A 134,193-nucleotide genomic window follows, 5' to 3' on the forward strand; every position below is an offset into this window, starting at 1 on the left:
TGTAGTCTGCTCCCTGGTTTAAATAAACTAAGTCTAGGGGTGGCTAGTCAAGCCCTCTGGGTTTGAATCCTACAATCCCACTTATTAGTGCTGGGGTCCTGGGCAAGTTACCTCTTGGAGTTTCACTTTCCTTATATGTAAAATGGGAGTAATAGTGGATCCTATCCGATTTGCCTGGTTTGAGAATTAGAATAGATGTAGGTGTCAACCCAGTGTCTGGGGCATAGAAAGCACCCAGCAAATATGGCTGCTACTGTTGGCTATTATGAAGGCTCAAGTAGATCCCTACAGCCTTGGAGGAACCGTTTGTGATATGGAGGTTTGACGGTCTTGAGCTGTCTTCAGTCCACAGTTCAATTAGATTGAATATGAGGCTGGAGGGTTTGGTGGTGCTGCCTTGCTTTTGTGCAGTTAAGTAGAACATGGTATATCCACAAAATGGCTTACTGTGCAGCCATAAAAAGGAGGTAGAGGTGTATATTTGTGTTCTGACCTGTAAAGATGCTCCACATATCTGTCTAAATGTGTACAGGTATGTGTGTGTAATGCATGTACGTGTGGATATGTGTCATGTGTGCATATGTCCTTTGAAATCAGGGCTGTTCAGCCTTGGGTTGACATTTGGATCTAGAGTAGGCAGAAAAATGCTCTCCCCTCCCCAGTCATGTCCATTTCTGAATCTCCAGAACCTGTGAATGTGTTAGATTACACAGCAAAGGGGAATTAAGGTTGGAGATGGAATGAAAGTTGCTAATCAGCATAAAGGGAGATTAGCGTGGATTATCCCCACAGGCCCAGTGTAATCACAGAGGTCCTTCATAGTTGCCCAGGAAGTCCGTGAAGACACAACTTTGGAAGAAAGGCACAGCATAAATGCTGCTGGCTTTGACAAATGCAGGAAGAGGCCAAGGAACATGGGCAGACCCAAGAAGCTGGAAAAGGTGAGGAGGCAGATGCTCCCCTCACGTGTCCAGGAAGGCATTCATCAGCCCTGCTGCCACCTTGATTGTAGTGCAGGCAGATCTGGTTCGAACTTCTGATCTCCGGAAATGTGAGATAATCCATTTGTATTCTTCAAGCCATTAACTTTGTGGTGATTTGTTACAGCAACAACAGGAAACGAATCCCTTTGGAATGGGAATTGCTGTCCTATGCCTGACCCACCGTCATATTTTGGAAGCACATTAATTTCCCAGGCCCACTGGCAGAGAGGAATCTGCTTTAGGAGAAATCTTGCCCGGAGTCTCACCTGTATCTGATTCAAATGAGACTCTGGACTCTTGACTTGGTGCTGGAACAAATGAAAACATTAAACCTGTTGGGATGGAATGAATGTACTCTGCATGTGAGAGGACATGAATTTGGGGGGCTGGGGCAGAATGCTATGGTTTGACTGTGTTCCCCAAAGTTCATGTGTTGGAAACTTCATTCCCCATCCAGCAGTGTTGAGGGGGCGGATTTTTAAGAGGGGATGGGTCACGGGGCCCTGCCCTCATGAAAGCGTTAGTTATCGCAGGAGGGGTTCCTGATAAAAGAATAAGTACAGGCCCCTTCCCCCCTCTTCCTCTCCTGCAGGCAAGCATGCCCTCTTGCCCTTCCACCTTCCACCATGGGATGATGCAGCAAGAAGGCCCTCACCAGATGTGGGCCCCTTGACCTTGGACTTCCCAGCGTTGAGAACTGTAAGAATAAATCTTTGTTCTTTAGAAATTACCCAGTCTCAGATATTCTGTTACAGCAGCACAAAACAAAGTGAGACAGAGGGTGCAGGGCAGGAAATTTCCTCACCCAATTCAGTGAAACTGTAAATTGGTAAAAAAAGGACTTGAAAAGCCTGGCAGTGGCTATTCATAATGTGCAAACTCTGCACTAGCGATTCCTGCAAACATGCACATATACTTGTATTTGCTATAACACTGTTTAATATAAAAACATAGGCTGGGCACAGTGGCTCACACCTGTAATCCCAGCACTTTGGGAAGCTGAGGTGGGCAGACTGCTTGAGCTCAGTTCAAGACCAGCCTGGGCAACTTAAGCCCAGGAGTCTGAGGCTGCAGTGAGCTGTGATCGAGTCTCTGTACTCCAGCCTGGGCAACAGAGTGAGACCCTGTTTCAAAAGAAAACAAAACAAAACAAAAAAAGGCAAAAATCTAAGTGATTATCAGTAGGGAACAGATTAAATGGAGGGGAATTTCCCCTCTATTAAGATTAAATAGATTAAATAGAGGGGAATTTCCATGCAAAGGAGTACAATAAAGCAATTATAAATAACGATGCAGATCTGTATATGCTGACATGAAAAGAGCAAGTTACAAAACATGTATGTTATTCACTGTTTATTAAAATTACATAAATGTTTATATTTATAAACAAGTGGTAGAGACTCATTCATTCAACAGAAATATACTGAACTACAGGATATAGCTGTTCAGTGTGTATGTACATTTGTTCAACAGAAATATGTTGAACCAAAAAAAAAGAAAAGAAAGAGGAGGAGATGAGTCCATGTACTCCTCAGTTTACTCATGAGCTCATTTACTGCACAAATGCAGACACTCAGTACAAAAATGGCAAATATGTATTTGCTACTGTTCAAAGCAAGAGCCCCTCTAAAAAGGTCTTCACTAGCTACTGGGAAGGCTACATTTGAGGCTACAATGAGCTATTAACCTGCCACTGCACTCCAGCTTGCGTAACAGGAGACCTTATTTACAAAAAAAAAAAAAAAAAAAAAAGAAGTAAATAAACAAGACTTTAATTACATTCGGCCCTAAGCACATACAGTAAAAATTCAGTGGATGCAGGTCTCAGGTGAGGTCAGCGAAGCATTATGCTCAGCATTTGATGTCCAAATCACAAACAGATCATGAAATACTTACATGTAGAAATAACTAAGACTTGGCTGGGCGCAGTGTCTCATGCCTGTAATCCCAGCACTTTGGGAGGCCAAGGGTGGGTGGATCACGAGGTCAGGAGTTCAAGACCAGCCTGAACAATATGGTGAAACCCTGTCTCTACTAAAAAGTACAAAAATTAGCCGGGCTTGGTGGCACATGCCTGTAATCCCAGCTACTTGGGAGGCTGAGACAGGAGAATCGATTGAACCCGGGAGGCAGAGGTTGCAGTGAGCTGAGATTGTGCCATTGCACTCCAGCCTGGGCAACAAGAGCAAAACTCTGTCTCAAAAAAATAAATAAAAAGCATATTTAATATAAAATATAGCTTTATATTGGGAAAGGCTGAAAAACTTAATTTCATAAGACAAACTAGAAAAAATAAAGCTTGACGAATATTTCCCATTTGTAAGTATTAGTCTTCTCTACAGGACAAGCTGAAACACATATTAATTTTTTAAAAGAATTAAGATTTTATTGACATGATTGATTAAAAGGGGTATGGGAATGTAGTTAAAACTAGTAAGAAGCCTTGAACTTGCGCTTAAAGTCACAGTTTAAATCTCAGCTCCACTCTTTCCTAGCGAGGTGACCTTGGGCACATTATCTTCTTTGAGCCTCAGTTTCCTCATCTGCAAAAACGTGATAATAACAGCACTTAATTCACGAGTCCACTGTGAGGACTGAATGAAGCAACCCAAGCAAACCACTTAACATGCTACTAGGCATGAACACTCAGCACACATTAGCAAACTTGTCATCTGCAACTTCGCAAACTCCTTGAATACTGGACTCGGAATGGCCCCATAATATCTCATCTATAATAACTAACTTCAGTCTTCCATTCATTCACACATACAAAAACCATTTACTGCACATCTAGTCTGGGCCAGGTAACCTTCTCTATGCCCTGGGGATCAAGAAAGACACATAAAGATTCAGATTATGAAATTATGAGAGGTCATTTTTTAAATGTTCAGGCAAATTACATTAATTGCTAGAAGAGTCGTAAGGAAAAGGATATCGCATTCTGAAGACTGCACGACATGCTGGAGTGAGGATCCCAGGCCAAGAAAGCAAGTGGGGAGGGGGTCAAAGGAAAGCAGCTCCCTAAAGTGAAATCTGCCATCTACTGAAAGCTGGGTGTGAATTCTACCTGGTTCTTTTTCTTCTGGCTAAACCACACTTACTTAATATTGTGTAGCTTTCTCATGACGATCATTTGAAAGTTGACCTCAACTTATTTATTTACTTATTTAATTATTGACATGGAGTATCACTCTGTCACCCAGGCTGGAGTGCAGTGGTATGATCATGGCTCACTGCAACCTCCACTTCCCAGGTTCAAGTGATTTTCCTGCCTCAACCTCCTGAGTAGCTGTGATTGCAGGTGCATGCCACCATGCTGGGCCAATTTTTGTATTTTTAGTAGAGACAGGGTTTCATCATGTTGGCCAGGGTGGTCTCGAACTCCTGGCCTCAAGTGATCTGCCCGCCTTGGCCTCCCAAAGTGCTGGGATTACAGGTGTGGGCCACGGTGCCCAGTCAAACTCAACATATTTACTTGGGAGACGATCTTCATCCTGGGGAAAAACACAGAGTATCTGTAATTATTTCTCCAGTCATATGTTATGATCATATTCCACGAACCAAGCACTAGGGACCTAAGAGCAATCAGGTGTGTAAGAATTTAAAATTGGAGCAAATATGGCCATAAATGTGTTTTTCAAATGACTCTGGTCTCAGCATGAAGAATACTGAGGAAGGATAGATGAAGGTGAAAAGTTAGGAGGCCACAGGAGATGGCCAGGTAAGGTGAGCTCCAGATAAGAGCCTGAGCTCAAGGGGGTGGCATCTGAGAGGAGGAGGAGAGGTGCTTTGGAAGTAGGATATACTCAGTATTTTTCAAACAGCAGTTGGGGCCAGGCACGTTGGCTCACGCTTGTAATCCCAGCACTGTGGGAAGCTGAGGCAGGAAGATCGCTTGAGCCCGGGGGTTTGAGACCAGCCTAGGCAACACAGACCCCAGATCTACAAAAAAGACAAAAATTCACCTGGCTTGGTGGCGCACTCCTGTAGTACCAGGTGCTCGGGAGGCTGAAGTGGGAGGATCATTTGAGCACAGGAGGCAGAGGTTGCAGTGAGCCAAGATCCTGCCACTACACTGCAGCCTGGGTGACAGAGCAAGACCACGGTCTCCAAATAAATGAAATGCGAAAACCATTCTGAGCCTGCAGCCGCCAGATTTCACCCCCACACCAGACTTTGCTGACCCCTGATCTATGTACAAGTGAAGTCCATTTTCCCATGAAACTTTAGTCCTTTTTAATCACTTCCCAAATCCAAATTCTTCTTACTCAGAAGGGGGATTTCTGTGCTTTCCCAACTTGCATTTCAGAGGTTGAGAGACGATGGCTTTTCAAGACTTTGCCAAATTGCTCCTTTTCAATCCTTTCAGCCATTCTGGGGCCTTGAGAGCAGGGGCTCATCTTTCTACCACCAAGGGCACCCCCAACCCAAGGATAGCAAATATGTGGCCGAGGCGCCAACACTAACATCAAACATCAATGGCTCCCACTGCCCCTGGGCTCACAGGGCTGTTGGTTTTTGGTTTACAATTTCACATGAGAGATCACTGTTCTGCTGGCTTTTACACTTGCACACTGACTGATACATCAATTAAAATGAAAAAATGAAGCATGGAGAGAATTTTTAATGAACTCATTTTCAATGCTGGTTACCAGGAAATATCTGAATGCATTTTTGAGAAATAAGAGACTATGACGAATCTACCAAGAAATCTGAATACTGTATGTAGGGTAACAACATAAACATTACTGCGTGCAACGTGATTTGTATTCACAGTGAAATTACAGAGCCTAAGCCCACCCAGGGCTAGGCAATGGATTTCATTCTGCTGGGAATCTGATTTTGTGCAACACTGTCACCTCCCGTTACAAGTATTTACAAAATCCACCTGAGCCTCTGAGCCCAGTTTGGATGCAATAGTTTGATTTCATAGTGAGCTGGAGGACTATTGAATGAGTTTTTAACTGTTTTATCTCATTAGATTAGCTGTCTTCTTACATTTCTGGGGATGAATCTACAATCTACCTAATTGGATTTTTAAAATAAAGGACTCGGCCAGGTGCGGTGGCTCACGCCTGTAATCCCAGCACTTCAGAAGGCCAAGGCAGGCGGATCATGAGATCAGGAGTTCAAGACCAGCATGGCCAATAAGGTGAAACCCTGTCTCTACTAAAAATACAAACATTAGCTCGGCGTGGTGGCGTGTGCCTGTAGTCCCAGCTACTCGGGAGGCTGAGGCAGGAGAATCACTTGAACCTGGGAGGTGGAGGTGACAGTGAGCCGAGATTACACCACTGCATTCCAGCCTGGGTGACAGAGTGAGACTCTGTCTCAAAAATAAAGTAAAATAAAATAATAAAGGACCCTCTGAAACTTAAAAAAAAAATTGTTATACTTGCCACAAAGCAGTTTAAAAGTCATAAGAGAGTTCAAGAACTCTAAAGGGATGGTATTGGGAAAAAATTGTTCCCATGCATAACACTGAAAAGAAAAAGGATACTTATCAGGGGGAAATGATTCAATAGAAAATATTTTGGCAATGGTGTGGGAAAAATAGGTCTAATAGTTCTATACTCTGAATTATTTCCCCAAATGATGGTATTTTGCCCACATATTTACAACTTCTCTAAGACATGGTAATAACATTTATTTCTTACTTAAACAACAGTAACAAAACCCTTCTCAATCTTAATCTTGATAATATTATTTCAATTCCAGTGACTAAGATGAACAGTTACAGTTTACTCTAAATTGAATTGAGGTTTATCATTTTCCTGCACATGTAAGCTTATCCACTTGGCGTTTTGGTCGGTCAGTTGGTTTTTTCCCCTCTGGCACATGAAATGGAATCTATTTGCTATCCCTGCTCTAACCATGTGGACTGTCTCAAAGCTCCAGCAAAGATTCCTGCTCATGGCAAAGTCTGAAGGAAACTGCTTCTCCACCACCGACCACCTCAGTGGCCTCCCAGAAATTCCAAGTGCCTCATTCCCCAGCCTGCTCCGGTCACTCGTGGTACCTGCTTGGACCTGGAGGCAGCTGAGTTTGAGATATCAAATGTATTTAAGTAGGCAAAAGTATGTGAGAAAATTTTGTAAAATACTGTGATGCAGACAGTACATCCACATAGAGCTACTGCCTAAAGAGAAGGGAGCTCAGGAGGAGTCCAGTTTATTGCTTTGGTGAGGCAGCCAGGGGCTAGGAGTTGCTGAAAAGCCACACAGAAAATCTAAAGCAAAAGTGCCCAAGGCCAGGCCACACAGGGTGGGGGGCTCCCTCCACACCTGGGCTCTGACTCAGTGCTGTGACTGATGGCTGCTCGGGAGGCGCGCAGCGTCTGAAGACAGGTTGTGCAGGCTCCCTTCCAAACTAGGTCAGCACGTTTGGACTTTGACAAGCTCATCCCCATAAAAACAGGTTGTAAATGATCATTAAGTTCTCAGTCCAACTTAGAAGGACTCATTTAGCTCACAGATTATCTAAGAGACAGCCCTGGCAGGGGCCTATTGAGTTTTCCCAGCCACTCAGAAAATTAGTGAAAAAAGATCTAGGAGGTAACGGTGGTTCTTAACCAGAGCTACATACGACGATCATGGGGCCTCTGAAAATAATACAGGTGATGCCACTTACATGAAATGGCCAGAAAACGGGACTCGATAGAGACAGAATCTATAGAGGTAGAAAGTAGATGAGTGGTTGGCCATGAAGCTGGAGGGTTAGGAACAGGGATTAACTTTAGAAGGGGCAAGAGGGCTCTTATTTGAGGTGATGAAAATGTTCCACAATTGGATAGTGATGCTGGTTATATAACTCTGTAAATTTACTAAGAATCATTTTGTATACTTAAAATGGGAAAATTTTTGAAATAGGTCAGGCACAGAAAGATGTATATCCCATGTTATTCATACGTGGGAGCTAAAAACAACAAAGCTCCTAGAAGTGCAGTAGAATTGTGGTTATTGGAGGCTGGGAAGGGTAGGGTGGAGGAGAGGATGGGGCAAGTCACAGCTAGATGGGAGGAATAAGTTCTAATGTTCTGTAGCACTGTAGGATGCATAGGGTTAGCAAAAATTTAGTGTATATTTTCAAAAAACGAGAAGAGGATTTTCATTGTCCACGACACAAAGAAATGATAAACGTTCAGGTGATGGACATGATAATTACCCTGATTTGATCATTACACATTGTGAAGATGTATCAAAATATCACTCTGTATCCCATAAATATGTACAAGTATTACCTGTCAAGTAAAAATAAAAGGGAAAAATGGGTGAATTTTATGACCTATAAAATATACCTCATAAAGTTGTCAAAAAAGCCCAATAATACGGATGCCTGGACCCCAACTCAGAACAAATGAATCAGAACCTCTGGGGGTGGGGCCTCGCATTTTTTTCTTTAAAGCTCCTCAGGAGTTTCCCAAGTGCAGCAAGCATTGAGAACCACTGCAAGGAGAAGGCTCAGGTAGCAACAGCTGGCAGAGTGAGCAGCGGGACAGACTGGGAGGGTAGCAGCCTTAATGCACTGCAGCACCGTAGTCTCCGGGGTCCCTGTGCCCTAGGCCATAAATGCCCTGATTCTAGGGCGGCCCGGAAGGAGCTCGGAAGTGCACGATTTAAATTGGCTTTACTCTCTTGCCCTCAGGCAGAATAAACTCAGTGATAAGAAACAGAGTGATAAGAAATGACTCTGGAGGCTAGGCGCAGTGGCTAACGCCTTTAATCCTAAAACTTCGGGAGGCTGAGGCAGGCTGCCTGAGTCAGGAGCTGCAGACCAGCCTAGGCAACATAGTGAAACTCTATCTCTACTAAAAATACAAAAATTAGCCAGGCGTGGTGGCACGTGCCTGTAATCCCAGCTACTCAGGAGGCTGAGGCAGGAGAATCGCTAGAACCCGGGAGGTGGAGGTTGCAGTGAGCCGAGTTCGCACCACTGCACTCCAGCCTGGGTGACAGAGCAAGACTCCGTCTCAAAAAAAAAAAAAAAAAACCAAAAGAAAAAGAAAAAGAAAGAAATGGCTCTGGAGTCAAATCAGACTCTGAATCCCTGGCCTAGATGCTCACAGGTACACTTTACTAAGCAACGTTTCCTCCACTGTGAAATGGGAATAATCATAACCATAAAATAATAATAATAATAATAATGATACCACCACCATAGTGGTTGTTTAGGAACACCATGTTATGTACTTCATTTAATGTGTTTGGTGGCACCTAGTGAGGGTTCATGGAGTGTTAGCTATTCTGAGAATTACAACAAATAATAACAACCTTCAGATAAATCCCAAGTCTTATCTAAGAATGACCTTTCCAAACTTATCAAGCTGTTGTAGCTTCTCTCCGGAAAAAGTGGCTGTTGAGCCCAGACCACACAAAGACAAAAAGCTAGTCAGACTTAGAGCAGGAGTAGCGCAGGATGTTCAATGAAAACACAGGATTGGTTGTGATAACACTGTGTGGGATGGCACCAAAGAGAATCACAGGCAAACGATAAACAGAAACTCAGGGACAGAATATGTGGAGAGTTAGTGAACCCTGCATCAGAAGCTAACGTCTTAAGCTGCTGGGCTTCCCACCACTGCTAATGAGGCTACAGAAACACCTGCACCAGCAGATCTCAGCTGAACATTCATAGATGAGCAAAAGCAAGTCCCCAGGTATAAACCACATATCCTAGGATGGACTTCATCCAAGGTATTGAGGATCTCAGATCTTGGTTAATGTGGCCATTACTTATGGAGCTCACGCTAAATGTCAAGAAATGGGAAGGAATAAAAAGGAGGGACAAATGACACACAGTCCCCACCTTTGGGAGCTCATGGGAAAGACAGAGATGTCAACAGTCATCCTTGAGGAGAGCTCTATGGGGGCACAGATAGAAGAGCAATGAGCTGTGTGGCCAGGACAGCAGGGAAACAGTCCAAGTGGACCTCAGATAAGTCAGGACAACTAAACAGCATGGGGAGAAGGGTTTGGGGAGGAGTGTGTACTCAGTAGGGGATAGAACAGGAGGTGGCTGCAAAGAAAGGTTTTGCCTGCCATGGAACTAGGGAGCAACAGAGAACCACTGATGGTTTTTCTTTTTTCTTTTTGAGACAGAGGCTTGCTCTGTGTGCTAGGCTGGAGTGCAGTGGTGCGATCTCGGCTAACTGCAACCTCCGCCTCCTGGGTTCAAGCAATTCTCCTGCCTCAGCCTCTCGAGTAGCTGGGATTACAGGTGCCCACCATCACGCCCAGCTAATTTTTTTTGTATTTTTAGTAGAGACGGAGTTTCACCATGTTGGCCAGGTTGGTCTCGAACTCCTGACCTCAGGTCATCTGCCCGCCTCTGCCTCCCAAAGTGCTGGGATTACAGGCGTGAGCCACCGCGCCTGGCCTGATAGTTTTTCAATACTCGAATGGCATCAGGCCTCCAGCCACTCCCACACCACCTGCCTACCCTCTAGCTGATTGCAGTGTATGAAAATCGGCCTTGTGTTTGGCACCACCTTGGTGCCTTGCAATCTACTAGGACCTTTATGTACTGTGGCTGATGGATTCATTCATTAATGAAGCAATTGCTTGGGAGTTAAAACTCACTACCCTGCTGAGATCTGAAACACATGTGGAAAAAAGCCAGGTATAGGGATTGTACACATAGGATACTCTGTGCGGTGACCTTCAATAACATGTAAAACTCAACCATGGAAACAGAGACAAGAACAAGGCTTGCTGGGGCAGAAGGGTGAAGGTGAATCTCAAAGGGGACAAGGAACTTTTTGGATGATGGAAATGTTCACTATCTTCGTTAGGGTAGTGCTTATGTGCAGGTGTAGACGTTTGCCAAAACCCACTGATTTGTACTCTTAAGATGGGTGTGCTGCACAGTGTAAATTTTTACCTCCATTTAACAAAGTAATTGTGGCATGAAAATCACAAGATGCAGAACACATATGGAGTGTACGGTGCCACTTAGAAAAAATGAAAGGTAATGTTTTTCTTAACACGTACGCTCACACTCACACTCAGGGAAAAGCATCTGGGGTTTCTGAGCAGCTGTCCTGGTGGCTGGGTGGCAGGTGCTGCATGTGGCACAGAGGAAAGTCACTAATGCAGAGGGAGAGGGCGCCAACCCTGAGGGTGGGAAGGTGTGGGGATGAGCAGAGGCCCATGAGCACCAGTCTGGCCCTAGTGACGCCCCAGGCCAGGCCTGTGCATTGCCAGGCAGCATCCTACCCTTTGTGACCCTCTTGAGTAGGCGCTGCCTAGCAACGCCTCATTGTGAATGTCTGTTTTAAAGACAGGGCCTCCGCCGGGCGCGGTGGCTCATGCCTGTAATCCCAGTACTTTGGGAGGCCAAGGTGAGTGGATCACGAGGTTGGGAGTTCAAGACCAGCCTGGCCAACATAGTGAAACCCCGTCTCTACTAAAACTACAAAAATTAGCCGGGCATGGTGGCACATGCCTGTAGTTCCAGCTACTCGGGGGGTGAGGCAGGAGAATCGCTTGAACCCGGGAGGCAGAGGTTGCAGTGAGCCGCGATTGCACCACTGTACTCCAGCTTGGGCAACAGAGAGTGAGACTTTGTCTCAGTTAAAAAAAAAAAAATTTAAAAAAAAGACAGGGCCTCCCTGACTTGCCCAGACTGGACGCGAATCCCAGTGCACTGGATGCTTTTCACGAAGGACAGCAGATCAGTTCTAAGATCCACCAATGTCTTCCTGGTTTGGGGGCCCTGGCTCTGGCTTAGGCCTTTCCATGGGGCGAGTGGGCAACAATGTGACTTCCTTCATCAACCACATCTCAAATGTGCTGATACAGGGAACAGATAAGGGGGAAGAGTTCCCTAACTGTGAAATCAAGGACACTGAAGCATGTGTGGTCTTCATAGAACCACTGAATGAGACATTTCAACATAGTCAAACCGCACCTATGGCCAAGCCTAGAGCAGATCCAATTATGGAACTAGAAACTGAGGTATCTCAACTGAAAGGAAACAACAATAGTTTTGAGGCAGAAATAAAATATCAAAAGATAACTGAAGAGCAGTTGCACAGTAAGATGCAACTACTTCGGTCTTTACAAGACCAGAAACAGGAAATGGATGATTTTAAATGCCAGCAAGAGCAAATGAATATCACACACACCCAGCGCTTTTCAGCCAAAGATGAAGAAATTAAGAACTTGCAAAATGCAAAACAACAAATCAAAACCCACCTGTGTGGAAAACGAGACTACATTCAAACAGACCACGATGTTTTTCAAACAACAGAAGCTGAGTGTCTTCATACAGAAGATGGAACTGAAAAGCCTGATTCATGTAAACTGGAAACTGAAAGATTAGTGAAAGGAACAAAAGAACAAGAACTGGAGATTAAAGTTCTACATGACAAGAATATGACTTTAACTAAATGGATGGATGAGCCGTCCATCAGTGAGGTGGGCAAACTCACTCACATCATCCAGCAGGAAGATGTGGAGGTGCCGGGCCTTCAGGCTAGAACGGCTTCAGCCTCTGACACCAAGGGTGTTGCTCACTTTCAGCAGCAACTGCAAGCACCTGCTTTGGAAACAGAAGAACTATCAGCTGTTTGGAAAGAGGTAGCTAGGGAAAACAGCTATCTAGAAAGAGAGTATCACCATGGAATGGATGTAACTGCTGACAACGAAGGAGGCCTGTGTGAGCTACAAGAGGAAAGTAAAAAATCACCCACTAGTAGTGGTCAGGAAAGGTTTATAGACAATGTTCTGAAGTCATCACATCTCAATCAAGAAAAAGATATTGAAAAAGATGCATTAAGTCAGAAATGTCAGCCTTTAGCGACAATTCTGCAAACATCCAGCACTGGTCATAACATTGGAACTGTTACTAACAATCAGTATGAGGGGCTTCCACAAGAACTCGATATCTTAAAACAGCCAGTTAAGAAAGTGGAGGCGTGGAAAGAGAAGCTGGTGACCACAGTGCAAAATATGCAGCAGGGAGCAGCCCAATCCCAAGAGGAACTTTGTCAACTTCAGGCAAAGCTTTTAATTGACAGTGATGACGATTCTCAGTGTCAGATGAACCACAGAGATCTGATCCAAAAATATGAAGGGAGTGAAACTCAACTCAAAAACCTGGGGCAGGAGTTAGCACACACGCAGCACAGCATCAGGCAGCTCTGTGACGGCAAAGACACTCTTCCCACAGCTGGATATTTTACCCCAGCTCCCCAGAGAAGCACTTTCTTCACACACCGCAGAATCTCTTCATGCAAGTGAGTCTGCTCTATCAAGTGAGTCTTCTAAATTGCTCCAGCAAGAGATCGAGAAGCTGAGAAAATCACTGCAGGAAAAAGATGCGACCATTAGATTCCTCCAAGGAGACAATCAAAGACTGTCTGATTCCATTGCTGCCATCTCAGAACGAGAAAGAAAAGAACACGAGCAAATGCATTCAGAAATTCAGCAGCTGAAGGAGAAACAAAATGCCTTAGACAGGTTACTTCAGGGAAAAAACCTTTTCATCAGAACCAAAAATAGTCTAATACATTCATTGAGAGAAAATCTCACTAAAAAAATGAATAAAAATGAACTTTTGAGGCAGGCAGTGAGAAATCTGAAGAAGAGAATATCAGTTTTAGAAATGGATACGGGTGAACTAAAACAGGACAATGAAAAAATCACAGAAACATCCAGGGAAAAGAAAATAGAATATCAGGAGCAACAAATCAAAGAACTTGAAAACCAAAATGTGGTCCTACAGGAAAGGCTGGATAATTTCCAAAGGAAATGCATACAGTTAGCCAGCAGCACAGAAGGAAAAGTCGACAAACTCCTAATGAGAAACCTCTTCATTAGTTATCTCCACACACCAAAACACAAACAACATGAAGTGTTACAAGCAATGGGAAGCATCCTGGGTATCACAAGGGAGGAAATGGAGCCGCTGTTTCAGGAAGAGCATGGCACTGCTACCAGGTGGACGACTGGGTGGCTTGAAGGAGGATCAAAAAGTGTCCCTAAAACACCACTGGGGCTGAATCAGCAACCTGCCCTTAATGGTTCTTTTTCAGAACTTTGTGTTAAATTTCTTAAAACAGAATCTCTTTCATCTACTCTTCCAACAAGTCTTCCTCCTCATAATTCTCCAGGAAAGATCAAACTTGCTAAAAATGTACAACAAAGTTTAGGAAACACCCCAGCATCCATACCCAGAGGAGCAGATGCCAATCCCTGCCCCTCTGCTCTCTCTTAGGAGCCTGGCTGGACTTGGACCTGGTGGGTCGGGGCATCATCTGTCAAATGCTGCTGCAGAGGCTTTGCCCGCATCTGCACCTCCGCTGATGTCACCTGGCCAGAGTGCAGGAGCTGGGCTGATAGGCTGTCAAGGCAACAGATGATTCTCAGAGACTATGAAAGATCAAGCCATGCTGTGTATCTACTTTATCACTAATGGCCTTTTGGAAACAGTCATTTCATTTTCAGTCATACTTTCTTTAAATTTAATAAAACTATTCCAAGGAAAATTTTTAAGAGTCTCTGAAGGACTGGCCGGGTGTGGTGGCTTATGCCTGTAATCCCAGCACTTTGGGAGACTGAGACGGGTGGATCCCCTGAGGTCAGGAATTCAAATCCCGTCTGGCCAACATGGTGAAATCCCGTCTCTACTAAAAATACAAAAATTAGCTGGGTATGGTGGTGTATGCCTGTAATTCCAGCTACTCGGGAGGCCGAGGCAGGAGAATTGCTTGAACCTGGGAGGCAGAGGTTGCAGTGACCTGAGATCGCGCCACTGCACTCCAGCCTGGGCAACAGAGCGAGACTCCATCTCAAAAGAAAAAAAAAAGAGTCTCTCTGAAGAACTGTAAAGGTATTCACACAAGTTCACACTATGGTTGCTTCTTGTGAGGCTGGGTGTTGGCCAGACTGAGGTTGTGTTTGAGGGATAGTTGAAGTAGTTTTATAATGCTTTCAGTGTTTTATAAGGAGCAGGTATTTTTGTGTGCCTTCGGTAATTAAAATATTCATGTGTGTTAAGGATCAAATATTGTAAAATACACGAGTGTATAGTTGGTATATAAGAAAAACAGATGAACAGCAGAAAAGCATAAGTTGCATAAAAATTAAAAAATTTAAAGTTCAGCATGAAGTGACTCACACCTATAATTCCAGCACTTTGGGAGGCTGAGGGGGATGGATAGCTTGAGCTCAGGATTTCAAGAACAACCTGCGCAACATGAAGAAACCCTGTTTCCAAAAAAAAAAAAAAAAAAAAAAGAAAAATTAGCTAGGTGTGCTGGTGGGCACCTGTAGTCCCAGTTACTCAGGAGGCTGAGGTGGGAAGGTCAAATGAGGCTGGGAGGTCTGGGTTGCCATGAGCCGTGATCACAACACTGCAATCCAGCCTGGGCAACACGGTGATAGCCTGTCTCAAGAAACAAAGAAAAAAAAAAGTAGAAGTTCTGTTTTTTGGCTATGTCCTACTCTTTTCCATTTCCCAGAAAACTATTATTAATCTGTATTTTTTCCAGATCTTTTAAAAATATGTGCATGTCTGTATTAATGATAGTATATTATTCTCTGATATGCTTTCTAAAAAAAAATCACTACACTTTGGAGATCTCTTAAAATGTGAAGGACTCCATTTTATTCCTTTTAAAAGTAGAATTTCCTCCTATAGATGTCCTCCAATTCATTTCAACAGCTCCTATTCATCAGCGTGTAAGCAGCTTGTGCCCCAAATGCTATCAAATGTCCGTGGTCAGCTCCCTTGAGATCAATTTCCTTAAGGGCCCCTCCAAATCTTTATCACTTTCCTCAGGCATGATCATGCCTTCTACCCTCTTGCAGACATTAAAGACCAGCAGTCAAGACCCCCATACCCCCTGCCTATATCCCACCATCCTCTCTTCATTCATCTCTACTCCTTCCCTTTTGCTCAGAGGAAAAGGGATCCAGCTTTGCAGTTGAAGGCTAACAGTCCCCTGGGCATTACCCATTCAGCCTTCTTCAAAGACCTCATTCTACTGATCTCCCATTCTGCTTTGTCTTTCATCTCTCTCTATCCCTAAGCACGCAAGTATGTCCATTTTTCCTGGCACATCACATTCTCCTTTCTGCTCCTCCAGCAACCAACCACTTTATCTGTCTACCTTTCACAGCCAAGCCTCTGAAAGATCACTATCTCGTTGTTCATTGACTTGTTTTTGAAAGCTCTACAAAATCTTGTCTCACTCATGCCCCAGCTATTTTCTGTTAAATCCAATGCATCCTCTGTTTACTTAACCTTTCCGTAGTGCCTGATAAATATGAAACACCACATCTTCATTCTTTACATTTTCTCTGCATTCTTCATTTTTAATGATACCACTCTCCCTCCTAATGTTAGAACCTTTTTTCTTAGTCTCTTTGTGGCTTCTTGTTCTGACACTTCTTTTTTTGGAGATGGAGTTTTGCTCTTACTGCCCACGCTGGTGGGCAGTGGCGCAATCTCGGCTCACTGCAACCTCTGCCTCCCGGGTTCAAGCGATTCTCTTGCCTCAACCTCCTGGGTAGCTGGGACTACAGGTGCCCACCACCACGCCCGGCTAATTTTTTGTATTTTTAATAGAGATGGGGTTTCACCACGTTGGCCAGGCTGGTCTCGAACTCCTGACCTCCTGACCTCAGGTGATCCGCCTGCCTTGGCCTCCCGAAGTGTTGGGATTACAGGTGTGAGCCACCGCGCCCGGCCGTTCTGACACTTCTTAAATGTGAATATTCTCCAAGATACCATCATCAGCTAACAGGATCTTCTTACTCTGCTTGCAGTCTCAGGACAAACTTATCCACTCCCATGATTCAACTTTCACTGGTATGCCAATGACTTCTGAATGTCTATGTCTAACCTCATCCTTCTCCTGATTCTACACTGGTTTATCTAATTGTTTGCTGGATACTTCTATCAGGATGTCCATGGGCTTCTCAAAATCAACATGTCTAAAAAGAAACTCAATATATTCCATTATATCCTTATCACCCAAGGATAAGCCCTCAGAATCATGATTGATCTGTCTCTCTCTCATCCACTGCATATCCAATGAACCAACAGATATTTTCTAATTCTTTCCTTTTTTCTCCTGTTCCCATGGCAGTGGTCCATTCCTTCCTGTCCCCTGTACCAACTGGTACAGCTGACTCCCTGCTGATCTTGCTGGTTCCACCACTGGCCCCATCTTGAGTCCGTTCACATTGCTGTGAGGGTCCACTTCCTAGGATGAAAATCTGATAATGTTACTTCCCTGCTTAAAATTATATGAAGTTCCCACTGCCTGGAGTCCAACTTTAACAGGATATTTGAGGCCTTGCCTTTTTATCCTTGCTCTTTACTGGGGACCTACAGACTGGTCTCCCCTCAGCCACATCTGACAGTTTCTTTCTTTTTTTTTTCTCATTTTTTTGAGACAGATTCTCTATCACCCAACCTGGAGTGCAGTGGCATGATCTTGGCTCACTGCAACCTCCACCTCCTGGGTTTAAGCGATTCTCATGCCTTAGCTTTTCAAGTAGCTGAGACTACAGGCATATGCCACTATGCCTGACTAATTTTTGTATTTTTAGTAGAGACAAGGTTTCACCATGTTGCCCAGACTGGTCTTGAACTCCTGGCCTCAAGTGAACTGCCCACCTCAGCCTCCCAAAGTGCTGGGGGATTACAGGCGTGCCACCGTGCCAGGCCTGAAAATGTACTGACAGGTTCTTAATAGACATTTGTTGACTGGAATTGGTAATTGAATAATTCAATTCATAACTAAACAATTCCATAACAATTAAATAAACAAATGACACATACAGAAAACTCATATAAAGAAATACAAATATAAGGACACATTCATTTCCACCTTAATGAAAAAAATTTAAATAGCTAGCAAATTTTTAAAACATACGTAAGCAACTAAGGTGGTGGCAAAAGGCGATACTCATCACGTCATGTATAATGACATGCATTATAGTGCGGCATCGCTTTCTGGAGAATAAATTAAATGATAGCATTATCATCTTAGGAAATTTGGAATTACTGTCAAAAATAAATATTAATTTCCTATAAATGTAGGAATTCTAAACTCTACAGAATTCATTGGAAAAAAATAATTTAGGATAGAACAGATATAATCGTAACAATGGTGACTACCACATCAGACAGAAGTGACAGCTAGATGACAAAAGGGATAAATCCAGCTCAAACCAGCAAAGCCAGCTGGATGACAATTATGAGTGCAGGTGAGAAACAATGAGCACCTGATGAAGGTAACAGGAAGGACAGCCACAGAGAAGGAGAGACCGAGTCAAAAGATAACCAAGGAGGTAGCACTGCCAGATCACAGTAATAGCCAGGGTATAGAAGACAGAGGAGAGGCTGGGTGCAGTGGCTCATGCCTATAATCCCAGCTCTTTGGGAGGCCAAGGCGGGCGGATCATGAGGTCAACAGATCTAAACCATCCTGGCCAACACGGTGAAACCCTGTCTCTACTAAAAATACAAAAATTAGCTGGGTGTGGTGGCGTGTGCCTGTAATCCCAGCTACTTGGGAGGCTGAGGCAGGAGAATTGCTTGAACCCAGGAGGTGGAGGTTGCAGTGAGCCGAGATCGCACCACTGCACTCCACCTGGCGACAGAGCAAGACTCTGTCTTAAAAAAAAAAAAAAAAAAGAGGAGAAACAGGGGGACTGCCAAGTGTATGGTGAGTAACATGAGGGCATTCAATACCCTAGGGCAGGGGTCAGAATACTTCTTATTAAGGGCCAGAGAGTAAATACTATAGGACCCGTGAGTTGTATGGATCACTATTCCAACTAGGCAACCCTGTTGCTGTAGTGTGTGGCTGTGTTCCAATAAACCTTTTGTATAAAACATGCAATGGGCTGGATTTACCCTGCAGGCCAAAGTTTGGTGCCTTATGGACTAGGGGACAGGGGGAAACGAAGCCAATTTGAGGATGAAGTTCATGGGTTCAATTTCATTTTATTTTGAATTTTTTTTATAATAAAATGAAAGAATGGAGATGAAATCTCCCTCTGTTGCTTAGGCTGGTTTTGAACTCCTGGGCTCAAGCGATTGTCCCGCCTATGAGTTCAAGTTTAGCAGGCCATGTCAGCAGAGACATTCAAGATGGAGATGGCAGCATCACTCTAGGGATGAAGAGATGCCAGCACTGGAAGCATAAAACAGAGTCATCAATCATGAGGTGACAGTTATGGAGCTGAGATGACCCAGGGAAAAGATCTCAAAAGAGAGGAGACGAAGGACATCTTTCTGTCCCAATATAAGGACAGATACCTAATGTTACTTCGGATCACTATGGCCCTGGAAAGGTAGAAAGATTACAATCTAACCTTTTTTTTTTTTTTTTTTTTGAGATGGAGTCTTGCTCTGTCACCCAGGCTGGAGTGCAGTGGTGCAGTGGCGCGATCTTGGCTCACTGCACGCTCCACCTCCTGGGTTCATGCCATTCTCCTGCCTCAGCCTCCCCAGCAGCTGGGACTACAGGCACCTGCCACCATGCCTGGCTAATTTTTTTTTTGTATTTTTTTTTAGTAGAGATGGGGTTTCACTGTGTTAGCCAGGATGGTCTCGATCTCCTGACCTCGTGATCTGCCCGCCTTGGCCTCCCAAAGTGCTGGGATTGCAGGCGTGAGCCACCACGCTCAGCTACAATCTAACCTTTTTAAACTCCTACTTTTACTATATCTCTATCTCTATCTATCTATCTATCTATCTATCTATCTATCTATCTATCTATCTATCTATCTAATCTATCTATCTATCTATAGAGAGAGGTGGGGTCTCGCTATATTGACCAGGCTAGTCTCAAACTCCTAGCCTCAAGTGATCCTCCCATCTTGGCCTCCCAGCGTGCTAGGATTACAGGCATGAACCACAGTGCCTGGCCACTAAACTACTTTCAAGGAGGGCTCCTATTTTTAAAGTGGGGCTTTCATTCCCTTTTCCAAGATAAAAAAATTTAAAGTTTCAAATTTGTAGATAAGAAGGAAACTTCCCACTGGCCAGAAAATGAGGCAGGTCTAAAATAAAGTGACTAACAAGTTGTCTAGGTTTTGTTTGTTTTTTTGTTTTTTTGAGATGCAGTTTCGCTCTTGTTGCCCAGTCTGGAGTGCAATGGCGCGATCTTGGCTCACTGCAACCTCCGCCTCCTGGGTTCAAGTGATTCTCCTGCCTCAGCCTCCCGAGTAGCTGGGATTACAAGCATGTGCCACCATGCCCTGCTAATTTTTTGTATTTTTAGTAAAAATGGGGTTTCTCCATATCGGCCAGGCTGGTCTCAAACTCCCGACCTCAGGTGATCCACCCGACTTGGCCTGTCTAGGTTTTTTTATTATGAAATATTTTATACACAAAAACCATATAGCATATATATGGGGTGTAATGAATAATTACAAAACATATGTATCCATCCACATCTCAAGAAGTAATTCATTACCAACAACACTGACAACTTTTCATACCATCGGCATTAATCTGCAAACCAGAAGTAAAGCAGGCAGCCTGCAGCCAGATAAAACCTGCAGATTATGTTTTATTTGGCTAATACAGTGAGTTTCTTTTTTCTTTTTGGTTGCCAATATTTAAATATCAAGAAACTTCAGATGGAATTCAGCATTCTGGAGTATCATTAAAAATGGAAGATGAGGCTTCACTACTCCCACATTCACCATGACAATACGTGGCCATGTTCCCCTTTGAATGAACAGGTACTCACCAGTTCACTACAGTCCCCCCATTCCCTACTGTCCTATACCCGCCTCCCACTTATTTAGTTTACTGGCCCTTGCACTTGAGTTTGTGACCCCTGCTTATACAATATAACTGTGGTTTCCAACCTTTTGGAATATGGAAAATATTCTTTAAAGTAAAAAAGTTTCACAGACTCTCAATAGGTACTTATACTAAGACAGGTGGACAATCCCTATCTACCATTTGAAATCCAAAAAGCTCTACAAAATAAGTTTTTTTGTAACTTATTTGGCAACAAAAGTTGACCTGAGTTGACATGAAGCTACGTATAATCTTTACGCATCCATGAAGTGTGAAAATATTCATACATTTTGCTATAGTAACAATAATATGTTTGACTATCGGGTGTTGTCCCAGAGCCCAGAGCATTATATAACCACATCATATGTGCATTATTACTTTTAGAAAAATCTGAAACAATCTGAATTCTGAAAGTTATCTGACCCCAAAACTTCCAGATAAGAGACTGTGACTCTATTGTACTTTTAATATCTAACTTTAAGGAAAGACACACACAACAAGCAGAGAGGAGCATGATTTTTTTGAGTCGGAGTCTCACTCTGTCACCCAGGCTGGAGCGCAATGGCAAGATCTTGGCTCACTGCAACCTCTGCCTCCTGGGTTCAAGCAATTCTTCCACCTCAGCCTCCGGAGGAGCTGGGACTACAGGCGCCTGCCACCACACCGGCTCATTTTTGTATTTTTAGTAGAGACGGGGTTTTACCATGTTGGCCAGGCTGGTCTCAAACTCCTGACCTCAAGTGATCCGCTCGCCTCTGCCTCTCAAAGTGCTGGGATTACAGAAGTGAGCCACTGCGCCTGGCCAGGAGTAAGATATTTTAAAATGGATTTGTACTTCATTAATTACTATGGCATCTCCAACATTTGAGAAAGGGAAATAGAATGATATAGGCAAAACATCCTGTTGTCTGACAAAAACATGTAAACTACATAATAAGGCCATGAAAGCTTAGATTGAAAAGAAGCTGCAATGACACAGGATTTGTTTCCACCCCTGCTCTATGCAGAGGTTGATGGAATCCACTCAGACTGAAGCAAAGCACACATTACCTACCCCTTCTCAGAAATACTGTTCAGAGTTCCCCTAGAAAAGGCAGAGTGAAGATCAGTGGGAGGAAAAGGACACAGTGGAGTGGGTGAGGGATGCAGAATGTTACTGCTGGCAACGTAAGGATAAGGTTTGTGATCATCAAATACAGGTAGGGCTGACTCGAGGAAGTGAGATGAGATTCATTCAATGCAGCAGCAGGGGACTGTTCCGGGACCAGCAGGTAGAGACGCATTTTGACTCTGAGAATTCAGCGAGGTAGTGAGTCCTCGACTCCTGGAGAAGGTCATTAGATCTCTGTAATGAGAATTTACAGCTGTTTCAGAATGAGAAACCTGGGTTTGGGTCCATAGCTCTGTCATTTACTAGCTCGATGACCCCTTTAATCGCTGGCATCCTCTGTTAAATCAGGAATAAATAACATCACGTCTGAGGCTTGTTGTGAGAAAGGAGTGAGATAAATGTATGCAAAGCACCTAGCCCTGCACCTTCATAAGCACAGATGTTTAATAAACATTCATCCTTCCCTGGTGAAGAGGCAGCCCAGTTCCTGTACTCAAAATGACATGACAGCCACCATTTAGAAGCACTGATACAGCCGGGTGCGGTGGCTCACGCTTATAATCCTAGCACTTTTGGAGGCCAAGGCAGTGGATCACAAGGTCATGAGATCAAGACCATCCTGGCTAACACAGTTAAACCCCGTCTCTACTAAAAATACAAAAAATTATCCGGGCGTGGTGGCGGGCGCCTATAGTCCCAGCTACTCGGGAGGCTGAGGCAGGAGAATGCAACCTGGCACGCAGAGCCTGCAGTGAGCCAAGATCTCACCACTGCACTCCAGCCTGGGCGACAGACTCCATCTCCAAAAAAAAAAAAAAAAACACAAAACCCTGATTCAAGTCTCGCCTCAACCACTTAGTAGCTGTCTAATTTGGCAAGTTACGTTTTCTTCTAAGAAAGAAGTGATCATTGTCAGTAGGCGAGAACCAAGCCAGGAGGTTTAGCACAGCACTTTGTAAACCAAACCACCATAGAAATGTTGATGAGTATTACTATTAGACCTTTTAAAGACTTCAGTAAAGGGGCTGGGTGCAGTGGCTCACGCCTGTAATTCCAGCACTTTGTGAGGCCGAGGTGGGAGGATCACTTGAGGCCAGGAGTTCGAGACCAGCCTGGCAAACATGGTGAAACCTTGTCTCTAATAAAAATACAAAAACTAGCCGGGCGTCATGGCGGGTGCCTGTAGTGCCAGCTACTTGGGAGGCTGAGGCAGGAGAATCATTTGAACCTGGGCGGTAGAGGTTGCAGTGAGCTGAGATGGCACCACTGCACTCCAGCCTGGGTGACAGAGCAAGACTCCGTCTCAAAAAAAAGAAAAAAAAAAAAAAAAGAAAAAAGATTTCAGTAAAGGGAATAATGAGCTGCTCTTCAACAAATGCAAATAACTGAAAATGCTGAAAATGTAGTAATATCAGGGTACATTACAGGGAAAAATAAAATAACAGGAACTGTTAATTTCTGAGTCCTTCCAGACAAGCAGTTGCCAACTGGTGACCCACACATTTTGTTTAGTTCTATGGAGTGTAAGGGTAGTTGCTTAATGCAGATTTCAGGCCCTTCTTGAAAATTACAAAGGTGGACCACACCGGGCCTAGAGCCACTTTGGTAGGTCCTGGTCCTCCAGGTCCCGTGAGATCCTCATCTGGCCCAAGTCACTGATTTTACTAGCTTGGCCCTCTAGGAATTTGGGTTTATATCCTTGGCTTTCTAAAAACAACTATCTGGAAAAGCAGTTGGACCTCCAGAGGAAACTTCGATCACTGAAGAAATCAATACCGCCTGACACACTCCCCACCAGAGCCTAGGCACTATGCTCTCTTAGTTATGTTCCTCAAATTCCTTCTGTTTGACACTTTCTCCTCATACCTTCAAGCTCCTCATCCCAGTGTATTCTTTTCTCCCTATTTGGGTTATCACTTCTCCCAAAATACCAACTGTATCCACTGGATTATCTGCATCTAAGAGTTTTTAAGAAACAGGAACTTATCTTTTAGGCCGGGTGTGGTCGCTCGTGCCTGTAATCCCAGCACTTTGGGAGGCCAAGGTGGGCAGATCATGAGGTCAGGAGATCAAGACCATCCTGGCCAACATGGTGCAACCCCGCCTCTACTAAAAATACAAAAATCAGCTGGGCGTGATGGTGCACGCCTGTAGTCCCAGCTACTTGGGAGGCTGAGGCAGCAGAATTGCTTGAACCCGGGAGGTGGAGGCTGAAGTCAGCTGAGATCACGCCACTGCACTCTTAGCCTGGGCGACAGAGCAAGACTCCGTCTTAAAAAAAACAAAACAGTAACTTATCTTTTTTCAGCAGGACTACGAACGAAAGGCCCACCATGACCTTTATTGCTTGCCTGATTACCATCCATTCTCCCTGCCTGCTGGTGACAGTGCCCCAGTTTACCTTAGGGAACCAGCACTCCTCCACCTCAGTCCATATGGCTTGAGTGGTGCTGACTCAAGTCCATTTCTGGGGAAAGGTATAGGATCCAGAATAATTCAGAGCCGATCCTGGTACTCTGTCACAGTGACTGGGAGAAGAGTTTTCTTTCTATCTGGGACTCGGAAGACTGGGAACTCTCCCAGTGGACTGTCTCTCTTTGGACCTGCCCAAAGAGTGAAACCCCTGGATGCAGCCAAATCTGCAGCCACACTACTCTTGGACTCTTGTGATTACTTAGGAGACAACTAATTCCTTTCTTTGCTTGAAGAAGTTTTAGGTTTTCTTTATGGCCAAGAGACCTAATCAATACAAGTAGTATTTGAAAGCAGTGTTTAAAGACGGATGACAAAGTCTCTGCTCAGATTTTTCATCTCTGGGTAGCTTTTGTCACCTCCCTCCATCTAATGACAGCTAGGTTTTGTTCAGTGCATTAGCTATCCCTCCATAAGCACACATCTTCCGTATATAAATTATTTTTGTTTGCCTATGTTTCTTTTCAAGCATTCAAGCAGTACCAAAGGAACATGGAGAAGTAGCTGTCTCCAAATCCAAGAGGAAGAAGACTTTTTAAACTGGCACAAGGTGTCTCCCAGTTCTAAATTTCTAAATGTCAAGAACTTGCAGCAGCAGTCAAGTTCCTAGGAATACTGGTTTCTGAGACTGCACCACCTCCGAATTCCCTCGCAGGCGTTCTGAAATTCACTAAGCAAATCCGACTGGCTTTCATATATCCCTTTATTTCTTGCTACCATGCACTTAAAGGACTCCCAACAGCGGGTCAACCCGGAAAGTCTGACAATGCTGCCCCCCACAGCACAGCGCTCGGCACAGCGTTAGGGACAGAAGTCATCGGAGTTTTAGCACAGGGCAGCGGTCCCAGGCTGGCTGTGTCCTCCGGAAGAGAGGAGAAGGATCGGGTGTAGTCCTCGCAGGGCAGTGCTCGCCGGGGTAGGGACAATGGGCAGGGGGCACCCGAGGGGTTGCTACAGAGGAGGCAGCGGCCCGTCCCAGATGGTCGCCAAGGACCAGGGGGCGATTGAGCGGCAGCGGGCATCCCGCTGGCCTCGGGCTGGGCTGTGGTTCGGTCCGGAGCCGACCGGCCCATAGTCAGGTCGGCCACCTGCTAATGAGGTTGAACTGCTTCTTCAAGGCAGCGGCGGCGGCAGCCCGCGGGGCGCCGCCTGGCAGGCAGGGCTACACCCAGACGGCTCCTACATGGCTTCACAGCTGAGGTGACCGGCGGCTGCGACGGCTGCTGTAGCTACCCGAGCCATTGACCTCGCTCTCTCGCGTCACTTCCGGCGCGCCGTCCACCTGCCCTCTTGGCCGACCCTTCGGGGCCGAGGCCAGCCGAGCCGAGTCCAGCTGGACCGATCGGAGCCGAGCCCAGACGAGCCCGATCTGGCAAAGATCGCGAGGACCAGGGCGCAGAGCAAAGTGGCCTCTGCGTGACTTTGCCCCAGCCCTTGGTACCTCAGGTTCAGCGACGCCATCCACCTGCCCTCTGGCAGATGGTGGCTGAGAGGTCCTTGAAACAGGCAGAACATATTAGCTATAATAGTCAAATATTTACCACATTGAAATTTAGTGGGATTCTCATGTATTTTAAGGGTCCCTTCCATTCTTCCAAATTCCAAGTCACGTGGTTTTCGTCTCCATCAGATCACTCGTGGTGTGGATCTTCAGGGAAGTTATGGGGAAAGGGAGACCAGCAGCCTGCCCCATGGGTGGCCATCCTCCTCCCCACGGGAGTGCCAGGCAATCTCCCCAGTGCTGGGGTCCACTCCTGGTAAGTTCATTTTGTTTAGGGTCCAGCTGGGGCCATTGAGCCCCTTGACCGAATGCAAGCAGCACTGCGAAGCAAAGCCCAGGGTTGTCAGTTTGGGGTTTTCCATCGAGAGAGAAGTTGAACAACAAATGCCATTCCCTGTCCATTTTATTTTTTTCATCATCAGTGACTAGGCCACTGACTGCCAGGGATGTGCATTTCTTAGGGGTCAGGAGAACAGAGAGCAGCAGCAGGGCAACCGTGCCACAGGAAATATCACTACCCTTGCTAGAACAATTACTGTTAGGACACAGGCAGGGAGCCATTCCTAAATCTTCCTGGGGTGATGGGTGATGGTCTCCTTCCTTGCCACAAACAACATAAAGGATTGTTCCCATGACTGTGCTGGGGGCACACTTTCCTAACAGTGTCTCTATGGCTGTCCCAAGCAGCTAGTGATGGTCACAAGGCTAGACGCAGTGACCAAAAAGTTCTAACCCGAACATCAGTGAGTAGAACTCAAGCACCCACCGGTTAGGATGTTGTGTTGCTGCTGCCCCCAGGTGGGAGCCTCAGAGACCACGTGGCGGACACACAGGCCACACCTGATGGCACCTCCCAAGTTCAAGTGTGGCAAAAAAGAGAGCTCTGCTAATAAACTGAGCAACTTCCATTCAACTCCTGGGATTCATTCTGATTGGAACAACCTGGTTAGCCCTTCCCCCAATCCCCACCACCCTCTGAAGCATGACAAGGTGATTTTGGGTGCCAATTGGCCAGACCTTGGCAAGTTTCCACCCCTAGAGTCAGGCAAGGAGCCTTGCTTTTTTTTCTTTTTCTTTTTTTTTTTTTCGAGACAGACTTTCGCTCTTGTCGCCCAGGTTGGAGTGCAGTGCCACGATCTCGGCTCACTGCAACCTCTGCCTCCTGGGTTCAAGCGATGCTTCTGCCTCAGCCTCCTGAGTAGCTGGGACTACAGGCGCGCACCACCATGCCCAGCCATTTTTTGTGTTTTTAGTAGAGATGGAGTTTCACCATGTTGGCCAGGCTGGTCTTGAACTCCTGACCTCATGATCCACCCGCCTCGGCCTCCCAAATCCCGCCTCGGTGGCTGGGATTACAGGTGTGAGCCACCGCGCCTGGCCAGGAGAGAAGCTTAGTTTTCCATAAGAAGCTGTAGCTTTTTTTTTTTTTTTGGAGCCAGTTTCGCTCTTGTTGCCCAGGCTGGAGTACAATGGTGCAATTTCGGCTCACCACAACCCCTGCCTTCAGGGTTCAGGCAATTCTCCTGCCTCAGCCTCCCGAGTAGCTGGATTACAGGCATGCGCCATCATGCCTGGCTAATTTTTATTTTTAGTAGAGATGGGGTTTCACCATGTTGGTCAGGCTGGTCTCGAACTTCTGACCTCAGGTGATCCACTTGCCCCGGCCTCCCAAAGTACTGGGATTACAGGCATGAGCCACCATGCCGGCTTTTTGTTTGTTTTTTGAGACGGAGTTTTGCTCTTGTCCCCTAAGCTGGAGTTCAATGGCACGATCTCAGCTCACTGCAACCTCCACCTCCCGGGTTCAAGTGATTCTCCTGCCTCAACCTCCCTAGTAGCTGGGATTATAGGCGCCTGCCACCATGCCCGGCTAATTTTTGTATTTTTAGTAGAGACGAGGTTTCACCATGTTGGCCAGGCTGGTCTCAAACTCTTGACCTCAGGTGATCCACCCACCTTGGCCTCCCAAAGTCCTGGGATTACAGGCGTGAGCCACCGCGCCCAGCCCACTCTAGCTATTTTTTATAGAAGAAAGAGATACTGGAGAGCCAAAGCAACAATTGTCCATTGTAGCCTTTTGGGGAGAGATTCCATGGTGAATGCCTAACTTTTGGCCCCCAATATTAATGTCCAAGAGCTTTTACACTTCCACAACTCTTCTCCTGACTTTGTCAAAAGATGCAGTCTAGTTGGCAGTGAACTTTCTCTGGCTGGGATATGGCTCAAAGACTACCCCAGCATTGTCTCTTGCATTAAGGTATCATTTAGCCTGAGATGGCTAAGCTTGCAATCTCCGGACTCCACTCTGTCATAAACTTTCAGATCCTCAACCAGGAACTTACATGGAATGAGCTGGCCCTGGAGGTCAGCTGGAAGATGACCAAATTCCTCTGAATCACCAGCTATTTTGAATCAAAGGCTCATCCAACAACAAAAGTGTATAAACCCATCTGCCTCCGCCTTCTTCCAGTCACCCCCAGTCTCACTGTCCAGACCTGTGGGATTAACACCGTATAGTACTTGCTATTAACACTTACTATCCACTAACACCCGTGGAATGTGGACACTGCTAAGCTGGGAGACGATGCTTGTGCAATAGTTTGTATTACCCTTTTGGCAAAGGACCACTCCAAGAAAATGGTGTATTTCATCCCATCAGCACGCCCCCTGGCAAAGATCTCCACCCTTAGTCATTCCCCTCTTGTCATTTCTACTGTGGCTATCAATGAGATCTTGTGCCTCCATTAGAATACTGAGCTAGCATTTGATATTTGACCTTACTCCAAGGTGTGTATTCTGGGTTTCTGTTGTTGATTTTCCTTTTAAAAAAATGAGTGCAATTCAAAGTTCTTAAAGTATATCTGTTTCCTGCTTCCAACAACTGACAGATAACAAAATGGAATATACAAACACATTTTTAATTTATAATGTATATTAAACATTATTATACATATACAACTCACAAGGGTTGCTTCTGGCTGGATTCTCTGCCCATCGCCCGAACACTGAGGATTCTGCTAGTTGTTCTGCCCTGAATTAATTATAGCTATAAAATTTCATCACCAGCAAGAAACCAGGCGACTTCCCCAGTACATCTTGAATTTATACATATATTTTGTACTAGATTTAGTACAAAATAAATCCAAAACATCTTGAATATGCCTCATAATGAAACAGACACACGTGAACCCACTCCCACGTGAGAAACTGAGGATGTGTCTATGTGCTCCTTCCCTGCCTCTCCCTCCCCCTCTTGTGTGCTACCCTCCCGGCTCCCTAAAGATCACCAATATCCTGATTCTTTTTTATTTTTTTTTCTCATGTCTTGCCTTTTCTGTACAGTATTTTACCATATATGTACGTTTCTCTAAACAACATTAGTTTTACTTGGTTTGAACTTTACAAAAGTGTTGTTAGACTTCCTTCTTTCACTGAACATCGTGTTTCTGAGATTCAGCCATTGATGCTGCTACTTGGTAGCTCTAGTTCATTTATGATCACTGCTACATGGCTTCCTATTGTATTACTTTTCCACACACTACTTCCCTCACTACATTTCTTTTCTTTCTTTCTTTTATTTATTTGTTTATTTATTTTTTTGAGACGGAGTCTCGCTCTGTCGCTCAGGACGGAATGCAGTGGCGCCACATGGGCTTACTGCAACCTCCGCCTCTGGGTTCAAGCGATTCTCCTGCCTCAGCCTCCTGAGTAGCCAGGACTAAGGCGGCCGCCACCACGCCCGGCTAATTTTTGTACTTTTAGTAACAACGGTGTTTCACCATATTAGCCAGGCTGGTCTCGAACTCCTGACCTCAGGTGATCCGCCCGCCTCGGCTTCCCACAGTGCTGGGATTACAGGAGTGAGCCACTACGCCCGCCCCCCTCACTACATTTCGAAGGCAATTTTGGGGGCAAAGCCCTCAGCACAGTCGCTGGCAGAGTCAGCACACAACAAAATTTTGTAAAATTGAATGACACTGAGCCCGGACTGAATGTAACAACTTACACATGTTGCTTCTGGCTGGATTCTCTGCCCTTTGCCCGAACGCTGAGGATTCTGCTAGCTGTTCCGCCCTGAGTTAATTATAGCTATAAAATTTCCCGACCAGCAAGCAGAAACCGGGCGACTTCTCCAGACACCTAAGACTACGCTTCCCAGAAAGGATTGCGATACTCTCCTACTGTTTAGTTTCTTTTTCCTATCGTCAAATTTCCGGGTTATGTGGGCGGTGCCAAAATAATTATCCAATGAGCAACTTCGCAGGCTGAGCGGGCAGGAGAATTGCTCAATGAGCGACTCGGAAGAGGAGCCAATAAGCGGAGAGGTTGCTGTGGTAGCCGGCGTGGGCGGCGTCACTGAGCCGCGCCAGCTGAGCCAGGTAGGGCCCTACCCTCTTCTGTTGCTTTCTCCCTGTGGCTCGCGCCGTCCCCCGCCGCCCGTCGACCCCGCTTCCATGTCCCTGGCGGACACAGCTCCCAGGAACCTCCACGCCCATGGCCACTAGGCAGAGGGAATCCTCTATCACCTCCTGCTGTTCCACCTCGAGCTGCGACGCAGACGACGAGGGCGTGCGCGGCACCTGCGAAGATGCTTCCCTGTGCAAGAGGTGCTTGTCGGGCGCGGGGTTCGGGGCCGGCATGTGGGGCGCGGGCCTAGGTGGGAGGCGGGCCTGCATCTGAAGAATACGCTCAAGGCTGGCAGGGATGCAGCCCCCGCCTCGCACGACCCTCGCTTCCCACCTGTGAAGTGCACGGAGCAGGGCTTCATTTATTTAACGAATCGTTTCTGAGCTTTTGCTGTGAGCCAGGCAGGGGGCCAGCCTGGGTATCGTCGATGGGAGCAGGCCCCTGAGCCAGACAGACGAGGCCTTGGGCTTCTTGGAGCTAAACGCTGCTGGAAAGACAGACATGAAGCAAATAGTAGCTCCAGCCTCGATGGGTTACGAGGATGAGAGGTGTAGGTTCTCTCTCTTTTGTAGGTTGCATTCTTTAGGGGGTTGGTGTGATCCCTGTTGTGCACCTGAAACTCAGGATGACGAGGGGAAATAACCCGCCCAGAGCCAAGTAATATCTCTTTGCAGAGCCAGTACCGCACTAAGTCTCCACTGTTAAGGGTGTGGTGGTGGGGATGGGGGTGTAGCCAGCAGAGGTACATGTCAGAGAAAGAGAAAACTTGAGGCTTGAATGTCCACCATTTATTCTTTCATTCAACAAAATTTTTTGAGACCTTACTTTGTGCCAGGCCTTTACTTTGCAGTGGTTAGTAGGAATTCGATGGTGGAAATACACCAAGAACAAGACAGACATGGTGTCAGACATACTGGAACTCACAGCTTTGTTGGAAAAGAGAGACAGGAAGCAAATAATTACCTATGAAATATATAATTATGATTTTTTTTTGTTGAGTGCTGACAAATGCAGCAGTGCCATTAGAGTTTGTAATTTTGTCAGTGATGTTTAAGGTGAGAAGAGTTTGGGCGCGGTGGTTCACGCCTGTAATCCCAGCACTTTGGGAGGCCGAGGTGGGCAGATCACGAGGTCAGGAGTTCGAGACCATCCTGGCCAACATGGTGAAACCCCATCTCTACTAAAAATACAAATATTAGCTGGGTGTGGTGGCGGGCGCCTGTAATCCCAGCTACTCGGGAGGCTGAGGCCGGAGAATCATTTGAACCCGGGAGGCAGAGGTTGCAGTGAGCCAAGATCACGCTATTGCACTCCAACCTGGATGAGAGTGCGAGACTATGTCTCAAAAAAAAAAAAAAAAAAAAAAAGTGAGAAGAAAAGGCTTGAAAAATAGGAAAGTTGTAGGAGAGTGTTCAGAGGAGTGTGAACTGTTAGAGGAACTCAAAAAATGCTTTAAAGGTGGGAGAAGGAGGCTGAGGCCACGTAGTGATTGTAGAGTGGGGAAAACCAGTGTGTTGGATTAAACCTTGCACTTTTTATAGGTTCTTGGGGACTAAACTTTCAGAGCATGGATTCTGGAGCTAGACTCTGTCAAACTGAGCGTTGCCACTTACTGGCAGTATAAAGTCGGGGAAATTACTAAACTTTTCTGTGGCTCAGTTTCCTGATCTGTAAAATGGGGAGTATAATAATGCGTCATAGGTGGGTGTGGACAAATATGATATTTAATATTAGTAGAGCACTTGGAGCAGTGTCTGGCATGTAGTCCATGTAAGTGGTGATTGATTAAATTAATAAATACACAAGTATTAAAGTCTTAGAGAGAGTCCCTTATGAAATTTGTGAATTTGAGTGGATTATACTCAGCTTTTTCTTCTGTGGCTTTCAGTTGCTATTGGCCACAGCTGTCTTGGCTCCTGGTAACTTCCACCTGCCGGGTTCAAGTGATTCTCCTGCCTCAACCTCCCAAGTAGCTGGGATCACAGGCACACACCACCATGCCCAGCTAATTTTTGCATTTTTAGTGGAGACAGGGCTTCACCACGTTGGCCAGGCTAGTTTCGAACTCCTGAACTCAAGTGATCCGCTCGCCTTGGTCTCCCAAAGTGCTGGGATTACAGGCATGAGCCACCCCACCCAGCCTAGTCTTTTCATTTTTAAAACAGTGATAATAAAGGTAACCTTTATGGGTGTCAGGATTAAATGAGATTATCGATGCAGAGGATCTGACACAAAGTGAAGCCCTCAGTAAATTATTATTGCTAGTTTTGATTTCCCTCCAGGCTGAATATTGTTTAGTTAAAGTTGCTGAATGTGCAGTAGCTATGAGTTAGGGTGGTTCCTGCTGCCCTAAGTGAGTTATAGCTATAAAGTAAAAAGCCAGTCAGCCTTCTGGGTACCTGTAAATCTTTTACTTCTGTTTAGTTTGCTTCTTCCTTCGGTATAGAGTCCTTCTGCGGATAAGGAGGATGTTATCTGTCTCAGAGGATTGCTGTGCAGGTGAAATGTGGAGTGCTTGCAGCAGTGCTTGGCATACTGGAGGTGTTCAGAATTGGTAGTTAACGGTCATCACCACCCCCCTCATTGTCATCAAATCATTATCATCATTGTGATCCTGGACTTGTGGTATCAGAAGTTTTCTGGTTGGATATATTAGGTTTACACTAATTCCATTTGACTCAATAGGTATCAATTGAGCACTTTTCATGGTAGCCCACTCTCCTTCCCTTCTCTGCTCTCCTTATGATGTCCATCATGCTATGCCACTGAGTCTGTTCTCCCCTCTTTTGTTTACCTGTGACCCAACCATCCCACCAACCCCTCACTATGTCCTCTGCAGTTACCACCTGATAATCAACATCAGCTTCTATTTTGTTAGCCTCTCCTTAGCCATTCCCTCCCTCCCTTTGCCTTCACCCTGACCTTTCCCCAGGGATATCCTGTTCTTGAAGCCCTCTCCCGTGGCTCCTCCTCCTTCTCATGCCCTGTGTATCTCAGGATCAGGGATTTGAGCTTTGTGTCCTCCTGTGTGTGTCCCCCGTCTCATTCCATGGAGATCCTTCCTGCCCAACTGGAGCCCTCCTGATTGCTGTTGTTCAGCTCTCCTGATCATTCACCTCATTCATGGAAGACTGGGGTGCCTGGCCCAGAGTGTCCTCTACCTCAGTTCATGACTTCACCTTAGGTGACCTCAGCATCCACATGGAGCCTATGCACGAGGCACTCACTTTCTTGAACACCTGGTCTGCAGTGATCACCTCTTCCTATCTGATTCTGTCACCCATTCCCACTGTGACACCCTCTGCTTTTATCCTGATGCTGCACTGCCTCACAGATGAGAGTGCAACACTCTCCAGCTCTGACCCCTTTTTTCCAAGTTGCTTGACCAGTTATTTTCTATTTCCCATGCTGTGCCCATTTCTTCTTAGCACCTCAGTGGTTCTCTCTGTCTTTTAGATGTTCCCTCTGCTGTTACCTCTTAATTGATTACTTAGAGTTCATCCTTCATCCCTCGGTAATTCTGTTGACAGTGCATTTATCTTCCTTGCCCTTTGGTCTTAGTAGACCCAACATGCTGGTTTAACCAAACTATCCATTTTTGCCTTGAATACAGGTGCTAGAAATCACACAGTAGGGTGGCTTGGTGCCGCTACGATCATGTCAGCCAACCTCAACTGTGCCCTTAACAGAACCTGACTATCCTAGTTTGTTTCTCAGATCAACTCACTCTCCCTTTCTCCGGATACTTAATTCAGACATTTTCCCCTTTCTTCAGACTTCTGATTTACCCCACTCCTTTTTCATTCTCAAGATAATATCAGCTATTGCTCAACATGGAAAATGGGAACCCTTAGAATGAAACTCCCTTAACCTCCCGCAAGAAACTTTGTTTGTTTTGTTTTGAGAGGGAGTTTGGCTGTTGTTGCCCAGGCTGGAGTGCAGTGGCGCGATGTTGGTTCACTGCAACCTCTCCCTCCCGGGTTCAAGCGATTCTCCTGCCTCAGCCTCCCGAGTAGCTGGGACTACAGGCGCCTGCCACCACACCTGGCTAATTTTTGTATTTTTAGTAGAGAAGGGGTTTCACCATGTTGGTCAGGCTGGTCTCGAATGCCTGACCTCAGGTGATCCACCTGCCTCAGCCCCTCAAAGTGCTGGGATTACAGGCATGAGCCACCACGCCCAGCCTTCCCCCAAGAAATGTAATCATCCTTTTTCACTTTTACAGTTGTGAATTCCTCCAATAAAGACCACCAGAAACACACCTGTAGTTAAGCAAGCTGGGTTTATTACTTGTTGCAAGGAGGGAAGACTCACACCATGAGGAGCTGTGGGGCACATCAGTAAGAGAGTGTTAGACCTTTAGGATCTGGGCTTTGGCTGGGTGATTTGGGGGAGGGTCAAGGGATTTTCTCTGTGTTGAGTACTGAAAGGAGGTGGGAAAATTCTATCCAGTAGCTGTGTCTTTTCTAGAAGGAGATTTGGCTGGAGTAAGGCTAAAGCTGTAACATGTAAAGAAGCCACAGTCACTTCTATCAGCTGGGAGAAAGAGATGTCTGGTATTCCGTGGGTGGCACAGTGACCTTGCTTTTTTCTCTGCTTAGACAAAATGATGAGGTGGTCTCGTTTCATCTCCTGTCATCAGTGGTGCAGAGTGCCCTTGTGTGGGTGGTCTGCACGATTGTTTATGTCCAACAGGAGAACAACATGGCCTTCCTATGGGTGCCAGCCAGCTTCCAACAACATTAGGGCCTGGCCCACAGCACCAGACCAGGTCCTGGAGGTCAGTGCCGCTCTTCTCTTTTCCACAGTGGAGGAGGTGTTAAAGAGAGAAACTGGTAATCCTAGCACCTGGAGAAGCCAAGCGGATCACTTGAGCTCAGGAGTTCAAGACCAGCCTGGGCAACATGGGGAAACCTCCTCTCCACAAAAACAAAAAAAACCAAAAAAAAACAAAAAATTAACCGGTGTCGCGGTGCATGCCAGTAGTCCCATCTACTTTGGGGCTGGTGTGGGAGATCACTTGAGCCCAGGAGGTCGAGGCTGCAGTGAGCTGAGATTATGCCACTGCACTGCAGCCTGAGTGACAAAATGAGATCCTGTCTCAGAAAACAAAAAAAAGAGATAAACCAGAAACTGGGGTTTGCCAGGCAGAAGACAGTAGCAGGAGCAGAGGCATGGAGACTGGAGTAGAGTGGTGTATTAGGTGAACTTGACAGAGAGTAGGGAGTGGGTAGCAGGTTAGAATTTAGAAAGCTGCTCAGGCAGTGAATCGTGGAAGGTCCCAAGGAGTATGGGTTTTATCCTAAGGGATTTTGAGTGCAGAACTGATATGATCTTGGTTTGTGTTTTAGAAAAATTCCTAGCAGCTATGTGGGAGAAGGGTTGGTGACAAAAGGGACATCTTCCTCTCTTTTCCACAACCATAGCCCTTGCTTGGCTCTCCTGACTCACCTAATCTGTTGCAGTGCACTCTTACCTGCTGGCCAGGGTGATTGTCAGGATCGCAAATCTTATTCTGTCACTCACCTAAAAACCTTTTGATTCCCCATCAGCTGCAAGGTAAACATCTGCACTTTGTTGCGTGACATACATACTGTACCTTTTCATGATCTGCTCACTCTAGCCTGATAGGCCGCCGGCTGGACATCTCCACTTGGATGTCCCAGTATTACCTCCAGTTCACTATTTCCAAAACTGCTTCATATCAGCTCCTCGTGTTCTCCCTGCCATTCCCAACCTGCAACTCAGTGAATGGTGCCATGGTTTATTCCGTTCACAAGTTAAGGCCGGGTGCGGTGGCTCACACCTGTAATCCCAGCACTTTCGGAGCCGAGATGGGTGGATCACCTGAGGTCAGAAGTTTGAGACCAACCTAGCCAACATGGTGAAACCCCATCTCTACTAAAAATACAAAAATTAGCTGGGCGTGGTGGTGTGCGCCTGTAATCTCAGCTATTGGGAGGCTGAGGCGGGAGAATCGCTTGAACTGGGCTAAGTAAGGAAAGGAATCAACTTTAACTTTTATCTGCTAAGTATTTAGGGGATGAGGGAATTATTTGGCTAAGTAAGGAAAGGAATCAACTTTCCTTAACCTCTGTTTCTGCCGTCTGTGATCTGAACTATGGTACTAGTCTCCCAAATGGGCTCTCCCGATCTCTGTTACCTCCCCCAAATCTGTATCTCACACTGAAGCCAGAGGTTTGTAAAAGGCCCATTTGATCTTGTCACTCCCTAGCTTAATGGCCTCCTGTTGCCATTAGAAAAAGACCAGCATTTCTTACGTGGGCTATAGGGCCCAGCCTGCTCTGTGTACTTCCCCAGCCTCACTTCATACCACACTTCCCTCCCCCGTCACCGCCATCCTTTCAGTTCATCTAATATGCCCCATTTCTTCCATCCTCGGGGCCCTGGAGCATGCCATTCCCTCTGCCTGGAACGCTTCCTCCACCCTCCCTTGCCTGCTTAGTTCCACATTATCTCCTAGGTTAGTGCATTCACTCCACATTCTTTGTTGAGCGCCTGCTTCGGTTATGGAGGTGCTGTCCTAGACCCTGCCAATGCAGAAGTGAGCCAAACACAGGATGCAGCTCTTACGGAGCATTGGTTCCTGGAGTGGGGGTGGGTAGGGAATAGCCAGGAAACAAATCAGCACAATATGTGTCGTGTGAGACGGTGGGAGATGCAGTGGGTGTGTTGGAAGGAGTTGTCATCTGAGATGGGGTGGCTAGGGAAGGCCTCACTGAGGTCAGTGCAGAGGAAAGGCTTGCAGGGGGCAGGGAGTGAACCCTCTGGGTGTCTGGGGAAGCAATGTCCAGCAGAGAGAAGCAGGAGAGTAGAAAGGTCCTGAGGCAGGAGCCGGCCTGACCTGTTCCAGGAGCACCAAGACTAGGGTGAGGGATGGGGATGAGTGCAGGATAGATCTCGGAGAGCATGGGTGCAGGAGGCGGGGGCAGATGCTGCAGGTCACTCGAGGGAGGCTCTTGTAAGGACCCGACTTTTCCTGTCAGTGGGATGGGAGCTGTTGGAGCATTTGGAACTGAAGAGTGAGGTGCTCTCACTTGGTTTTAATAGCATTGCTTCAGCCTCTGTTAGGAGCAGACTGCAGGGGCAAGGACGGAGGCAGGATCAGTTAGTCGGCTGTCGGGGTGTCCCCTGTGAGACAGGCTGGTGCTTGGATCAGGATAGTGGTGATGGAGGTGCTGAGAATGTATCAGATTCTGGGTGCATTTTGAAGGTGGAGTTGATAGAATGTTCTGGCAGAGTGGATGTGGGGCAAGACTGAGGGGCCCAAGATGACTCCAAGGTTTTTGGCTTAGCTCAAATGTGGCTCACTCCAAGAGGCCTCTCTGACACTCACAGACAAGATCTAGCTTCTGTTAAATGTTCTCGTAACACCCTGTTCATCTTCTTGGTGGTCATCGGCCCAGTTGTAATTTAGAAAGTGCCTAGTGTTCATCTCTGCCACTGGAATAGACGCGATACTAAGCACAGACCATTCCTACCTTTGCGCCACATGAGCTGTATTTGTCAGCTTGGCCACAGTGACGGGAACTGAGCGCACATGTTCAAGATTGTATTTCCTGATGAGGTCTTAACATTCTGGTTTTCTATTTTACTGACTTTTAGTGGTCTATGTGTTCTAGAAAGCAGACCGGGGCTTATAAGGCTGAAATTTCATTGTGAAAATTATAGAACTTAATCTCATTTTCAGCTGCATGGAAAAATGGTCTCCCCTTTAGCAGGTCACAAGGTCTCTCCACAAAGCCAAGTTTTTCCTCACGGCTTAGCCCAGGGCCTTTCCGGCATCCTGATGACATCTTCTTAGCTATGCCCCAGAGAGTAAGGTCGAGATTGTGATCTGAAATATTTTCAAGGCAGGTGCTGCTTTCCATCCCCAGAGAAGACATGCCACTTCAGAGCTAGAACATTCTGTTAAACATAAATTAGCTGTAAAACTTGTCTATCAGGCCAGGCACGGTGGCTCATGCCTGTAATCCCAGCACTTTGGGAGGCTGAGGCAAGCAGATCATGAGGTCAGGAGATGGAGACCATCCTGGCTAACACGGTGAAATCCTGTCTCTACTAAAAATACAAAAAACTAGCTGGGTGTGACTGCGGGCGCCTGTAATCCCAGCTACTTGGGAGGCTGAGGCAGGAGAATCACTTGAACCCAGGAGGCGGAGGTTGCAGTGAGCCAAGATCACACCACTGCACTCCAGCCTGGGTGACAGAGCGAGACTCTGTCTGAAAAAAATATTTAAAAAAAAAACCAAAAAACCTTGTCCATCAATAAAGTGAAATTTTATGGTTTTTTTTTTTTTTTTTTTCCTGAGATGGAGGTTCGCTCTTGTTGCCCAGGCTGGAGTGCAATGGTGCGATCTCAGGTCACTGCAACCTCCGCCTCCCGGGTTCAAGTGATTCTCCTTCCTCAGCCTCCCGAGTAGCTGGGATTACAGGCATGCGCCACCACGCCCAGCTAATTTAAATTTTACGGTTTTTGATTTCTTTTTTTTTTCTTTTTCTTTTTTTTTTTTTTGAGACAGAGTCTCGCTCTGTCACCCAGGCTGGAGTACAGTGGTGTGATCTCGGCTCACTGCAGCATCTACCTCCCAGGTTCAAGCGATTCTCATGCCTCAGCCTCCCAAGTAGCTGGAATTACAATTACAGGCATGTGCCACCACACGCGGCTAATTTTTGTATTTTAGTAGAGACGGGGTTTCACCATGTAGCCAGGCTGTTCTCGAACTCCTGACCTCATGTGATCTGCTTGCCTTGGCCTCCCAAAGTGCTTGGATTACAGGCGTGAGACACCGCACCTGGCCTTGTTTTTTTGTTTTTTTTTTTGAGATGAGGTCTTACTCTGTGGCCCAGGGTGGAGGGCAGTGGTATATTCACAGCTTACTGCAGCGTTTACCTCCCCGGGCTCAGGTGATCCTCCCACCTCAGTGTCCCGAGTAGCTGGGACTGTAGGAGTGCATCACCAGACCTGGCTGATTTTTGTATTTTTTTTTTTTTTTTTTAGAGACGGGGTTTTGCCGTGTTGCCTAGACTGGTCTCAAACTCCTGGGCCTCAAGCAATCCTCCCACCTTGGCCTCCCAAAGTGCTAGGATTATAGGCATGAGCCAACACACCTGGCCTTGTTTTCATTTTTTTAAGGAGCAGATTAAATTTTGGGATGTGTTTGCCAAAGTTGATGATTTTTACATCAAGAATGTCAATTTTGGCCAGGCGTGGTGGCTCACGCCTGTAATCCCAGCACTTTGGGAGGCCGAGGCAGGTGGATCACGAGGTCAGGAGATTGAGACCATCCTGGCCAACATGGTGAAACCCCGTCTCTACTAAAAATACGAAAATTAGTTGGGGGTGGTGGTGGGAGCCTGTAATCCCAGCTGCTTGGGAGGCTGAGTCAGGAGAATTGCTTGAACCTGGGAGTCGGAGGTTGCAGTGAGCCGAGATCATGCCACTGCACTCCAGCCTGGTGACAGAGTGAGACTCCATCTCAAAAGAAAAAGAAAAAGATATCAATTTCAAATTATTTTTTTCTCTTAAAAGGTTAATTTTTTAATCACAGAAGAGTGAGTTCTTTTTTCTCCCCTTAATGGCTGTATTAGTTTGTTCTCATACTGCTATGAAGAAATACCTGAGACTGGGTAATTTATAAAGGAAAAAGGTTTAATTGACTCAGTTCCCATTGCTGGAGAGGCCTCAGGAAACTTAGTCATGGCGGAAGACAAAGGAGAAGCAGGTACCTTCTTCAGAGGGTGGCAGGGTGGAGTGAGTGCTAGGAGGGGAAATGCCAGTCGCTTGTAAAACCATCAGATCTCATGACATGAGAACAGCATGGGGGAAACAGCCCCCATGATCCAATTACCTCCACTTGGTCCTGCTTTTGACATGTAGGGATTATGGGGATTACAATTCAAGGTGAGATTTTGGGTGAGGACACAGCCAAACCATATCAGTGGCATAGTAGGAGCATATTGTCCATGTCATTTCACAGAGATCTGCCTCATTGTTTTTAATGGCTGCACAGTGTTCTGCAGTTCGTACTTTGGCCACTCTTCTGTTGTTCATCATTTAGGTGGCTCTGGTTTTTGCTCTGAAAATAGTGTTGTGATCAGCATTTTTGCACATGTGTGTGAATTTTCTTGTGAAATAGATTCCCAGGGAGAAGTTTCTGCAAAATGCTTCTTGAAAGAGGTTATATCAGTTGTACCTACCCATGGTGAATGCAATGCTAATTATTCAATAGTCTGTCTCTTTCCTTGTTTACCAGCTGCTGGGTAGAAAATAGGCTGTCTCTTTAATTTCTATCCTATAATCACTCATGAGGCTGAGCATTTAAAATCTGCTCATTGTCACTGATATTTCTTATGTGAATCCTCTCTCCTGATGATGATGATGATTATTGTTTGAGACAGTCTCACTCTGTCGCCCAGGCTGGAGAGCAGTGGCACAATCTTGGGTTACTGCAGCCTTGACCTCCCTGGTGGCTCAAGCGATCCTCCCACCTCACCCTCCCGAGTAGATGGAATCACAGGCATGCACTACCATGCCCGGCTGTGTTTTTTAATTTATTTTATTTTTTATTTTTTATAGAGATGGGGTCTTACTTTGTTGCCCAGGCTGGTCTTGAACTCCTGGGCTCAGGTGATCTGCCCTCCTTGACCTCCCAAAGTGTTGGGATTACAGGTGCGAGCCACTGCTTCCAGCCCTTGTTATTTCCTGTTGGACTGTTTGTCATGTCTTGTTTGGTTGTGTTTTTCTTGCTGATTTGTAAGAACTTTTTATTTCAGGCATAGTTATCCTGTGCCTCTTCTTTGCTTGCAGTATTTTCTGTCAAGCTGATGCTTGTCTCTTGGTTCAACTTGTACAGTACATTTCATAATTCAGAAATTGTAAATCTTTTTTTCTTTCTTTTGAGACAGGATCTTGCCATGTTGCCCAGGCTGGTCTCAAACTCCTGGGCTCAAGTGATCCTCCTGCCTCAGTCTCCTGTGTAGCTGGGATATAGGCACTTGCCACTGTGCCCAGCTTCAGAAGTTTTAAATCTTTGTGATGCAAAATCTGACAATCTTTACCTTTATAGGTTGGGAGTTTTGGGCAATGCTTAGGCTATTTCCAATTATTATAACGTATCTTTTATCATTTTTCTGGCTTTGGTTTTATGGTTGGCCTGTTCATCTGTCTTTTTTAGTGTTTGCAGTGTTAATTTTATTCCACATCATTAGCCATTTGTCCCCATACCAACTATTTAATGGTCTGTATTTCCCCATTGATTTGAGACAACACTTGTATTATATATAACTTCTTTTTTTTTTTTTTTTTTTTTTTTTTTTTGTGACAGAGTCTTGCTCTGTTGCCCAGGCTAGAGTGCAGTGGTGCAATCTTGGCTCACTGCAACCTCCACCTCTCGGGTTCAAGCTATTATCCTGCCTTAGCCTCTTGAGAAGCTGGGATTACAGACATGCACCACCATGCCCAGCTAATTTCTGTATTTTTAGTAGAGATGGAGTTTCGCCATGTTGGCCAGGCTGGTCTCAAACTCCTGACCTCGGGTGATTCACCTGCCTCAGCCTCCCAAAGCGTTGGGATTACAGGCGTGAGCCACCACACTCAGCCTTATACGCTAAATTCTTATTTACACTTTAACATTGCAATGTGTGTTTCATGCTTGACTTCCCGTTAAATGGCTTTCTTTTTTTTTTTTTTTTTTTTGAGACGGAGTCTTGCTCTGTCACCCAGGCTGGAGTGCAGTGGCGCAATCTCGGCTCACCACAACCTCTGCCTCCTGGGTTCAAGCGATTCTCCTGCCTCAGCCTTTCTTGTAGCTGGGATTACAGGCATGAGCCACCATATGCGGCTAATTTTTTGTATTTTTAGTAGAGACGGAGTTTCACCATGTTGGCCAGGCTGGTCTCGAACTCCTGACCTCAGGTGATCCGCCCGCCTCGGCCTCCCAAAATGCTGGGATCACAAGCGTGAGCCACTACACCCGGCCTAATTTGCTTCCTTTCTTTCAAGTTGATAGCTCAAAATGTTGACTTCCAAAGGTTTTTAGTTGTAAATTGAGTCAGAGTTCCCACAACTTGTTTCGCAGGGGTAAGGATAGGTTTTTACCAGGGAATTACTGAGTATTCTTAGTCCATTTGAGTAGCTTTGCTCCAGGAGGGAAGAAGAAAAAGAAAGAATCCTAGGAAAGGACATCTGTCTCTCAAGAGTCCATTTCCTTTCATCAGGAAAGCAGTATCTTTTCAGGAAACTCTACACAGTAGACCTGTTATTATAAAACAGTAAAACGCTGAAAAAGTTTAAATTTTTAAACAACATGTTTTTCAGAATGTATCCTCATCTTTAAGCAACACATGACTTACGTGTACATGTATACAGACAAACACACACACAGCATTTAAGCACCTCAGGTGTTATGAGGGAAAAAACAAGTGTGTATGGGGAGCAGATTTAAATCCAGGTGAGTAAATTTGAACACCTACATTAAACCTTCAGTTCTCTATGTTTATAGAATTAAGTTCCACAGCTGATGTAACTGACTTCAGTCTGTAAAGCCAAGCCTGCCTTGTAGGATCTTATGAGGGTTCCTATTTGTGTGTATTCATATTTTGTCAAGCATTTGGAATAATGCCTGGCACATAGTAAGCACTTGGTGACTTGATTAAAGAAGTCAATGAGGCTCCAGGCTTGATCCTTATAGGCCGGGTGAGCAGGGAGGCCTGCAGGGTGCAGAGATAACAGTGTATTAACACTTTGGTGTCTGCTGTGGGCAGCCTTGCATGTGTATGTATTCTCTAACAAAATTGGGAACATCCTATACATACAATTTTGTGATTAGGTTTGTTCACCTGATACTATAACTCTGTGTTCAGTGTTCCTGCAGAGAAATCTTTGTGCCCATACTTGATTTTCTTAGGATTAAATCCTAGAAATGGGATTGTGTGGTCATTGTGTACGCATGTGTTTCAGGCCTTTTATACTTGTCATCGCAGTGCCTTGCAGTGTGATTGTGCCAGTTTAAGGTTCCGGCAGCTTGAGTGCCCTCTTCCCTATCCCTCTCCAAAGCCAAGCTAGATTAAATAATAGTTTTGTTGGGTCGGGCGCGGTGGCTCACACCTGTAATCCCAGCACTTTGGGAGGCTGAGGCGGGCGGGTCACGACATCAGGAGTTTGAGACCAGCTGCCCAAGGTGGTGAAACCCCGTCTCTACTAAAAATACAAAAATTAGCCAGGCGTGGTGGCGGGTGCTTGTAATCCCAGCTACTCGGGAGGCTGAGGCAGGAGAATTGCTTGAAACTGGAAGGCGGAGGTTGCAGTGAGCCGAGATCACGCCATTGCACTCCAGCCTGGACAACAAGAGCAAAACTCCATCTCTAATAATAATAATAATAATAATAATAGTTTTGTTGCCAATTTGTTCAGCAGTTGGTTCACTTACTTTCCAACTGATGTCCTATAAATCCTGAAACTTGCTGCTTGTCTCCCTTCAGAACTCCCATCAGCAGCGCCCGACAGCACTGTCCTCCTCACTGCCCAACACTGGGTGGCAAATCTTTTCATCTTGGCCACTCTGATAGGCTGGACAGTGAGATCCTTCTTCCTAGGGCGCATGGAAACCTGCTGCAGTCACCTGGGTTTGCGGAGTGGGAGGAGGAAAGTGTTAGGGGCACTAGGAGGTGGGAGCCGGTGGGAGTTGCTGGCTGGGTGTGTTTGCATTATGGACCCGTGCATCTCAGCACTCTGTACCACTGTGCACCACTGTGACCACGGACAGGGTGCTCCTGAGGTCAGTCCCAGATGCCCTCCAGACCCTGCGTCCTGAGCCTGCTTCTCCCTCTGGCCTCCTCCCCAGTTTCTTACTGTCCTCCGGCCTCCCTCCCTCCTCTCTGTACTGGAGGCTCAGGTGTGTTCCCCGAGTCTTTCTGCCTGCCCTTCCTTCTGTCTGGAATGCCTTTTGGACACCTGACTCTCCCGTTCTTCAGGGCTCGCCACGGCCATCCCCTTCTGAGAGAGGCCTCCCCCGTGACCTTCATCCTCTCTACGAGTCACTGCCTTCATTCCTCATCATCTTGTAATTATCTGCCTCTCCTTTCTCTCCTTGTTTACCACTGTACCCCCAGTGCCTAGCACTTGGCAGACACCCACATGTTCCTTGACTACACTAGTCGTATTGAACAGTGTAAAGAATCTGGAGGTGAGAGGATAGAACCTGCTCTTTATTATCCAAGAGTCCAGCAAGTTATGGCTTCCAGCGGGAGGCAAATTGATCAGGTTTTCAACAGAGCTGCTTAGCAGTGGGGCAAGTGCCTTCCTGGGGGAACTAGTAGTCAAGCAGTGACTTGATGTTGCTGCCTTGGTTCTTGCACTGGTTGTTAGGGTTGATGAGATCATTTCTAAGGTCCCTTCTGATCCTTAAAACTGTGGGATGAGTATTCTCATCTGTGGGTTGCTGGGCTACCAGTCTTGTTTCAACTGCAGATGTAGCTTTTACCACTAGATGACACTATATGATTTCTTTGAAATCAGTGTTTCCCAAACTGCCAACCACACAGAGGAAATACATTTTTCATTGCACTTACACCCTCAACACACACTTGAAACAAAAGTAGGCTGGGCACGGTGACTCACGCCTGTAATCTCAGCACCTTGGGAGGCGGAGGTTGGAGAATCACTTGAAGCCAGGAGTAAGCATCATAAATGTCTTAATCCTTACTATATGTAATGCATCCTATTTTTTATTTTACTTGGTTCAACATTTAAAAAAGTAATGCAGGTTTGCAAATGAATTGATTTTATTGTATTAATGGGTCATGACTAACTGAAAACCATTTTTTTAAGCATATTGTTATAAAACTGTGTGGGTATGCTGTTTTCCTTGGACAGTCTGGGCTTGTATAACAGATCGTGTCCATTAGTGAGTATTTTCCATGTTTCTGTGGTGAGTTGCTGCATGGAGCAGCTGAACATGTGCTTCCTTTTGGGTGTCTATGGATGGAAGAGGTTGGGAGATTGTGCAGAATTCAACACTTATTGTAGTCAGGCCAGAGGTAAGCCTTAGTAGCAGATTTAAAGCTGTATTATCTACTTCTAGAAGCTGAGAGACATGACACACCCATACCCTTAATTTCACCTTACTTAGCAGGCAACAAGAAATGGGGGCATTACTCAGGGTATCATTAGGATGCTTTGGGCTGCAAGTAACAGAAGCCTGACTCAAATTGGCTAAAAGGGTGAAGGCACTTATCTCACAAAATCGATGTTCAGAGGTAGAGCAGTCTGCAGGCCCACAGCAGCTGAGCATGGCCTTCGGGATCCCGGTTCTTTTCATGAGTCCTCAGTCATCCTAAAGCTGGTTCTACTCATGGTTGCAAGAAGGCTTCCTGTGCTAAATGAAGCCTTAATTCCTTGTAGTATAGACTGGCTAGAGAGAATTAAGGCTACTGTGGCATTTTCCACAGTGTTTTGTTCGTGCTTGCTTTGTTCATTTCTTCCTAGTTTCCCCACTATGACCTCCCTAAGAAGAGTGAAATGATTGGCACCTAATACAGAGTCAGGAGAAACACTTGGGTTAATTCATGCTGTTTGTCAAGTGTTTCTAAGTCTCCCTTCCTCTGGGCACAGGCTTTTTCATTTAGTGGAATTAACTGACTAGCTCTGGCCATGAGTTTGCAGAGTGAATAAATGGCTGCACATCTTCTGTATGAAGCATGAAGTGAGGCTATTTGCTACGTAGGGTCCTGGGAAGTGAATTAGCAATATGAGGGAAGGGAGTGAGAAGGCCCACTGTGGAAAATGTGATGGGTGGTGTAACGTGAACATAAAGATGAATGGATGGCTGCGTCTTCGCATGTGTAACGGGGCACTAAATGTGCACTTGGCCTTTTGAGGTAGATGGTTGGTTTTCGTCGAGTTCCTTGATCTGGTTCCTGGGAACTTGGCAGTGGACCTTGGTCTGAACCTACTCAATCTCTACTCACCTTCCTCCTTTTTTCTCCCTTCCAGGTTTGCAGTAAGCATTGGCTACTGGCATGACCCTTACATAGAGCACTTTGTGAGACTGTCTAAAGAGAGGAAAGCCCCTGAAATCAACAGAGGCAAGTGACCATCTCCCTCCCCAACAGCACCTCATCAGCTACCTGAGGTTTTAGGGGTTCATTCTTGAAGGAAGTCGTGGTGTGCTCCCTTTCCAGCTGTGCGCAAAAGTGCTTATTTCCCCAGATCTTCACCAACACGGTGTGTTATAAAACTTGTTTGCAGCCATAAAAAGGAATGAGATCATGTCCTTTGCAGGGACATGGATGAAGCTGGAAGCCATTCTTAGCAAACTAACAGAGGAACAGAAAACCAAATACCGCATGTTCTGACTCATAAATGGGAGTTGAACAGTGAGAACACATGACACAGAGAGGGGAGCATCACACACTGGGGCCTGTCAGGGGTGGGGGGCAAGGGGAGGGAGAGCATTAGGATAAATACCTAGTGCATGCAGGGCTTAAAAATCTAAATGGCAGGTTGATGAGTGACAGGCCCCAGTGTGTGATGTTCCCCTCTCTGTGTCATGTGTTCTCACTGTTCAACTCCCATTTATGAGTCAGAACATGCGGTGTTTGGTTTTCTGTTCCTCTGTTAGTTTGCTAAGAATGGCTTCCAGCTGCATCCATGTCCCTGCAAAGGACATGATCTCATTCCTTTTTATGGCTGCAAACAAGTTTTATAACACACCGTGTTGGTGAAGATCTGGGGAAATAAGCATATATATATGGCATATATATACCTATGTAACAAACCTGCACATTCTGCACATGTATCCTGGAACTTAGAGTAAAAAAGAAAAAAAAAGAACACAATATCTACTTCCACATTAAAATCATCACAATAGTTTTTGAAATTTTATTAAATTTAATGAATTCGAAAAAAAGTATTAATCTTCGTTAATCTGTCGTGTGAAAAATGGTATCTTACTGCAATTTTAAAAATGTTTCTCCTATTTATAGGTGACGTTGAGGATCATTTTCATGTGTTTGAAGCCCATTTAAATATCTTTCACCGTAAACTGTCCCTATCAGGAATCACTTTTTCTTCCCCAATGAGAAAAATACATAAAGCTTTATTTTTCACATGTGTATTCCTACACTCATTGGATAAATACGGAGAAACTGCTTTATAGTACAGGTATGAGGAGGAGAATCTCTTAGAGTTTACATCAGACTTTTCCTCTGGTTGGTTGGTTGCCTATGGCTCATCTAGGTGTCTGGACTAATTATGTGGATTTAATTGGGTTTTTCTATAAGGAGACGTTCCAAAGGCTTTTGTATATTTCAGGCTGAGCATATCTTAGTTTTCACGCCTCTTGTCTGTGTATGTGAATCTTCCCTAAGGATGGAAATTGAGGATTTCTGCCCAGTTGCGCAGCTTGAGGGTTTTAAGTCTAGAGGACGTGGGTCTTTTACAGCTTTGTTGATGTTCCTCACTGTGGGTGGGAGGGAAAGTGTTGTGAGACCTGGTAATTCTCAGATGAGGGAGGGCTCAGAGGTGCTGACAGCAGTAGGCCTAGGCTTAGGAGATTTGGCCCTTAAGATTCTTCAACAGGGCTGGGCGTGATGGCTCACACCTGTAATCCCAGCACTTTGGGAGGCCGAGGCGGGCGGATCACGAGGTCAGGAGATCGAGACCATCCTGGCTAACACGGTGAAACCCCGTCTCTACTAAAAATACAGAAAATTAGCCGGGTGTGGTGGCGGGTGCCTGTAGTCCCACCTACTCCGGAGGCTGAGGCAGGAGAATGGCGTGAACCCGGGAGGCAGAGCTTGCAGTGAGCTGAGATCGCGCCACTGCACTCCAGTCTGGGCGACAGAGCAATACTCCATCTCAAAAAAAAAAAAAAAAAAAATTCTTCAACAGGGTTGGGTGCGGTGGCTCACGTCTGTAATCCTAACACTTTGGGAGGCCGAGGCTGGTTGATCACTTGAGCTCAGGAGTTCAAGACCAGCCTGGGCAACATGGTGAAACCCTGTCTCTACAAAAAATAAAAAATTAGCCAGGTGTGGTGGCATGTGCCTGTAGTCCCAGCTACTTGGGAGGCAGAGGTGGGAAGATCACTAGAGCTCAGGCAATCAAAGCTGCAGTGAGCCAGGATTGTACCACTGCATTCTATCCTGGGTGACAGAGCAAGACCCTGTCTCAAAAAAAAGAATCTTCAGTAGATTTATTTTCCTCCCCGGCTCACAGTATGAGTAGGGTTGGCCATTTAAGTATTTATTTATTTTGAAGCTCGCACCAACAGGTAACTTGTTCCAGAACATAGCTAGAATATGGTTTCAGATGCCTGCCCCTTAGAAACTCCAGAGCGTAAAGAGAAGTCTGTATCTGGATGTGCATGTGCCATGTGCAATATTTGATTGGCGGCAGCCTGAATGTGTTAAGTCCCCAGTTTCTCTTTCCCAGACAGCAGAGTATGCAGGAAAGGTAGTCATTCAGCTCCATTCTGGCTTAGCAGTGTAAAGCCTGAGAGGGAAGAGATGGAGAATTACTTTTTGTTGCCTTATTTTAGTGTTAATGACACTATTAGGCTCTGCAGATAATTTCCATCAAGGAAGTCAAAGGCTTTGAGACAGGAGCCTGCCTTATTCTCAGCCAGATTGAGAAATTGACCAAATGACTATAATTCTTGTGTGTGCAGGGAATCTTGGCCCTCAAGTTGGATCCTGTAGGTGGGTTCTATAAGAAATGCCAAGAAATTTTAAAGCGGTGGTTTCTGAAAACAAGGACATGCAATTTTATTTTGCATTCCCTCCCCTGCTTTTGAGGCAGATTTCCTAACAAATGCTGCACAGGCAAAGACCCCCACCCCACGCCCTGGCGGCACCCCTCTCTTCTACCCTGTATTTGAACCTTTAGAATGCAGCCAGATTGGAGAGTGCCTCCCAAATGGTTTATGGTGAGGACATTTTTCCCCCAGTGTCCAATCCATCGTGGATGATATCTCTGTCAAATACAATAGAAATGATCTAGAAAAATAAAATGAGAATGACATACAATGTACGATTCCAAATCATTTATTAGTAGATTGAACAGACTTGAAATTTCTCTGTCAAATTGTAATAAAGTTTCTAAATGCTATCAGATTTTTTTCTTAAAATAGTCACATACTGTTAACAGCCATGCACATACTTTGAGCAGCATAGTTTTAGAGCACAGACAGACCTTGTGATCTTTTCTTCTTTATTTCCATCTCCTTTTCCCCAACCCTCCACCCGAAAACTTAACAGTGGCGCAATCTTGGGCCACTGCAATCTGCCTCCTGGGTTCAAGCAATTCTTGTGGTCCATCCTCCCAAGAAGCTGGGATTACAGTTGTGCACCACCATGCCTGGCTGATTTTTGTGTTTTTAGTAGCAAGCCATTTTATTAGGCAGCAATTTGCCGGTCTTCTCTGTGACCCCCATTTTACATAGAGACTAACCCATTCAGGGTGGAGGTGAAGGGAACAGGATAACAAATATAGCTTCCTTTGTGTTAACATTCATCTGTTCAGTTTCCTGACCCATACTATTATTTTTCATATGATCTCACAATTTTCAGGTTTACCCGAGTCCAGAGTAGCTTTCACTATAGCCATGAAAGGCACATTTCCAAGATGGACTTTAGACGTTTCAATGTAAAACACTTATTTTTCATACATAAAACTATAGCTCATTTTTTCAAAGGTAGTTAATTGCTTCATGAAATAGATTATACTTACCTTGGTTCAGATGCCTTTAACAAAAAAAAAAAAACACCAGAATTTGAAAGTTGCTATTTCTCCCATAGAGTCTGCAGATTAACCTCTGACACTGCAGAAGGGCGCATGCTCTCTGTTTTGCTCTTCTCCTGGGATGGGCTTCACAGGGATAATTTCTGTCATCACTGGGTGATAGCTTGTTTCTGTGCCTCCCCTCCCCCCTAGGATATTTTGCTCGAGTCCATGGTGTCAGTCAGCTTATAAAAGCATTTCTACGGAAGACAGAATGTCATTGTCAAATTGTCAACCTTGGGGCAGGCATGGATACCACCTTCTGGAGATTAAAGGTATGTTCAAATTCCCCTCCTCCCTCCCCAAGTGTTTAGATTTTTTTCGTTAGATTTTCACCTAATTCGAAATGTAAACATATATTAAAAGTTATGCAGCGAAAGCCTGTCTCCCACCCCTGTCCCATCTGCCTAGATGCCCCTACGACTCTCAGTCCTGTTTTATCTCACCAGGGCCCTGGTGACAGATATTTTAGGTTGTCTCTAATTGTTGTTACAAATGGAGCTATAATAAAAATCCTTATATTTCCCTCAGTATGAGTAGAAATATGTCAGGAGGAGAAATTCTACCAGTTGAATTGCTGGAATGGAGAGCTCATGCATGCATTTGTAACTTTTTTTTTTTCTTTGAGCCAGAGTCTTGCCCTGTCACCCAGGCTGGAACGCAATGGCACAATCATGGCTCATTGCAGCCTCGAACTGCTGGGCTTAAGCAATTCTCCCACATCAGCCTCCCAAGTAGCTGGGACCACAGGCATGCGCCACCACATCTGGCTAATTTTTAAGTTTTTGTGTAGAGACAGTGGTCTCACTATGTTGCCCAGGCTGGTCCTGAACTCCTGGCCTCAAGCGATCCTCCTGCCTCAGCCTCTCAAAGTGCTGGGATTACAGGCATTAGCCACTGCGCCCAGCCTATATTTGTAATTTTGACAGTAACTAAGATTTTGTCAGGATAATGGCCTCTTGGGTAAAATTTGGAGATTCATATGGCTGGGTGATGATAATATGTTGCAAAGCCATTTTGTAATCTTTTTCTGATTTGGTCTCTTAACTGCTCTGTTAGAGTATGAATGCAGGTCTAATTACATTCTCAGAGGGAAAGAAAACTGGAGTGTGGTCTTTGGCTCCTGGGCTTAGGTTTTTTTGTTTTGTTTTGTTTTTGTTTTTTGAGACAGTCTTGCTCCTCTGTTGCCCAGGCTGGAGTACAATGCCACGATCTTGGCTCACTGCAGCCTCCACCTCCTGGGTTCAAGCGATTCTCCTGCCTTAGCCTTCTGAATAGCTTGGACTACAGGTGCACACCACCATGTCTGGCTAATTTTTGTATTTTTAGTAGAGACGGGGTTTCACCGTGTTGGCCAGGCTGCTCACAATCTTCTGACCTTGTGATCTGCCCACCTCGGCCTCCCAAAGTGCTGGGATTACAGGCGTGAGCCACCGTGCCTGGCCTCCTGGGCTTAGATTTTAATAGCCAAACCGTTTCCCTACAAAGTCCTCACTAATTGGCCGGGCATGGTGGCTCACACTTGTAATCCCAGCACTTTGGGAGGCTGAGGTGGGCAGATCACTTGAGGTCAGGAGTTAGAGACCAGCCTGGCCAACATGGTGAAACCCTGTCTCTGTTAAAAACAGAAATTAGCTGGGTGTGGTGGTGGGCACCCGTAATCCTAGCTACATGGGAGGCTGAGGCAGGAGAATTGCTTGAACCCAGGAGATTGTGGTTGCAGTGAGTTGAGATCATGCCACCGCACTCCAGCCTGGGCGACGAGTGAGACTTCGTCTCTTAAAAAAAAAAAAAAAAAAAGTCCTCACTAATTGCATTTTTTTTTTGTAGGTTTGTACAGATTTTGCTTGGTTCTTCTGTCAGGTCCGTCATGTGACAGTAATGGGTACATGCATTTCTCCAGATTTTTTGTGGATGTTGACCAAGACCCACTTATCTGTTTTGTCCCCTAATCAGTTCACCTGATATGAAGGTCTTTGGTCATCAGACCTCTCAACCCTTCTCTTATTGAAGTGAGAAATCAGTGACTTCAACAGAGTGTGGGTATTTCTTTGCCTCTGCATTCTCTTCTCAAGATATAATCACTAACATCATGAAGTGTTTTTACATATATGACCTCATGAATTAACACGAGAACTCTGTAAGGGTGTTTTACACAGATGAGGGAAATGAGACTGCAAGATTGTCTTCCAGGATCCTGCAGCCAGAGGCTCTGGGGCAGGGATCAAGCATTGTTATCTGCCCATTAAACTCCAGATTTCTTCCTCTTTCCCCTGCACACAGCCTCTGTGGTTTTTCAGGAGGGTGACCTTCCCTTTTCTGTAGATCTGTTGTATCTTTGTTTTTCTGTCATTGTTATTTTTGAGACAGAGTCTTACTCACTCTCTCACCCAGGCTGGAATGCCATGGTGTGATATTGGCTCACAGCAACCTCCACCTCCTGGGTTGAAGCGATTCTCCTGTCTCAGCCTCCCCAGTAGTTGGGATTACAGGCGTTCACCACCACGCACAGCTAATTTTTGTATTTTTAGTAGAGCTAGCATTTCACTGTGTTGGCCAGGCTGGTCTTGAACTCCTGGCCTCAAGTGGTCCACCTGCCTTAGCCTCCCAAAGTGCTGAGATTACGGGTATGAGCCACTATGCTCGGCTGACCTGTTGTGTTTTTGTAATGAGTTGTCCCATGGTGTGGTGTGAGGAACCAGAGCACAGTACAGTGTGAGAGAATGTGCTATGTCAGTGTTAACAGGCCGCTGGAGAGATCCTGCCATTGGACCTGAGACCCCGTTGACTTGTCACGCAATTTGTTTTTTTTCTCCCGTCTTGTAGATGGATTAATAATTAATAAATCTGAGCCTCTTATTTATGAGCAAAGTAACCTGAGGCTTACGTACCCCTCCTAAGAAAAAGGCAGTCAGTCAGTAGTGAGGAAGGAAGACTGTATAGTGTCTGAAAGTTCTTTGTGGAAATGTTTTGGTTTTGATTGGTAATTATATTGGGCTGAAGGCCTTTTTTTGGTCTGAAGTTTCTTTTAAAAAATATATATATATATAAAACATTTGTTTGCTTTTTTAGAGCAGGTGTTACAAACTGTAGCCCAGGGCCAAATCTGGCCCACAGCCTGTTTTTGTAAATAAAGTTTTATTGGAAGGCAGCCACTCCCATTTGTTTGCATATTGTGCTTCAGCAGCCATATGACAGTTATAACAGCAGAGTTGAGTAGTTACAACAGAGACCATCTGGCCTGCAAAGGCTAAAATATTTACTTTCTGGCTCTTTACAGAAGCAGTTTGCCAATCTCTGTTTTAGAGGTATGTGTGTGTCTCTAAAAGTGTAGCGAAAACATTGTCTGTGGGTCTTAGTGTCTCATGCACCTTCCAGCCGGAATGGTTCCTAGGTTGCACCAGCAGAGGTTTAGCTGTGAGTCATGGGTGTGAGCTTGTTCCATAAAATCTCAGGAGCCCAAGACTGTACAGTTAAAGACTCCCATCTGCTGGCAGTGAGCAGGAACAGGACAAAGAAGAGTTAGTCCTGTCACAAAAAAGGAATAAAGGGGCCAGGTGCAGTTGGTCACGCCTGTAATCCCAGCACTTTGGGATGCTGAGGTGGTTGAATTGCTTGAGCTCAGGAGTTTGAGACCAGCCTGGGCATCATGACAAAACCCCATCTCTACAAAAAATAAAAAAATCAGCCAGGCATGGTGGTGCACACCTGTGGTCCCAGCTACTTGGGAGGTGGAGGTGGGAGGATCACCTGAGCCCCGGAGGTCGAGACTGTAGTGAGCCAAGATCGTGCCACTGCACTCTAGCCTGGGTGTCCAAGCGAGACGCTGTCTCAAAAAAAAAAAAGGAAAGGAATAATGGGTGAGTGAAACCCTTTAAGGGGCCTCCATTTCTTGGTGTCTCCAGAATTCTGTTTCCATGGAACCAATGGATCCCTACAGCCTACTTTTCTCCATCTCCCTGTGGAGGGAAGCAGGGTCAATTTTGGCAGTCTGTGAGGTGGTCAGCCATGTCGAGTCCCCTTTGGGTGCCCCATTCCTCCTGTCCTGTGGCAGCTGTTCCCAGTCTCGGTGTCTTCCATACCAGTCAGTTGCATGCAGGCTATTTGGAGTGAAATATCAAAAGGGCCATCAAGAATCACAGAAGAAGAAGTTGAAGCATCACTTGTCACAGCCATTTTGCCCCTTTCTCAAGAAACAGGATATCTTTTTTTTTTTTTTTAAGTTCTGGGGTACATGTGCAGAATGTGCAGGTTTGTTACATAGGTACACACATGCCATGGTGGTTTACTGCACCTATCAACCCGTCAGAGTCTCACTCTGTTGCCCAGGCTGCAGTGCAGTGGTGTGATCTTAGCTCACTGTAACCTCTGCCTCCAAGGTTCAAGCGATTCTCCTGCCTCAGCCTTCCGAGTAGCTGGGATTACAGATGCGCACCACCGTGCCTGGCTATTTTGTAGAGATGGGGTTTTACCATGTTGGCTGGTCTTGAACTCCTGGCCTCAAGTGATCCACCACCCTCAGCCTCCTAAAGTGCTGGGATTACAGATGTGAGCCACCGCGCCCCACAGGATGTCTTTCTTAAGCGCTCCGGGTGTGCCTTTTGTAAGCTTTCTCTGCTCTGACTTCTTATTCAGAAGTTTTACAAGGTTCTAATGCATGGGAAAGCTCTTTAAAAAGGAAGAAGTCCCATAAGAGCTGCAGGGCACTATGCTGTCTTTCATTTATATACCTTTAATTGTTCTCATTGTCTTCTGGAATTTTAGGTGATCCTTAATTTCCCATATGCTGTCAGTAAAAGTTCTTAAAAGGTGTTGTAGAAATTGAAATTCCTAGTGAAAGTTATTTCCATATCCCCCTACCCATACCAATTCTCCTGCCTCAGCCTCCCGAGTAGCTGGGATTACAGGCACCTACCACCATGCCCAGCTAATAGTTTGTATTTTTAGTAGAGACAGGGTTTCACTGTGTTGGCCAGGCTGGTCTCGAACTCCTGACCTCAGGTGATCCACCTGCCTCAGGCTCCCAAAGTGCTGGGATTACAGGCGCGAGCCACTGCACCTGGCCCCCCTCAAGTATCTTGAAATAGCTTCTGCATAACCCTACCCAGCAGGCATGGGCTGTACCTCTAAGTGTGATCAGCTCAGATTCATGAGCCCAAGTCTCCTTGGATGGCTTTTTCTTTTTTTTTCTTTTGTGACAGGATCTGGCTCGGTCTCCCAGGCTGGAGTGCAGTGATACAATCTCAGCTCACTGTAGCCTCCTCCTCCCAGGCTCAAGCCATCTTCCTAACTCAGCCTTCCAAGTAGCTGGGGACTACAGGTGCAAGCCACCATGCCTGGCTAATTTGTATTTTGGGTACAGATAGGGTCTTGCTATGTTGCCCAGGCTGGTCTCGAACTTCTGGGCTCACGCACTCCTCCTGCCTGGGCCTCCCAAAGTGCTGGGATTACAGGTGTGAGCCACTGTACTTGGCCGTCCTTTTTTGTTTTAAAAAGATAAATCCCAGCCTGGGTCCCCTGGGATTCCAGCAGAGGACTGGTCTTTATGTGGGAGGGTGCTGTATCTTTCAGCCCTGATGTTTGCTCTTAAGGGTCATTTACCTACTAGGATATGGTTGCTGGTGATTTCTGCCCCCATTATGCTGTCCACAGGAGGTCTGCTATGCCGCACTCACCCCGCCGGGATTCATCTGTCCCTCTATACCTGTGCTCCATCTCTTGTTACTGTCTCCATGAATGGTTCTCTTACCTGCCCAGTTGCTCCAGTCAGAAACAAGGTGTCACCCTAACTTTCCTTTTCCTCCATCCCATCTTCTACCAGCGAAGCCATCACCAGGTTCTGGATGTCAGCAGTCTTCTTTGTTTTAAAAAAGTAGTTCTGTATTTCTGGGATAAGTGGAGAGGGGGAGAGGCTGGGCAGGTGGGCCAGGCTATAGAGTGCCTTGTTTCTTGCTGAGTTTTAGCAGTGTGCAGAGCTGCAGAAGGCCACCTGCAGTGGATAGTGCAGTACACAGCAGCGTGCAGCTTTGAGACACCAGAGGGGGTGCTGGGACAGTCTGGGCTGGAGGTGACAGAGCTCAGGAGGAGTGGAGGGATTCCAGAGGCATCAGCAGGGCTGAGGTACTGGGTGGCTGGATAGCGAGGAGGGCACCGAGAGAACACTAGGATGATAGGATGATGTGTGCGTGACTGGGTAGGGAGGGTGTAGCTACCAAGCAAGCCAGGTGACCCAGGGCTGTGTGTGTGCATGTGCGTGTGTGTGTGTGGTTGTGTGTGTGTGTATGTGTGTCTTTCATATTTGTTTGACTGCAGGCCACAAGAAGAAATAAATGTTACATCCTGAGCCAGGGCCCCCATCTCTATACCTGTGTCTGTAACAATAAAGGCACAGACGTGTTGATTCAAATGCTAGAGACCTCATTTTAGGGTGCTGCTTTCCTTTGATCCCCGCCCTACTTTCCTTCTTGCCCTGGCACCTTCTTTCCAGCACGTTGTGCAGTATTCAAAACGCAGTATACCTTCCCTTATTGTTATAGCTCACAGGCTCTTTGGATCCCCGTGTGATAATTTTACTAAGGTCAGGCCCTTTCCTGTGAGCCCCACATGTATTGCCTCATTAATCTTCACAACCCCTTAAAGTGTTAGCATTTTCTTCACTTTTCTCTTTTCTTTTTTTTTTTTATTTTATCTTTGAGACGGAGTCTCGCTTTGTCGCCAGGCTGGAGCGCAGCAGCGCGATCTCAGCTCACTGCAACCTCCGTTTCCCGGGTTCAAGCAATTCTCCTGCCTCAACCTCCTGAGTAGCTACTTTTTGTATTTTTTGTAGAGATGAGGTTTCATTCACCATGTTGGCCAGGATGGTCTCGGTCTCTTGACCTTGTGATCCGCCTGCCTCAGCCTCCCAAAGTGCTGGGATTACAGGCGTGAGCCACGGTGCCCGGCTTCTTCACTTTTCAAACAAGTAAATCCTGGCCCAGTGAGTTTACTGACTTTCCCAAGACCTTACAGCATGTAAGTGGTGGAGCTGGGGTTTGAGCCACTCCAGCTCCAAGAGTGCCTGTTCTTTAATCTACCATACTTCACTATCACAGAGAAAAATGTATCAGAGGCTGGGCACCTGTAATCCTCGCTACTCTGGAGGCTGAGGCAGGAGAATCGCTTGAACCCGGGAGGCGGAGGTTGCAGTGAGCTGAGATCATGTCATTGCACTCCAGCCTGGGTGACAGAGTGAGACTCCGTCTCAAAAAAAGAAAAAAAAAAAAAAGAAAAATATATCAGAAGATAATACCCTTAATATATGTGGTGCTTTTGATACTAGCTGTTTTAACCTATTTCACCCAAAAAATAATGCTCGTCAAAACCTACTCCATTGATTTCCTGACCCTCCTAATGGAGCTCAAGCTGCCTTTTTTGTTGTTGTTAAATCGTTTAAACTTTTTAATTTTTTTGCATGGACAGGGTCTCGCTGTGTTGCCCAGGATGGCCTCAAACTCCTGGCCTCAAACGATCCTCCTGCCTCAGCCTTCTAAAGTGTTGAGATTACAGTCGTGAGCCACTGCACCTGGCCTCAAGCTGCCTTTTGAAAATACGGAGTATATTCTACTTCCAAAGCACCTCTCAGCTCCTCCCCATCATCCCAGCTGCCACCTGCTAGCTCAGGCTCCTTCCTGGACCTTACCTTCTTACCTGGCTGACTCCTCTGGCTTCCTGACTTTTTACCTTCATCTGTGCTTGCTTCCCTCAAATCTATTCATGAGTAATTCGAAAAGCACGTCTGCCCATATCAGTCCCCTGATTTAAAAATCCTTAAACACTCTATTGCTCTTAGGTGCCTAGTGCTTGATATGTGGAAGATGATCAGCACATGTAAGAGTAAAGAACTAAAAAGTATTGTGTGTTTTTCCCCAGGATGAAGATCTTCTCCCAAGTAAATATTTTGAGGTTGACTTTCCAATGATTGTCACGAGAAAGCTGCACAGTATCAAGTAAGTGTGGCGTGGCCAGAAGAACAAAAGCCAGCGAGAATTCAGATCCAGCTCTTAAGAGATGGCAGATCTGAATGCCAGAGACTTCACTTTAGGGTGTTGCCTTCCGTTCACTGCCCCCCAGCAACTTTTTTTTTGCCCTGGCACTCATTCCAGCATGTTCTACAGTCTGCAAAATGCAATATACATTTCCTTATTACAGATCACAGGCTCTATGGCTCCCCATGTAATTAAAATTAACACGAGGCCAACCAAATCTCCCAGACAAGGTTTTTGTTTTTGGGGCTTGTACTCAAGCACTAGGGAGACAGCAGAGGCACAAGGACTGTCTTGTTGGCTCCCTGAAGAGGCTTGCAGAGATGTTTTTATTAGCGAAACGTGGGAATTGACATCATGAGTAAGGTATGCAGGCTGGGCTGGGCAAAGCACGTGAGAGGTAGGAGATGCGGGTCAGCGTATCTGGTTGTGCTGGTTCTCTTGGTTAATGGGCCACTTGGTGGTCTGGCTGGCGGCAAGAAGACTGTCAATCAGTTGTTCAGTGTTCCTTCCTGAGGTGGGATACTCCATAACCTTGGTTTCATAGTTAGATTTCCTAAGGCCAGTTCCTAGAACTTTAAGTAGAAGGCATTGTTAAGTATTATGAAGAAGCAACCCTATTCCATTTCTGTTCTATCTCTATTTCCCCCTGAGAGATTTCACCCTCTATTCTTAAGGAGAAAGGGCTGAAGATCTCATCTTCTGAAGCTACTTCCTGCTGAACAGGGATGTCGTCCCTGCCTAACTTTAGGGGGTGGGGAAATCTCTCACTGGCTGTCCTAAAGACCTGTAGGGACTGGGGTGCTCCTGGGATGTTATGGGTTGGAATTCTTGGGCCATCATTAGCTTGACTTGGAGCTATTGAAACCTGAAAGACACAAACTTTACCAAAAGGTTAAAAACACAATACGCCAAAAGTAATAGCAATTAAATGACCACTTAGGGTCCGAAGAAAGGTAAAAACCATGTCATACTTTGTAGGTATCCACTGATGGAGCCCCAGATGGTTTGAGCAGTAGAGTCATTACGATTATGTAGCCAGGTAGCCTCTTGGTGAATCTTTACTTTTATTTTCTTTTGGAGACAGGGTCTCACTCTGTCATCCAGGTAGGAGTGCAGTGGTGCCATCATGGCTTACTGCAGCCTCAACCTTCTGGGCTCAGGCAATCCTCCCACCTCAGCCTCCTGAGTAGCTGGGAATAAAGGCACATGCCACCAAGGCCACCTAATTTTTTTTTCTTTTTTTGTAATTTTGTAGAGATGGGGCTTAGCCATGTTGCCCAGGCTGGTCTCAAACTCTTAGGCTCAAACAATCCACCCACCTTGGCCTCCCAAAGTGCTGGGATTACAGGCATGAACCATTGTGCCTGGTCTTGGTAAATCTTTTGAACTTGCAGTTTAGCCAATCCTGAACTGTTAATGTAAGAACAACAGATGTGGTTTATTACTGTGCATACCCGCCCTTGTTCAGCCAGAAGATAGTCCAGGGCAAATCTGTTGTCCAAGACAGCATTGGCTAGGGAGTGCAGGGAGGCTTGATGTCCTTTCATGGCTCTGCCTGTACTAGTTGCCAGTGTTTCAAGGGTTTGAAAGTTTCTCAAAGCTGTCTCACAGTATGCAAAGCCATCCCAAGGGGCTATTCCAACTCCTGCCAAAATTAGCCCTGTTGCCTTTTTAGATTTCACAACATGTGTGATATTATGAACTGTTATTCTACTGGGACTTAAAGTACCTAACATGCATTCCTTATTGCGTTGTACATTATCCACACAAGGGCACGCTAGTGCAAGTAACAGAGAGGTGAAATTGGCTGAAGGGTAGCTGTTGATCAGATGGCAGTCTGGGTGTCCACAAAGGAACAGAATACCCCATGGGTGCACAAACTTACACAAGGCGAGAGGAGTTCAGGTGAGCAGCTAAGCTGTGGAGAGAGGTATGACTGTTTTGGCATGGGGGAAAAGATAGCCTTCCTGAGCCCAAGTTTGATTAGGGTTTTTCTTTACTGCTAAGAGAAAACCCGGTGGGATTTCAAAGTAGGCAGTCCAACTTCTCTTTTTTCCACCCTTTTTGGTGACCAAAGCATTTAGCAGCCCAATGAGGTTTATACGTTCAAAGGAAAAGGAGACACTTAGGTCCACCATAAGAGGTGCAGAGGTTATTTTAGGTTTCCATACCTCTTTTGTGAAGTTGGTAGTTGAGCTTTTAGGGAGTGCAAGAGGCAGCCCCTCTGAGCCTGGGGATGATGGTAGCACACCCAGCAGTTGGACAAATTATTACCTGAAGCTATAATGCCGGAAAGGTTGTCAAGAGAGTTTGTTTCTCATTTTAGTAGGCCTAGCCTACCCTGTGCCCTGATGGGGAGGAGTAGGAACAAAGTAATGAGTAGCATCTTTATACCCAGCAGGGACAAACAAAGTCTTTACCTGAGGGAGGAGGCTGAGCAAAGCAACAGAATAATAGTAAACCAATTAGTAATACAAGGAAAAGTATTGGACTCAAGATCTCTAACCACATTACTTCTCCGATGATGAATTGGCTCTCCTGAATTTGAGATCTTCCACAGGTTTTCAGGAGTAAAATGGGCCATCTGGGCGAGTCTGGAAACATTTAGGAGAAAGCATTTCTGATCGGGAGAGGTGTACCCAGCTAGTGATTCCTTGTGAGTTGGCTGCAGTTGGAGTGGTCAGGATCACCCAGTAAGGGCCCTCCCATTTAAGCAAGGGGTGGTCCTCCGGGGAGCCTGCCCTTCGAGCCTTTAGGAGGACTTGGTCCCCTGGATTAACTTGTAAAGGGGTTTTCCCATCCTTAGTGGGGACTGGCAGGATTTTGTTTCCATATTCTGAAGTCACCTTTTGAATCTGTCCTAAATTGATACTGTAATTTTTTATGTAATTCTTCACCTAACAGGAGGTCAGTGGTGAGGAAAGGCCTCTGGTAGATCATCTGAGAAGAACTAAGTCTTAGGCTGCACGAAGGGGCCCTGCGGACCCTGAGAAGACTGGGAGCATCTTAACCCAGGACTCGTGCGTCTCCTGAAAGAGTTTGGCTAGAGTCGTCTCAAGTGTATGGTTCATCTTAACTTTCCCTGATGATTGGGGTGCCAGTTCATAATCTATTCCTAAGGTTGTGGAGAGGCTCTGAGTAATCTTACCCATGAAGGAGAGCCTGTTACCACTCTGAGGGGACTTGGGGAGTCCAAATTGAGAAATTACTTCCTTTAGTGAAGGTTTACAGACTTCTACTGCTTTTTCTGTACAGGTAGGGAAACCCTTGACCCATCCAGTAAAAGTATCCACAAACACCAGGAGATATTTGTACCCTAGATTTGGAGTCATTTGGGTTAAAACAACCTGCCAGTCTTCTCCCAGATAAGTTCCCCTGTGTTGAACCAGTTTAAGTCAAGAAGGGAGAATTGGATGGGTGTGGGGATTATTTCGGGCACACAATTCACTGACAAAGGTTACTTGTTTTACACTTTTTCTTAGTTTCTTTCTGGTGAATATTTTATGGACAGAATTCCATAAAACATCTCTCCATTAATGAGTGGCATCATGGAGATGCTTAGTAACTTTCCACTGGTCAGTTCCTGGAATAAAACTTGTCACCATCTGTGAACCATCCAGCACTGTTTTCCTGGTACCCCTGCCCCTTAGCTTCCTCTTGCTCTTGTTGTGAGTATTGTAGGTGATTAGGAAGGTTGGTAGGGTCTGTCCTTAAGGCCAACACATTGCTGGGTTCCTATAACCAGGTTGCCTGTCTTGTGGCCCTATTTCCTTGGCTGATGAGGGACCAGTCCCTCTGGTGGCCTTTGCAGTGAATGACTGCCACCTGGCAGGGAAGTTGTGCCGCTTCCAGGAGAAGTTGGATTGGATCCTTACGTTTGCCTGGGGAATTTTTAACTGTTAACATTCCCTTTTCCTTCCATATGGCTGCATGGGCACACAGCAGGAGAAACCTATACTTTGAGTTGGTGTATAAATTTACTCCCTCCCTTTCTCCCAGTTGTGAGGCTCTGTTAAGGCCTCTAGTGCTGCTTTTTGTGCCATTTTGGGGAGGAAGGCTTTAGTTTCTGTAGTCTCCTTCAGGCTTACTACTGCATGTCCTTTTGGGTCTCCCTCCACAAAGCTACTGCCATCAGGATATCATTCCGTCTTTGCATTCTCAAGAGGCTTATCTCACAAGCTAGGCCTGCTGGAGTCTGTTTTGTGGGCCCTGTGCATTGATGCTGTGAGTCCTCATCATCTGTGGTTGGGAGTGAGGTTGCTGTGTTCAAAGTCTGACATACCCTTAAAGTAATATCCAGGGTGTCTAATAAGAGAGCTTGGTAGTTGGTCAGCCTCCCTGCAGTGAGCCAATGGTGTCCCTTGACTTCTAACCCAGTCTGAACCTGGTGGGGAGTCATAGCTTCTGTATATTGTCCCTGTGTCAGCTTAGATGCTTCACTAAACAGCAGGGCAGTGGCTGCCACTGCCCTCCAGCAGCCAGGCCGCTTCTGTGCAACTGGATTTGTCTGTTTCGAAAAACGAGCCACTGGCTTCTGAACAGGTCCTAACCTTTGAGTTAAGACTCCCAAAGCTATTCCTAGTCTCTCACAAACATACAAGGTAAGTGGTTTTTCTCAGGGAGTCCAAGGACAAGGGCTTGACCCAGCTCAGTTTTTAGAGGTTCAAAAGATTGTTGACATTTCTTCTCCCAGTACAAGGGCTCTCTTTCTTCCCCTTTTTGGGTCTCACATAGGGGTTTAGCCGTCAGGCCATAATTTGGAATCCAAATACTACAGAAGCCCACCATTCCCAAGAAACCCTGGGGCTGCCTTTTTGTTTGTGGGACCAGCAATGAAGTGATTGCTTTTTCCAGTCCACAACTAGTGTTCGGGCTCCTGGGGTCAGAATGAACCCCAGATATCGGAACTTCTGTAAAGAAATCTGGGCCTTGGATGGGGCTGACCTTGTATCACCGCTCAGCCAGGAAATTCAAGGTTTTAATGATATTAAAATCTGAATCCTGCCATGTTTGGCTGACAATCAACAAGTCATCCACATATTGTAATAAAAGTCCCATTCTGTAGGCTTAGCTCCCTGCATTCCCAAAAAGGTGGGGGCCTTCCCAGAAGCCCTGGGGGAAGCACAGTCCATGTGTACTATGTGGCTTTCTGGGCATCAGGGATTTCTCCATTCAAAGCAAAAAGATACAGGGATTCTGGGTGGAGAGGGCTACACAAAAGAAAGCATCCTTGAAGTGTAGTAGAGTGAAAAACTGAGCATCTCCAGGTATCTCAGCACAGACAAGCTTGGGACCAGTGTTGGGTGGATGGGAATGACTGCCTCATTACCCCCCTTCAAGTCCTACACAAACTGATATTCTCCATTAGGCTTTTTGACAGGGAGGACCGAGGTGTTGCCTGGGGACTGGCAGGGTTTAGCCCTTGCTCTAGGAATTTGTGGAGTAATGGCTGAACCCCATTCAGTGCCACAGGTTTTAGGAGGTATGATTTCCTCCATGGGTAGCCCATCCCAGGCTTCAGGTCTGTCTTTACTGGCGGAACTTTATTAGCCTGTCCTAGGACTGAAGTGTCCGATAGGGAAGGGGTGATGTGATCCTTGCTTTCTTTGGGTATGTTTTGGGTCTCAAGTTCCTGTCCATTTAAGAGTGCTAGCAGGTGAATTCCCTGTTCTGGCTCTGCCTCTACCTGCAGTCTGTCCTCTTCCAGGGAGATGGTGGCTCCCATTTTGCTTAATAAGTCTCTACCCAGCAATGGAGTAGGACATTCTGGGGGGCATACAGAAATGAGGAGAAAAAAGCCTAGACATGGCCTCACAAGCAAGAGGGAAAGTAAATTTTCTTACCTTAGGACACCTGTCTATTCCCATTACCCTGCAATTGCAATTGGAGAGGAGGCAAATAGGCTGGGTCAGGACCGAGCAGGCAGCTCTGCTGTCCACGAGGAACTGTTTTCCTACCTGCCACATCAAGGGTGACCTGAGGCTCCGTGGTGTGATGACGATGGAGTGTGCTGCAGTCAGAGCCAGGGTGCTGTCAGGCGGTGTGTATCAATCTCATCTGAAAGCTTGGTGAGGAGTGGCGGCTGGCCAGGGTTGCCTGCTGGCTGTCCTGTTTTAAGGAGGTCAGGGCAGCCTCTCTTCCAGTGACCCCCTCCATCCTGCAGTAGGCACATTGGCTCCATCCAAGGTTGGCTGTCTTCGATTGGTTGGTCTCCTGAGAATCCTAGGGTCACCCTGAGATGGTGGATGAATTAGGGCAGCCAGAAGCTGTGCTGTCTTGGTCAGTCTCCTCTTCTTACCTGCCATCTGTGTCCTGTCCGTTATTGAAAACCTTAAAAGCCGCCTCTGCCAAAGTCAACAGCAGGGTCTGGGGTCTGGCCTCCAAATTTTCTGTAATTTCCTTCTAATGTCTGGAGCTGACTGAAGGATAAAATGCATGGCACGCGATGCTTCCCCTCTGCTGCCTCTGGGTCTGCATGGGTGCATTTCCCAAGGGCCTCAGGGACTCGATTGAGGAAGACTACTGGGATCTCCTTCTTTCTCTGGGTAATTTTCTTGACCCTGTCATAGTGTACAGGTTTTACTATACATTTCCTTCTTCCTTCAGTCAGGCAGGTGACAAAGTGGCTCATTCTAGCTTTTTCTAGGTTTTCTTCATAGTCTCACTCACGTGGAGACTATGCCTGGGACCGCATCTCCCCCTAAACAGATGACTGCATATTGGTCTTTAGTGACCACCTGGCTATTGGCATATTCCTTAGCCTTTCCAAATATGTGTTGCTTTTCATCAGTACTGCAAAGTGACCATAACATCCTGCCACGTCAATGAAAAGGCAAGATTTAGTTTAACAAATTCATCTCTAAACTTACCAGGATCCTCTGAAAATCTACCAAAGTGTTTTTTACATAGTCCTAGATCCACCACCAAAAAAAGGAACTTGCACCCTTGTCACTCCCCCGTTTCCATCCATTTCTCTGAGGGGAAGACAGCCCTGGGCCAGTGGGGAAGCAAAAGAGGGTGCCTGTTTGGAGTCCGATTGGAGCGCTGTTGGGGACAGCACAGGGGCTCCCCTCCCCAGGAGGCCTGCTTAGGGTAGGGAGGGAGTACTCGGGGCCTGAGGCTGTGGAGGTCCGCTTCTTCAGGTTCCTTCAGGAGGAACCTGGAAATAGGGGCCACACACACCTGACAAGAATCCAGTAGCTTTGGGTCCTAGCTTCATAAAAGCTTGTAGCTAGGTGTCTCTCCCCATTTCTCTGTCCATTCACAGAATAGGTCGGGCGGTAAGATAGTGTTAAAACTAGGAGATCCACTTCTGCCCATGGCCATTTTTCTTGATCTAATGTGTACTAGGGCAGGTTGTATTACAGAGGAAAATCAGTTTCTTTTTTTTTAATTAAAAAAAAAAAAATTTGTTTTTGAGGCAGGGTCTCACTCCATTGCCCAGGTTGGAGTGCTGTGGTATTACCACAACTCACCGCAGCCTCAACCTCCTGGACTTAAGCGATCCTCACTTTAGCCTTCTGAGTAGCTGGGACCCCAGGAAGGCACCCCCACACCCGGCTCATTTTTCCTGTTTTTTGTAGAGGTGGAGTCTTCCTATGTTTCCCAGGCTGGAGTTTCTTTTTCTTTAAACCATCTGATTTGGATTCCTTCCATTTAGAAATGATACATCCCAGATGTGAGTCTTGGAAGATGCCTGGGGCATTGCCCATGACTGTAGCCCCTGTGTCTGCTTGTCTTATTAAAGGACCAGGGGCAGGGTGCAAGCACAGGTGTCAGGCGACGAAAAGAGAGTTGGCTCCCAGCCCCACACAGCACAACAGTACAGGTCACACAAGAGGGCCGGCGTGAGCAGTGAAGAGAACTCCCCAAAACCGAGTGCCAGCTTGGATGGTTTCTTTTTCTTCTTCAACCTTACAGCAGGTCCAGGTTCTACTGACCAGTGTCCTGCATTTGGTAGTAACCGAATGACAGTCAATAAGATGTTGAATTAAACATACAAAAAGGAAAAACAGATCAGGGCATGAGCTAGGCAAACTCCAGCCTCATGTGCCGTCAATTCTCCCCGCATAAAGGCAGCACCCAGAGTCCGTAGGCTAAAACACTGAACAGACAGAGAAAAGCTCACAGGCTTCCCTTCCCAACAGGTGTGGCAAAGGGAGGGAAAGCACTGAAAGACTTGAAGATTGTCAACTATTGGGTCTGAAGCCAGGGCACCCAGTAGTTCCTTCCAGCCGTGTCAGTCCGTCCTGCACGGGTGTCTGTTCAGTTCGAGCCAATGAAGTTAAAAGTGAAGGAAGGAAAGCAGAAAGGAAGAAGGAAAAAGACAACAAATAGGGGACGCGAGGGAAGGGAAAACATTGTCTGGGGCAGGGGTGGTGAGGAGTCTTGCAGAGACCAGAGGAAAACTCACCAGTCGCGAGACTAGAGGAAAACTCGCCAGTCGCGGTGGCAGCGCTGAATCAATGGGGCCTCCCTCCGGCTCGCTGGCTCACAAGCCTCCCTTGCAGGGAGGGAAATTACTCCTTGTGCTCCTACCTGGCTCACCAGATAATCTGTTATGGCAGCAAGCAGATTTTCCAGACAAGGCTTTTAGTTGGGGGCTTGTGCTTGAGCGCACGGGGAGACGGCAGAGACTCTGCGGCTGGCTCTCTGGAAGAGCCGGGAGAGACGTTTTATTAGCAAAGCCTGGTAACTGACTTCGGGAGAGGGCATGTAGGCTGAGCTGGGCAAAGCATGTGAGGGGTAGGGGATGCGGGTCAGCATATCTAGTGGCTGATGGTTATCTTGGTTAATGGACCACCTGGTGGACTGGCCAGAGGCAACAAGGCTGTAATCAAGCTTGTTCAACCCCAGGCCTGCGGGCGGGGCAACATGCAGCCCAGGACTGCTTTGAATGTGGCCCAACACAAATTCGTAACATTTCTTAAAACATTATGAGATTCTTTTGTGACTTTTTTTTTTAAAGCTCATCAGCTATTGTTAGTGTATTTTGTGTGGCCCAAGACAGTTCTTCAGTGTGGTCCAGGGAAGCCAAAAGATTGGACACCCCTGCTGTAAATCAGTTGTTCAGCGTTCCTTCCTGGGATGAGACACTCCACCACCTTGGTTTGATATTTAGATTTCCTAAGGCTAGTTCCTGGGATTCTTTAAGTAGAAGGTCTGGTTAAACATGAAGAAGGAGCCGTATCCCATTCCTGTTCTTTTTCATTATGACTCTCCATCCATTAATGTAGTTTCCTGGAACATTTAAAAAGTGACCCCATATTTTCATAATCTGAATTTTTATGTCTTTTGTTTACTACTTTATTCCGAGGGCATGTAGAAAGTTACCTGGCCTTGCCCAGGCACAGTGGCTTATGCCTGTAATCCCAGCACTTTGGAAGGCCAAGGCTGGTGGATTGCTTGAGCCCAGGAGTTCGAGACCAGCCCAGGCAACATGGTGAAACCTCGTCTCTACTAAAAATACAAAAATTAGCTAGGCATGTTGGGTGCATCTATAGTCTCAGCTACTTGGGAGGCTGAGATAGAAGGATCACTTGAGCCCAGGAGGTCGAGGCTGCAGTGAGCTATGACCGCACCACTGCAGTCCAGCCTGGGTGACAGAGCAAGACTGTCTCAAAAAAAAAAAAAAAAAAAAAAAAGTAAGTTACCTGGTCCAGAATAGATGTGCAGTAAGTGGGTTTTTGTGTATATGAATGAATGAATGGAAGACTGAAGTTAGTTATTATAGATGACATATTATGGGGGCCATTCCGAGTCTAGTATCAAGGAGTTTACAGAGTTGCAGATGACAGGTTTGCTAATGTGTGCTGAGAGCTTTCATAGCCTAGTACCATGTTAAGTGCTTCACTTGGATTGTTTTCATTCAGTCCTCACAGCACACGCATGAATTAAGTGCTGCTGTTATCCCCTTTCTGCAGATAAGGAAACTGAGGCTTAAAGAAGTTAATTTGCCCAAAGTCTTTTATCTAGGAAAGGGTGGAGCTGAGATTCAAACTGTGACTTCAAGCTCAAGATCAAGGCATCTTCATAGTTTTCTGGTTTTTGTTTTTTTTTTTTTTTTTTTGAGACGGAGTTTTGCTCTTGTTGCCCAGGCTGGAGTGCAATGGCACGATCTCAGCTCACCACAACCTCCGCCTCCTAGGTTCAAGCGATTCTCCTGCCTCAGCCTCCCAAGTAGCTGGGATTCCAGACATGCGCCACCATGCCTGGCTAATTTTGTATTTTTAGTAGAGACGGGTTTTCTCCATTTTGGTCGGGCTGGTCTTGAACTCCTGACCTCAGGTGATCTGCCTGCCTCGGCCTCTCAAAGTGCTGGGATTACAGGCGTGAGCCACTGTGCCTGGCCCGCATCTTAATAGTTTTAACTACAGTCCCTCCCCATCCCCCCTTTTAAATTAGTCATTTAAATAAAACCCTAATTCTTATATTGAAAAAAATGTGAGTAAACATTAAGTGTTTCAGCTGTCCTTTAGAAAAGTCTGATCCTTATAAAGTGGAAATAATTTTCAAGCTTTATTTTTTCTAGATCCATGAAAATAATGGATCACCCTTTCCTGATATATTTAATTTTATATTAAATATGCTTTTTAAGTGATAAATGGCAATTCTGATGCTCTGGGAACTGCAAAGTACTGGCTGGTTAGAACTCTGAGTGGAATAAGAGTAACTGGCTCTAGGTTAAGTCCAGAGATGGTTTCCTGGGACAGAAAGTGTGTTGGTGTTTGGTTATGGTTGTTGGGATATTGACGCGTGTCTGATTTCTGATTTTTTGCCTATTCTGGATTGGGGTAGTTCCCACATAAATGTTACTGAACTTCAAGTTTGTGTAAGAGTCAATTCTTCTGGCTACCTGTAACAAATAACAGGTATCTTTAAAAGTTTGATTGAGAATAGGCAGCAAACTAGAGATGGCCCAAAAAAACATTGGAACATTTGAAAAATTCTTGTTAGGTTATCTTGAGCTATTTCTAAGTCTAAATACTTCATGATCAGTTTGTGATTTGGACATCAAATGCTGAGTGTAATGCTTAGCCAATGTCACCTGAGACCTGTGTCCACTGAAGTTTTACCGAATGTGCTTAGGGTCAAAAGTAATTAAACTGAAGCCCTTTTTAGAGGGGCCCCTGCTTTGAACAATAGCAAATATATATTTGCCATTTTGGTAGTGAGTGTCTGCATTTGTGCAGTAAATGAGCTCATGAGTAAATTGAGGAGCAAATAGACTCATTTTTCTCCTCTTTCCCATCTTCCCATAGATGCAAGCCTCCCCTATCCAGCCCCATTCTAGAACTGCATTCAGAGGACACACTTCAGATGGGCAAGTATCAAGCTAATGCAAAATGGACTGTATCAGTATTTTTGCTTCCCACCCCCTTTTTGAAGATGGGGTTTGTGTTGGGGGTGTGTGTGTGTGTGTATGTGTGTGTTATACAATGTATTGTCAACTGAAGAATGACGAGGTTCATAAATTAGGAAAGGAGAGCTTGCTTTCTCAGGGTTGAGCCTGCAGGGTGGCCATTCTAACAGGCTGGGAAGCACAGCCTCCTGCTAGAAGTCAACAACAGACACTTTGAAGGAGGGGCAAAAGGAGGAGGAATTGATGCTCAGCCAGGTGGGTGAACATACATATTTAATAAGCTATAGGAGGAGTCATGAATATTTATGAAGGGCGAACTGTGTATGTGTGCAGTTGAGCTTCACATGCCATCACAGGTCCCATGTATAAAAAAATGGCAGTGTTAGCATGATCCAAGGGTGGAGGTTTTGGCCCTCTGACATCAAAAGGTGAAGCAGAGGACACAAAAACCCACATCTTTCGGAGACTGGCCAGAACCACTCCCTGTTCTGTGGTCTCATCAGGAAGGAATGCTGGTTGACCATTTCGAAGTGGCCAAAGAGAGGGGCAGCAGTCAGGCAGTTGGGTTGGATGACAGCAGCAGTAGTCTTTTGAAAGGGCTGGTTGCTGTTTAGCCCTTAGGGAAGAACGCCTACAGGCAGTTAGTGAGCAAGGGTTTTGAGAAGGCATCTGACCTCCCATCCTGACGTGGCCAAGAACTCAGTTTTCAAGGTCACTCTGGGGTCCCCTTGGTTCAGGTGGCTGGGGAGCTTAGAATTTTATTTTTAGTCTATAGTAGACTTTTGCCGATACATTTAAACTTGGGGTTACCATGAAGGAATTTTCAACGACTTTCTAAATGACTCTTTTTAGATGTCCTTAGGTCTCTAATCTTCAGTCTTTCTGTAAAGACCTTGAGTTAGTTGCCAACATTTCAAAAATAAACTTCTCATGAAAAATCTCAATTTCTAGCTTTTCTTGGAAAGAACTAGAAGACGTGGTAACATTAGGCCATGTAATGTTACCACGATTTCTACATGGGAACAATTAAATAGTGGCTGCCTCAGTTAGAGGAGTTGCCCATCCTCCAGTTCTGTCCCCACGACTCTCTGGTATCTTACAGTTGATCTGCTTCACTCAATTCTGTTACCTGTTTGGCCCTGGCAGTCAATTTTCTCCGTTTTTTCCCTCAACTTTTAATTATGACTGTGTCTTAACAATGCTTTTCTCATTTCTGAGCCTTTCAAATTATGGGTCAGTCTCTACCATAGTCTTCCTTTGTTTTCAGTTTTTGTCTGAGAGAAGTTAAAGGGGTTTATTAGTAATTCAGGTCAGAGATCGTGCAGAGAGGACAGCCTTCACCAGTAGTCAGCACAGGTAACACCGTGGGCATCAGGTGACTAGATGAGCCAGGTTTATTACAACAAGCAGGGACATGAGAGGAGGGAAAGTGTTCTCTGAGGCGGGGGTGGCAAGGAGTCTAGGCTTTTTCTAGCCCGCTCCCCCAGATTCTTCCAACCTCTACCCATTACCCAGTTCCAAATCTGCTTCCACATTTTCAGGTACTTAACAGCCACAGCCCTTCTTCTCAGCTTCTCAGTACCAGTTTTCTGGTTTAGCTTGTTTTGTGCTTCTATAACAGAATACCTGGGACTGGGTACTTTATAAAAAGAACAGAGACTTAGTACAGTTCTGGAAGCTGAGAAGTTTGAGGTTGAGGGGCCCACATCTGGCAAGGGCCTTCTTGCCGTGTCATCCCATGGAGGAAGGTAGAAAGGCAAGAGAGCATGACTGTGTGAGAGAGAGGTGAAGGGGTGCAGACTCAGAACACACTCCCAATCCCAATCCCAAGCGAGTGGCATTAATTCATTCATTGGGACTGAATCACCTCTTAAAGGTCCTACCTTTCAACACTGTTGCATGGGGGATTAAATTTCCAACACACGAACTTCAGAGGGACACATTCAAACCATAACACCCTAACACTGGGTATATTGTGATTTAAAAAATTTTCTACCAGTCTGGCCAGGTGTGGTGGCTCACGCCTGTAATCCCAGCATTTTGGGAGGCCGAGGCGGGTGGATCACCTGAGGTCAGGGGTTCGAGACCAGCCTGGCCAACATGATGAAACCCCATCTCTACTAAAAATACAAAACTTAGCTGGGTGTGGTGGCGGGCGCCTGTAATCCCAGCTATTTGGGAAGCTAAGGCAGGAGACTCTCTTGAACCTGGGAGGCGGAGGTTGCAGTGAGCCGAGATCATGCCGCTGCACTCCAGACTGAGTGACAGCATGAGATGAGAGTCTATCCAAAAGAAAAAATTTCTACCAGTCTGGTAGGCCAAAATGATGCCCTGTTATTTTATTTTGTTTTATTTTTTGAGATGGAGTCTCCCTCTGTCACCCAGGCTGGAGTGCAGTGGCTCAATCTCTGCTCACTGCAACCTCTGCCTCCTGGGTTCAAGCGATTCTCCTGCCTCAGTCTCCCAAACAGCTGGAATTACAGGCACGCGCCACCACGCCTGGCTAATTTTTTTTTGTATTTTTAGTAGAGACAGGGTTTCAGCATGTTGGTCAGGCTGGTCTCGAACTGCTAACCTCGTGATCCTCTGCCTCGGCCTCCCAAAGTGCTGGGATTACAGGCGTGAGCCACTGGGCCTGGCCGATGCCGTATTATTTAAAAAAAATTATGTAACTTTGAATGCTAGTGAGATGGAGCATCTTTCCTTCGTTTTATTGGACTTTGGGACCTCTTGTAAATTTTTTCATTTCCTTTTTCCATTAGTTTGTAGTTTCTTTCCTTTTCAGTTTATAGGAACGCTTCATAACACATGGATGTGTTCTTTTTTTTTTTTTTTTTTGAGAGTCTTGCTCTGTCACCCAGGCTGGAGTGCAGTGGCGCGATCTCAGCTCACTGCAAGCTCCGCCTCCTGGGTTCATGCCATTCTCCTGCCTCAGCCTCCCAAGTAGCTGGGACTACAGGTGCCCGCCACCACGCCTGGCTAATTTTTTTTGTATTTTTAGTAGAGACGGGGTTTCACTGTGTTAGCCAGGATGGTCTCGATCTCCTGACCTCGTGATCCACTGGCCTCGGCCTCCCAAAGTGCTGGGATTATAGGTGTGAGCCACTGCACCCGGCCAGATGTGTTCTTTGATAAAGGTCTGTTGTCAACTTTTTTTAATTGAACTTTTTTCTCATTCTTTTACTTATCTTTTAACTTTGTGTCTCATCGGTAAATTTTTTACTCTGGTTGTTTATAGTTTTTGATTTTGCCATTGTGCTGAGAAAGGAGAATTTGAATAAAAATGAAATAAAAATGTGAATGAAAATTTGGGCGAACTGATACGTGATCTTAAAACTGACAAAAAATATTTGTTTAAAAATGACCTTGTTTTATCAAACCTACAAGGCTGTTGACAGTGAGAATCACCATTATTTCTTTATCAGTAAGAAAGAAAAAGTGCCGACACTTAAGCTGACACATCACCAACTGTTAGATGCATCCTGATTTCAGGAATGTTAAAATGTGAAAGGATGCATCTTAGAATTGATGATGTATTTTTTTAAGCTAAAGTCTGCCTAGGGTAAAAAATCAAAAGTGTACAAATGGGCACACAATGAAAAGTCAGAAGGTGTTTTTAAAAAGGAAGGCCGGGTGTGGTGTCTCACACCTGTAATCCCAGTGCTTCACAAGGCTGAGGTGGGAGCATTGCTGAGGGCACCTAGTGAGACCCTGTCACAAAAACATAAAAAAAAAACTAGCTGGGCATGGTGGTGCACGCCTATAGTCCTAGCTACTTGGGAGGCTGAGACAGGAGGATACCTTTAGCCCAGGAGTTGTAGGCTACAGAGAGCTGTGATTGCACCACAGCACTTCATTCTGGGTGACAGAGCATGACCCTTTCTCTCAAAAGAGTGAAAAAGGGAAATTGGGTTCTGTTACCTCCTTGCTTAAAACTCCCTATCGGATAGGACCCATGTTGTTCATTAGGCCTCTGCGTGCCTCCTGATTTTACTTTCTTTTTTTCTTTCTTTCTTTTTTTTTTTTTTTTTTTTGAGACAAGGTCTCACTCTGTTGTTGCTCAGGCTGGAGGACAGTGGTGCAATTGGTCACAGCTCACTGCAGCCTTGAACTCCTGGGCTCAAGTGATCCTCCTGCCACAGTCTCCCGAGTAGCTGGGACTACAGCTGTGTGCTGCCACACACAGATGATTTTAAATTTTTTGGGGAGAGACAGGGTCTCGCTATGTTGCTCAGGTTGGTCTCAAACTCCTGGGGTCAAACAATCCTCCCGCCTCGACCTCTCAGTGTTGGGATTAAGGGCGTGAGCCCCCGCACCTGCTCCTGATTTTCCCTTTGACCACAGTAACTATGATCTAGCCACACAGATATCTTACTGTTCTCTGACTGTGCCAAGAATGTTCTTCCCCTCAGTCCTTTTCATTTCCTCTCTCCTCTTTGCTTGATGGGCTCCTTCTCATCTGCTCAGCTGCCGCTTCCTCAGAGGGGCCCTCCCTGACTACGAGGTTAAAGACAGACCCCCTTCCTGCCGCCTTATGTCACACTCTTCTCTTTCAGTTTCCTCATGGTACTGACTGCTCCTTGATATATTCTTGATTACTCATTTATTTAATGATTCACTTTCTCCCTCTTCTGCCATGTAAGCTTCCTGAGAACAGGGACTGCTTCTGTCTTGTTTACCACTGTAATCCCTGCACCAAGAGCAGTGCCTAGTACACAGACAGTGTTGAATGAATACTCACGTGACTGCTTGAATGGATGAATGTGTTTGTGTTTTTGTAATCCGCTTCAACTCTGGTGAAATTAGGCAGAAAGAGAAAAGAACAGCAAGTGAAAGCACTTCAGAATGTGAACAGGATTTCAGTTGGGCCGTGAGGAGGAGACCCTACCTAGGGAACAGATGATCTCAGCCAGGGCACACTGAAGGAAGAGCTGGGAAGGCCAGTGTGGCTGGGGCTCGGGTGGCAGGAGGTGCGTGCTTCAAGATTGAGAAAGATCATAAAGCCGGCTGAGAATTTTGGACTCCATTCTAAAGGGAGTCAGAAGCCTGTTTCACATGCCCCACAATACCCTGAACTTCTCTGTAGAACTTACCACACTTGCCCTTGTTCTCTCTCTTTCCCACTGGATTTTAAGCCCCATGAGGGCAGGGACCATGTCTTCTTGTTCATCAGTTATTCCCAGGACTTGGCTCAGTACCCCATGAGTGTCAGTTGGGTAGTCAGACAAACTAATCCTCTGTACAGTCCGGAAATCTGTCTGAGGCTGTCTCCATTTTACCTTTTTTTTTTTTTTTTTTTTTTAAACTGAAGGATCCTAGGAAAATCTGTGAACCTAAAAGGTCACTTTGCAATGCTTATCAACAATGATAATTAGTTTGTCATAGAAGATACCATGAATGGGATTGATGGGGTTCACTACAGATCCAACACATCTCTCGAAATGCACCTGGCGGTGATGGAAGAGATTATTAGTCATATGATACACCAGCACTTGTGTGTGTGTGTGTGTATGTGTTTAACTACTGTGTTACATTGTGTAAGTCTTCAGTTTTCTCATGCCTTTTCACCTCATGACCTAATCACCTCTTAAAAGTGTTTAAGACTGGCTTGGTGGCTCACACCTGTAATCCCATTACTCTGGGAGGCAGAGGCAGGAGGATCCCTTGAGCCCAAGAGTTCAAGACCAGCCTGGGCAACATAAGGAGACCCGCCCACCCCCCATCTATACAAATAATAAAAAAAAATTAGCCAGGCATGGTGGTGCACGTCTGTGGTCCCAGCTACACAGGAAGCTGAGGCAGCCTGGGGGGTCGAGGCTGTAATGAGCCATGATCGTGCCACCGCACTGCAACCTGGGTGATACAGTGCAACGCTGTCTCAAAAAACAACAACAACAACAGTAAAAAAAAAAAACTGATTAGGACAATAAAGTATATAAACTTAATGAGGCAGATAATTAAAGCTTGTATCCATTAGCTTCTGCGCTGTAACAAACTGCTGCAAAGCATGTGGCTTAAAACAACAACCATCTGTTTAGCTCACAATTCTTTGGGTTGGGTTCATTCAGGTGGAACTTCTCAGCTGGGCTCATTCCAGCACCTGCCTGGATTTAATCACTTGTGCTCATCTTCACAGAAGACCTCTGCTGTGTAGCAGGCATTGGGCTAGGCCAGGGGGTCCCCACCTTTCTTGCTTCCCAGTAATTTGTCTCAGTAATGTTTTCATAGTACCCCTGAGCCAAAAAACACACTCAGCAGTTCTTTTTAATTAGTTGGGTTTAAACAGCTGAAGTATTTATGTCCTAACAACTTATTAGTCATTTGAAAAAAAAGTACACATAAAATGAAATACCATTTTTACTTCATTCTTAAACACCCAGAATTGCTTCCTGAGATGCTTGCCCTGTAGGGCACTTTACAGCTTCACCTTGGAATCAGATTGGACACCACCCCTGTGTTCCACATTCACATTGGCACAATACTTGCTTTTTTCTTTTTTTGAGACAGAGTCTTGCTCTGATTTGTCACCCAGGCTGGAGTGCAGTGGCACACTCTCAGCTCATTGCAACCTCCGCCTCCTGGGTTCAAGCAATTCCCATGCCTCAGCCTCTCAAGTAGCTGGCATTACAGGTGTGCACCACCACGCCTGGCTAATTTTGTATTTTTAGTAGAGATTCTGGCCAGGCTGGTCTCGAACTGGCCTTCAGCAATTCGCCTGTCTTGGCCTCCCAAAGTGCTGGGATTCCAGGCATAAGCCACTGCGCCCGGCCGGTCTGTTTCTTTAGAAAGTTCTTTAAGTATCACACAAAATGATTTCAGTTGCCTTACATTTTTCTCTCACGAAATAGGATGTAGGAAAAGAAGGGATTGTAGATCTCATTTTGGCAACCAAGTTATCTTTCCCACCAGCTCTCAGAAGCATTCCAGACAGATAAGGATTTTTCTGTTCTCATGGCCTCTTGCCAGTGCTAGATTTTATACAAATGGCTTTATTTTCCCAGAATTATAAAACCCCTTTGAAACTTGCTCTGAGCCTGTCCTCCACAAATACATTCAGTTCCCTACAAAATAATGATAAAGCATCCTTCAAGGACAGATAATGGACCTGTTATTTCCCCACAGCTTGAGTAGCCCCTGACTTAAGAAGAGCAACTGAATCATGGGATGCTGGTGTGAGTTACTCAAGTCATCAAATTCTATCATTCAAAGGGATCTCAAGGTCGTCTTGTCCAGTGCTTCCCATGTGGTATACCAGTATGCCACCACATACGGCTGGGCCACTGCAGAGTGGCGGGTGAGCCTCAAGTCACTGACTCCCTTCAGCTCAGATGTACCTTGTGTACAACTTATAAGAATAATCATGATGATGTGTGATTTTTGCTTTACATGCTAATGTTAGATCCTAATGTGAGTAAGAGAGATCTCCCCTGAACTACATGGTACTAGACTTCATGTGTTAATATTCTGGTGTATTATTTGTTGTTGTTTGGCCAGGGATGGAAAAACTCATTCCAAATGTGCTTATTATTAATATATTTGTTATTTGCAAGAAGTTACACAGGCATTTTGGAATTATTTTCATAATAGGGTAGGCAACTACCTTCATATTCTTTTATTTTGTAGAGACAAGATCTTTGCTCTGTTGCCCAGGCTGGAGTGCAGAGGCACGATCATAGCTCACTGCAGCCTTGAGCTCCTGGGCTCAAGCCATCACACCTCAGCCTCCGGAGTAGCTGGGACTACAGGCATATGCCACCACACCTAGCTAATTTTTTAAGTTTTTTTGTACAGACAGTCTTGCTGTGTTGCCCAGGGTGGTCTTGAACTCCTCATTCAAGCCATCCTCCTGCTTGGGCCTCCCAAGTTGTTGGGATTATAGGCGTGAGCCACCGCACCCAGCTACATGCCATATTCTTTATATTACTTTCCTGACTCGTGACACCCTGGGGCCAACTTTGGGTTCCCTGCTTGCCCTTTATTGCTTTCCTGACATCTAGCAGGCTCTTAGGAGGTGTTTCTTTAGCTTATGGTGTGTAGCCATATGTATTTGAATCAGCCAAGTGGAGTTATCAAGATAATAAATGAGAACCTACTTACATGTTATAGGTTAGCCTTTTCAGCTTTTTTGCTGAAGTTCTCAGAGCCAAGAGAACCTGAATTATTAGCAGTAGTATGGGTAGCTGTTGATGTTTCAGCTCCTGCAATGGTTTGTACCCTCAAGGAAGTTGAGTGAATAATGTCTGGAAGTTGAGTGAATAATAAAATCAAGCAATTTTCTTTCTTTAAAAAAAAATTTGTTAACTTTTTTTTTTTTTTTTTAACTGAGATGGAGCCTCACTCTGTCGCCCAGGCTGGAGTGCAGTGGCATGATCTCGGCTCACTGCAACCTCTGCTTCCCAGGTTCAAGCCTCGAGAGTAGCTGGGATTACAGGCATGCGCCACCACACCCAGCTAATTTTTGTATTTTTAGTAGAGACGGGGTTTTACCATGTTGGCCAGGATGGTCTCGATCTCCTGACCTTGTGATCCACCCATCTTGGCCTCCCAAAGTGTTGGGATTACAAGCGTGAGCCACCGTGCCCAGCCAATAGAAATGTAAATTTCTGCTAGTGAAAGATGTAGTGAATGAGAAATTTGGGGTGGAGCCTATCAATCTGTGGTTTAACAAGCCACCCGGTTGATTCTGATGACCGCTGAAGCCTGAGAATCACTATAGATAACCATTTCATCCCACCTCTGCTGGAGTCTTTCAAAGCAAATGCTGTCATTTTATTTGTAAATACATTAGTACATAAACTGTCTTTTTAAAAACATAACACAAATTGGCGTAACATTTAGAGAGCAGCCTGCTAATGGGTCCCCATATTTAAATAGGCTTACCCTCTGATCTCTTAATTCCACTCATACTATCTACTTTAAAGAAATAACTGGACAGATGCTTCATGATGTCTATACAAGGGTGCTTAAATGCCTAGATGGGGAAAACTTAGAAATACCACGTCTCATAGTGAGGGATTGGCTAAGTAAGTTATGTTTTATCCAGTCAGTGGAATGCTATGAAATCATTATACGGAAGGATGTCCCTGATGCTGTTGTTACGTAGGAAAAGCAGTTTTCAAACCACATATTGGGTGGTCCCATTTTCTTTTCTCTATTCAGGATGTGTGTATGTGTGTGCGCACCATGTGCATGAGAGGGGATGTGTTTTTGTTGTGTATAATAACTTAAGCACATAGGACAAAAGGCTGAAATGTTACACACCAAAACACGAATAGTTATCTTTGGAAGATATGATTTTGGTTAATTTTTACCCTCCTCTTACGTATTTTTTTTTTTAACAATGATGCATGTATTTTTATAGTAAGGAAAAACCATAAGGCTACTATAACTTTGGAAAAGACATATTCATTAAAATTATAGCCTCTGATTGCATTTGCAGATGGACACATACTGGATTCAAAGAGATATGCCGTTATTGGAGCAGATCTCCGAGACCTGTCTGAACTGGAAGAGAAGCTAAAGAAATGTAACATGAATACACAGTGAGATTTTTTTTTTAAACCTCTTCTGCATTTGTGATTTTATGCTAATTATGAGATAAGGCCAGTCGGAAGTACAGCATGATATTCATGTTCCATTTTTTATTCTTTAAGAGTTTTATCATTTCATTGCTACCTAGTTTTCTGAAAAAAATTCTTTTTTTTTTTTTTTGAGGTGGAGTTTTGCTCTTGTTGCCCAGGCTGAGTGCAATGGCGCAATCTCAGCTCACTGCAACCTCCACTTCCCAGGTTCAAGTGATTCTCCTGCCCTCAGCCTCTCGAGTAGCTGGGATTACAGGCATGCGCCACCATGCCTGGCTAAGTTTGTATTTTTAGTAGAGATGGGGTTTCTCCATGTAGTCAGGCTGGTCTCAAACTCCCGACCTCAGGTGATCCGCCTGCCTTGGCCTCCCAAAGTGCTGGGTAGTTTTCTGAAATTTTTTAAGCAATACTGTTCAAGTCTGTTTCTACATCAGAATCACCTGTGTTACTTTGTAAAAATACTAGTGCCTAATTTCATATAAAAGTTTGAGAGAAGATAATTTATGGATAGAAACATATTTGTAACATATAAAGAAAAGATTAGCATCCAGAATATATAAAGAACAACTACTATTAAAAAAAAAAAAAACCTCAGAAAAATGGGCAAAATATAGATTACCAGGCAGCTCAAAGAAGAAACTGAATATCATATGAAACAGGTATTGGGCATCAGTGATAATCAGATGAAATTCTATTTTACTGTCACCAAGTTGGCAAAAATGTAACAGCTGACAATATCAAGTGTTGACAAGGATGTGGGGGATAGGGAATGATAATGCCACTGCTGGAAGTGAACTTGGTACAATTACTGTGAGGAGCAATCTGAAAGTATCTAGTAACATTGTAAGTATGTGTACCATACATAGCAGTTCCACTTTCGTGGGTGTCTCCTTGAGAAGATCTTGCATATATGCATAAGGAGGATGTTCATTGTAGTTCATGAGTCTGGGAACTGAGTCCAGCTGCACAGGTTTGAATCCTGACAGGAATATGCACTAGACCATGACTTTGGATAACTTACTTCACTTCTCTGCATCTGTTTCCTCTTCTGAAAAATGTGAATTATAGGCTGGGCGTGGTGCCTCATGCCTGTAATCTCAGCACTTTGGGAGGCCGAGGTGGGCAGATCACCTGAGGTCAGGAGTTCGAGACCAGCCTGGCCAGCATATTGAAGCCCCGTCTCTACTAAAAATACAAAAAATTAGCTGGGCGTGGTGGTGGGCGCCTGTACCCCAGCTACTCAGGAGGCTGAGGCAGGAGAATCACTTGAACCCAGGAGGCAGAGGTTGCAGTGAGCCAAGATCATGACATCGAACTGCAGCCTGGACAACAGAGCAAGACTCCATCTCAAAAAAAAAAAAAAAAAAAGAAAAAGAAAAATGTGAAAATGTGAATACTAATACAACCCACCTGTAAGTGTTAGCAGTTAAAGATGCTGAAATCTCTGAGAAATGCTATTCATTTCTGTAGTTTTAATTGTTGCTGATGATTTTGATGGTTCCTCGAAGAGAAGATAAAAATAATTCCTAATCCCAATACTTAGAGATAACCACCTTAAAAGATTTTATCCCAAAATTTGTAAATATATGTTTTTCTTTAAAATGTGATTATGCTATGCGTATAATTTTGGAACTTTTTGTTTGTTTGGAGACAAGGTCTTACTCTGTCACCCAGGCTGGAGTGCAGTGGCGTGATCTGTGCTTACTGCAGCATGAATCTCCGAGGCTCAAGTGATCTTCCCACCTCAGCTTCCTGAGTAGCTGGGACCACAGCAGTGCACCACCACCCCCATTTAATTTTTGTAGAGACAAGGTTTCACCATATTGCCCAGGCTTGTTTTGAACTCGTGAGCCCAAGCGATCTAACTGCCTTGGCCTCCCAAAGTGTTGGAATTAACAGGCGTGAGCCATTGCACCCAGCCAGTTTTGGAACTTTTAAAAGAATCGGTCGGGCGCGGTGGCTCACGCCTGTAATCCCAGCACTTTGGGAGGCCAAGATGGGCGGATCACGAGGTCAAGAGATTGAGACCAGCCTGGCCAACATGGGGAAACCCCGTCTCTACTACAAATACAAAAATTAGGTGGGTGTGGTGGTGTGTGCCTGTAGTCCCAGCTACTCGGGAGGCCAAGGCAGGGGAACTGCTTGAACCCAGGAGGCAGAAGTTGCAGTGAGCTGAGATCGTGCCACTCCACTCCAGCCTGGTGACAGAATGAGACTGTCTCAAAAAAAAAAAAAAAAAAAAGAATCTAATATATATGTGTATATGTACACATACAATCATTCATTTGTCTATTCACTCATTTAGCAAATAATCGAGATTCTGTCAAGTACAGGTACTCACTATGAACAAAACAGCTTACACATTATCGTGTAAGGAAAAGAAATATTAAATAGCTAATGACATTCGACTGTTTCATTACTCTTGGGGTATCTGCTTTGAAGAAGTGCAGGGAAGCATCTGATAGGCCACTTGAATCTGGGGACCATGGATAGCTTTTGTGTCAATAAATACAGTCCCTGAAACATCATACTTATGAGCTGCATAGCAGTTCATTGCGTAGGGCATACCATGTTCTTTTCAACCAGTTTCTTGTTGGGCTTAGCTGGGTGTTCTGCAGTTTGGGCTGGGCTTAGCTGGATGTTCTTCTGCAGTTTGGGTTGGCCTTACTTAGCTGGAGGTTCTTCTGCAGTTTGGACAGGGCTTAGCTGGATGGTTCTGCTTGTGGTTGGGTTTAGCTGATATTCTGGAGTTCAGTCAGGTGGACAGTGGGCAGGCCAGCTAGGGTCTGGCTGGCTGTCAGTTGGGATGCCTTCTTCTCTTCCACAGGTCTTCTCCCCCTATAGCAGGCTAGCTTGGGTTCCTTCACACAGTGGTTTCAGTTTTCCAAGTGCAGCAAGAGAGCAAGCACCAATGTGCAAGTGACTTTAAAGCTTCTGCTTGCATCATGTTTGCTACTGTCCTGTTGACCAAAGCAAAAGTTTCATGACCAGCCTAGATTCCAGGGGTAGAAGAATAAACACCTCTCAAATGGGGGAAGCTGCATTGTTATGTTGGCGTGGTGTGAGTGCACAGCAGGGGAGAACTTGAAACCATTTTTACAATCCACCACACATGCTCAACATGTTTTCATTGCCACACAAATCATTGCTCACTGCTCACCTTTTCACAGTAGAAAGCTCGGATTGTGATGGTAATCCACATGTATTCCTGTCCTGACTGGGGCTGTGCTTGCTCAGGCCTTCTGAGTTCCCTGGGGCAGGGACCGCCCCACCAATACTGCAACATGTGTACAATTAGAGGGTCCTGACTTGATGATAACAAATTTATGTGCCTTTTTTTCTTCTCTTTAAGATTGCCAACACTCCTGATAGCTGAATGTGTGCTGGTTTACATGACTCCAGAGCAGTCCGCAAACCTCCTGAAGTGGGCAGCCAACAGTTTTGAGAGAGCCATGTTCATAAACTACGAACAGGTAAAAGGAAGCACAGGAGAACTGGATTCCATACAGGATCGCCGTGGTGGCTTCCCTCTCCCAGCACCCTTAGGATAACTTCCCTTATCCTTTTCCTTCTGCCTCCAGCCTCTCACATATCTCCTTTATTCACCAACCAGCAATCTTAGTACTCCTGACCTCTTGACCTCCTGCAGACTTTTAGCCAGTTATTAGAACTTCTGTCTTAGCCTTTACAAAAGATTTTCAAGTTCTTATTTTTATCATTACATGTACCATGGAGTCATAGAACATGAGGAAGGGGATTTTAGCTACCAGCATTTCGGGGTAGCAACTCAGATGCTGTCAGGGACAGGCAGGTGGGGTCAGTGGAGGAAGTCAGCCGGTGTAATAGTGTAGGGTTTGGGGACTGTGGTGAAACGGAGCACCTACGTCCCATCTCACAGGAGTGGCCACTGCCCATTTACAGCCAGTTGTTATCATGTAGGCATGTGAGCCTAGAGCTGCCAGAACTCCTGATTTTTGAAAGAAGTTGGAAATTCAGGATTTTAATGTAAAATATTCTAATTTCTAAAATTACCATGTATGATTTACCAGCTGCCTGTTTACTTCTTCTGATTTATTGCAGAAAAAGTTCTGCTTTAGAGCTTTGGAATAGCTTGGGTTGAATCCTGGCCCTGGCTTGTGCTCTCAGCTATGTGACCTTAGGCAGCACAGCTTAGTGATTGGGAGTCCATTCTCTGGAGGTGGGCGTTCCTGCTGTGTGACCTGGGCAAGTTACATAACCCCTCTGTGCCTGTTTCTTTCTTTCTTTTCTTTTTTTTTTTTTTTTCTTTTTGAGCCAGAGTTTCACTCTTATTGCCCAGGCTGGAGTGCAACAGCACACTCTCGGCTCACTGCAACCTGCGCCTCCTGGGTTCAAGCGATTCTCCTGCCTCAGCCTTCCAAGTAGCTGGGATCACAGGCGTGCACCATCACACCCAGCTAATTTTGTATTTTTAGTAGAGATGGGGTTTCACCATTTTGGCCAGGCTGGTCTCGAACTCATGACCTCAAGTGATCTGCCCGTCTCGGCCACCCAAAGTGCTGGGATTACAGGCATGAGCCACCATGCCCGGCTGACCCTCTGTGCCTGTTTCTTCATCTGAAAATAATAGTCCCTACTTCATAGCATTGTTGTGAGATATAAATGAGTTAATGTATTCAAAAGCACTGACAGTGTTGCCCAACTGTAAGTAAGCATCAGCTATTTTTTGTTCTCTCTGAGCCCCAGTTCTTTGTTTTGAACTGGGTGGGTGCGGTGGCTCACGCCTGTGATCCCAGCACTTTAGGGAGGCCGAGGAGGGCAGATCTCCTGAGGTCAGGAGTTTTGAGAGCAGACTGGCCAACATGGTGAAACCCTGTCTCTACAAAAAATACAAAAATTAGCCAGGCATGGTGGCGGACGCCTATAATCCCAGCTACTTGGGAGGCTGAGGCAGGAGAATCGCTTGAACCAGGGAGGCGGACGTTGCAGTGAGCCGAGACTGCACCACTACACTCCAGCCTGAGTGACCGAGCGAGACGCCATCTCAAAAAAAAAAAAAAAAAAAGAAAGAAATACCCACTCTCCAGATTATTATGGGGATTCCTGAGATGATGGTCAGTGGCTTATCACATCATAAGCACTGATACATGCTCACTATTTTTATTGTTTATTGCTTTTTATTTATTTGTTTGTTTGAGATAGGGTCTCACTGTATCACCCAGGCTGGAGTGCATTGGTGGGGATGATGGCTTACTGCAACCTCGACCACGGGCTCAGATGATCCTGCCAGGTCATCCTCCCAAGTAGCTGGGATCACAGGTGCACACCACCATGCCCAGCTAATTTTTAAATTTTTTTTGTAGGGACAGGGTTTCGCCATGTTGCCCAGGTTGGTCAGTTTTATTTTTTAAATCTCCTTTTCTTTTTTATTTTATCACACATAAGAGCCATCAGGGGACTTGCCCAGTGTCACGTAATTATGGACAGATCTAGGGCTAGCCCTTGGTCTCTCAGCCTCCTCCCCAGGTCCTTTCCTGCCCAGGTTCCTGTGTAGATGGTTCTCGATTGGTTGATTTTGCATCCTTCCCTCTCTTTAATTGGGAGCGCTCCTCAGACTCTGTCTTGCATCCTGATGGATGGATGTAATGGAAGCTGGCCTCACTGGTCTTTTCTTTTGATGTGAATAAATCCTGGAGACCCATCTTTGCTTTCAGGATAACCACATCTGGGGAAGCATTCCACTGTCCATACTCCACATGTTTTGGATTTGTACTGCTGCTTTCACTTTCCTTAGTTTGTGTATTCTTTTGTTGAACAAGTGTTTATTCAACATCATATGAGAGATGATGGATTCAGTGAATTCTGACCAGAGATCTTGTCACTTTGGAGCAAGCCTGGGAATGTGCCAGTTTTCAAAATGTTGTCCATAGCTGTTCCTAGACTGGTTCTGCTCCCACCCACCACCCTCACCTGGTGAATAATGAACATTTAAGTTAATTCAGTGGTTTCCTAACAAACGCAAAATGACCAGCACCCTCACAAACCATGTATTAATTGCTGACATGCTTTACATTGTTTGCTTTTCCTTTTTTTTGGTCTTTTTTTTTTTTAGAGACAGGGTCTCGTTCTGTCGCCCAGGCTGGAGTGCAGTGGTGCCGTTATAGCTCACTGCAGTCTTGAGCTCCCAGGTTCAAGTGATCCTCCCACCTTAGTCTCCCATTAGTTAGGACTGTAGGTGCACACCACCACTCTTGACTTTATTTTTTTGGTAGAGACAGGGTCTTGCTATGTTGTCCGGGCTGGTCTCAAACTCCTGGCCTCAAGCAGTTCTCCAACCCCAGTCTCCCAAAGCCCTGGGACTACAGGCATCAGCCACCATGCTCAGCTTGTTGCCTAATTAGTAGTTTAAGATGACAAAGCTACATGGATGATAATAATTTCAATAATAATTCTAAAGCAGTGGTAGCAAATTCTTAGATTTTGCTTACTATATAGCAGGGACTATTCTATGAATTTTACATATATTAACTTATTTATTTATTTATTTATTTATTTATGTTTTGAGATGGAGTCTTACTCTGTCACCCAGGCTGGAGTGCAGTGGCACGATCTTGGCTCATTGCAACCTCCACCTCCCAGGTTCAAGAGATTCTCCTGCCTCAGCCTCCTGAGTAACTGGGATTACAGGCGTGTGCCACTATTCCTAGCTAATTTTGTATTTTTAATAGAGACAGGGTTTCACCATGTTGGCCAGGCTGGTCTCAAACTCCTGACCTCAAGTGATCCGCCCGCCTCGGCCTCCCAAAGTGCTGGGATTATAGGCGTGAGCTACCTCACCCAGCCTTTTTTTTTTTGAGACAGAGTCTCGCTCTGTCATCCAGGCTGGAGTGCAGTTGCGCAATCGCAGCCTCTGCCTCCTGGGTTCAAGTGATTCTCCCGCCTCAGCCTCCTGAGTAGCTGGGATAACAGGCACGTGCCACCGCGCCTGGCTGATTTTTGTATTTTTAGTGGGGATGGAGTTTCACCATGTTGGCCAGGCTGGTATTGAATTCCTGGCCTCAAGTGATCCACCCGCCTCAGCCTCCCAAAGTGTTGAGATTACAGACATGGCCACCATGCCTGGCCTAAAGTGAGTTTTTGAAAAAGCAATAGTGTATATACTATAATGGTGTACACTAATATTGTTTCCTGGCCTTTTTCATATATAATTTTGGGTTTTTTAGATTAGTTTTTGTAATTTAAAAAGTAATACCACATGTAGAGTACAAAAATTAAAAATAGAACAGGGTAGACAAGGAAAAGTAAATCTCTCTCCTGCCCCAGACTTTGGTCCTCTAATCTGGGAAGCAAGGCTGCCACATTCCAGAATTTTTCTATGTACATAGAGAGATTCTTTTTTTCCTTGAAGACAGATGGGCTCATACTATCCATATTCCTCTGTACTTCACTTTTCAAGAGTTTACCCTAGAGGTCATTTCATGTCTGTCTATGTCTTCTCTGTTTTCATGGCTATATATAATTTCATTATACAAACATGCCAGGAGTTATTTCCAGATTCTTCCTATTATACCTAATGCTGTGGTAAACATTCTTGCATCTTAGCCATGTGGGAGTGTGTCTGTAGGATAGATTGCTTTTGGTGGAATTGGTGGATCACAAGTTGATGCTCATCCTGCCCAGTTTCCCTTCCAGGGCTACCCAAGTTTATGCTCCCGCCAGCACCGTGCTGGTGCCCGCCCCTCAGTCCTTTTCCTATGCTGGGTGTGCGTCATCAAGCGTCAGCCTCGGCTGCTTAAAAATAGGATGAATGATGTTTTATTTTGCATATTTAGGAAACCCTTAGAGTAATATCTTACCTTCTCTTTCCCTCCTAGGTGAACATGGGTGATCGGTTTGGGCAGATCATGATTGAAAACCTGCGGAGACGCCAGTGTGACCTGGCGGGAGTGGAGACCTGCAAGTCATTAGAGTCACAGGTCAGAGAGCAGGGACTGGGATATCCATTTGGACCCTTAGTCAACCAAGATATATAAAGGTCTTTCTTTGCAGATATGATCATGGAGAAGCCCTGTTCAGTGCCTGCCAGCACAGGCTGCTGAGCCTCCATGTGGGCCGCTAGTTCATGATGCTGGGAAGACCAAGTCCTGCTTCACCATCACATTTCCTACACCCTATTATTTTGACTTTGTATTACGCAAATTTTCAAACAAACATAAAGGTAGAGGGAATGGTAAAATAAACACACACGTCTCATCACCTAACTTCAGTATTTCTTATATTATCAGTGATATTTCCTATATTCCCCCACAATTTTTTTGTAGATGTTGGAATGTTTTCAGGCAAATCCCAGACAGCACATGATTTCACCCTTAAATACACATGTGAATCACCTTCCAATAAGGACTTTCTTCTCCCAGGATGATGATAATACCATTTCACAGATCATACAAGTTGACAACTCCTTCATAGCATTTAATGCCCAGTTCATGTTCAGTTTCCCCAGTTGTTTAAAAAACCTTTTTTTTATAGTTGATGTGTTTGAATCAGGATTTAAACATTGTCCACACTTTGCAGATGATTGATATGTCCCTTAAACCTCTTTGACTCTATGTTAATGCCCCTCCCTTTACAAAAGTCATTTATTTTTTCTCATAACACCTCCCACCCCGCCCCCATATAAATAGGTTCATTTTTTTGGGCGGGCGCGGTGGCTCACACCTATAATCCCAGCACTTTGGGATGCTGAGGCGGGCGGATCACCTGAGTTCAGGAGTTCGACACTAGCCTGGCCAACATGGTGAAACCCCATCTCTACTAAAAATACAAAAATTAGCCGGGTGTGGTGGTGCACACCTGTAATCCCAGCTACTTGGGAGACTGAGGCAGGAGATTTGCTTGAACCTGGGAGATGGAGGTTGCAGTGAGCCAAAATCAAACTACTGTACTCCGGCCTGGGCAACAGAGTGAGCCTCCGTCTCAAAAAAAAGTTAAATAAATAAATAGGTTCATTTTTACATATCTTTTGTCACATAACAATTAGAGTGCTTTAAAAAACTGTCACTCATAGAAAAGTTCTTCCTTTATTTCTCTTTGGAAGTACTTTAGTGAACTTCCCCCCATTATAACAATGCTTGTTCACTATGGAAAGTTGGAAAGTTAAAAGAAGGTATTAGGGTCTAGGATGGGCTTTTGAGAAAGGAGTCGTCTCAGAGGAGGTCTGGTGTGCTTAAGAGCATTTCAGTACCAGGCACACTGGTTCACACCTCTCATCCCAGCACCTTGGGCGGCAGAGCGGGGAGGATCGCTTGAGCCCGGTGGGTCAAGGCTGCAGTGAGCTGTGATCACACCACTGCACTTCAGCCTGGGCAACAGAATGAGACCTTGTCTCTTTAAAACAAAATAGTGTCTTAGATTTGTAAGCCGGTGCCTGGTAGTTCTCTAGTTCTCCATTTCTCTTCGTTGCACATTTTAGAAAGAACGGCTCCTGTCGAATGGGTGGGAAACAGCATCGGCCGTCGACATGATGGAGTTGTACAACAGGTTACCTCGAGCTGAAGTGAGCAGGTATGGGGTTGGCGAGCGTCAGCTTGATGGGCATTTGTTGTGAACTCAAGGCATGATTGCCTGTATTCTTTCATGCAGAAAAACAGAACAATATGTGGAGATTTCATTAAAAAACAAAAAACAAACAAATAAAAAACAAGGCCAGGCACGGTGGCTCACACCTGTAATCCCAGCACTTTGGGAGGCATAGGCGGGCAGATCACTTGAGGTCAGGTCAGGAGTTCAAGACCGGCCTGGCCAACATGGTGAAACCTCGTCTCTACTAAAAATACAAAAATTAGCCAGGCAGGGTGGTGCACATTTATAATGCCAACTACTTGGGAGGCTGAGCCGGGAGAATCACTTAAACCTGGCGGCGGGGGCAGAGGTTGCAGTGAACTGAGATCGTGCCGCTTCACTCCAGCCTGGGCAAAAGAGCAAAACTCTTGTCTCCAAAAATAAATAAAAATACAAAAATTAGCTGGGTGTGGTGGCACACATCTGTAATCCCAGCTACTAGGGAGGCTGAAGCAGGAGAATTACTTGAATCCAAGAGGCAGAGGTTGCAGTGAGCTGAGATGTGCAATTGTATCCAGCCTGTGCGACAGAGCAAGACTGCTTCTCAAACAAACAAACAAACAAAAAAAACCCCCAAAAAACAAGACCCTAACTAGACCTATTTTGAAACAAGTTAAACACTGATAGCAGCTTGAAAGTAACTCATTAGCTATTAGCTGAGATAGGGCTTATGCCCAAACTGATTATTTTAGTGAAAACAAGCAATGACACCTGGAAAACTCCCAGAGCAACCTTGGCAGTGGAAATTTTACGTAATCCCTGCTTTGGAGAGGGAGGAAAACGACGTTGTTCAAGGACGTATAAGGGGCTGGCGGGTTTTTAAATGGACTTTTCTCCCCATTATAAAGGAAATCTATGCTTGTTGTTCTAAAAAGTTCCTCAAGCATTCTAAAGTGCATGAAGTATAAAGTAGTTGTCCGTTCTGTAGTCACACCTGGGAGGTAGCAGTTCTTAACATATTGGGGAATATTCTTTTCCTAGATAGATAGATAAATATTTATTGATACATAGATTTCTATTTTTTGAATCTGTGGATTCATACTACACATACTGGTCTGTAAACCACCATCCTTTTTGAAAACAATAGATTGTATTTGCCTTTACATATCAAAATATTGAGGGTTGCCGTATCCCATTTAAGGGTACATAGGGCCAGGTGCGGTGGCTCACACCTGTAATCCCAGCACTTTGGGAGCCCAAGGCAGGTGGATCACCTGAGGTTAGGAGTTCGATACCAGCCTGGCCAACATGGTGAAACCCTGTCTCTACTAAAAATACAAAAAATTAGCTGGGCATGGTGGCGGGCGCCTGTAATCCCAGTTACTTGGGAGGCTGAGGCAGGAGAATTGCTTGAACCTGGGAGGCGGAGGTTGCAGTGAGCCGAGGTAGCACCATTGTACTCTGGCCTGGGCAACAAGAGCGAAACTCTGTCTCAAAAAAAAAAAAAAAAAACAGGGTACATAGTATTTATATTGATTTACGCAGATACAGTATATTGATGATAATTTTTAAGTAATTAAAAATGTCTGTAGCTGGGCATTTAGTTGCGGTGTCTTGTTTATTCATCATGTTTTCATTTGCCTGTTATAAACAACACTGGAGAGAACATCACCAACGTGCATCTGTGTACAGCGCTAGTGCGCACTTCAGCTCTTTTTTTTGTAATCACTCTGTGCTTCCTGATTCATGCTTCCTTCTTGCCTTTGGAGACCTAAGATCAATAGCCTTTGGTCTCTTACAAGATCATGAGAAGAATTTTGGCTTTGCTTTTCCATATAACTTATTAACATTTAGGCATATCACTGTTTTTCCCAAATATGTACATGAATAATTGGCAATGAAAGCCTAGAGGTTTGAGAAAGTGCTGTCTCCACGTGATCAGGTCAATGCTTCCTGGATTCTTCCAGAAGCATCCTTCCCCACAGGCTGGTTTTCATTTGCTACATGTCAAGATGACTGTTTTGAACATCCCTGATCTGGCCCCTGAAATGGGGATGTTCTGGCACTGCTTCTAGATGCCCAGAAAGGAGCCTCTGACTAGCATCAACCACAAGGAAAGTCTCTTGCCTCCAGGCAGTCATTTGTCTCATGTTTCCAGGACCTTCTGTAGATAGCAGCGTGTAACCCTCACGGGGGTGGCGGGTAAGGAGATTGGAAGGCCTTTGTCTATGCCAGGCCGAACAGCCTTTCCAGCTCTGTGAATGCCACGTAGTTTATATCTGCTTTTGCCGGAAACTGTGGAGTATAATAGGAAGTCTAAGGCGAGCCTGTTCATTGAACAAATGCTGAGTTGAGTGTCTGCTGTGTGCCTGGCACTTTTCTAAGCACCAGAGATACAGCAGTGATCAAAACAGGACAAAAGACATTCCTGCCCTTGGGAGCGCTCATTCTAGTGAACAGCTTAATAATTAGTAGTGTCTCCTGATAGCTGTTCTTGGTAATAACCATCCTGGAGCCTTCAGTATGGTACTGGATTTTTCTAGAACTTGGTATCAGATCTGCTTTGGATGTCTCCTGGTAGAATGATTGGGAAACAACCACATTACTTTATGTGTAGTCATTCTTACTTCAGATTTGGTCCTGAAGCCTGCACACCAGGACGGGAATGAACTCACAAATACAGAAACATGCACAGACACACACGTGTTCACACCTGGGTGTACGTGCACACATATAACAGACAAGGCCTGGGCAACTGGCAGGATTCATATGTTAGCAGTGGCTATTGTGAGTAGTAGGAATATGGATCCTGTTTCTTTTTTTATTTTATTCTGTATACTTTTTGAAAATGCTGGACTTTTCCTCCATAGTGTGTACCTATTTTGACAGAAACTTTTTTTTGTTTGTTTTTTTTTTTGATAGAGATGGAGTCTTGCTATGTTGCCTAGGCTGGTCTCAAACTCTGGGCCTCAAGTGATTCTCCCACCTTGGCCTCCCAAAGCTCTGGCATTAGAGGCGTGAGCCACTGCTCCTGGCAAACAGAAACTTTTTTAAAAAGCTATTTCCATATGTTTGTGCATGTTTCTCTGTGTGTGTATATAGTTATTTATTTTTATTTTTTTGAGACCGAGTCTCGCTCTGTCACCAAGGCTGGAGTACAGTGGCGCGATCTCTGCTTACAGCAACCTCTGCCTCCCAGGTTCAAGCAATTCTCCTGCCTCAGCCTCCCAAATAGCTGTGACTACAGGTGGGCACCACCACGCCAGGCTAATTTTTGTATTTTTAGTAGAGATGGGGTTTCACCATGTTGGCCAGGCTGGTCTCGAACTCCTGACCTCAGGAGATCCACCCACCATGGCCTCCCAAAGTGCTGGGATTACAGGCGTGAGGCACTTCACCCAACCTGTGTATGTATGTTTAAAAGTTTACATTTAAAAGGCTTTTTTGGAAAAGTCATACATGCATATAATTTTTTACAAAACCAAAATGAAGTAGTATAGAGTAAAAACAACCCTCCTCACTACTGGTCTACTACCTTCTCTCTTAAGAGACAACTACCATTTCTAGTTTCTTCTGTATTTTCCAAAAGTCTGTACATATACAGACAAATTTGTCTCACTTTTTCTTTACATAGAGAGTGGTGTAATGTGCACATTACTTGCTTTTTAAATTATGCAACTTGCTTTTTAAATTCCATGATATATATGTCTTGGAGGTTATTGCATATTAATACGTATGGACCTACCCCATTTTTAAAAATGGCTGCATAGTGTCCTGTTTTGACAGTATGAATCTGCTTCAATTTACTCTGCCTGTCTCCTCCAGTTGCCACTAGTTTTTCTTACTGAAGTTTAACAGCTCTTTATATAATAAGGAACTCAGCCCTTTGCCACTTGAATTGCAAATATATGTTTCTAGTTTGGCATTTGTATTTTGACTTTGTTTATGGTATTTTTTCTTCTTTTCAGTGAAAAGACATTAAAATGGAGCCACACCATAATTACTATTTTATAGCCGCCTTCTTTCCACTTAATCTATCATAAACATTTTTTCATATCCGTAGCTATGGGCCATGATCTTCATTTTCAATGCAGACACTTGCATCGTTCTATTTTAATTCTTTCCACAGGATAGAATCACTTGAATTCCTGGATGAAATGGAGCTGCTGGAGCAGCTCATGCGGCATTACTGCCTTTGCTGGGCAACCAAAGGAGGAAATGAGCTTGGTGCGTGATTGTACTTTTCTTGCCTTGACCTGGAAATAGTGAACTTTTCTTTTTCCTATTCTTTCCCTTTCTCTTTCCTTTTTTTGTCTTCCCTCTTTCTCTCTCTGTCCCTTCTTGTTTTGAGACAGGGTCTCGCTCTGTCACCCAGGCTAGAGTGCAGTGGCACGGTCATAGCTCATTGCAGCCTTCAATTCCCGGGCTCAAGTGATCCTCCTGCCTCCTGAGTAGCTGGGACTACAGGAGCCTGGCTGATTTTCTGTAGAGGTCTCTCTAAGGCTGGTCTTGAATTCCTAGCCTCAAGTAGGCTGGGCGCGGGGTCTCACGCCTGTAATCCCAGCACTTTGGGAGGCTGAGGTGGGCAGATCACTTGAGGTCAGGAGTTTGAGACCAGCCTGGCCAACATGATGAAACCCCGTCTCTACTAAAAATACAAAAAAAAAAAAAAAAAATAGCCAGGCGTGGTGGCAGGCGCCTGTAATCCCAGCTACTTGGGAGGCTGAGGCAGGAGAATCACTTGTACCTGGGAGGTGGAGGTTGCAGTGAGCCGAGACTGCACCATTGCACTCCAGCCCGGGCAAGAAGAGCGAAACCCTGTCTCAAAAAATAAATAAATAAATAAAGAATTCCTGGCCTCAAGCAATCCTCTTGCCTCAGCTTCCCAAAGTGCTGGGATTACAGGCATGAGCCACTGCGCCTGGCCGGAACTTTTCTTCTTCCCAAAATGAAAGATGTATTTGGAACTTTGGGCCCAGAAAGAACTAGAGGATGATGTACATGTATCCGTGAGCATATCCAGAGAACTTGCTGTTATATCTTTTGTGCTTTTATAGCACAAAAACCAAGAGAACTGTTTAAGCCTTGTAGCCCAAAACAACCCTTGAGAGATGTACTGTGGAGTTCCCACAGCTGGAAGGTAAAAGAGCTTGAGAGTTTAAAAATCTCCAGAAAAGTAACCGGCGTTTGTCTTTTCCATCCACTTACAACCAGGTTCACTGGATGTTAAACACACAGATCATTACATCTTGCTTACAAACCCATGCAGCTAGGGGCTGAATTTTCCCTCGTCTCATTAAGGTGCACATGCCTGTCTGTGGCCGAGTAGGGCCACGGAGAACAGGCGTGGATCTATCTCTCTTTCTTGTTACCTTCATCCTCGTCCAGCTCCTTTTCAGCTGCCCCCTGCTGGGCTTGCCTCCCCCAGTGGTTAGGCTTTGAGTGTCTCTCCAGCCCGATGGAGGCCACTTTAGATCCCAGTTCCGGCCTTCAATGGAATAGCTGCCCTTCAAGCTTCCCGCAGATGTAATCCACATGACATGCAGTCACAAGCGGGCAGCTGATCCGAAACAGAACTTGACAGAGGCAAGGACCATTCCCTGTGCAAAAATTCCAGGTTGACATGAGACTGATAATCAGCCCCTTTGGACTTGTCATTCCACACAGATTTGCCTAGCTATGCAGCTCAGCCCACACAATCCTTTCACATTTGTTTTGTTTGGTTTTTGTTTTTGTTTTTTTTTTGGCTTTTTTTTTTTTTTCTTTTTTTGAGATGGAGTCTTGCTCATTGTCCAGGCTGGAGTGCAGTAGCATGATCTCGTCTCACTGCAACCTCCGCCTCCTGGGTTCAAGTGATTCTCCTGCCTCAGCCTCCTGAGTAGCTGGGATTACAGGTGTCCACCACCATGTCCAGCTAATTTCTGTATTTTTGGTAGAGATGGGGTTTCACCATGTTGGCCAGGCTGGTCTCGAACTCCTGACCTTAAGTGATCTGCCTGGCTCGGCCTCCCAAAGTGCTGGGATTATAGGCATGAGCCATTGTGCCTGGCCTTCACATTCGTTTTGGATTTAAAGTCATTTATTGTGAACTGAGCGCAGTGGCTCATGCCTGTAATCCCAGCACTTTGGGAGGCTAAGGCAGGCAGATCACCTGAGGTCAGGAGTTCGAAACCAGCCTGGCCAACATGGTGAAATCCCGTCTCTACTAAAAATACAAAATTTAGCTGGGCGTGGTGGCACATGCCTGTAGTCCCAGCTACTTGGGAGGCTGAGGCAGGAGAATCTCTTGAACCCGGGAGGCAGAAGTTGCGGTGAGCTGAGATGGCACCACTGCACTCCAGCCTGGGCAACAGAGCGCGACTCTTGTCTCCAGAAAAAAAAAAAAGTCATTTATTGGGGTATTTGTATGTTATCCTCCTCTTAATTACATTAAAAAATACTTCTTAGTAGGAAACTTAAAAGCTTCTAAAAAGTATGACTAAGAAAATCCACCTGTATGCCTGTCAGTCAGAGATGACCTCTTGTGACTTTTCCCTTCCCCTCTATTTCTAAATAGTGTTTTGTTTGTTTTTATAATAAGAGTTGAATTTTTATATTTATGCAACTTTGATTTCAAGTGTTTTCAATTTAATGTTATAACATTAGCATTTCCCCCTGGCAATTAAAAATGCTCAATGAGCATAATTGTAATGGCTTTATAATATTGTATTATGTCACTATGGCTGAATTAATTTTTCCATATTTTTGGAAATGTAGGTTATTTGTAATACTTTTAAGTGAACTCTAGTTCTCACAAAGGAACAATATATTGAGCATTTTAATGTCAGGAATTTACTTTGTCCCCACTGACCCGTGGCTGCTTTGGGACATCAGTGCTTGTCTGTGTGTGTGGAAGATCCGTATCTGCCTTTGCTCAAAGTTCAGCACATAAAGGGTAGATTTTTGGCGTTAACTGCAGACAGTCCATAAACTGTTATAATGCTTTCTTAATCCTTTTAAAACCACCCATAAACACAGTCTTGCCCAACCTTTTGTTTCCTTGCGAAACCTCATTTTATGTAGCAGGAGGGCGGTGCCACAGTGGTCAGCAGTGTGGCTGGTGCCCCTGAGCCGGTCACTGGGGGTCCTCTAGCGGCCTCTGCTCCTGGCCACCAGAGTCTCCTAATGGTGTCTGTGTGTCTCTCCCCTCAGGGCTGAAGGAGATAACTTATTAATCTGTCGAAGGCTTATGCCGAGCCAGAAGCCGAAGCCACTTGCCCTCCTGGAGGAGACCTGCAAGCTCCCTGAGCGGTGGGCGGGCCTCGTCCGCAGGCCTCATCCCACACTCTTGAGAAGCCTCGGTCACTGCAGTGGTCGCACATGTTCCTCTTCCTGTTCCTGTTGACATGTCGTTGTTTAAATAAATCTCACTTGCCGCCAGTCGCCTGTGGTTGGACCTCTGCTGGCTGCCGCTGCTCGTTCCGTGCCCCATGGCTTGGGCGGGCCAGGGTTCACCTCTGTGTTAGCTAAAGCCAAGGACCCCAAGTCTGCTTTGACCTTGGCTTACTCCCTGTGAGTCACACCCGGCCCATGACCTTGAGTCCATTTTAGGATCTACTCCCTCACATGCTGTTTGTTGCAGCACATGACATTGTGCCTCACTCCCTGACCCCTGTCCTCCACCAGATGTGAGGCTAGTGCTCTTCTCGGGCTCCTGTCTCCGCCCTGGCCACACTGGCCTGCTCATTTGCCTCCTTCATCTTGGTCATGGTGGCAGGCTGAAGAATGGCCCCTAAAGTGTCCATGTCCTGATCCCCAGAACCTGTGAGTGTGTGTTACCTTCTGTGGCAAAGGGGCTTTGCAAATGGGATTAGGGCTTTGAGATGAAGAGGTGGTCCTGGGTTATCCAGGTGGGTCTGATAGGATCACGGGGTCCTCATGAGAGGGACAGACGAGGCGTCAGAGTCAGAGGGGCCCAGACAAGAAGCAGGGGCAACCAGGGGATGCTACCTAGGGCAATAGCAGCAGACCCTCCCTCGGCCTCCAGCTGGAACTGCCTGCCAACACCTTGATGTTAGCCCAGAGAAATTGATTTCAGATTTCTCACCTCCAGAGCCGTAAGAGAATACATCTGTGGTGGTGGTTTTTTGTTTTTTGTTTCTTTTTTTGAGATGGAGTCTTGCTCTGTTGCCCAGGCTTGGAGTGCAGTGGCGCGATCTCGGCTCACTGCACCCTCTGCCTCCCAGGTTCAAGTGATTCTTCCGCCTCAGCCTCCCAAGTAGCTGGGATTACAGGTGCATACCATCATGCCTGTCTAATTTTTGTATTTTTAGTGGAGACAGAGTTTCACCATGTTGGTCAGGCTGGTCACGAACTCCTGACCTCAAGTGATCCGCCCGTCTTGGCCTCCCAAAGTGCTGGGATTACAGGCATGAGCCACTGTGCCCAGACTGATCTGTGGTGTTTTGAGCCACCAAGTTGGGGGCTTAAACTTACAGCCACAACTGGAAGTCAATGCAGTTATGAGACAGGTTCATAGGGCCCCTGAGTGATGACCTCATATTTCAGAAACATAAGGCTTGTCCCATACCTGTCTGCTGAACTCCCTGAGTGATGGGTAGACCTTGTCTACAGGGACTTCTTAAGTTATGTGACTGGCGCAGCGAGCCTGAACCTGCATGTGCAGGGTGGCACTGCAGAAGTCCCCAGCGCTCTCCTCTGCTGGAGAGGTAACAGCCCCTCTTCTACCATTCAGAATCCTTAAATCAGTGTCCCCTAGAGTGTGGGCCCTGCACCTCTAGTGGCATGCCAGTTGATGGGATGTGTTCCTATCAATAAATACCTGTGATAAAATGTATAAATTAGGTGCAGTAAGACTAGCAACAATTTAATAAAGAACAACTATAGCAATATGTTAAGGTTATGTGAATGTGGTCTTTGAAGATATCTTAACTGGCCGAGTGCAGTGGTGCACGCCTGTAATCCCAGCACTTGGGGAGGCCAAGACAGGTGGATCCTGAAGTCAGGAGTTCGAGACCAGCCTGGCCAACATGGTGAAACACCCCCCCCCCCCCCCCCGCCTGTAATTCCAGCTCTTTGGGAGGCTGAGATGGGCAGATCACAAGGTCAGGAGTTCAAGACCAGCCTGGCCAACATGGTGAAACCCTGTCTCTACTAAAAATACAAAAAAAAAAAAAAATCCGGGCTTGGTGGCAGGCATCTGTAAGGCAGGAGAATTGCTTGAACCCAGGAGGCAGAGGTTGCAGTGAACCGAGATTGCGCCACTGCACTCCAGCCTGGATGACAGAGCAAGACTCCATCTTGGAAAAAAAGAAAATATCTTAGCTATACTCACTTATTTTTGGACCTCAACTGACCTCAGGTAACTGAAACCTTGGAAAACAAAACCACAGGAAAGGGGGAACTCTGGTATATATACAGCATTAGCAGAAACAATGTTTACTTTTTTTTATTGAGACGGAGTCTTGCTCTGTCACCTAGCCTGGAGTGCAGTGGCGCGATCTCAGCTCACTGCAAGCTCCGCCTCCCGGGTTCACGCCATTCTCCTGCCCCAGCTTCCCAAGTAGCTGGGACTACAGGAGCCCGCCACCATGCCCAGCTAATTTTTTTTGTGTTTTTAGTAGAGACGGAGTTTCACCACGTTAGCCAGGATGGTCTCTATCTCCTGACCTCGTGATCCACCTGCCTCGGACTCCCAAAGTGCTGGGATTACAGGCGTGAGCCGCCGCGCCTGGCCCCACAATGTTTACTTTTTGTTGTTGTTGTTTTCAGAAAGGGTCTTGCCCCGTCTCCCAGGCTGGAGTGCAGTAGTGCAGTCATAGCTCTCTGCAGCCTCAACCTCCTTGGGCTCAAGCGATCCTCCTTCCTCAGCCTCCTGAGTAACTGAACCACAGGCACACACCAGCAAGCCTGGCTATTTTTAAATTTTTGTGTAGAGACAGGGTCTCCCTATGTTGCCAGGGGTGGTCTTGAACTCGGGTTCAAGTGATCCTCCCATCCGTCCTATTCCAAATTTGATATTGAAATTAGGCCAGTTAATAACCCTACAATGGCCTCTACATGCTCAAGTGAAAGGAAGAGTCACAAAGAGTCACATGCCTTTCACTTTAAATCAAAGCTGGAAATGATTAAGCTTAGTGAGGAAGGCACGTCAAAAGCTGAAATAGGGTCGGCTGCGGTGGCTCATGCCTGTAATCCCAGCACTTTGGGAGGCCGAGGTGGGCGGATCACCTGAGGTCAGGAGTTTGAGACCAGCCTGGCCAACATAGTGAAACCTCATCTCTACTAAAAGTACAAAAATTAGCCTGGTGTGGTGGCAGGCGCCTGTAGTCCCAGCTACTTGGGAGTTTGAGGCAGGAGAATCGCTTGAACCTGAGAGGCAGAGGTTGCAGTGAGCCAAGATCGCACCACTGCACTCCAGCCTGGGTGACAGAGTGAGACTCCATCTCAAAAAAAAAAAAAAAAACAAAAAAAAAAACTGAGATAGGCCGAAAGCTAGACCTCTTGTGCCAAACAGCCAAGTTGTGAATGCAAAGGAAAAGTTCTTGGAGGAAATGAAAAAGTGCTACTCCAGTGAACACATGAATGATAAGAAAGCGAAACTGTATTATTACCGATATGGAGAAAGTTTGAGCGGTCTGTATAGAAGATCAAACCAGCCACAACCTTCCCTTAAGCCAAAGCCTAATCGAGAGCAGGGCCCTAACTCTCTTCAATTATGTGATGGCTGAGAAAGGAGAGGAAGCTGCAGAAGAAAAGTTGGAAGCTAGCAGAGGTTGGTTCCTGAGGTTTAAGGAAAGAAGCCGTCTCCATAACATAAAAGTGCAAGGTGAAGCAGCAGGTGCTGATGGAGAAACTGAAGCAAGTTGTCCAGAAGATCCAGCTGAGATCATTGATGAAGGAAGGTGGCTACACTAAACAACAGATTTTCAATGTAGGCAAAACAGCTTTCTCTTGCAAGAGGATGCCGTCTAGGACTTCCAAAGCTAGAGAGGAGAATTCAATGCCTGGCTTCAAAACTTCATAGGAAAGCCTGACTTCTTAGTGTCTAGTATCAAATGCAGCTGGTGACATTAAGTTAAGGTCAGTGCTTATTTACCATTCTGAAAATCCTAGGGCCCTTAAGAATTATGCTAAATCCACTGGGTGCAGTGGGTCATGCCAAGGCAGGCGGATTGCTTGAGGCCAGGAGTTCGAAACTAGCCGAGCCAACATGGTGAAACCCCATCTTTACTAAAAAATACAAAAATTGGCTGGGTGTGGTGGTGCATGCCTGTAGTCCCAGCTACTTGGGAGGCTGAGGCACGAGGATTGCTTGAACCTGGGAGGTGGAAGTTGCACTGAAGCAAGATTGTGCCACTGCACTCCGGTTTGTGTGACAGAGTGAGACTCTTGTCTCAAAAAAAAAAAAAAAAAAAAAGTGCCAAATCTGTGTGCTATAGAAATGGAACAACAAAGCCCAGGTGACAGCACATCTGATTACGGTGTGGTTTACTGAGTATTTTAAGGCCATTGTTGACACCTACTACTGAGAAAAAAAATTACTTTCAAAATATTATTGCTTATTGACAGTGCACCTGGTCACCAAAGAACTCTGACAGAGATGTGCAAGGCGATGAATGCTGTTTTCATGCATGCTGACACAACATTCATTCTGCAGCCCCACGGATCAAGGAGTAATTTTGACTTTCAAGTCTTACTATTTAGAAATGTATTTTGTAAGGCCAGGTGCAGTGGCTCACGTTTGTAATCCCAGCACTTTGGGAGGCTGAGGTGGGTGGATCACAAGGTCAAGAGTTCCAGACCAGCCTGGCCAATATGGTGAAACCCCGTCTCTACTAAAAATACATAAATTAACCGGGCGCGGTGGTGGGCGGCAGTAGTCCCAGCTACTTGGGAGGCTGAGGCAGGAGAATCGCTTGAACTCGGGAGGCGGAGGTTGCAGTGAGCCAAGATCACGCCACTGCACTCCAGCCTGGGCGACAGAGTGAGACTCCATCTCAAAAAAAAAAAAAAAAAATGAAATACATTTTGTAAGGCTGTAGCCACCATAGGTAGTGATTTCTCTGATGGATCTGGGTAAAGTACATTGGAAACCTTCTGAAAAGGATTCACCATTCTAGATGCCATTAAGAACATTAGTAGCTGAGCACGGTGGCTCATGCCTGTAATCCCAGCACTTTGGGAGGCCGAGATGGGCAAATCATTTGAGGTCAGGAGTTCAAGACCAGCCTGGCCAACATGGTGAAACCCCCCTCTCTACTAAAAATGCAAAAATTAGCCGGGTGTGGTGGGACATGCCTGTAATCCCAGCTATTGAGGAGGCTGAGGCAGGAGAATTGCTTGAGCCCAGGAGGCGGAGGTTGCAGTGAGCCAAGATCACGCCATTGTGCTCCAGCCTGGGCCACAGAGCTAGACTCCGTCTCAAAAAAAAAAAAAAAATTAGTAATGCATGGGAGGAGGTCGAAATATCAACCTTAATGGGTTTGGATGAAGTTGATTCCAGCCCTCATGGATGATTTTGAGGCATTTAAGACTTCAGTAGAGGAAGGAATTGCAGATGTGGTGGAAATAGCAAGGTAACTAGAATTAGAAATGGAGCATAAAGATGTGACTGAATTGCTGCAATCTCATGATCAGACTTCAACGGATGAGGAATTGCTACTTATGAATGAGCAGAGAAAGTGGTTTCTTGAGATAGAATCTACTCTTACATCCTTGAAGATGCTGTGAACATTGTTGAAATGACAATAAGGGATTTAAAATGTTACACAAATTTAGTTGATAAAGCAGCAGCAAAGTTTAAAGGAATGACTCCAATTTTGAAAGAAGTTCTACTGTGAATAAAATGCTGTAAAACAGCCTCTCTTGCTACAGAAATCTTTCGGGAAAGGAAGAGTCAACCAATGAGGCAAACTTCATTGTTGTCTGCACAGCCATTCACTGATCTTTCAGTAACCACCACCCTGCTCAGGCAGCAACCATCAACATCAAAGCAAGACTCTCCACCAGTCAAATGATGATGACTTGCTGAAGGCTCAGATGATCATTAGCATTTTTAAAGCAATAACGTATTTTTAAAGTAAGGCATACACATCTTAAAGACATAATACTATTGCACACGTAATAGAATACAGTATAGCATAAACATAACATTTATATGCACTGGGAAACCAAAAAATTCATGTGATATTCACTTTATTGGGATGATCTGGAACTAAACCTGCAATATCTCTCAGATATTCCTGTACGTGAAATCTTTCGAAAGAACAATATTTGTTCTTTTTTTCTTTTCTTTTCTTTTTCTTTTTTTTTTTTTTGAGATGGAGTCTTGCTCTTGTTGCCCAGGCTGGAGTACAATGGTGCGATCTCTGCTCACTGCAACCTCCGCCTCCCAGGCTCAAGCGATTCTCCTGCCTCAGCCTCCCGAGTAGCTGGGACTACAGGTGCACAACACCGCACCCAGCTAATTTTTGTATTTCCAGTAGAGACGGGGTTTCACCGTGTTGGCCAGACTGGTCTCGAACTCCTGACCTCAGGTGATCTGATTGCCTTAGCCTCCCAAGGTGCTGGAATTATAGGCGTGAGCCACCACGCCCGACCTGGATTTCTTATATATAAGATCATGACAGACATAATGTTACTTCTGTGCCATTTTGGATGCCTTCTCTTTGTTTTTCTTGCACAATTTCTCTGTCTACCTTCAATACGATATTGAATAGAAGTAGTAAAAAGTGGACATCCTTGTCTTATGCCTGCTATTGGAGAAAAAGCTTTTAGTGTTTCATTGTTGAGTATGATATTAGCTATGGGTTTTTTTATATGGTCAGGTTGTGTATGGTGGCTCCTGCCTGTAATCCCAGCAGTTTGGGAGGCTGAGGTGGGAGGATTGCTTGAGGTCAGGAGTTTGAGATCAGTCTGGGCAACATAGGAAGACTCTTTGTTTACAAAAAACTAAAAAGTTAGCTGGGCATGGTGGTGCATACCTAGCTACTTGGAGGCTGAGGCAGGATGATAGCTTGAGCCCGGGAGTTTGAGGTTACAGTGAGTAATGATCATGCCACTGCCCTCCAGCCTGGACAACATAGCAAAATCCTGCCTCATAAATAAATAGTCTTTATTATATTGAATTAATTTCCTATTTCTAATTTCGTTGAGTGCTTTTTTAATCATGAAAGGATATAAATGTTCTCAAATTTTTGTTTATATCAATTGAGATGATTGTGTGTGTGTGGTTTTTTTTTCCCCTTTGGTTAATGTGGTACATTACATCGGTTGATTTTTGTACATTGGGCCACTCCAGGAATAATTCCACTTGGTCATGGCATATAATTCTTTTAATATACTGCTGAGTTCAGTTTGCTAGAATACCAAAAAAAGCCAGGCGTGGTGGCAACATGCCTATCATCCAGCTACTGAAGAGGCTGAGGTGGAAAGATCACTTGAGCTGGGGAGTTGGAGGCTGCAGTGAGCCGTGATCAAGCCACTGAACTCCACGCTGAGCGACAGTTTTCTAGAATTTTCGTTGAGGATTTTTGTATCCGTCTTTTTTATTATTGTTGTTGAGACAAGGTCTCACTCTGTCGCTCAGCGTGGAGTTCAGTGGCTTGATCACGGCTCACTGCAGCCTCCAACTCCCCAGCTCAAGTGATCTTTCCACCTCAGCCTCTTCAGTAGCTGGGATGACAGGCATGTTGCCACCATGCCTGGCTTTTTTTGATATTTTTTCTGTAGAGATGAGGTTTCGCCATGTCGCCCAGGCTGGTCTCAAACTCCTGAACTCAAGCAATCTGCCTGCCTCAGCCTCCCAAAGTACTGGCATTACAGGCTTGAGCCACCACAACCAGCCTAGTAACGATCTTTTCTTTTTTGAGACAGAGTCTCGCTCTGTTGCCCAGGCTGGAGTGCAGTGACACAATCTTGTTCACTGCAACCTCCACCTTCCAGGTTCAAGCGATTCTCGTGCCTCAGCCTCCTGAGTAGCTGGGATTACAGGCATGTGCCACCACGCCCGGCTAATTTTTTTTTTTTGAGATGGAGTTTCACTTTTGTCGCCCAGGCTGGAGTGCAATGGCACCATCTTGGCTCACTGCAACCTCTGCCTCCTGGGTTCCAGTGATTCTCCTGCCTCAGCCTCCTGAGTAGCTGGAATTACAGGTGCCCGCCCCCACGCCTGGCTAATTTTTTGTATTTTTAGTAGAGACGGGGTTTCACTATGTTGGCCAGGCTGGTCTCAAACTCCTGACCTAGTGATCCACCCGCCTTGGCCTCCCAAAGTGCTGGGATTACAGGCGTGAGCCACCACGCCTGGCCAATTTTTGTATTTTTAGTAGAGACGGGGTTTCACCATGTTGGCTAGGCTGGTCTTGAACTCCTGATCTCAAATGATCCACCTGCCTCGGCCTCCCAAAGTGCTGCTGGGATTACAGGCGTGAGCAACTACACCCGGCCTCAATCTTTATATGAGATATTAGTCTGTAATCTTCTTCCAGGGTCTTCATCTAGCTTTGGTACTGGGGCCATGCTTATAGAATCAGTTAGGAAGTGTTTCCTCCTTTTTCTTTTTTCTTTTGAATTAGTTTGAGAAGAATTGGTATTAATTAAACATGCATTCGCTGCATGTGTGTGGAGTGTCCTGCACATGTCTGTTAGGTCCAGTTTGTTCACAGTGTTGTTCCTGTCCTCTGTTTCCTTATTCATCTTCTCTCTAGCTGTTCTCACCATAGGCTTCAGACTCCAAAGCTTATCTGAGACCTTGATCTTTTTTCTTTTTTTCTTTGAGGCAGAGTCCTGCTCTGTCACCCAGGGTGGAGTGCAGTGGCACAATCTCAGCTCACTGCTACCTCTGCCTCTTGGGTTCAAGCAATCCTCCCACCTCAGCCTCTCTAGTAGCTGGGATTATAGGCGAGCGCCACCATGCCCAGCTAATTTTTGTATTTTTAGTAGAGATGGAGTTTCTCCATGTTGACCAGGCTGGCCTCGAACACCTGACCTCAGGTGATCCACCCGCTTTGGCCTCCCAAAGTGCTGTGATTACAGGTGTGAGCCACCGTGGCCAGCCTGAAACCTGGATCTTAACCCTAATTAACCAAACAGAGGGAAAAGTCTGATGTCTCCTAGATGGAATTCTCAGGAGCCTATCTTAACCTCCTCTTAGGTGACTCACCAGCTTCTCAAACAACATTTCTAAAACCAAATACATCTTTCCCCGTCTCCTAAATAACTTTTCTTTTCTTTTCTTTTCTTTTTTTTTTTTTTTTTGAGACAGAGTTTTGCTGTGTCACCCAGGCTGGAGTGCAGTGGTATAGTCTCAGCTCACTGCAGCCTCCACCTCGCAGGTTCAAGTGATTCTCTTGCCTCAACCTCTGAGTAGCTGGAATTACAGGCATGAGTCACCACATCCAGCTAATTTTTGCATTTTTAGTAGAGATGAGGTCTTGCCATGTTGGCCAGGTTGGTCTCGAACTCCTGACCTCAGGTGATCCACCCTCCTTGGCCTCCCAAAGTGCTGGGATTACAGGCATGAGCCACCATGCCTGGCCCTAAATAGCTCTTCTTTAATGAGCTTTGAATTCCTTCCCAGCAGGACCTCCACTCCACTCAGCATCCTCAGAGTCATCGACTCCTTGCTTCTCCTCGTTCTCCTCACTGGCTAGGAGGCCATGTTCGGTTCCTTTTCCTCAATCAGCGTGTTTATCATATCTGTCTCTACTGTACTGCTGCCACCCAGACTCAGTCTTCTTCTGTCTCACACAGAATCTTTTTGGCCTTTGTTCTCAGCCTCCTGCATTCCTGTAGACCACAAACCTGTCCCCTGAAGCCCTGAGCACATCATTCCAGTGACCAAAGACTGTCAAAGCTGCCTCTTTGCTTAATGCCTGAACGCCCAGCTCTTAACAAGGCAAGGAAGATGCTCCGTGATTGGGCCTCATCTTACATGTAGTCTTATTTTCTAGTCAAAAAACCAGGTGCCGCCAGGCTGTATCTAATGCCAGCCTCTCTCCTTGGCCTGTGCTTTCCCCAGAGTTCATGCATGCAACCCTGCCCACCTTCAAAGCCCACTCCAAATGCAAACTTCCTTGACCCTTTCATTTTTTTTTTTTTCCTCGAGATGGAGTCTTGCTCTGTTGCCCAGGCTGGAGTGCAATGGCATGATCTCAGCTCACTGCAACCTCTGCCTCCCAAGTTCAAGCAATTCTCCTACCTCAGCCTCCTGAGTAGCTGGGATTACAGCTGTGTGCCACCACACCCAGCTAATTTTTGTATTTTTAGTACAGACAGGGTTTCACCATGTTGGCCAGAGTGGTCTTGAACTCCTGACCTCAGGCAGTCTGCCCTCCTTGGCCTCCCAAAGTGCTGGGATTACAGGTGTGAGCCACCGCACCTGGCTCCTTTCATTATTTTATTATTTTATTCAATGAAAGATAAGCACCTACTGTATAAGCAAGACAGACATGACATATGCCCTTAAGGAGCTTTCATTCTTTTGGAGGACCGTTAAATATGCCTTACTGTAAGGTATGGCAACCTTTATGTGGGAAAGCCATGGATTCACCTAACAAAAGCAGCTTATTGGCTGGGTGCAGTGGCTCATGCCTGTAATCCCAGCACTTTAGGAGGCCAAAGCAGGCAGATCACTTGAGGTCAGGAGTTCGAGACCAGCCTGGCCAACATGGTGAAACCCTGTCTCTATTTAAAAAAAAAAAAAGAAAATTAGGCCGGGCGTGGTGGCTTACGCCTGTAATCCCAGCATTCTGGGAGGCCGAGGTGAGCGGATCATGAGGTCAAGAGATCGAGACCATCCTGGCCAACATGGTGAAACTCCGTCTCTACTAAAATACAAAAATTAGCTGGGCATGGTGGCACATGCCTGTAGTCCCAGCTACTCCAGAGGCTGAGGCAGGAGAGTTGCTTGAACCCGGGAGGTGGAGGTTGCAGTGAGCCGAGATCGCGCCACTGCACTCCAGCCTGGCGACAGAGTGAGACTCTGCCTCAAAAACAACAACAACAACAAAACTAGCCTTAGCGCGGCATGGTGATGCACACCTGTCATCCCAGGTACTCAGGAGGCTGAGGCACGAGAATCACTTGAACCCAGGAAGCGGAGGTTGAGCTCTCAGTGAACTGAGATCGCACCACTGCACTCCAGCCTGGACAACAGAGCAAGACTTCGTCTCAAAGAAAAAGAAAAAGAAAAAAAGAGAAGCAGCTTTTCCATTTAAGCTGGCCGAGGAAGCTTTCCTGAGACTGTCATACAAAGTCCCCTAGGCAGATGGATTAGCATTCGCAAGAGAGCATGCCTGTGTACCCGTGTCTTCCGTCATTACTAACCAATTGCATATTTGTGCTTCTAATTGCTTGTGTTAATTTATTCTGTCCCTATAACAACTCTACGTCAGTTTGTTTTAATCCTCATTTTTGTTTTTGAGACCGGGCCGCACTCCTGTCACCCATGTTGGAGTGCAGTGGCATAATCGCAGCTCATTGCAACCACTTTGGTCTCAATGGATCCTCCCACCTCAACCTCCCAAGTCTAATTAGCTAGGACTATAGGCATATGCCACCATGCCTGGCTGATTTTTTATATTTTGTATAGATGGGGTCTCACCGTGTTGCCCAGGTTTGTCTTGAACTCCTGGGCTCACGCGGTCCTCTTGCTTTGGCCTCCCAAAGTGTTGGGATTACAGGCGTGAGTCACTGTGCCCAGCCTTATTCTCATTTTAAACATGAGGAAATAAGGGTATGTGGAAATTGTGTAATTTGTCCAAGGTCATACAGCCAATCAATGATGGAACTGAATTTGAAACCAGGCAGGTTGGCTTTAGAGCCTGTGCTTTTGACTGCTATGTTATATGTGTCTCCTTTCTCCCTGCCCTTAATAGCACATAAAATCTTTTTCTTTTCCCCCAGCACCACCATTACATGAAGGTGTGGGGTCTCATTTCTTCCCATTTGTCAGGTTGGCTTATTTCTCCTTTTCTGGGCACCCCTTGATGCTGTTGATGAAGAATGACCCTCTCCTCAAAAGTCTTACAGTTTTTAGTGAGGCTTTTGAATACTTAGTTGCAGAAACGGCTTTTGAAATGCACTATCTAAATGGTTTCAGGAATACGCCATTAATTGATGAATGCCACCAAGGGCTTGGATTCATGCCTTCTGCTCTGTCTTCCTTGGCATGTTGACTTTTTTTCTTTTTTTGGAGACAGGGTCTCACTCTCTCGCCCAGGCTGGAGTGCAGTGGCGTGATCTTGGCTCACTGCAACCTCTGCCTCCCTAATATAATCTGTGAGTTATATTACCCACAGATGTGCACATTTTATTGTCTCGCACAGATGCTGGAAGTAGACCACAAATTTGACTTCCCCCAAGTCCTCTCAAGGATTGAAACATGATTCAAGTGCCTCAACTTCCTGAGTAGCTGGGATTATAGGCATGCGTCAGCATGCCCAGCTAATTTTCATTGTTTTTTCTGTGTGTGTTTTGTTTTATTTTTCAATAGAGATGGGATTTCACCCTGTTGGTCAGGCTGGTCTCGAACTGCTGGCTTCAAGTGATCCACCTGCCTCGGCCTCCCAAAGTGCTGGGATTACAGGGGTGAGCCACTGCGCCTGGACAGCATGTTGACTTTTCATCTTCAGCTTGTTGCCTCATGATCACAAAGTAGCTCCCAGAGTGCCAGGCATCATAACTGCATTCATGGCAGGAAAAAAGATGGGTCTTTTTTTTTTTCAGTGGTCTCTGTCTTTTTTATCCAGAATAAAATTGTTCCCAAATATGCCTAATAGACTTCCCTCTGTATCTCATGCTAAGAACTGGGTAGGGTTGCCAAATGAAATACAGAAAGCCCAGTTAAATAGAATTTCAGTAAAGAACACATAATTAAAAAAATATATAACTGGGACCCATGTAATATTTGGCACATGCATACACTAAAGAAATAATGTGTTGTTTACCTGAAATTTGCAGTATACTTACACTAAAAACATTATGTGTTGTTTACCTGAAATTCAAATTAACTGGGCGTTCTGTATTTTTTTTTTTTCTAAATCTGGCAACCCTAGAACTAAATCTATTTGGAAGAAACGGTGGGAAATAGAATATCTGGCTTTCGAGCTTTTATAATACAAGATGGGCAAAATACACAGGACTTTTAGATCATCGGCTACCCAGTGTGAAGTCATTTTGGTTGTGTTCACTGTAGTATGCAGAGAATTGGTTTGTTTTGTGTTTTGTTTTGTTTTGAGACAGAGTCTCCCTCTGTCGCCCAGGCTGGAATGCAGTGGCGCAATCTCAGCTCACCAAAACCTCCTCCTCCCAGGTTCAAGCGATTCTCCTGCCTCAATCTCCCAAGTAGCTGGAATTACAGGTGCCAGCCACCATGCCTGACTAATTTTTGTATAATTAGTAGAGATGGGGTTTCACCATATTGATCAGGCTGGTCTCAAACTCCTGACCTCAAGTGATCTGCCCTCCTTGGCCTTCCAAAGTGCTGGGATTACAGGCGTGAGCCACCGTGCCCAGCTGAGAATAGGTTTCTATAACATCAGAAAATTTATGAAGTTTGAGGCAGGGTCAAACGATATTTTTTCATCTTATTGTTATTTTTTGTTTTGTTTTCTTAAGAGATGGGGTCTCACTGTCTCACCCAGGCTGGAGTGCGGTGGCATAATCACAGCTTTCTGCATCCTCAAACTCCTGACTCAAGGGATTCCATCTTAGAGGCTTTTATGCCTTTCATTTTTGGGTGGGAGAAGTGGATATCTGATCATGAATAAAGCATCTGTTATGGGCAGGAGATATATTTATATTTTGGTTTATTTCTTTATATCCCTCCTTGTTCTACAAGGGGAATTGAGATACCTGATAAAACTACAGCAACAGGATGGGCATGGTGGCTCACTCCTGTAGTCCCAGCATTTTGGGAGGCTGAGGCAGGCGGATCACAAGGTCAGGAGATCGACACCATCCTGGCCAACATGGCGAAACCCCATCTCTACTAAAAATACAAAAAATTAGCCGGGGGTGGTGGCTACTGCCTGTAATCCAGCTACTCAGGAGACTGAAGCAGGAGAATCACTTGAACCCAGGAGATGGAGGTTGCAGTGAGCTGAGATTGTGCCACCACACTCCAGCCTGGCGACAGAGTGAGACTGTCTCAAAACAAAACAAAAAAAACTATACAACAGAAAAACAAACAAACAAACAAATGCTCGGGGAAGTTTGAACATGAGGTTTTTTTTGTTTGTTCGTTTTGTTTTGTTTTAAATGCCAGGAGTTATTAGCCCACGGATGTGCACATTTCATTGTCTCGCATAGATGCTGGAAGTGGGCCATAAATTTGACTTCCCCCAAGTCCTCCCTCTCAAGGATTGAAACATGATTCAGTTTCCATAAAATTACAGCCAGCCACATGCTCAAGAGAGGCACAGCTGTTCCTGCAGGAGACCCTGGAGAAGCTTCACCCAAAAACCCTCAGTGAGATCCCTGTGATTCGCATGTTCGTGGACCTGGGTTTGTAGCTGATGCCCCAGGGTCCCTGGATGCAACTGATGACTTAATGCCGAAGTGAAATTCCATGAAGGTGATTCTATGAGGCCAAAGCAATGCGGTCTGATTATTTAGCTCTGGGAAGCTGGATTTAATGACAGAGTAGAATTTAGAAAATCTGGAAGGACTGAACCGGGAATGGTGGCTCACGCCTGTAATCCCAGCACTTTGGGAAGCCAAGGTGGGTGGATCACTTGAAGTCAGGAGTTCGAGACCAGCCTGGCCAACATGTTGAAACCCCGTCTCTACTAAAAAATACAAAAATTAGCCAGGCGGCTGGGCACAGTGGCTCAAGCCTGTAATCCCATCACTTTGGGAGGCTTGAGGTAGGCAGATCATGAGGTCAGGAGTTTGAGACCAGCCTGACCAATATGGTGAAATCCCGTCTCTACTAAAAATACAAAAATTAGCCGGGTGTGGTGATGCGTGCTTGTAGCCCCAGCTACTCAGGAGGCTGAGGCAGGAGAATGGCTTGAACCTGGCAGGCAGAGGTTGCAGTGAGACGAGATCGCACCACTGCACTCCAGCCTGGGTGACAGAGTGAGACTCCGTCTCAAAAAAAAAAAAAAAAAGTACAAATAGCATACCAACATTTTCTTGTACTCATAAGTTAGAATACAGAATTATTCAGAAATGTTTGTTCAAAGTTACCTTTGTGATTGCATTTTTCTATTACATTTGGATTTCTTTTTTTTTTTTTTTTTTGAGTCGGAGTCTTGCTCTGTCACCCAGGCTGGAGTGCAGTGGAGCGATCTTGGCTCACTGCAAGCTCCGCCTCCCGGGTTCACACCATTTTCCTGCCTCAGCCTCCTGAGTAGCTGGGACTACAGGTGCCCGCCACCACACCCGGCTAATTTTTTTGTATTTTTAGTAGAGACGGGGTTTCACCATGTTAGCCAGGATGGTCTCGATCTGCTGACCTCGTGATCCGCCTGCCTCGGCCTCCCAAAGTGCTGGGATTACAGGCATGAGCCACTGTGCCCGGCCACATTTGGATTTTTTAGAACATTTAATTTTAATACAATATGGGAAGTCTAAAAAAAAATAGATATTGGGTAGATATGAACATTGCTATGGTATTTGCATTTTATTGTGTACCTTCAAAAGAATGATATTAATAGTTTTAACTTAAAACTATGGTGTTGGCTGGTCACGGTGGTTCATGCATGTAATCCTAACACTTTGGGAGGCCAAGGTGGGTGGATCACTTGGGGTCAGTAGTTCAAGACCAGTCTGGCCAACATGGTGAAACCCTGTCTCTATTAAAAATATAAAAATCAGCGGGGCGTGGTGGTGCACACCTGTAATCCCAGCTACTTGGGAAGCTGAGGCAGGAGAATCGCTTGAACGCGGGAGGCAGAGGTTGTGGTGAGCCGAGATTGCGCCACTGCACTCCAGCCTGGGCAACAGAGGGAGACTCCATCTCAACAAAACAAAACAAAACAAACAAAAACTATGGTGTTTATAATATACCGTAAATTACATTCTCTGCAACTACAACACACACACATACAAATATATCCTTTAAAATTTTTGCCCAAAAGTGCTTATGCCCTAGACACTATACTTAACCTTACTCTTTTCACTTAATAAAATATTTTGCACACCTGTAATCCCAGCACTTTCGGAAGCTGAGGTGGGCAGATTGCTTGAGCCCACAAGTTCGAGACCAGCCTGGGCAACATAGTGAGACCCCATCTCTACATAAAAATACAAAAATTAGCCGGACATGGTGGTGCATGCCTGTAGTCTCAGCTTCTTGGGAGGCTGAAGTGGGAGGATCACCTGAGCCTGGAGCGGTCAAGGCCGCAAGGAGCTGTGATCATGCCACTCCACTCCAGTCTGGGTGACAGAGTGAGATCCTGTCTCAAGACAAAACAAAACACATCTCAAACATTTTGGAGATCTTTCCACGTGAGTATGTATGAATCTACTTATTTTTTATCAGCTACATGGTATTTCTTTATTTCAATGTAGCAGAATACATTTAACTGTTAATGATTATTTCAGTAATTTCAGGTTTTCATGCTTTTATGTACAATGCTACAACAGGTAACCTTTGAATACCCGTTACAGGTAATTTTAGCAATGGGATTGCTGTGTCAGAGAGAGGTACCTTTTACATTTTGAGAAGTGCTTTCCAAATTTTCACCCAATAAGGCTGCACTTTCCACCAATGGGGATTGGAAGTATGCTTTTTCAGATCTCTGTCAGCCTGGAAAAAATCTAAAATGTCCAATTGGTTAAAAACAAGATAGATAGATAAATAGATAGATAGAGATAGAGATATATCTTGTTTTGATTTGCATTTCTCTGTGAGTGAGGTTAACCCCTAATGAGTGAGATTGAGCAACTTTTCATATATTCATTAGCCATTTTTATTCCTTTATCAATGTCCTGACTGGTTAAAAGCTGGGTTGTCCTTTTCTTTTCTTCTTTTCTTTTTTTTTTTTGAGATGGAGTCTCGCTCTGTTGCCCAGGCTGGAGTGCAGTGGCGCAATCTTGGCTCACTGCAACCTCCACCTCCCGAGTTCAAGCCATTCTCCTGCCTCAGCCTCCCGAGTAGCTGGAACTATAGGCACCTGCCACCACGCCCGGCTAATATTTTGTATTTTTAGTAGAGATGGGGTTTCACCGTGTTGGCCAGGATGGTCTAGATCTCCTGACCTCGTGATCCGCCTGCCTCAGCCTCCCAAAGTGCTGGGATTACAGGCATGAGCCACCGTGCCCGGCTGGGGTTGTCCTTTTCTTAATAATATATGAATACTCTTTGTCAGTTAAGAAATTAATTAGAACTATGTCTGTCATATGTGTGGCAAATATTTTCCTAGTTGACTTTCTGTCTTTTATCATTGTGTGTGTGTCGGCTTTTTTTCATCTATAGCTGCTTTAGAATTTTTATAAAATCTTATCTTTAAAATAAAAAGCAATTTTTTTGGCTGGGCACAGTGGCTCACACCTGTAATCCCAACACTTTGGGAGGCCAAAGCAGGCGGATCATTTGAGGTCAGGAGTTTGAGACCAGCCTCACCAACATGGTGAAACCCCATCTCTATTAAAAATACAAAAATTGGCTGGGTGTGGTAGCGCGCTCTTCCCAGCTACTTGGCAGGCTGAGGCAGGAGAATTACTTGAACCTGGAGGCGGAGGTTGCAGTGAGCTGAGACTGGGCCACTGCACTCCAACCTGGGTGACAGAGACTGTCTTAAAAAAAATAATAAAAAATAGAAAAATGTTTTTGACTGGGCACAGTGGTTCACACCTGTATTCTCAGTGCTTTGGGAGGCTGAGGCTAGAATTACAGGTATGAGCCACCGCTCCCGGCCCCTCATTTAAAAATTTATTCAATAATTTATTTTTATCAGTATGGATTCATGGATGCTTGTTGTATACCTTGGGTTATAATCCGTTACTGCTTTATTTATTTTGTCATGTGTAGGTTAAAAAAAAAAAACTATCACTGGGTGCAGTGGCCCACGCCTGTAATCCTAGCACTTTGGGAAACTGAGGCGGGCAGATCACTTGAGGTCAGGAGTTTGAGACCAGCCTGGCCAACATGGTGACCAGCCTTGGCCTCCCAAAGTGCTAGGATTACAGGCATGAGCCACCGGGCCTGGCCCCGTGTTCTGTATTTTCTATTTATTTATTTATTTTTTATTATTATACTTTAAGTTTTAGGGTACATGTGCACAACGTGCAGGTTTGTTACATATGTATACATGTGCCATGTTGGTGTGCTGCACCCATCAACTCGTCATTTAGCATTCTGTATTTTCTCTGGTTCAGATGATCAATCCTTCCGTTTGTGAGAAGTGTCTAGTATTCATGTCAAGCCTCTCCCTCTCATGACTACAAAGACATCCACCCATGTTTTATTTTAGTGCTTTTATGGTCCCTATTTTACATTTTAACCTTTGGTTCATTTAGAATTTATTTTGAGCTAAAGAAGGAGGCAAAGATCCAACTTTAGTTTTTTTTGTTTGTTTTTTATATGAGGTTACCCGGTTTTCCTAACACGATGTAGCGGCCAAAGGAAAACTTCCCCTTTGCCCTCTGAAGGTTTGCTGAAAATCACTGACAAGAGGCAGATGAGTAGGGGAAAAGGCATATACAGCTATTTGATCATCGCTTTATGTGACACGGGAGCCTGCGGAATGAAGACCCAAAGATACAAGGGCAACTGTCCATTTTTAAGCTTAGGTTCAACAAAGTATGGACAGCCGTATAGAAATAGGGTTGGACAAAAAGGGTCTGATGTACTGCTAATACACTGAGTGGGGAAACCCTGCACGGCCTGTCTGTCCGGATTCTCCTTAGCCTCTCTGAGCAGCTCCTTCCTTGTTGGTGTGGGGCGCCACCCTCTCTGGAATGGGGGTCTTATGAGCTACACTCTAACAAGAGAGGTCAGATAAATTCTGGGTCAGTTTTAATACCGAAAGGCAGAGTAAAATATAGAGTAACACTTTTAGGTTTTATGGCTGGCTTGGGGGAAAAGGGGATCTGGTTTCTATCACCAGCCTTAGGGAAGAAGGATTCTAGTTTCTATGACTTGCCTCGGGTGGAGGAAGAGGGGCCAGAGACAGGAGGGCAAGAGGGCAGAGAAAAACTTTTATTTCTGAGGCCTTCATTTTAGGGTATCATTTTCTGAGCTCCAACAACTGTTTAGACATCTTTTTTTTTTTTTTTTTTTAAGATGGAGTCTCAATCTGTTGCCTAGGCTGGGATGCAGTGGCACGATCTGGGCTCACTACAACCTCTACCTCCCAGGTTCAAGCGATTCTCCTGCCTCAGCCTCCCCAGTAGCTGAGATTACAGGCATGTGCCACCGCGCACCGCTAATTTTTGTATTTTTAGTACAGTCGGGGTTTTGCCATGTTGGCCAGGCTGGTCTCGAACTCCTGACCTCAGGTATCCACCGGCCTCGACCTCCCAAAGTGCTGAGATTACAGGCATGAGCCACCATGTCTGGCCATATTTAGACATCTTTAACTCACGAGTGTAAACATCAATATAAATTTCCATGTGAGTGTCTGAGTCTAAAAGGACTCCTTTAAAAAACCTATGGGTTATCAAAGAACTGTGTATTTTGATTCTTGCGAAGTATTCACTCTTGGCCATAAATGAAGAATTACTTGAAAAAAACAAGGTATGCCTTATCTTTAAGAGGAAACTATTTTACCCAGTAGTGATTTGTATACACCTGTAATATACACCAGTAGCAATTTGTATACACCTCCCAGCACTGTGAGAGGCCGAGGCAGGCAGATTGCTTGAGGGCAGGAGTTCGAGACCAGCCTGGCCAACATAATGAAACCCTGTCTCTACTAAAAATACAAAAAATTAGCTGGGCGTGGTGGCAGGCACCTGTAATCCCAGCTGCTTGGAAGGCTGAGGCAGGGGAATCACTTGAGCCCAGGAGATGGAGGTTGCAGTGAGCCGATATTGCTGTTGCACTCTAGCCTGGGCAACAAGAATGAAACCCTGTCTCAAAAAAAAAAAAAATTCTTATGATTTAGGTCAACAGGATTGTTTGTATTTCCCCTAAACAGAAGGATATGATTATTTAGAATTTAGACATATAGCTATACTAATGTGCATTTCTACTCTATCTGTATATATGTGTAATCATGATTGTGGAAATAAAATAGTTTGCAGTGAGTTGCCAAACCAAAATATGTATATATATATATAACCAAAATATATATATATATATAACCTATATATATATATATATATATATATATATATAGTAAGATGATATTTTACCACGTTTGAAGAATAAAAAGAAATAAGGTACTGGGGCCGGGCATGGTGGCTCACGCCTGTAATCCCAGCACTTTGGGAGGCTGAGGCAGGCAGATCACGAGGTCAGGAGTTTGAGACCAGCCTGGCCAACATAGTGAAAACCCATCTCTACTAAAAATACAAAAATTAGCCGGGCATGGTGGCGGGCGCCTGTAGTCACAGCTACTCGGAAGGCTGAGGCAGAGGAATCGCTTGAACCCCGGGAGGCGGAGGTTGTGGTGGGCTGAGATCGCACCATTGCACTCCAGCCTGGGCAACAAGAGTGAAACTCCATTTCAAAAAAAAAACAGTACTGGCTGTGGAAACAGACTTACAGGCTTGGTTGAATTCCATCTCCACTATTCATGTGTGTGGTCCTTTACCTCTCTGGGTCTCAGCTCCCTTGTCTGTAAAATGGGGGTGATAATTATGATCCCTACCTCACACAGTTGTTGGGTGGACTAAATAAAATAAAGCCAGAATCCACTGTTCCTGGGGCTACCATTGACATCCAGACCTGTGTTCTTAATTTAAACCCCACCCCAACTCACACTGATACCTTCAATTAGCTTTCAGCTTCTGGGTGGCCTTATTATTATTATTATTATTATTATTATTATTATTGTTTTTGAGATAGGGCCTCATTCTGTTGCCCAGGCTGGAGTGCACTGGTGTGATCATGTCTCACTGCAGCCTCAAACTCCTGGACTCAAGCGATCCTCTTGCCTCAGCCTCCCAAGTTGCTGGGACCACAGGTATGCACCACCATACCCGGCAAATTAAATTTTTTTTTTTTTTTTTGAGATGGAGTTTTGCTCCTGTTGTCCAGGTTGGAGTGCAATGACGTGATCTTGGCTCACTGCAACCTCCGCCTCCCAGGTGCAAGCAATTCTCCTGCCTAAGCCTCCCAAGTAGCTGGGATTACAGGCATGAACCACCATGCTCTGCTAATTTTTGAATTTTTAGTACAGACAAGGTTTCACCATGTTGGCCAGCTTGGTCTTGAACTCCTGACCTCAAGTGATCCACCCGCTTTAGCCTCCCAAAGTGCTGGGATTACAGATGTGAGCCACCACACCTGGCCAAAATTTTATTTTATTTTATTTTTACATGGATGGTAGGGTCTTGTTATGTTTCCTGGGCTGGTCTTGAACTCCTGGGCTCAAGTGATCCTTCCTTCTCAGCCTCCCCCAGGCGTAAGCCACCATGCCCGACCTCAGCTTCTGTTTTTTATTTAATGAGCCAGCTCCTGACTACACAGTCACTTGGCTGAAGTCTTAACCCTCTGCCTTGTTTCTGTCCACCCCATCCATGACTCCTGTCTGGGATCCCACTGCTCCCATGAGAAGCTGGTGCCACTAGACTTCCCTTCTTCTTCTAGCTAAGAACGTCCTGCCCACCTATGGGTATGACTTTGTACTTTCAGCCAGAGGCTAGCAATGCAGCGCCCTCTGCACTGGGCTGATGGCTGGGGTCCCACTTAATCATGCCACTGTTTTCTTCTCATTGGCCTATGGTATCAAGGTCCTAGGGGGTCTTGTGGAAAACTAGGATACTTCATTCTCACTGGGACAATTGCATTCCCAAAGAGGATGACTGGGAATGCAAATGACTCCTTCTATTGTCAGAATTTCTGGCATTGTGACAAAGAGACATTGTTAACAGACAGGTACACCCTATCTCTTGGACCAGAGTTGGGTCATCAGTGGTGGCCACATAAACCCCAGGGCAGCTTACTGGAATGTGGCTTTTGCCTTCACGTTCTGCTTTTATGGGATAGTTACTGATGCATCTGACACATCTCCCCGATTTGACTGTAAAGTCTTTGTGACATTATCTGTTACTCATCTATATTCTGGGCGTGTCATAAGATGACTAAAGTATTGCCCTGTCCACATTCACGAGCAAAGGCCTGGGCTTCAGAAACACCAAGGACATGTCTTCTTGCTGTGGTGTCTCTGGTCCAGCATCTCCTAGGAATTCTGAAATCTAAAAAGCAAATGGTATCTTGGCAGAAAAGGGAGTTCAGCAAGCAGGATTCTCTTTTTTTGAGTAAGGGACAAAAATCTAGCTCCAACTGGCTTAAGAAAGAAAAAAAAACCTGAAAAAGACCAGGGCTAGGCCGGCCGCGGTGGCTCATGCCTGTATTCCCAGCACTTTGGGAGGCCGAGGCGGGCGGATCACGAGGTCAGGAGATTGAGACCACCCTGGCTAACAGGGTGAAACCCTGTCTCTACTAAAAATACAAAAAATTAGCCGGCGTGGTGGCGGGCGCCTGTAGTCCCAACTACTCCAGAGGCTGAGGCAGGAGAATGGCGTGAACCCGGGAGGCGGAGCTTGCAGTGAGGAGAGATCGCACCACTGCACTCCAGCCTGGGTGACAGAGCGAGACTCCGTCTCAAAAAACAACAACAACAACAACAACAACAAATATATATATATATATATATATATATATATATATATATATATATATATATATATATATATATAAAGACCAGGGCCAGTTCAGGCACAACTGGACCCAGGGCACAATATGGATTCATCAGTCTTGCTCCACCTCTCAGCTCTGTTTTTCTCTGACTGGCTCCCTTCTCTTCCGGCCCATCCCTTCTGGTGGTGAACATGGTGGCTGGCAGCCTCGGGTCTAAATCCTCACCCTCAGCAATCCCATTGAAAGGGTATGTTAGCCGGAAGCGGTGGCTCACACCTGTAGTCCTAGCACTTTGGGAGGCTGAGACCGGTAGACCACCTGAGGTCAGGAGTTCAAGACCAGCTTGGCCAACATGGCAAAATCCTGTCTCTACTAAAAATACAAAATTAGCCAGACATGGTGGTGCATGCCTGTAATCTCAGCTACTTGGGAGGCTGAGGCAGGAGTATCACTTGAACCTGGGAGGTGGAGGTTGCAGTGAGTAGAGATCGTGCCATTGCACTACCACCTGGGCAACAAGAATGAAACTCCATCTCAAAATAAATAAATAAATTAAAATACAAAACTTAGCCAGGTGCAGTGGTAGGTGACTATAGTCTCAGCTACTCAGTAGGCTAAGGCAAGAGAATTGCTTGAACCCGGGAGGCAGAGGTTGTAGTGTGCCGAGATGGCACCACTGCACTCCAGTCTGGATGACAGAGCCAGATTCTGTCTCAAAAAAAAAAAAAAGGCGGGGGTATGTCTAACTCCTCAAAGTCTCCAGATTCCCAGATTGGCCTGACTCTGATCACGTGCCCATCTCTGAAGTATGAAGTATGGCCTGGGAGAGGGAGTGTCTGATTGCTGGACCCGGGTCTGATGTGCAGCCTTCGAAAGGGTAGGGCGGTTGAGGTTGGGGAGCTGAATGATGGTGGGGAAGAGGATCTGCTCTACCCAAATCATGTGAACTTAGAGTGGAGGAATGGTGGCTTCCCCAAGGAAAATCAAGATGCTGTCACCTAAGGAAGGAGGAATGAGATCTTGAGCAGATATTCATGCGAGATATCCATGGACCACGGGACATAGCCAGAGACATAGCATCAGAGAGGGAGAGGGAGAGCCAGAGCCAGATGGACCGTTAGGGAAGCCAACCACTGACACAGGGGAAAGAAAGAGAATTTTGTAATTTTAAGAAGAAAAGTGACTTGTTTTAGTAATCAGGAAACACAGCTGGGCGTGGTGGTTCATGCCTATAATCCCAGCACTTTGGGAGGCTGAGGCAGGAGGATCACTTGAGCCCAGGAGTTCGAGACTAGCCTGGGAAACATAGTGAGATCCCCGTCTCCAAAAACAGTTTTAAATTAGCTGGGGGTGGTGGTGCATGCCTATAGTCCTAGCTATTCAGGAGGCTGAGGTGGGAGGATTACTTGAGCCCAGGAGTCCATGACCAGCCTGGGCAACATAGGGAGACCCCATCTCATATTTTAAAAAGCAGAAAATAAAAAGAAACAGTTATTACACAGATATTCATAGCAGCATTATTCACCACAACCAAAAGGGGGAAACAACCCAAATTTTCATCAACAGATAAATGGATAAACAAGGGCTGGGCGTGGTGGCTCACGCCTACAATCCTAGCACTTTGGGAGGCTGAGGCGGGTGGATCACCTGAGGTCAGGAGTTCGAGACCAGCCTGGCCAACACGGTGAAACCCCATCTCTATTAAAAATACAAAAATTAGCCGGGTGTGGCGGTGGACACTTGTAATCCCAGCTTCTTGGGAGGATGAGGCAGGAGAATTGCTTGAACCGGGGAGGTGGAGGTTGCAGTGAACCAAGGTGGCATTACTGCACTCCAGCCTGGGCAACAGAGCAAGACTCCACCTCAAAAACAAACAAACAAACAAACAAAAATGTGGTCTATACCTACAATGGAATATTATTCTGTCATCAAAAGCAAAGAAATTCTGACACATGCTGCAACATAGGTGCCCCTTGAGGACATTATGCTAAGTAAAATAAGCCAGACTCAAGAAAGTATATATTGTGTGATTCCCCTAAAGTAGTCAAATTCATGGAGACAGAAACTAGAACAGTGGTTCCCAGGGCCTTGAGGGAAGAGGATTAGGGAGTTAATGGTACAGAGTTTAGTCTGGGAAGATGAAAAAATTCTGGAGGTGGGTGGTGGCAATGGTTGCACAACAATGTGAATGTATTTAATGTCACTGATTTGAACTTAAAAATGGTCAAAGTAGTAATTTTTATATTACGTATATTTTCCCACAATAAACATTAAATTAAAAGAAAGAAACAATTGCTATTGGGACTGAGAGGAAGAAAGCCATTTGCCCCACACCTTCTTGGCAATACACTTAACTCAGACTTTGCCTAGTGCAGTGCCCTGCAAATAGAATAAATAAATAAAAATTTCCTGGATATATCAATAAAGCAACTTGAGAAGTTCTGCCCCCATCACGAAGCCAGCGATAGTTTCTTTTCTTTTTTCTTTTTTCTTTTTGAAAGGAAGTCTTGCTCTGTTGCCCGGGTTGGAGTGCAATGGCACAATCTCAGCTCACTGCAACCTCTGCCTCCTGGGTTCAAGTAATTCTCCTGTCTCAGCCTCCCAAGTAGCTGGGACTATAGGCGTGCGCCACCATGCCCAGCTAATTTTTTGTATTTTTAGTAGAGACGGGGTTTCACCATGTTGGCAGGCTGTTCTCAAACTCCTGACCTCAGCTGATCCACCCACCTCGGCTTCCCAAAGTGCTGGGATTACAGGTGTAAGCCACCTTGCCAGGCCACCAGCAATAATTTCTCAGCAAATGTTAAGATGATCATCCTCTGGCCCAGAACTTTGGGAGGCTGAGGTGGGCGGATCATCTGAGGTCAGGAGTTTGAGACCAGCCTGGCCAACACGGTGAAACCCCATCACTAGAAAAAATGCAAAAATTAGCCAGTCATGGTGGTGTGCACCTATAGCCCCAGCTACTTGGGAGGCTGAGGCAGGAGAATCACTTGAATCTGGGAGGCTGAGGCAGGAGAATCACTTGAATCTGGGAGGCGGAGGTTGTGGTGAGCCGAGATCCCACCACTGAACTCCAGCCTAGGCAACAGAGCAAGACTCTTGTCTCAAAAAGAAACAAAACCAAAAACAAACAAACAAAAATTATCCTCCACATGTCACATCATGGCCCTGAATGCTTGAGTCTTTGTGGGAACCTCCACATTGTCTCACGCAGACCTGATCATCAGCATGTGGCTGTCAGCCTTCCCCAAATAGCTCAAATCCCCTTCATTTCTCAACCCTTCTTGCCCATAGAGCACATCAGGCAATATCTAGAGACTTTTTTTGTTTGTTTGTTTAGATGGAGTCTTGCTCTGTTGCCCAGGCTGGAGTGCAGCAGTGCCATCTCGGCTCACTGCCACCTCTACCTCCCAGGGTCAAGCAATTCTCCTGCCTCAGACTCTTGAGTAGCTGGGATTACAATTTTTGGTTGTTATAACTGGGGGAGCAGGGAGATTTAATGGATAGAAGCCAGAGATGCTGCTAAACATGTCAGAATGCACAGGACAGATCCCCAAAACAAAGTTATTCAGTCCTAAATGTCAATAGTTGCCAAGGCCAAGCCCGCCCGGGAAGTCCTCTTACCTGTCCAAAAGCTCAAACATGCACGTGCACACACACACACCCTCACCTATGTCCTCCTAGGTACCTTCCTGGTCTGTGTTAATTTTCAATGAATCACAAGAAGTTTACAGCATAAAAATACACTTCTAAAATTAACTTCTTACTCAATATCCTTTACAGCAAAGGGCCACACAATAAATTTGCCTTGGGTTTAATCCCATGCTGGGGATTCTGCATGAAAGGGTACGGGCAGGAAGAGGAAGGGAAAGGGAGGGGCACTGAGATGCACCTATAGCACCAACAATAAGGACCAATGCCCCCTCCCGCCCAGCTGGGCCCCACTGAACCATCCTGACCTCAACACACAGATGTAGATCACCAATCAGGTGCAACACACAGAACAGACTTTCTGGAGGTTGCAAGGAGGATTAAGGGGTAAAGAAGGGAAATGTATGCTGTTTGAAAAAATATGTTTAATATAATCATACAGCCAGGTGTAGTGGCTCGTGCCTGTAATCCCAGCACTTTGGCAGGCCAAGGCGGGCAGATCACCTGAGGTCAGGAGTTTGAGACCAGCCTGGCCAACATGGTGAAACCCTGTCTCTACTAAAAATACAAAAAATTAGACAGGTGTGGTGTAGTCCTAGCTACTCAGAAGGCTGAGGCAGGAGAATCGCTTGAACCCAGGAGGCGGAGGTTGCAGTGAGCTGAGATCGTGCCACTGCACTCCAGCCTGGGCAACAGAGCAAGACACTGTCTCAAAAAAAATTATATATATATATATATATATATATAAAGTAAAACTGTATGGTTTTATATATATAATAAAACTGCATACATATATAAAATATATATTACATATATAGTATAATATATGTAATATATATTATATATATATAAAATCATACAGTTTTATTTTAAAAAACGGATACATATTGGCCTTTCTGTGTTTCTCGAGAGGTGGTTTAACTTACAGAATGTTGCAGTCTGACACTTTTTATCAGGCCAGAAGTTAAACTTTCTACTTGATTGACAAAAATTCTTTTTGTGAGACAAAGTCAGAAAAATAAAAACAAAAGCAAAACAATCCAATTACTCTATATTCCTCTCCCTGCTTTTTTTTTTTTGAGACAGAGTTTCGCTCTTGTTGCCCAGGCTGGAGTGCAATGGCACGATCTCGGCTCACTGCAACCTCCTCCTCCCAGGTTCAAGCCAGTCTCCTGCTTCAGCGTCCCGAGTAGCTGGGATTATAGACATGAACCACCATGCCAGGCTAATTTTGTATTTTTAGTAGAGATGGTATTTCTCTACGTTGGTCAGGCTGGTCTCAGACTCCCGATCTCAGGTGATCTGCCCTCCTCGGCCTCCCAAAGTGTTGGGATTTCAGGCATGAGCCACCGCACTGGCCCCTCTCCCTGCTTTTAAATGTTTTGTATCCAGACAGCTTCTGGGTGGATGAATTAGCCTCGGCAAATTTTTTCCCCCTAGGTGTGTTGTTTTGTTTTGTTTTGAGACAGAGTCTTGTTCTGTCACCCAGGCTGGAGTGCAGTGGCTCGATCTCGGCTCATTGCAACCTCCGCCTACTGATTCAAGCTATTCTCATGCCTCAGCCTCCTGAGTAGCTGGGATTACAGGCACCCACCACCACGCCCAGCTAGTTTCTGTATTTTTAGTAGAGATTGGGTTTCACCATGTTGGCCAGGCTGGTCTCGAACTCCTGGCCTCAAGTAATACACATGCCTCAGCCTCCCAGTGATGGGATTACAGGCGTGAGCCACCACACCCAGCCAATACCTCTAGGTTTTAAATGTATACTATTGTGTATTTACATTTTTTTCTGTTACATTAAATATAATAGAATTACACATTTAACTTATGGATGACTATATAACTTACGTTTGTAAAATCCCACTCCATTAGACCAATGACTAGAAGTATAAGAGCGATAGTTATTCAATAGGATTCCAACAAAAAATGCCAAATTGGCCAGTCTTTTCTACAATTTTTCAAAGAACAGAATACATGTGGCTCTGATTAAGCAAGATGTACATTCTAATTCAACAAATATGTATTGAACATATAGTATAAAGAGTTGTTAAAGTTCTATGCTAGGTGCTGTCATATGTATTTGGCTTAGTAATCAAAACAATAAAACATCTTATACAGAATATTTTAAAACCCATAGAAATAATCCTTGTAAACAACTAGGAGCACTGCATAATTATCCACCCTTTCTTTTATACTTAGTGAATGGTTTAGATGACCGGACAGGTTTTTCTTTCTTTCTTTCTTTCTTTTTTTTTCTGTCTTTCCTTTAGTCTAGCTTAGAGGGTCTCAATTGTAATGTTCATAAGAACTGTGAACATTAGGGCCAGTGCGGTGGCTCACGCCTGTAATCCCAGCACTTTGGGAGGGCGAGATGGGCAGATCACTTGAGGTCAGGCCTTCGAGACCAGCCTGGCCAACATGGTGAAACCCCATCTCTACTAAAAATACAAAAAAATTAGCTAGGCATGGTGGCACATGTCTGTAATCCCAGCTACTCGGGAGGCTGAGGCAGGAGAATTGCTTGAACCCAGGATGCAGAGGTTGCAGTGAGCCATGATTGAACCACTTTATTCCAGCCTGGGCAACAGAGTGAGAGTCCATCTCAAAAAATAAATTAAAAAATAGGCCAGGTGCAGTGGCTCACATCTGTAATCCCAGCACTTTGGGAGGCCGAAGCAGGTGGATCACTTGAGGTCAGGAGTTTGAGATCAGCCTGGCCAACATAGTGAAACCCCATTTCTACTAAAAATACAAAAATGAGCCAGGTGTGTGGTAGGCACCTGTAATCCCAGCTACTCGGGAGGCTGAGGCAGGAGGTTTGCTTGAACCTGGAAGGTGGAGGTTGCAGTGAGCCAAGATTGCACCACTGCACTCCAGCCTGAGCAATACAGTGAGACTCTGTCTCAAAAAGGAAAAATAAATAAATAAATAAAAGTCTGAATGTTTTTCTCTAAGTTCTGAATAGAATTTCTATGTCCTTATTCTATTATCTTTTTTTAAGTCTTAATACTTAACATTTAATTTAAAAAATTACTAACGTTTCCTTATCTCTAAGCTCACTATTGAATCTTTTTCTCCTATTATTGGGGTCAAATATGCCTCTGAGTTTTTGATGAAAGCATATTTTTCTAATTAGACTAAATTATTTGTTTTTTCTGAAGACATTAGAAATTCTTTCAGACTGGGCAACATGACCAGATGCCATCTCTACAAAAAATTTAAAAAATAGCTGGGTGTAGTGCCATGTGCCTGTAGTCCCAGCTACTCGGGAGGCAGAGGTGGGAGAATTACCTGAGCCCAGGAGGTGGAGGCTGCAGTGCTGAGATCACATCACAGCGCGCCAGCCTGGGCAACAGTGAGAATTTGTCTCCAAAAAAAGAAAGAAAAAAAAAAGAAGAAATTTGGGAGAATAAGAAGGAGAATGAAATAATTTTGGAGAAGATTCTTAATTAAGACCAACATCTGTTCCCAAACTCTGCCCAGGGTTTTTTTCATCCAGAAGTCAATTTTCACAAGTGAAATAGAACCAAATGACTTTGTCAAAAGTTATTGCTTGTTCCTGTTTTCCGGTGGTTTCTCTCCTGTAGAGGAGATATTTTACCTGTTAAAAGCAAAATTTTCAGAGTTTGCAAACTGATTCAGATCCTAATTATATAATATATGACCTTTTGTGAGTCACCAGGTCTTTGAACTTTAGTTTCCCGCAAAATGGGAACAATACCTACGTTACAGGTTTGTCACGAGGAGTAAGTAGGATGGTGTTTGTTAAATGCTCTGTGCAAGGCCTGGGCTAGGACTTACTGCATGTTAACCTTTATTCTCTTTGATAACAATTTCAATTGCTGTCATTACAAAGAGCATAGTAGAAGCTCCTGTTTTTTTTTTTTTTTTGAGACGGAGTCTTGCTCTGTTGCCAGGCTGGAGGGCAGTGGCGCAATCTTGGCTCACTGCAACCTCCGCCTCCCGGGTTCAAGAGATTCTCCTGCCTCAAGCTGGGACTACAGGTGCACACCATCACGCCCGGCTAATTTTTGTATTTTTAGTAGAGAGACGGGGTTTCACCTTGTGATCCGCCCGCCTAGGCCTCTCAAAGTGCTGGGATTACAGGCGTGAGCCACCGCGCCCCACCTTCTGATTTTTTTTCTTTTTTCTTTTTCTTTTTTTTTTTTTTTCCGAGGAGGAGTCTTGCTCTGTGGCCCAGGCTGGAGTGCAGTGGCGCCATCTCGATCTCCGCTCACTGCAACCTCCGCCTCCCGGGTTCAAGCGATTCTTGTGCCTCAGCCTCCCGAGTAGCTGGGATTACAGGCGCCCATTACCACGCCAGGCTAATTTTTGTATTTTTAGTAGAGACAGGGTTTCACCATATTGGCCAGGCTGGTCTCAAATTCCTGACCTCAAGTGATCCGCCCTCCCCGGCCTCCCAAAGTGCTGGGATTACAGGCATGAGCCACCACCTCCAGCCGAGGCTTCTGGTTTTTAGAGGCAATTTCCAAATGTGCTTATTTATTTGTTTAGACACAGAGTCTTACTCTGTCGCCTAGGCTGCAGTGCAGTGGTATGATCAGGGCTCTCTGCATCCTCCTACCTCAGTCCAGCCCCAACCCCCAGCCCCAGTAACTGGGGCTACAGGAGTCTGCCCCTAGGCCAGGCTAATTTTTTTAATTTTTTTTTTTTTGTAGAGACTGGGTTTTGCCATGTTCATATTGCCCAGGCTGGTCTTGAGCTCCTAGGCTCAAGTGATCCGCCCACCTCAGCCTCCCAAAATGCTGGGATTACAGGCATGAGCCACTACGACTGGCTTATATTTATATTTCATGGTGATAAAATGTTATAGCTGACAGCATGAAGTTTGAATTCAGTATTATCTTCAGCATTCTCTTCTTTGGTACCAATGAGTCACAGATTTCCTCTTATGTCCAGCAGGTAACTGTTTGAGAACAGTTTGGTTTTAACTTTTTATTCAAGTGTACCACACACACAGAAAAGCACACATATTGTAACAGCTGGATGAATTTTCACGAAGTGAACTCACCCACGTAGCCAGCATCCGCACCAAGAAATAGAGGTAGCACCCCAAAACTCTCCATGTGCCCTGGGCAGTAACTAACTCCTAAAGCTAGTAGTGTGGCCCACTTTGCTTCTTTCTGGGTTTTGGAATCCACAGTATGTACTCCTTTGTGTCTGGTTTCTTTCACTTTATGTTTGTGAGATCCATCCAATTGCTAACCAATACACGTGATTTGCATTTCCCATGATGCTTTCTCTCTTTCTCCCTTTCAAAACATTATCATTTCTTGGTCTGTAATCCCAGCACTTTGGGAGACCAAGGTGTGCAGATCTCCTGAGCTCAGGAGTTAGAGAGCAGCCTGGCCAACATGGGGAAACCCCATCTCTACTAAAAATACAAAAATTAGCTGGGTATGATGGTGGGCACCTGTGGTCCCAGCTACTCGGGAGGCTGAGGCAGGAGAATCGCTTGAACCCAGGAAGTGGAGGCTGCAGTGAGCCGAGATCGCACCACTGCACTCCAGCCTGGGTGATATGGTGAGACTCTGTCTCAAAAAAAAAAATCATCATCTTTTTATCCTTTTATGTGCAGTATATCAATTATGTCTCAATAAAGTTATTAGAAAAAAAAACAAGAAAATCATATATATTTTTTTTGTTGTTGTTTTTTGTTTGAGACAGGCTCTCACTCTGTCACCCAAGCTGGAGTGCAGTGGCCCAAACATGGCGCACTTCAACCTTGGCCTCCTGGACTGAAACGATCCTCCTGCCTCAGCCTCCCATGTAGCTGGGACTACAGGCACATTGCTACCAAGCCTGACCAGCTTTTTAATTTTTAATCTGTAGAGATGGGGTCTCACTTTCTTGCCCAGCCCCCAAAAATTATTTTTTCTTAGTTGAGACTTGAAAGATGGGTAGGTTGTCATCAGCATTAGGGAGCAGTTTGGGTAAAAGAAGTAGACAGTCTGAAGACTTGAACAGTGGGAGAAACTATGGGATGTTCAGGACACTGAAAGTAGACATTCATCTTTTTTTTCTTTTTCCTATGATGAACAGTGATGAAGTTGGCCAGGTGTAGTGGCTCACGCCTGTAATCCTAGCCCTTTGGGAGGCCCAGGCAGGTGGATTGCTTGAGCTCAGGAGTTCAAGACCAGCCTGGAAAACATAGTGAGACCCTGTCTGTACAAAAAATACAGAAACAAAATTAACCGGGCCTGGTGGTGTGTACCTGTGGTCCCAACTACTCAGGAGGCTGAGGTGGGAGGAATGCTTGGGCCCAGGCGGTGGAGGTTGCAGTGACCCGAGATCACACCACTCCACTCCAGCCAGAGTGATGGAAGTGAAACTCTATCTCGAAAAAATAAAATAAATAAATAAATAAAAAGATGAAGACAATGTCCCTGTAATTATATTCTCACCTACTGGAGCTTTTATTTCTGTAGCTAGAATTCCCAGTTTGAGGTTTGCTGGGTCAAGGGTGTGTATATCTAAGTATTTAACAATAAATATTTCAAGATGGTGTTACAAAATATTGTAGCAATTCCCACTTCCACCAGCAATGTATAAGTTTGCCTGTTTCCCCATCTTTTTTTTCTTTTCTTTTTCTTTTTTTTTTTGAGATGGAGTCTCACTCTGTTGCCCAGGCTGGAGTGCAGTGGTGCGATCTCGGCTCACTGCAACCTCCACCTCCCAAGTTCAAGCAATTCTCCTGCCTCAGCCTCCCAAGTAGCTAGGACTACGGGCGTGAGCCACCACACCTGGCTGATTTTTGTATTTTTCATAGAGACAGGGTTTCACCATGTTGGCCAGGCTAGTGTTGAGCTCCTGACCTCAGGCGATCTGCCAGCCTCGGCCTCCCAAAGTGGTGGGATTACAGGCATGAGCCACTGCGCCCGGCCTGCTTTCCCCTTCTTTGTCAGCACTGTATGTTAATCAGTTTAAAAAATCTTTCTACCAATCTAATGGTGAAAATGTTATTTCTGTTGCTTTAATTTGAATTTTTTTCTGGCTATTGCAGAGATTAAGGTTTTTTTTTTTGTCTGTTTATTGATCATTTGGATTTTTTCTTCTGTAGAGTTATTTAATTTGGATGTAGATAAAAAGGATAAAAGAGATAGAAAAGGAAGACGGAGTGCCAAGCTCTCAGTAGGTTCTCAGAAAATGGTAGTCATTTTTATTGTTCAAAACATGCAGATGAAGAGAAGCTGGACCCTTGCTGATGAGACTTAGTGGACTTCTTCCTTCGTTCAAGGACTTTTTGGCTGTAAAGCATTCTGAAATAGCCAATATAACTGGTTACTCGTGACTCGAAAGACGTTCAACACCTTGACCTTGACACTGCAGGGGAGAATAGAAAGAGCTGGTGACTTCTCTGAGGAAGGAAGTTGCTCAGGTGCAAACTTCCATCCATCCATCCATCCATCCATCCATCCATCCATCCATCCATCCATGGGTGAGTTCTTTTAACTTCTTTGTGCCTCGTTTTTATCATCTGAAGATGGTGATAATAAGTGATAGGACTTATCTCAAAGGGGGGTTACAAATATATACCGAGTGTTTAGCATGGTGTTGGAGATGTAGTGAGTAGTTGAGAAATGTCTTCTCAATCTTGCAGTTTGAGAAGACAGAAAGGTGAAAACTAGACTTACTTCCAATGGCTAGTTGCCCTGAGCTCCAAGTGGTAATACATTGAATACAATTGCAAATCTACTGAGATGGAAAGAAAGCAGTTTCAGAAGAGAATGACAGGTTCTGCTTTAAGTTTCTGTGGTTGTCCACAGAGCACAGCCTAAATTGTCAAGTCTCTGCATTATAAATGGTGTCTAGCTTTGAGAAGTTATTAACCTGAAACCCAGTATCTCTGGAATTTGGGGATGATGTATCTGCAAGAACTGTTCTCTTCTGCAAGTACTTGAAATACAAGAACATAAATTCTTTAATTCAGAGGACCCCAAACTTTCTTGGTTCACTCTGTGTGGAGGCCCCCCCTCAAAAAAAATACCTAATAGCTCTATTTATTAAGGAATTAGGTGCAAAACACTTAAAAAGTTCTTATGTTCTAACAACTTAGTAGCCATTTGTAAAAAACCCCACATGTACACAAAAAATTCACATATATTGTACATACAGACAATAATACACATACACTGAATAAGACACGTACATTAAAAACATATTTTATTTATATTTGTATTTCATTCTTAAATAATTACATAACCTCCCAGCAGGTTCACCTTGCCCGCTGCCTAGACAGAGCCAATTTATCAAGATAGGGAAATTGCCATAGAGAAAGAGTAATTCACGCAGAGCTGGCTGTGCAGAAGAGCAGTTTATTATTACTCAAATCAGTCTCCCCAAGCATTCAGGGATCAGAGTTTTTAAGGACAACTTGGTGGGTGGGAGTAAGCCGGTGAGTCAGGAGTGCTGATTGGTCAGAGATGAAATTATATGGAGTTGAAGCTATCTCCTTGCGCTGAGTCAGTTCCTGAGGGAGCCCACAAGATCACATGAGCCAGTTTATCCATCTAGGTGGTGGTGGTAGCTGATCCATCAAGTACAGGGTCTGCAAAATAGCTCAAGTACTGGTCTTAGGTTTTACAATCATATATATATGTATTTTTTATATCTATATATTTTATATTATATATATTTATTTTATAATATATATATATATTTTTTTTTTTTTTAAGATGGAGTCTTGCTCTGTTGCCCAGGCTGGAGTGCAATGATGTGATCTTGGCTCACTGCAATTGCTGCTTCCCAGGTCCAAGTGATTCTCTTGCCTCAGCCTCCTGAGTAGTTGGGACTACAGGTGTGTGCCACAACGCCCCATTAATGTCTGTATTTTTAATAGAGACGGGGTTTCACTATATGGCCAGGCTGGTCTCGAACTCCTGACCTCAGGTGATTCACCTGCCTCGGCCTCCCAAAGTGGTGGGATTACAAGGGTGAGCCACTACATCTGGCCTATATATACGGTCCAAGATGGCTGCCACAGCAGCAGCGTCACATCTGGCACAACAGTGCAGCCATCAAGGCAAGAGAGAAGGGAAAGGTGAGATGCCAGGGTAAAATGTGACCTGCTTCTACACTCCATCTGGACCTGGTGGGGGATGGCAGACAGGTATAGATGCAGAGAAGTCTTGCCAACCAAACAGGGATAAAGATTAGAAGCCTTGGTCATGTTAACCAGACCTGGATTTGGAAAACTAGGAAGTTTGCCAGCCAAAGAATTTCTTAGGAAGACAGTATCTCCTTAGCCCACTAGGTTTTTCAGTGGTTTTGAGAGACAGTATATTGTGTATGAGGACATCAGGACATACTCTAAAACTCTCATGTAGTGGAAATATGTTGTTTTGTCTGAATGGCATTCAGGTTTTCCCTGGAAGCCACTAGTTTTCTTTTTCTTTCCTTTTTTTTTTTTTTTTTTTTTTTTAAATTAAGACGGAGTCTTGCTCTGTTGCCAAGGCTGGAGTGCAGTGGTGCAATCCTGGCTCACTGCAATCTCCACCTCCCACGTTCAAGCAATTCTCCTGCCTCAGCCTCCTGAGTAGTTGGGACTACAGGCGCGTGCCACCATGCCCTGCTAATTTTTTGTATTTTTAGTAGAGATGGGGTTTTACTGTGTTAGCTAGAATGGTCTTGATCTCCTGACCTTGTGATTCACCCGCCTTGGCCTCCCAAAGTGCTGGGATTACAGGCATGAGCCGCCGCACTGGCCTAGTTTTGGAGTTATGGAATCCAACCTTGCCTTGAGCAAGGGAAGGGTGTTTTTAGAGGACCAATAGGTAGTTTGCCCAGGCATCAGAGAGGACATAATATCTGATCTGAGATCTGAATGAGGAGTAGAAGTTGGCCAAGAGGGCAAACAAGGACTCCAAACAGAGGGACTGGCATGGACAAGGCCGGGTGAGGGTACATAGCTTATCTGATAAATTGTTTAGGGTTCATGTGGCAAGAGATGATTCAGGGGCTAGGAACTGAAGTCTCTGTGGCTAGCTACGGGAGTCTGGGTTTGTCTTGGAACCATGGGAGACACTGAATGATTTAATTCAGGGAAAAACTCAACTAGAACCATGGTCTCTGGGAAAGCAACACTTTTTAGTATGTGGCAGAAATTGCTCGATATTCATAAAATGCCTTTCTTTTTCCTCCTGGGCACAGGGCTAGACTACAATTCCCAGGCTCGATTGCAGTCAGGTGAAGCCACGTGACTGAGTTTGAGCCCATCAAATATAGATGAGAGGGATATATGGTATTTCTAGGCCTAGCCCATAATAATTTCCTGCACAGCCCTCCACATTCTCTTTTTCCCATTTTGCTGGAGAAGATCTGAGGACCTAGATGGGGCAGCTCCAAGATGGAAGTGGCCTGGATCCCTGAGTCACCATTTGGAGACAAGCCTGTCATGGACTATTATGTGAGCAAAGAATCCATTTTTTGGGGGGTGGGGGGGTGGGATGGAGTGTGGCTCTGTGGCCCAGGCTGGAGTGCTGTGGTGTGATCTCGGCTCACTGCAACCTCCGTCTTCCAGGTTCAAGCAATTCTCCTGCCTCAGCCTCCTGAGTAGCTGGGATTACAGTCGTGTGCCACCATGCCCGGCTAATTTTTGTATTTTTGGTAGAGATGGGGTTTCACCATGTTGGTCAGGCTGGTCTTGAACTCCTGACCTTTTGATCTGCCCGCGTTGGCCTCCCAAAGTGCTGGGATTACAGGTGCGAGCCAGTGCACCCAGCCTAGTTTTTCTTTGTTCAAGGGACTAAGCAAGAACAGATGAAGGCATGGGTGAAAACAAGAGAGAATTATTCTGGAAGCAGTACTGGCAGGATTTGAGCAAATAATGAGGGGGATGGGGAAGCCTTGGGTCAGACTATCTTATGTTGCTATTTATAGGATGTGGAAGGAAGGGTCTAAGAAACATCTTGTATGATGTGCTGTGGGATATGGAGGAGGTAGAGAACAGGGCTAAAAATAACCTTCCTAGAGGTGCAGATATTTGGCAGAGACCCTGTATTCCTGGGCCTCTCGCTGACATGGGCTGTCAACAAACTGTCACGCTCTTCTCTAGATATGTCCACTTCTGTCCTGAAGCAGATATTTTTATGTACACAGCCATGGGTGAGTTCTTAACTTCTTTGTGCCTCGTTTTTATCATCTGAAGATGGTGATAATAAGTGATAGGACTTATCTCAAAGGGGGTTTACGAATATATACCGAGTGTTTAGCATGGTGTTGGAGATGTAGTGAGTAGTTGAGAAATGTCAGAAATGAGCATTAAAATTCCTTTAGCTCTAGCTTGACTTCTCTATCAGTGCATACAAACACTCAGAGATAAAGCTACGAGACAGAGCAGGATTTTGCCTGTCTTGTTCACTGCTACATCTCCAGCCAGCTTAGAACAGTGACTGGCTTGCAGCAGCTATTTAAATGTTTGGTGAGTGAATGAATGAATAAGGAACTCATCTCATTTTCTTTCCTTCCTCCTTCCTTTCTCCCTTCCTTCCTCCCTCCCTTCCTTTCTTTCTTCCCTTCTTTCCAACCATCCATCCATCCATCCACCCACCCACCCAACCATCTATCTATCTATCCATCCATCCATCCACCCATCCATCCATGCATCCACCCATCCATCCACCCATCTATCCATCCATCCACCCACCCACCCACCCAACCATCTATCTATCCATCCATCCATCCACCCATCCATCCATGCATCCATCCATCCATCCATCCATCCATCCATCCATCCATCTCTCTTAGAAAGGCAGTAGAGTGTAGTGGGTTAGCTCACAAGTATTTTTTTTCAATTGTGGCAAGATACACATAAAATAAAATATGCCATTTTAACCTTTTTTTTTTTTTTGAGATGGAGTCTCATCCTCTCACCCAGGCTGGAGTGTAGTGGTGTGATCTCAGCTCACTACAACCTCTGCCCCCCAGGTTCAAGCGATTCTCCTGCCTCAGCTTCCCAAGTAGCTGGGATTACAGGCGTGCACCACCACACCCAGCCAATTTTTGTATTTTTAGTAGAGACAGGGTTTCACCATGTGGCCAGACTGGTGTCAAACTCCTAAAATCAAGTGATCCTCCTGCCTTGGTCTCCCAAAGTGCTGAGATTACAGGTGTGAGCCAAGCACACCCAGCAATTGGAACCATTTTTAAGTGTACATTTCAGTGACATTAAGTACTTCACATTGTTGTGCCACTG

The 134,193-nt window shown here is 45.3% G+C and overlaps 1 protein-coding gene and 1 long non-coding RNA gene across 4 annotated transcripts; one reads left to right on the forward strand and one right to left on the reverse strand.

The window, feature by feature from the left end:
* Positions 1-2,611: 2,611 nt before the first annotated feature.
* On the reverse strand, positions 2,612-30,056 carry LOC103785267 (uncharacterized). Its single transcript, XR_004669028.3, has 3 exons — positions 29,850-30,056; positions 21,814-22,104; positions 2,612-4,477 (listed from the first exon to the last, which is right to left on the reverse strand). It is a non-coding gene; the product is annotated as an uncharacterized LOC103785267 (long non-coding RNA).
* A 71-nt stretch (positions 30,057-30,127) lies between these two features.
* On the forward strand, positions 30,128-95,980 carry LCMT1 (leucine carboxyl methyltransferase 1). 3 transcript variants are annotated; one of them, XM_003813690.5, is made up of 11 exons: positions 30,128-30,450; positions 46,266-46,357; positions 50,208-50,329; positions 57,963-58,039; positions 69,340-69,401; positions 78,880-78,982; positions 82,374-82,494; positions 86,875-86,976; positions 88,473-88,564; positions 92,691-92,788; positions 95,753-95,980. In XM_003813690.5, exons 1-11 carry the CDS (start codon positions 30,338-30,340, stop codon positions 95,773-95,775), a joined length of 1,005 nt encoding a protein of 334 aa, XP_003813738.2. In that variant the 5' UTR covers positions 30,128-30,337; the 3' UTR covers positions 95,776-95,980. The 3 variants fall into 3 exon arrangements, with proteins under 3 accessions (XP_003813738.2, XP_008964510.1, XP_003813739.2); XM_008966262.5 differs by lacking the exon at positions 46,266-46,357 and having other exon boundaries at positions 30,168-30,450; XM_003813691.5 differs by lacking the exons at positions 69,340-69,401; positions 78,880-78,982 and having other exon boundaries at positions 30,180-30,450.
* Positions 95,981-134,193: the final 38,213 nt, after the last annotated feature.

Source organism: Pan paniscus, chromosome 18, assembly GCF_029289425.2.
Source record: "Pan paniscus chromosome 18, NHGRI_mPanPan1-v2.0_pri, whole genome shotgun sequence".
In the NCBI taxonomy this organism is placed as follows: domain Eukaryota; kingdom Metazoa; phylum Chordata; class Mammalia; order Primates; family Hominidae; genus Pan; species Pan paniscus.

What these genes read in the sequence shown, in the direction of transcription:
- LCMT1 (XM_003813690.5), top strand. Translation starts at nt 30,338, where the DNA reads ATGGCCACTAGGCAGAGGGAATCCTCTATCACCTCCTGCTGTTCCACC. An exon ending in AGAAAGCTGCACAGTATCAA is followed by an intron (nt 58,040 to 69,339) that starts GTAAGTGTGGCG and finishes ATCTTCCCATAG; the next exon opens with ATGCAAGCCTCCCCTATCCA. An exon ending in CCTCGAGCTGAAGTGAGCAG is followed by an intron (nt 88,565 to 92,690) that starts GTATGGGGTTGG and finishes TTCTTTCCACAG; the next exon opens with GATAGAATCACTTGAATTCC.